A 144179-nucleotide genomic window follows, 5' to 3' on the forward strand; every position below is an offset into this window, starting at 1 on the left:
AGACCCTGGAACACTCAGACCTAAAGGTGGCGTCTCCATCAAATCCTTCCCCTCAGTTCAGGTTCAGGGAATCCCTCAGAGGAGGAGGCAGAAAGAGTATTTAGAGAGCACAGGGGATGGAGGACACCAAGAAAATAAGGCCTCTCAATCAACATGAGCAATATCCATAGAAACTCACAGAGACTGAAGCCGTGTGTCATGTGTACAGGGACTGCATGGGTCAGGTCCTCAGAATATATATATATATATATATATATATATATATATATATATATATATACACACACACACATACATATATGTATATAATAGCTAATTATATATTAGTGTTTTTATGAGTGTGCTAACAAGCAGCTCTTTGATTCTTGTGCTTTCTCTTGAGTGCTTCATGCTTATGTTAAATTATTATTATCCCATAGAAATCTGTCTGTTTTCTAATGAGAGGCAGAAAGGGAGTAGACCCAGATGGGAGGGGAGGTGGGAAAGAACTGGGGAGTAGAGGGAAGGAAAACCACAATCAGGATATATTATGTGAGAAAAAAAATACATTTTCAGTAATAAAAAAATCTCGGTAGAATATGAACATGAGGATAAATAAAAACAACAACAACAACAAAAAAAACCCGAACATACAGTAATCACTGGACTTGGTAACTGCAGTCTTGGGGGTTACGTGTGCACAACACCAGTACACGGATATCTACAGCAGCTTTCTTCTCCCCGGAAAGCACCCAGATGTCCCTCAGAGGACTATTCAGACCTCGCAGAGGGCAAGTGCGTCACAGGCTCGGCCAAGTCCCGATTCACCTAGGCTGGGGCAATCCTGACTTCAAAGCTGATGCACGCCTTTACAATAACTTGCCGCAGGCACACGCAGCATGTCTGAGCTGGGCGCAGATTTCAAAGACAACAAGGGATCGTGTAGTTTAAATTCTCCACTTTTCAGTCAAGAGGATGTGAGCACCTCGCACCTGAAGCCCGCTGCGTGCCCTAATTGCTTCCATTCATTTATGAAGAATTTAGCTTGCTGCTGGACGGCAGTCAGTGGCTGACATACCTCATCATACCGCTGCAGCCACCTGTCATAGTAGTACTTACTTTCGTTGTACGGTTGAGGAAAGGTAAAAATTGTTAGAAGCCTTGATAATGGAACTCTGCTCAGAAGCTGAGGGGCGCTGATAATGCATTCGCCTGCGGTGCCGCAGTGGACCGGTGCACAAGGTGCCCGCAAGGTGGCGCTCACGTCTAAAATTTTATTGCTACAATGCCTGCCAGAACCTAAACCTCCACTGCTACCATGGGTCTAAAATAAAGTAAAATATCTTAAGTAGAAATATGTTTTTGCAACTAGTACAATTATTAATCTACCTACTGATAATTTTCCTTAAAATGGAATCAGCGACAATGATCAGCAATTCATCAAGAAAAATAAAGTCAAAGCCAGAACAGTTGTTGTAAATTCAACGTTCAGAGGCTACAATCGGAACACTGCAGCAAGGTCAGGCCAGCCTTGACTACGTAAAGAGACGCCTGGGAAACAAAGCAAAAACCGACAAAGTCTGGCTGTGGTGGCCCGTGGCTATAGTTGATCCCATTATTTGGGAGACAGAGGGAGGAGGGTCACTACACGTTCCAGGCTAGCCAGAGCTACCCAGCAAGAAGCAGTTTCAATGATAGGAGGCTAGAGAGACGAATCCTTGGTTAAAAACATTGGCTACTCTTCCAGACCTAAGTTCAAGTCCCAGCACCAAAGGGCAGGCTAATAAGCATCCCGTAACTCCAACTCCAATGCTGCCTCTGGTCACTGCGGCACCAGGCGTGAATATAGTTATATATACATATTTACAGGCACTCGTGAAAACATTCATCCACACACAAAAAAAGGTGCTGCCTGAGCAGGCTGAGAGGTGGGCGCCCTGGCTTCTTCAGAAGAGCACTGGATTTTCTTTGTTTTCAGTTGTAGAACCAATTACACGGATATCCAAAATGTTGCAGGTTGGCAAACAGCTCCTGTACTAGTCACTATGAACCTTGCAGGTTCTCAGGGAGGTCTCAGCTGTCTGGGCCTTCCATCTTGTCAACCCTCCTCACTTCCCACCTCGGGAGGATCCAGATCTACGGCGACCCTACCTCACCCCCTACCTCACCCCTACCGTACCCCCAACCTCTTCTGCATTGCCAGGCCCTGGGCAGCTTGTCCTGTTAGGGCCTGTCATGCAGCTCCCCACAAGGCAGCCTCAGCCAGACCTCTACAAGTGATTCTTAGCCTTCCTAATGCTGCGACCTTTTAATGCAGTTCTCTGGATTGTGATGACCTGCAACCATAAAATTATTTCATTGCTACTTCATAACTGTAATTTTGCTGTTATGAATTGTAATGTAAATGTCTGATATTCAGAATATCTGATATGTGACCCCTGTGAAAATGTCAGTCCATCCAGTGGGTCGCCCCCACAGGTTAAGAATCACTACTCCTGTTTTGATTATCCTCGAACTAGCTCAGTTGAACAGGCTGACCTTGAACTAGCAGAGATCCTCCTGCCTCAGCCTCCTGAGAGCCACTATAACCAACTTTAATGCACACGCATGTGCGTATGCACACACAGTCTTATTCCTCTAGAGAACCCTAATTAATACAACTAAAGAGGTTGAACCTCTTAAAATATTTCTTAGCCATTTGTCATCTTTGAGAACAGTTCAGTTCCACAGCACATTTTTGTTTTCTTGACGTTTATAGTTTTTTGAGTGCTTTGCATATTCTCAATACTAACCCAATGTCAGATGGTGAGACTGCTCTTCATTCAAATGTTTCCCTTGCTGCACAGAAACTTGTGAATTTCATGAAACACATCTGCCAATTTCCTGTGTGACCAGAGTCCTATTCAGGAAGTCCCCCCAGGTTTAGGGGTCATTGAGAAAGAGGGGTATCTCTTAGTTTGCTTTCTACTGCTGTGATAAAACATGATCAAAAGCAACTTGGGAAGGAAAGGGTTTGTTTGACTTATATATACTGGGGGAAGCCCAGGCAGGAACCTGGAGCAGAAGCCACAGAGGTATGCTGCTTACTGACTTCCTCAAGGCTTTCTCAGCTTCCTTTTATATCTGGTGCGGGAGAATTGTCTGTATTCTGTCAATCATATGTTAAATAAATGCTGATTGGCCAGGCGGGAAATATAGGTAGGTCAACCAGACAGGAAGTAGAGGTGGGGTGATGAGAACAGGAGAATTCTGGGAAGCAGGAAGCTCCCTCGGCATTCCTGTCCAGACCACCGAAGAAGCAGGATGTGACCAACCCCACTGAAAAAGGTACTGAGCCATGTGGCTAACATAGATAAGAACAATGGGTTAATAAAGTTACAAGAGCTAATAAGAAGCCTGAGCTAATGGGCCAATCAGTTTTATAACTTATGGAGATCTTTGTGTGATTTTCTTTGGGACTGTGGGATACCAGGCAGACAGAAACCCCAACAAGCCGGCCCTCGTGTTACAGAATAGCGCCCAACCTCATACTACAATATCCCACCCAGGACCATCCGCCCAGGGATGGTACCACACATAGCAAGCTGGGCCCTCCCACAACAATCAGTAATACAAAAAATGTTCTAAAGACTTGCCTACAGTCAATCTGATAAAGGAATTTTTCAACTCAGGATCCAGAGGTAGTGACTAGAGAAAACAGTATTTTCCAGGCACTATTGGAACAGCTGTATGAATTCACATGACTTTGACAGCATGCATAAGACATGTGCAAGATCAAGCCAGCCCAAATCCCAGTATGGATGGGATGGGGGAAATCATGAAACCCCACTGCTAGCTCTGGAGATATTGTCAATTAATGGTTTCCAAGAGAGGAGAAGTCCCTCTTCTTCAAGGATGTGGCCCCCTGAGAGGTTACCTATGGCACAGGAGATAGTCCCAAGTGGGCACACACTGCCAGCACTAAGTGCATTCAATGGGATTATTTTATTTTTTTAAAAAAAATACACAAACGAGGCTGGAGAGATTTCTACAGATGAAGGGCACTTTCTTTTTTCAGACAATCTGGGCTCAGTTCACAGCATCTATACAGTGGCTCATAACTGTCTGCAATTCCAGTTCAAAGGGATTCAAAACCCTTCTTCTGGCTTCTGCCAGTACCAGGCACACCATAGTATACATGCATGCATGTAGGCAAAACACTCATATACATAAAATTATGATAAGTCCTTGACAGTGTTAAAAGAGCACTCGAAGTACAGAGGGAATACTGGGGGAGCAGGACAGGGCATGGGGTAGAGGTGGGTTTGATCAAAATGCATTATCTACATAAATGAGATTGTCAAACATTCAATATTTTAATCATCCACTTGAATTAACATATGCTTATTGGGACTGGAGAGATCATTTAGCAGTTAGGACAGTTTCCAGCACCTCCACAGCTCCTAACAATCCGTAACTCTGGTCCCAGGGGATCCAATGGTGCTCTCTAACCTCTACTAACACCAGATGCGCACACACACACACATACATGTAGGCTGAATGCTCATAAATCAACCTACGCCAATTTTTGAAAAATGTTTATTAGTCCTAAGTATGCAATTTATCTTACTGTGAGAATAAAATGCAAGCCGCTAAAATGAAAACCTACACAAAATTACGTTAGAACATTTTACAGACCTGTATTCCCATTCACAGACATGCTTAAAGGCCTCAGAACAACTTGAACTGATAGTGGAAAGAAGTGGGAGTTCTGGAAGAAAGTGAGAAATCTCATAGGGTGAAAAGAATGTCCAAAGAACCACATCAGAAGGCCTAAGATTGAGACTTAAGAGGTGTCCCTGTAGGGGAGTGTGAGAGTTACAGCTCCGGAGCTGCAAAGATATCCTGGCCTATGGGGAAGCCAGGGTATACTCGGCAGAGCAGCAAGAGGACAGCTCTGGAGGCTGGAGCTGCAATTGGACATCTCAGCCCATTTTATGGGCCAGTTAGACGACTCATTGATATGAATATCCTACTTTCAACTTGAAAATCACATAATCAAAACAAAAGAGTAAATAAACTGTATCTAAATCTCAATGAAGGGTACTCTTTCATAAATCCAGTGTAATCAAATCTATTCACTGTAGACGATACAATGCAGAGACAGCTACACAGGGAAAGACAGGCAGAAGAGACGATTGTTCCTTATGACTACCAAGCTGGACTGCACCACACTCAGGCCCAACAAGTTCTACCTTCCCAGACAAGGCAGGTCAGGCCAACCCTCAACGCGGCCTCAGGGGGGAGCTGCGTGCCTCGGTTTACTAGGCAGTGCCAGTACACAGTTCCAGGGAGCAATGCCAAAGAATCATACAACTTTCCAGAAAGTATAAAAACAATTTTACATTCAGCTTTTTTGTTTGTTTGTTTTTTGAGACAGGGTTTCCCTGTGTAACAGTCTTAGCTGCCCTGGAACTAGTTCTTGTAGACCTGACTGGCCTCAAACTCAGAGACTCTTTCACCTGCCTGCCTGCCTCTGCCTGCAGAGTGCTGGGATTAAAAGTGCGCCACCACTGCCTGGCTTATTTTGAACTTTTACATGCAAAAGCTGAGAGCTCAGTGTAGTGATGCACACCTTTGAACCTAGTACTTGGGAGGCAGAGGCAGGAGGATCTCTGTATATTTGAGGCCAGTCTGGTCTACAGAACAAGTACCAGGACAGCTAGGGCTACAATGAGAAACACTCCCCCTCTCCCAGTCTCGAAAACAACAATAATAAAAACCAACCAAACAAACAAAAACCAAACAAACAGACCTGACGTCAACAAACTATCCCAGTGGTCATAATGCACTTTAAAATGTGCATTCATAGCAAGTACCTGTCATGCACCGTGGAAAGAAAAATACGGTAGGTACGATGAATGCTACCTGTGTCTCAAGGTTCACTGGCACACACAATATAACGAGTAGTAAAAGGTCCCTCCCTTTCGACAGTATTGCAGTGGAGAAAGATGGCACAGTGATAGAGTACGGTGGGGTAAAGTGATTGGGAGAGTTCCCAAGCAAAGGGCACAAGGGCGCAGGGCTGGTCGCAGGCACAGCTCGGCTGAGTAGAGTGGAAAGGTGGTGGCTAGTGATATGGAGCCTGGGTTAGCTCAGGTAAATAGTCTAGTTACCCATTAACAGGAAGAGAGAAAAGGGTTCTGTGGTAGTCACCCCAGCTCTTTGAAACTAAACCCACACTCCACAGCACCTCTCTGTTGTGCCCCTTTACTTCCCTTTGCCCTGGAGACCACCATGGAGCTAGAACAAAACTAGAAAAGTCTAAGGGAGTGCTCACACATGGAAAAGGTCTGTTTCCGAAGGTACTGATTATATGAAAGTGCTAAATTCCCATTTGACGTGGGCAAAGATAGAAATGCCCGTGCAGAAGACATGTTCTAAACTATGCTCCATTAAACATCACATTTCAAATACAATACTGTAGGATTGCAGGCCCATCTTTCCGCAGTGAAGAGCTGACCAAAGCCCCATTGGTGCACTATTAAAAAACAAACCAGGAAGCTGAAGGCGGTGGCGCAGGACTTTAATATCACAGGAGGCAGAGGCAGGATGATCTGAGAGTTCAAAGCCAGCCTGGTTTACACAGTGAGTTCCAGGAGCCAAGGCTACACAGGTTGTCTCAAAACAAACAAACAGACAGACAAGGAACAACTTGTCATTTCAAGTCTTAGGTTCTTGGCTCCTGTCAAAATATGTCTAAGCATGAACAAACTGCCTCAGTAGGGACACACTGAGAAAGGGTAGTGAGCCAGCCTTACGATCAGAATGAAATTGCTATTTGTCAGAATACCATTATAAAACCATTCTTCAAAAGTAACACCTTCTTAAGATAAAGAAAAAAAATAATAAATCTGTCATTTTATTTAACATTCATTCTGAAGTTACAATTTTATCAATACAATCTGCTTCTAATGAAGAAATCTTAGTATAAGCCTAAAAACATGCGTTTATACACAGTAAGATCTTTGACATTCCTAAATAAATTACATACATGATATATATTAAACAAAGAATACCAATTTGAGAATTCAGGACATTTATTTTTCTGCATGGGAATTTAACTACTGTGTAATACTCACACAGCAGTTACGTGTACTAGGTAGTGAGACACTAAATAAGCATATTCAAAGTGTCTACAAACAGACTTTGTTTTTTAAGCGACAAAATATTTTCAGTCCTTGACATCTTCTCACTCACCTAGCACCAGATGCAAGGACTTAACAGTAAACATGTACAGTCTCATGCTTAAAACCTAAAGCATGCATTGAGTCAAATTTATATATTGTGATCTATACTACTATGTATGCAATATATACTTCTTACTAACATTTTATACATTAAGTTTTACCCTGCAGCATTCTGGAATTTTAACATTTATGCAAAACAGTTTTGAAAGGTTTATAAAACAAGTTTCATGGTTCATCTGCAGGCTGGCTTGGGTCAGTGGGGAAATCGCAGCAGTCTGAGGTTTAGACCGAATGGAAACGGTGCACGTTCATATCAACTCATGTAAGACACCCATGTACACAGATGACAAAGATCTGTACATCTGGAGTCACCAGTGCAAATACATGCATTTGAGGTACTTATTTTTTCATGGTCAGGTATAATTATGCAGTCATTTTTCTCAAGCACTTAAGATTTAAGACCTAATCAAATGAAAAGCCTGAACTTTAAATATCAGATATTTATATAATTAATTTCCAAGTATTATGCTTTTAATGAAGATTCAACATTAAAGGCTTAGATACCCAATTGAAAATATTTAACAGTAGATTTTCTCATTGTATAGACTGATTGGTAATTATACCTGGCCAAGTGACAATAGTATACTTGATATTCTTGCAGGAACTGTAATGAAATAGTAAAATACTTCATTATTGCTTCATTGGACTGAGAACCTAAACGGCAGAGAAGCAGTGTTCAAGGATGAAACTGAGCATCAGAACAGTGACGCATGCCCCCAAACGTCCTCTGTGCACTACAAACTAAGAGGTCTCTACATTGTCAATGCCATTGGCATCTACATGGATACCAGGTTCCCCACAGAAAGAAGAAGAGACAAAGTGGCCAACACTGGGACACAAACAGTTCTTAAGCTCTGGCAATTCTTCCTTCAGGCGTTCCAGCTGCTCCACTTGGAATATATTTGGCTGTTCAGGCATCCAATCGTATATCCTATGGTGAAACAAAAAAAAAGTAATGTAATTCCATGTTTATTAAAGCTGCCTGACTTAACCTTTTCAAGAGAATTCATTTTTAAAAGTGCCTGAGATGCCCTTATTACAGAGATTTTATTCTGCTTTCTGATAAAACCAAAGGGTTAACAAAACTGTTCTTTTACAGCCCTGGTTACAAAGCAATTCTTCAAATCAGAAAATGAAATCTGTAGGTTCTTAGCGATCCTCAAAGTGTATGTCCTCCAAATCAACTAACTGGTGGTGCCTTATTTCACAGGAGAAAAGGCTCCCAAGAGCTGGAGCTTGTCCCCATGACACAAGTCACAAGTGAACAGTATCTAGCGTGGAGAGAGCAGATAGAGAGAGCCTCTGGTGAGTGAGGCATGCCCAACAGCAGAGACCAGCTCCATATGCTGCCCTGTGAAAGTCAGAACAGGAGAATGCCAGCTAGCAGACAAAGCCGTGAAATTGTAGAGACTGGAGAAAAAGACGGCTGCAGTATCAGACAAAAATGGAGGTGGGGTTCCTTGGACTTCCCACAGGGCAAGGAACCCTGATTGCTCTTCGGGCTGATGGGGGGGGGACCTAATTGGGGGAGGGGGAGGGAAATGGGAGGCGGTGGCGGGGAAGAGACAGAAATCTTTAATAAATAAATAAATTAATTAAAAAAAGTTTTAGATTTTTTTTCCTTTTCTCAATAAAAAAGAAAAAAAAGTTTTAGTTAGAAAAAAAGATCAATCGCCAGCCATTCATAGGGAAAACAGCTTTAAAAGTAGCACACAAGTTTCCCTTGATCTGAAAGTAAAGTGGGAGGGGAGAAGGATGAGGTGGAGCCAGAGCAGCAATTCAGTATCTCACTCTGGCCACGGCTGTCCCTCCCTCTGACACTGACTTATAAGATGAATAGATGCCTCTTAGAATGGAAGATGAGGTCCACGGGAGGGTCTGGTATTTTACTACCACTTCTACCAGCAGCAAAAGAATGTGTTAACCAATTAAACAGAGACAACCCACCCCCTTTGCCCTCAGTTCTCTCAGCTGACCACACTAGCAGCCATTTAAAGTCCCCCAAATATGATGCACACATTTTTTATAAGGATCAGCCAAAAAGTAAATCCCTAAACACTAAGTAACCTCAGAGGTCTGAACAAGCAGGCCACCAAGACCACTCTAAAACAACGCCCACCTCAACAATCCACTCACTAACCCAGAGCTTCTAATTAATTTTCTAGATTTCAATCTCATCTAGGAAGCCAAGAATACTTTAAACATGGAATATGAAAAGGACAAAAGGGACTCACTGTCCTGACCTGGGGACAGAGGACTGTCACCAGACATGCTCCCTCATAGCACTTTCAGCACAAAACAAGGCCTTAGGAACTCAAAACACAATAGCATATAAGGAAAACTCAACAGAAACAGAGGGAAAGGCTCAGAGTAGGATGAAGAGCAAAACAGAGAATGGATCACAAATGTTGTGTCCAAGTGTCAATGATACAGAGGGCTAACATAAAATTGAATCCAGAAATGTACATTCCCTGTTTTCTCCAGGACCCACTCTACCACTGAACTACACTCCCACCTAAAGTCCCACACCTCTACATTCCCCAAACAAGGTCTCATGTCTGGTTTCGGAACTGACCTTCTGATCCTGTCTTTACCTGCAAGAGTTTTGGGTTGCAGCCACGTAGCTCCACACCAAGTTTGTGCTGTGCTGGTTTTGAGCACACTAGGCAAACACTGTACCAACTATGCTGCATGCCCAGTCCAGTCTTTAATGACACACATCGAGCAAGAGGCTAGTGGGGTAAAACCACTCAGAAGATCCATTTCTAGGATTTCAGAGCACTGGCTAGATTCTCTGAAGCCTCAAAGGGGAAACAAATTATCTTAAGGAAACAGCAACCAATGTGACTTCACAGTTCTCAATGCTAACACGGAAAACAGAGCATGATGGTGAAACAAAGAAAATCTACAAACATTTACAATTAATTCTATGTCTTCCGCTCTCAGAATGATGTAAAGGATGTGCTCTGTGTCAATGATAGCAAACAAGGAGAAGAGATATGGCTGTGGAGACTTGAAATGCAGCAAGTGGCTGCTCTCAGGAAGGAGCCTGTGCTCACAGAAGCCAGCTGGTCTGTACTGGGGCATCTTAGTGAGAACAGGAAACCACTGCCACTTCAGCGGTCTTGTAATCTAAGGAGAGAGTCCCCTAGTCTCAACCAGAAACTTGTTTTAATACAGTATGCCTGAACCATGGGCTCATGTAGTTTCCTTCTCACCTGGCAGGACTTTACCCTGAGAACTGGCCATAGGTTGTGATGGACACTCCAACTTATTTATCCTGCAACTCTTCTAAAAATGTCTGACTCAGATGTGGATGCCTAATTTTGCTGAGCTAGCAGCTGAGTGGATCACAAAGCCAATGAAGTCAAGATCTGAATCTAACAGTACATAACACAAAATGGGAAGAACTAAGGAACCTTGTTTTTAATCTTACACACATGTATCTGTATTGTGAGTAAGCAAAGTTTTGGAGAAATTTTACATCTATATTTCATGAGACCTGGTGAATAACATCCATATCAACACTAACAGCCTAATTATTATTAAGAAGTAGAATAAGCAATAGAATATATAGCTAGAACAGAAGTAATTTATAGCTATATACAAAAATGGATTAAGACCACACAAAGCATAAAAATTAAATTCATATAAATATCAAACGGCATATTATTTAAGGATTGAAATAAGACTAAAGCTTTTTGAGAGAAATTAAGTAGCTGAGGAAAGGTGAGGGATGGAAGGAGGAAGGGAGGGAGGGAGGGAGGGAGGGAGGGAAGGAGGGAGGGAGGGAGGGAGGGAGGGAGGAAAAACTGGGATTATACAGAAGCACAGAGCATTTAAAATCACTTGCCTTTAAACTCACTACAAGTGTTTGCTGTATTTTTCTCTCTTCTCTCTTGTTCCCTCTCTTCTTTGAAGCTGTTGGTGGTGCTTAGGACTGAACTTAGGTCATTCACAAGGCAACTTAAGTGTTCTGTCACTGGTCTATGGACTCCAAACCCCTAGAATGGGTCAAGCTAGGCATTGGTAGGCATGCCTCCAAGAGGAGTAGGATTTCAGGGCCTGCTTCGCTATACTAGACCCTGTATTGTCTGCTGCACCAAAGCCAGATGAACATTTAACAAAGCTATAAAGGTCATCATAAATTAATCATTCCCAGTGAAATGTTAGAAAATAAAATGCAACAGTTTTACATTACAAATCAGGGCTACCTGTCCAATCTGTGCTTTAATGCTTCTGTAGAGAAATAGTTTTTCATCACTGAAAATGCATACTTAAGGTTGGGCTGCAGGTCAGGTGCTCTAGTGTGTTCTTAGCACGCATCCCCAGCATCATCTATAGCATAGCAGGGCGGTGACCCATGACCACAATCCCATCATCAGGTGGAGGCAGGAGTATTGGAAGTTCAAGGTCATCTTTAGCTATACAGTAAATTCAGAAACCAGCTGGAGCTATATAACCAAACCAAATCTATACTCCTATCACCCCTCTTTCATAAGTTCCCCAAAGGCTCCAAATCACTAACCACTCAAAACCACCTAAATTTGTCCATTTAGAAACATAGAAGCCAGGCAGTAGTGCATGTCTTTTATCCTAGCACATGGGAGGCAGAGGCCAGTAGATCTCTGTGAGTTCGAGGCCAGCCTGGCCTACAAAGAGTTCCAGGACAGCCAGTGCTATTACACAGAGAAAAACTGTCTTAGAACCCCCACACCCCAATAAAACAACCAAAAAATAAAAGTAAATATAATATAAAAAGAAAAACAATAAGACAGGGACTTGGCCAGGGACAACTGAAGGAATAAAAAAACTGGTAGGTTTTTTTTATTGTAAGCCTTAGTAACTATTAGAATTTTTTTATATTATACACAAATATTTTCACATCAATATAACCTCCCTTGTCTCTTGGGCCCTAATTAGAGCCCATGCCAGCCTGGCCCTCCAAATACCTCAATAGTCATGCCCTGCCTCATATATGCTGAACCTGGGCCTGAAATGTAAGTTCTATCAAAGAAAATATGCCCATCTCAAACTTTCAACTCTGTCCCTTTCTTCAAAGATGCTGAGCCAGGCAGAGTCTTCCTCAGCACTTGGTATGATATTGTTCTGCTAGTCATGTCAACATCCAGCTCCAACCATAAAAGTCCTCGAGAGGAAGGAGCTGCCTAATTTATTTTCCTTGGCAAAATCATCCACCTCACACCATCTTTTCCTTGACCCCAAATACTTAGTCATTTTTTCTTTTTCATACTCAACAGATACACATAAAATTTCCCAACATTTGCTAAAGCCAGTATTTCTTATCAAATTGTTAATATAAAATTGATTATTTTTATTTTGTTAGTTGGAAACACCTATTTTAAAAAACCAGTCAGCCATTCTGCTTTATGCAAAATAAACCAACTAGTTTAGAAAGCAGGTAGACAGGTAGGTAGCATGCAGGCTACAATTTAAGGCAGTAGAGCACCTAGGCATAGTGACTTTCAACTATAAGACTAGGCTTTGGGAGTTGAGATAGGAAGGCTGCAAGACTAAGCCAGCCTGAGCTACATAGTGAAACCTCTCCCTGTCTCCAAAAATCAAAATAAATTAAGTTAAACAAGTAAGTGAATAAACTAGACCAGCTTAGACAAAACAGTGGGAGTAAAATCTTTATTAAAAATAATATAACTTATTAGGACAAAGCATAGTATGTATTAAATCCAAGGAAAGTATATTTTTGGTTTTCAAGCTGGTCTGGTTCTTTAGAACCCAAAGCCTCAAAATAAAAAAAAAAAAAAGAAAGTAAGAAAGAAAAACAACCTTGAGTATCAGCAACTATTAGACTATTAAACTTGCATCTTAAAATACTAATTCCTAGAAAACTGTTTTCCCATCTAGTCAGTAACATTTGCTCCCACAGTCTTTATTTTATTGCCCTAGCCTCTGAAGACAGTACACAAAACAAGCAAAAATGCCTTGCTCTTGTGTGTCCCACACTCTCTCTGTGTGTGCAATATGGAACAGGGAGGCACTAATTCAAAGAGGCCAGGAAGGAAAGTAGACACATGGTGTAATACATTGCATGTTGTGTGTCAGTCACTGATAAATGATGTTGAGCAGAGTAAAAGCAGTGCCCTGTGAACAGAAGCTACTGGCAAGTACAGGTGAAACTATATAGCCTTCCTTAAGTGACATTTCAGCATACAGCAATGTCTTTCTGAAGCAAAAAGAAGCAGCACACAGAGGGAAGTCATGAGAGGAAAGACCCAGAGGAAAACAGGACTGAGAGGTGACAGAACTCTGTCAGGAAGACTTCAAGGACTTCCCTGAGAAAATACAATAAGCAGAGTGGACATTTTGTTGAAACCAAGGTGATAAGAAGGGACAAAAGTTTGAAAAGGTCAAGAAAATGTCCTGAGTTGTATACATATATCACTGGGAATGTATAAAGATATAAAACCCCACAGAATTCAAATGAGATCAATGTAGTGGTTTGAATGAGAATGTTCAGTTCCTGGTAGACAGACTATTTGGGAAGGACTGGAGGCTTGAAGGAGGTATGTCACAGGGGTGGACTTTGAGCTTACAAAAGCCAACAGGCCCAGTCTGTTTCTGTCTCTCTCTGCCTCCTGCTTGTAAATCAGAAGTAAGCTCTCAGCTACTGCTTCAGCACCGTGCCTACCTGCCTGCTGCCATATTCCTTACCATGATAGCCATGTGCTCAACCTCTGCAACTGCAAACAAGACCCCTACACTAAATGCCTTTGTCATGGTGTCTTTTCACAGCACAGAAAGTAACTAAGACAATCACTGAGAAAGTTCTGACAGACAGGAAACACGTGTGGGACGGGCAGCTGTCTTCAACCAAGGTAACTTGTACATTTGGGTTAAGGCTTCTCAAGTGGCTTTGACATAGTTCAATATCTGGGAAAAGCTCACAAGCTATCAAGATAAACTTTAGGCTAAACTACATAGTTTTAACCTAACTAAATTTAACAGTTTAGGAGATAAAAAGCTACACCATTTATAACATTCCATGGAGATTTTTTACAAGAAACAAATACCTATCATATATTAGACCATTTACTCCAAATTCCTTCAGTTTCCTTCTGTTTTCAGGATCATTGGTATCATCACCCCAGCAGAAAATGACCAATCCCTTAGCTTTTGCCTCTTGGACATAAGATGGGTTTCTAAGCAGATCTTCAGTATGGGCATTAATTCCCTGAAGGAAAAAAAATTCATTGTTTACAAAAAAAGAAATGTCATTACAAATACTAAACTATCAGACTCTAGGTTGTTAGTGCTCTTTAGAGGAGATGAAACAGGGGAAAATGGGCAGATATTTTTCTTATAATTTCCCTTATTTAATGGATTATATACATGTGTGCATATAAACTCAACATATTATTAATACCTATATGTAATTTATAAGCACACTGAATATGTAGTCGTTGTCATTTCTGTACTTCACATTAGTAAAACCAATAATCAGCTGTTAGAATAGGAAACATTATATAAGCCAGGCATTGGTGGCACAGGCCTTTAAGCCCAGAACTTGGGAGGCAGAGGCAGGTGGATCTCTGTGAGTTCAAGGCCAGCCTGGTCTACAAGAGCTAGTTCCAGGACAGGCTCGAAAGCCACAGAAAAAACGTCTAAAAAAACAAAAAACAAAAAAAAAACCCCAAAACAAACCACCATTATTTAATACTGTATAAAAAAAGAGAGAGAAAACGTTTGTACAAGCAACATTTAATGTACTTAGCAGGCTGGGTTTATATATTTATTGAATATGTGTGTGCATGTGCATAACAGTAACAATTAAGTTAATTATTTTTAAAGAAGAAAACTGGAACATACATAACTCACCAAAATATTTTCAAACTGTGCAAAGCTCATAGCAATGGGTGTTGTCCTAGATCTGAGGTCCATGAGTTCAGGGTAAATATCAGATTTTCCTTGGGTCAGAAATAATATGGGATATTTATTTTGCTTTTGCCGAACCCTAAATAGACAGGATAAAGAAAAAAAATGGTAGAAAGATAATAATATTACTTTGAAACTTTAGAAACTACTAAAAAGAAAGAAAACAAAACAGAAAGAAACAAAAGATATGCATATGGCTCTTGCCCACAATCCCAGCTCTAGGAGGTTGAGGCTGGAGGATCACTGTAAACTCAAGGCTAGCCTGGGCTACACAGTGAATTCTGGTCTACAGATTGAAAACTCTCAAAAGCAGAACAAACAAGAAAGACCAATCCCATGACCAAACACAGGACCAGCCCAAACTCAGACACAATCATGTCAAACATAAAGATTTAAAGCCTTTATACACAAGAATACAATAATCTTAGAAATGGAAAATGGGAAACCGCAGGAGGGTTTACAGCTTGTGTGGAGGACAAAATACCAGACATAGCGATACAAGACCCAGTACAGGACAAACAAAGGGTGTCACGGTGAAGGGCACTTGGGAAAAAAGTGCTTTTTAGGAAGGAAAGAAATGGACAACTGGCTGAGGACAAACCAGGGTGCCATCTGGACAACCTCCCAATACTGCCTCCCCAAACCTAGCTATAATCAAAGGGTGCAGAAACAAACAAAAAGACCTGAATATTACTCACATTGTACAAATATCTGCATCAAACGAAGAAAATACTATTCTCCTCTTCCCAGAATTTTCTAAAACAGTTTTTAAAATTATATCCAAAAACTGATTCATGTCAAAATATGTTGATAAGTTGCCATCCCATACTCCATCCTATATAGAAAGAAGGAAATGAGAGGCCATGAGACATGCTGGAGCTGCAGTGTTAGACAAATGCCAAGAACAATCAGCCCAATATTTATAAATGTAGTTATGTGTTTTCCAAGGGTATATAGGATATTACAGGATACAGAGAGTAAACAGATTATTAAATTAAAGCAAATAATCATATCCATCTTTACAGTTGCCCCCCGCTTGGGAAGCAGGAGATCAACTTATTTTAACACGCATCTCATGTGTAGCATGACGCACATCCTTCAGCTGTATATGAATCTCTATCATTAGACATCTGGTATTTTGTATTCTTTGACCTCTGATTTGTTTATTCCCTCAATGCAATTAGTAACTAGTTCTGGTCTCTATATTTAAAATAAAATCAGATTATCTATCTAAGTAAAACCATGCAATATTTTCCTGTGGCTACCTTACTTCTATTTAGCAAATAATTTCTCCAAGGCCTATTTAATGTAGCAAATAGCGAGATTTCATTTTTTTCCCCTACAGACTAAATGTGTGGCTATTTCTCTGCCTGCTTGCCCAGTAATGGACACATAGGCTGTCGCCCCGCCCCCACCCATTTTTACCTATTGTGAAGACGTAGGCAATAATTACCTTTACAGGGTCGTGGTCCTTCTTGGTAGATACCCAGTGTGGAGATTTTTAAAGAAAATGGCCCCCTTAGGGAGAGGCATTATTATAAGGTGTGGCTTTGCTGGAGTGGGTATGGCCATGCTGGAGGAAATGTGTTCCTGTGGGGCTGAGCTCTGAGGTCTCCTATGCTCAAGCTACACTACCTGCAGATCAAGACCAACTCTATGCTCCTCCTCCAGCACCATGCCATCTGCATGATGATAATGAACTAAACTGTAAGCCAGCACCAATGAAATGCTTTTCCTTTGCAAGAGTTGCTGTGGTCATGTCTTTTCACAGCAATAGAACCCTAAGACAACCAGGAAGAGGGATAGGAGATAGCTAGGTTATATGGCAGATTTCTCTTTCTAATTTCTTTAGAAACCTGCTTTCCATAATAGCTTTTATCTTCCTGTCCAACCATGCTCAGGAGGTCCATTTTAACCACATGGTGGCCAGTATTTGGTTTCTTTTAACTTTTTTGGCAACCATGTTAAAGACATATAGTGTGATACCTGCTCGTGGAACTAACATTTATTTCACAGATAGGAAACCGAAGGCCAGGAAGGACTGACTGTCAAAGAAGACATGGTTATCTAGTGATAGCACAGCAAATAATTCAGGTGCTGAGACAACAAGGATCAATTAAACAACAAAAGGCTTTGCTTGTAAATGTAACAAATAAAAGATACATTTCAGGAAACCTCCAATTTACTATGACTTACCTATTTTGACGTAATCTTCATAAACCATAAGATGTATCAGTCATTATTAATTATTACAAAATATTAAAATTCTTAAATAATAAGTCAAAATAATTCTCAAAGCCTCAACAAACAAACAAAAAACTACATATTAAGAAAATCTTGGTCACAAATTTGCCGTCTGAACCAGGACTGCCTTAACCTGATATAAAGGCAGTTATAAAATTTTCTAAATGAAACAAATCTAGGCTGTTGGTCCAGATGTCCAATACATCAGGACTCCACATTCCAGGCAACCTTTTACCATACATACCTTCCTCTAGTCCAAAACGCATTCAATAATTAGTTCTTTCTTTCAAAGCTTTATTTTTTTAAGTTATGGGTTTACATGTGGGTATATGCACATCATAGCAGGTGCCTGGGGCCAGTAACATTGGTTCCTCGTAGACTTGGGGTTAAGGACAGTTTAAGGACCTGATGCTTAACTGAACTTGTATCCTCTGCAAGAGCAGTAAATGCCTTCTACTCTCAATAGTTAATTAGTCCTTGTTTTCCTCAAATAAGAAAAAACTCTAGGGAAAAAGGACTTTATTTTGTCCTTATTCTGTTTATGTTCTCAGTACTCAGAAAATGCCTGACCTTTACTGACTTCTCAGTAAATATTTGTGGATAATGAATAATTAAACCTGGGAATGATTTAAAAACATATTTACAGGGGCTGGAGAGATGGCTCAGAGGTTAAGAGCATTGCCTGCTCTTCCAAAGGTCCTGAGTTCAATTCCCAGCAACCACATGGTAGCTCACAACCATCTGTAATGGGGTCTGGTGCCCTCTTCTGGCCTGCAGGCATACACACAGACAGAATATTGTACACATAATAAATAAATAAATAAATATTAAAAAAACCCATATTTACAAAAACTTCTTCTACTGTGGTAATATTTAACTAAAAATGCTCTTAAAAATTATTACAATATTTTTAGATGTAGACTATAAAGAAATAATTAGTGAGAGCTTGACTGTTTATTTTTTAATGTACCAAAAGCTGTTTATATTAATGTACACACAAGCCACATGTATACCAAAACTTTTACAATATACACTAAGCAATTAAAAAGCGTTCAAATACTAGTATAAGTGTAAAGTATGCTTTATTAAAAGTCTTGGTTCAGCAGATAAAGGTGCTTGCTACATAAGCCTGACAACCTGAGTTTGATCCCAAGTCCGTGGTAGAAGGAGAGAACAGAGTCCTAAAAGTTGTCCTCTGACCTTCATGGGTATCATGGCACATATTCACAAAAATACACACAAATTACTTTGTCTTAAATTCTAAAAGGTTCAGCAAATAACGTGCTTCAAAGAAAGAAACACAAGACTTCAGTTTTACTCAGTGTCATTAAAAACAAAAAAAGAGTAACAAAAAAAAATTACTTACCCTGTGTTGGCAAATCCATTTTATTTCTATATTAAATCCTACATCTTCTGGCACTGATTCTAAAACCTACAGTGTTGTGTGTTGATGATGAATTGTGTTGGTTTTGGCAAGATGGATGGCAAATAAGGGGGGAGGGAGGAAAACAGAATTATTACAAAAATCAGTAGGAATATATTACCAATATGTTTTTTGTCATTATAATTCATTATCTATTCTAATACTCAACTGAAAACACAGATTTTTATGTTAAATAAGAAGAAAGAATTTTAAAAAGCAGTAGGCTTAAGTAATATCTTTGATAACTCAATTTTCATCATAAAAATAGACCGTTAAGCCAGGTAGTGGTGGTGCACACCTTTAATCCTAGCACCTGGGAGGCAGAGGCAGGCAGATCTCTGTGAGTTTGAGGCCAGCCTGGCCTACAAGAGCTAGTTCCAGGACAGGCTTCAAAGCTACAGTGAAACCCTATCTTGAGAAGAGAAAAAAAATAGACCCTTAACTGTTGGGGAATATTATTTTCAAGTGTGTGAGTTTTGTTTACGTTGCATTTGTTTTACTTTGTGAAGCTGTGTTACTGCGCCTGTCTAAAACACCCAATGAACCTAATGATGAATGGCCAATAGCAAGGCAGGAGCAAGGACAGGTGGGGCTAGCAGGCAGAGAGTATAAATAGAAGGAGAAATCTAGAAGAGAGAAAGAGGAACAACAAGAGAACAAGGAAAAAGGGAAACGGGGGCTAGCCACCCAGCAACTCACGGAGTATAAAGGAAAATAAGACATAGAGAAGTGCAAAAGATAAAAGCCCAGAGTCAAAAGGTAGATGGGATAATTTAAGAAAAGCTGGCTAGAAACAAGCCACACTAAGGCCAAGCCTTCATAACTAAGAATAAGACTCTGTGTGTGATTTATTTGGGAGCTGGGTCCCTCAAAAAGTCAAAAGAGCAAAATATCCCACAACACTAAACCTAACATCTTTTTCATCATTCCTTTAAAAAATATCTAAAGTGAGCTACTGGAAGCAAGAATTGAATTGAGGAAGACTTTATCCCTAACTCTAAGCCTAACCCTAACTCAAGTCATGCTTTATGAATTACATTCAGATATGGGGAATATACTAAAATAAGATTAAATAAAAGCCTTTAATTCCAGCACTTGGGAGGCAGAGGCAGGCGGATCTCTGTGAGTTCAAGACCAGCCTGGTCTACAAGAGCTAAGTCCTAGTTAAAGGACAGGTTCCAAAGTTTCAGAGAAACCCTGTCTCGAAAAAAAAACAAACAAAAAAACAAAAAACAAAAGAGATTAAATAAAAATCATCATTTTTAACTTTTTAAAAGGTGTCATTGTTCAACAAATACCATGTTAATTGATAACCCCCAGAAAATACTATGCTATTGAGGTCCATAAATCAGAAAGGCACACACACACACACACACACAAAATAATCATAATCGAGTTGCTCATTCTTTCTAAAGAAAATGATCTGGACACATGGCAAGCTGATCATTTAGGGAGCTGTATTGGAAAATCAAATTTAAAAAATGATAAGGAGTGCTTGCTTGAAAGAGGTCCTAAGTAAATTCCTACCAATACCACCAAAGCAAAAACAAAAATTCAAGCAATTACAGCATGAACAGAAGCATAGTTACTAGACCAAACAACTGACTTGAAAGAGGGGTTCATTATGAAAGTACATGAGCATCTCTCTAGCATCTATATGGACTTTCCTGAGGCTGTAAATTGTCTCCAGTTTCTAAAATATTATTATTACTATTATTTTAAAGACAGGGTCTCAGCATGCAGCACCTATCCTGGAACTGACTGTATATCAGGCTGGCCTCACAGAGAACTGCCTGTCTTTCCCTCCCAGAGTACGAGATGAAAGGTGTGTACCACCATGCCTGGCCAAATTTTAAAATCTTAATACTAGCTTTTGCATTCATAGTGTATTTCTGAAATCCTTTTTAAACAATGAAGCCTCTTATGTTCTCTCCAGACTGTAAAATTTAAACACTACAAAAAGGCCTCTTCCACTATCACATCTTCCTTCCCCCTCTTGTCTTCCCCTTTAAGCCCTCTCCTTTCCTTCAGACAGAAACATGCGAACTTGTTATTGTCACCAAATTAGCCCAACGAGGGAGGTCTTACTCAACTAAAAGTTAAGCAGTTCTTTAAAACCAGCTGAGCCTCAGGGATGATAGCCAGCACCTGCAATCCCAGCACTTGGGGCAGGCAGAAACCCAGGAGTTCAAAAAGCCTAGGCCAGCATGAGCTATGTGATATCATGCCTCAAACCTCCCACAACACCCATGATAATAAACTGATACAGCCTTTTTAGTGCCCATTTAAGAGAGTAAAACAAACCATTATGCAATCAGCTATCAATCAGATAGCCTTGTCCAGGTACCTCAAGGAACTTACCATCTTAAGAGAAGGAAATGGCTGGTTTTCAGAAAGGAAAGTTTCTTCCTCAACCACACTTTCTGAAATTTCAGATTATAAAAGTTTGGTAAATAAAATGCACTAGAGCAGATCTACTAAACCCTGACAGAACCCCTGCACTGAAGCAATTACCACATCTTAGGCTTAGTATTTCTGAAGGCAGTTGCACTTATTACCTTTAGCCATTAAGAAGAACCCCATTTTCTAAATGAGCATCTAGCAACAAGACTAGTTCATAATACTTCATGTAAATATCATCCTTTGTGGCCCCAACAAGTGATTTTTTTTTAAATAAAAACTGTTAAGATGACTTTCTGAATAGTAGTGAAAAGCAGTAATTACTCTCAGTGAAATTCGTAGTTGTATCAAAACCAGTTCACTAATCGGATTTAAAAATCTAAGGGTTGGAGCATAGCTAGGATGGTAAAACGCTTGCCTAGCATGGATGAAGCCCTGAGCTCCAGTCTCAAGACCAAATAAAAGAAAGTAAGCATGGCATATGCCTGTAATCCTAGCACTCGGAAAGTAGAAGCAGGAGGGTAAGCTTAAAGTTATCCTTGAGCATATAGTAAACTTAAGGCTAGGCTAAGCTACATGAAACTGCCTTAAAAACAAACAGGAAAATCTATAGCTACTTTTGTTATCATGATCTTCTAATCCAAAATGGATTACATTTTTAAGAATCATAGAATTTTCTCCTAAAAGGAAAAATAAAATATCAATCCATGTACATCATAAATTTATTTTAAAATTAAAATTAGGTAAAAGTTTGCAGCTGAATAAAAGTAAAATTTTTGTGTACTGTCATAAAATATGTCTATGAAGTCATTATTTTGAGATTGCCTTGGGTCTACGTGAGCACTGGCCCTTTGCAGAAAGACTGTGAAAGTCAGTCTCTGGACTATGCAACCACTGTCCTACCTTTGAGAGACAGCATAGTCTAGCTAAAGAAAGGGAGCACAAAGCAATAGGTTTCAAGAGTCTCAATGAATTATTGAGCTCCGTTGAGAAAGGAACGTAAAGTGGTCCTCCACAGCAACGCTGGAGGCCACACTGTGTGAGGACACTAGGGCACAAAGTAGTGAAGTAAAGTGACCTGTCCACAGTCACAGCTAGAGGGGATAAGGCTGATCAAACTCCTGGCATTAGACTCTGTACCTAAGAGGTACCCTTCTCTGTAATAGTTAAGAAGGTTTGGAAAGAACTGACATAAAACTAAGGGAAGCCTACTATGCACATAACACTCATCTGAAAAATCAATGTAAGAGCTACACATTTATGAAATTGTATTCAGACAGACCAATACTATAGTCATTAAGATGACCAAGGATACATTAAAATGAATGGGGAATATTCATCCTATCAATGCCAATCATAAAACAAAAGCAGTGATTCCAAACTGGCACATACGTTTCCGATCTTTGGTTTTTAGTGCAGTCACATGAGAAAGCTAGAAAACAAGCAAACAAAATACAATTAGAAAAAATCCATAGTTTATGAAGGTAACTTGTAATTAAAGGTAATTAAAAGTAACTAGAAAAGCTAGCAAGCTAGAACAGACAAAATGTGGAATTACCAGTTTAATAATAAGCACTAAACATTATGGTACTTTCTATATAAAATCATTACCAAATGCTTATGGGGTAAAAGAATTAAAAAAAAAAAAAGACCCTAAGTTACCAGGCAGAGGCGGGTGGATTTCTGTGAGTTTGAGGCCAGCATGGTCTACAGAGTGAGTTCCAGGACAGCCAGAGATACACACAGAGAAACACTGTCTTAAAAACAAACCAAAACAAAACAAAAACTCTTAAGTTAGGAAATTATTTGTACTTAGTTATTAACTTAAGTATCTAACAGGGATGAGATACAGAATCATGCAAAGTAACACAGCAAAACAAAATATACTAAGATCTGAAATATGAATAAAACTATCATATAAAAAAGTCCTATCGCAAAACATGATGGTTCTATAAAGAGCTTCTGCAGACAGAAGCAACCTAAGACTATGAACATATACTCTACAGCTGAGAGTTACAGGCTAACTCCTCTAAGAATGGAACCCATGATACCAGCAAAGAATACTGGAGATGAGCATAAACCCATCCCTTAGTTAGACCAGAAACTAAAATATACTTCATGTATGTTGAATGCATAGTTATTCTTAAGTGCAGAGAGTATTACTAAATCAGACAAATGCAAATCATACTAAAGCTGAAGGAAAATCCATATTTTTGTGTCACTGTTAATACCTTCAATAACTGGAGCTGGTCAAATGTTAATTCTTTTACTGGAATTTCAAACAATTCAACTGGATCAGCTTCAAATTTCTATTAGAAAAGAGAGAGGGAGACATTAATCTGTTTTACTATTTCTGAATGATTGTACTACATACACCCATAACCTCAATTTACTGAAGGTGAGATAGCTCTTAGGTAGCCATCATGAACCCATCGTGACCCCATGCTGTAGTATTATGTCAGAAGAACCTAATACTACAGGAGCTCTTGTCTGGCTCCCTGCCCTGTAGGCTTAGAAGAGCCTACAGCCTTGCACATGCTAGACAAAAGCTCTTCTCTCTGAGCTACACCCAAGTCCCTGGCTTTTGTTTTTAATGCAGGCATCCAGTATCTGGAAGAAAAAAGCATCTGGAAGGGGTGGAAGCATTGGTGACAGAGCATGATGTCAGGCATCATTTTCACTGCCTCTTTCATGCAGTGTTCATTTGACATTTATCCATGCTACATGCCTAGGAAATCAACATGCAAGTATTATAAGCGAATTAATGCTGCAAGTAAGTTTCTATTTTTTCTAAGCTCTTCAAATACCTAACTTGACTAAAAGTAGCAGCCACACCAAGAAATTTCTATGAATCTGTGTCTGATTATCTATAAGCAATATTTAGGAACTACTATCGAGCATGTATTCTCCACAGGCAAATCTAAATTTTAAAGCCATATCAAATGTTATGCTGTAGGAAGTACCACTCTCTTAAGGAAATGAGTTAAGGTACCACCATTAAATTAACTCAACATTAAAAGCCACTGCACAAATATGAACATTGGTACAAACCTGTGTATGAACAAATTTTTTCTGGAAGGACACACAAGAAACTATTAAGAGTAAGGGAATGAGATCAAGGGAGGGGGGACTTTATCATTCATTTCACTTGCATTTTTTTAATGGACATGGAGAAACTGTTTTTACACAAAAATGCTAACTTAAAAAATACAACTCACTGGACAGTGGTGGCGCACACCTCTAATCCCAACACTTGGAAGGCACAGGCAGGTGGATCTTTGTGAGTTTGAGGCCAGCCTGGTCTACAAAGCAAGTTCCAGAACAACGAGGGCTAAATACACAGAGAAACCCTGAATCAAAAAACTAAAAAACAAACAAAATCCTAAAAAATGAATAAAGATATAAAACTCAAGGTAAAAATATACAATTCATTACTTTCATTCCCTCATTAACTCATTCAGATTCAACTTCATTGCAAGATAGTGTGTTGACAATAAGAGATCAGTAAGGCTCTTCAACAAGCTATTTTAGAAATAGTACTCTCTTGTAGCAAAAACCACGTTCACTATTGTTCCTTAGGTATTCTGCTCCCATCATCAATAGTGTAGATGAATCCTCTTTACCCTCCTGACATATTTCACAAAGACAGAGGGTCCTTATCTCTAGGTCTGTGCTTAGAATGCATCTGCGGAGCGGGCAGAGCCAGCTATCCTATCAGATTCTGTCCAACACTTGGGTCAGCTACAGTGCTCTACCTAGCAACAAACTGGCCTCGACTTTAAACCAGCTCACATGAAAATGATACTCAACCATTATTTTAAAAGTGCAAGAAGTTCATCTGCATGCTCCAGGCCAGAATACAGACAATTATGTTCTTACACTAATAATGATAAATCTTAGGATTCTACATGTATTCTTATGCCTCCCTATAGACTCTTCCCTGTATCACGCCTTCCTCTCCATTCTTTCTGCTTCTGCTGCACCTGTCTCACTGCTCAGTAGCCATCAAATTCCTCTATCAGCCACCAAGACATGGATTGGTGTTGAAGTTTAGCTCTGAACATTTCTCTTTTCAGCCACAGGCTTTCCTTTCTTCCTAACTCTCCCATCTAGCCTGCCTTGACTAAGGCCTTCTACATACTAACTCCACACCATTCCACTGTGGTACCTTGTAGCTTTGGCTAAACTGTGCCAGGTGACTGATTTAAGATATGAAGCAAAAACACATGGGATCTTGGGAAAAAATTTCTTCTCCCTGTTTGATCCAGGCCAGAATACATAATACTGACAAAATGAAGAAAATACCTGGCATGTCCCTTCATCGGCAATATCAAAAGGCAAATTTACCAACACTGATGCCTGACTTATGGAAATCATTATTCCCATCAAACCTATGTCTTAATATTATAAGGACTTAAGAATTGGCAGTATTTCACTAAAAAATGAATTTACTAGCTCTAACAAAAAACTAAACATGTAACAAAATTTCTTTTTTTAAACATTTTATGACTAAGTAGGAAATACAGAAATTTCAACATACCCTTTTCATAGTCAAACAGCAGGTGAGATCATGATATACCACAGGCACAAAGTCCTTTGAAAGGTGGACATCAAATTCTACAAATGCTGCACCCTGACAAAAGAAAAGGAAGCAAGTGTTTGAAACAAAATACTGGTAGACAACACATTTCTCAACACAGATCAAAATTTTTTGTTTAGAGTAAAATTATAATTTTGCACATAAAACCATAAAATCTCTTCAATAATATTTCACTTCAAACTTCTCCAAAATAATTAGTCTCCTACAATTGTTTCTTTTGCAAAGGCACAACTTTTTTCTGACGAAAAAAAAAAGTGTGTGCTGGGGTGTCTTGATCCATTTGCAAACACACACAGCACTTCAGAAGCAGCAAGACAGCCTTCAGAATATTGCCTATGTCATTGCTATGAGCAGAAATGGAATTGAACAGGAGCACTCTGTAAACTATACGGTTGAACCTCAGGGAGAAGTGAGGAAGAGAACACTGCAGAACCTCTTCACTCTGCTCTGGGATTCGTGTGAGCAGTACAGTTAGCTCACAAGGTTTTCCTAGAAAATGGACATTGGCTGGAGAGATGGAGCAGCAGTTAAGCAGAAGATCCAGGTTCAGCTCCCTAGCTCACCTATGGGGTCACTTACAACTACTGTAACTACAGTTCCAGGAGAGCTGATGCTCTTTTCTGGCCTTTGCAGGCACTGGCATGCATTTGGTGCACATACACAGACTCAGACACACAAATATGCATGCAAACTAAAATTCTTTTAAAAAAAGAAAAATGTGACAATTGGATCAAAGAAGAAGCTACAACTGTTGTTCAATATTCAGAGAAGGAATGACAAGAATAATATACATATAAAGTTCGAGACAGAAACCTAAACTGATGAAAAAGAGGACAGGAATTGTAGTTAAGAAAATTAATTTTAGCTATGCATAATGACATATCTTCTTTTTTAAAATTTATTTATTTATTTATTAAAGATTTCTGCCTTGACATATCTTTAATATATAAACTCAGGAAGCAGAGGTAGGCAGGGGTCTTAGATTCAATCTGTTGTACGGGAAAAAAATATAATTCAACTTTTTTTTTCTTTTTGTTTTTTGAGACAGGTTCATCTAGCCTAGGCTAGCTTCAAATACATGGTAATCTTCCTGTCTCCACCATGCAATTCTTTTTTGGGGGGGAGGGGGAGAGGAAACTATCTATTTAGCTCTGGCTGTCCTGGAACTCTCCAATTCAAAGAGATCTTCTATTTTGCCTCCCAAGTGTTGGATTAAAGACAAGCACCACTATGCCCGGCTTAAACTACTTTATAAGGAACATGAAGCCACTGTGAAAAAATACGGAAAGGAAAAGGATGAGCTGTCCTCTCGTCCCACACACCAGTTAAGTCTAGAGTCTGAGTCTCTTGGTCAGGTGAAGTAAGCAAAATAAACTGATACTTTGTGACTGGATAAAAGAAGAAATTTAACATAATCAAGATTATTTTTCCTTTTAAGAGTATAGAATAACGTATTTCATTCGATATGGTATTTTATACATGTATTGATACATTTTTTTAAAAGTGTTATATAAAGACAGCCAGAAGATAGTTCAATGGGTAGGAACATCAGGCAACAAGCCTGATGACCTAAATCTAATCTCTGGGACTCACATGGTAGGAGGAGACAAAATTTCTACAAGCTGTCCTCTGATTTCCCCATGTATACCATGACATGTAGACATGTACTAGCGTCCTACCCCCAATAAATAATAAAATGCAATGAAGTGTCATATAAAATCATTCTGTAAGCATTATTTCTAAACTAAAACCAGCCATTAGGAACTTTTTATCTCAAAAGCAGGTGGGAAGGGTGCATGGTGGCTCAAACGCAGAACGGCAATACTTGGAAAACAAAAGCAGGGACCCACCAAAGTTCAAGGCCAGCTTGGCTGGGTTAAATCAGACAAATTTAGGCCAGTTTCTCTATTTGAGACAGAAAGAGCCTACCCCCCCCCCCCCCAAAAAAAAAAAAGTATGTGTGGAGGGTTTGGAGAAAGCAGTTAAAAGTTCTTATTCACTTGTTGCTATTTCAAAAGACGTGGGTTCAGTTCCAGCAGCCACAGGACAGCTCCCAAAGGTTTGTAACGCCATCTATAGGGGATCTGACACCTCCTTCTGGCCTCCAAGAAAACAAGGAACACATGCAGTACACTTACACACATTCAGGCAAAACACTCATACACACAAAATGTCTTTTAAAAGGTTGGTTATTATTCTGTTGTTTACATGTGAATCCTCACCACAAATCTAAACATACACACCAAAAGGTATTTTATCTTTTTACCTTCACTCAGAAACATTTTCAGAACAAGGAATAGTTTTCTATCAGTTAGTACAATCTGGAAGAGTTCTCTGTCTCTATAGAAATGGTAAATGGTGGAGGACACACCTTTAATCCCAGCACTGGGGAGGCGGAGACAAGGATCTCTGTGAGTTCAAGGCCAGCCTGGTCTACTGCCCCAAAGCTACAGAGAAAAAACAAAACAAAACAAAACAAAAAAAAAAAAACAAAAGAGAGAGGGGGGTGGGGGAGAAAGAAATGGTGCTTACATGACTGGCAGCATTTCTTAAAGAAGCGATCGTATTTTCCTGTACTTTAGCCAGCCTGAAATAGAGAAGAAAAAGTAGTCATAAGAACTAAAGAAAAGAAACACTGCAGTAAGCATCTTCAACAGCAAAAACAGGACTTACCTTTTACACAGAGGCTAATTTTGTTATGCTCAAAATATGACAGGGAACAAACTTAAATGATTTGTGCACTTACTTCATAAATACAAGTTATAACTATTACTTATAATGACAGATGTATTCCACATCACAACACATACCTTCCCTGTACTTGGACTTTTTTTTCTTGGAGACAAATGAGGTGCCTGATTAAGAAAAGCAATCCTTTTCAAGGGCATGAAGAAACTAAGACAGAAGAAATTTACTACTTGCAATAAAGCCTCGAAATGTCTTCATACTGGAAAAACATGGGGAACTGGGAATGACTGACACACCAAGGGTAGATTTCATTAAGAAAAGGAAAGATGCTACAGGGATAGCTCAGTGGGAAAGAGTGCTTGCTACTCAAGCATAAGAACTTGAGTTCAGATAGCAGCACCCATGATGTCCACATACATGTTTAAAAAAAACCAGCAGCCAGAGATGGCTGTATATGCCTAAAACCCCAGTGTTGTAGTAGGCAGGCAGAAGAGGTTTGCTGGGGCTTGCTGGCTGCCAGACCAGCTCCACATTCAGTAACCTGGTGTCAAAGGTAGAGAGTGACACCCACAGAGCTTATTAACATGAAACTTGAAAATATTTCTTCCTTAAATGTAAACTGACTTGGTTTGGAGACCTATTATAATATCATAATGACAACCACAATACCCAAAGCAAACTAAAAATCGCTCTTTTAAAAACAATGTGGGGATTGGAGAGGCGGTTCAGTGGTTAACAGCATGTGCTATTCTAGAGGATCTAAGTTTGGCTCCTACTACACACACAACAAGCTGTAACTCCAGCTCTAGATGATCTGGTGCCCTCTAAATTCCATGAGTATTGTACACACACACACACACACACACACACACACACACACAACACCAAAATAACCCTATGTTTTTAAAGATGGGATTACATTTTATAGAAGAAAGCCTCTGACAATGAAGTACGCCACTGAAAGATTTGTAAAACTGGAAGGGAAACAACTTTATTAGGCTGGCATTTGTATCTGATAAAGTCTAGACTGAACTTACTTATATACTTCCTTAGAGCTATGGCTATGTAGGTAAGAAAGAAACACTCACTACAGGTAACTTTAACCAAACCCTTCTACAGGTGAGGAAAGTAAGACCCACAGAGAGCAGCTTGCAAGAACAACAATCAAAAGATAAAAAGGAGACCAAAAAAGCTTTCTGCATAAAAATCTCCCTCCTGATTTTCCATTTTTAATGTTTTTTCATTATGCATCCAGTATATAAAAAAGATTGAACATTATCTCAGGAGAGACTTGGGTTTCTATTAAAATAGTAATCCTTTTCTCTTACCATCACTTTCATTTCATTCTAAGGGTAATGAAAAGGATTTTCAGATACTTAGCAGGCAAATCCATTAATCTCACCAAGCACAGGCTACTGAATGGTAATCCCATCCAAATATAAAACTTACTGGGCAGTTGTTGTTGAGTTCCCTGCACCACGATGTCCAACATCCAGTGGTATTCTTGGCTTCCAATATTTGGAAAATGAAGACTCCATGGAACAACTGTATCCTGGTAATGGCTTGATGATGATAAAATCAACTTCCATAGGGGAAAGGGGGGGAGAGGGTATGATTAAAAAGACTACTATGAGCTAAGCGACATTTGAATAGAACCAGCTTTGTTAATCTTTATCAAACAAGAAAAGATCAAGGCAAAACTAATGCAGAAAATTCAGTAAGTGTGCTTCTTAAAGTGTTATTATCCTATTAATAATGAAAGCAAATTGTTTATTTTGTCTTCATCATTTGCAAATACTCAATTTAAACTAGTATAAATTCTAGCACAAGCTTAGGTTAGTTTTAAGGGCCTATCTGCTTCTCCCCAACTTACCTCTGACTTTGCCTATAGTTTTTCTGGAAATTCTGCTCATGATGGGAAGAGTAAGGACTCCAGCACTCTTCCCACTCTCAGCAATGGTAGATGACAGTAGGCATGCTGTGCCCACATGACCAGGAAGGGCATCACCCTGCACTACATGCTCACTGAGATCTTCCTAAAAATAAATAAATAAATAAATAGCAGTTCAGAATGTCCTAATTCTTACTTATATTTTAAAAAAATTGTGTGCAGGGAGAGAATGAGATTTGACTTGCAAATGTCACTGCGTACAGGTAGAGGTCAGAGGACAACTTACCACAAGCTGGGGCCTCTCACGTGAGACCAGGAATTCTGAACTCAGATCATCAGGCTTATAAGCAAGCACCAACCACCCTTATCCACTGAGCCATGTTTTCACTGGACCCAGTAAAAAAAAAAACTTTTAAAAAATGTGCTTTTTTAAAAAGAGGTCAGAAGAGGAGGTCAGAACCCCTGGAGCTAGAGTTACAGGAGGTAAAGAGCTGTCCACCTAGATACAGAACTGAGGTCATCCACAAAAACAGACAGCGCTCTTAACCACTGAGCTGTTGCAGACTATTTGTGTACACTGTAAAGATGTGTCTCTGCCTAAGGCACTTATAGATTGGTTTAATAAAGAGCCGAATGGCCAATAGATAGCCAGGAGAGACTAGGTGGGAATTCCAGAAAGAGAGAGAGCTCTAGGAAGACGAGAGATAGGGATTTCACCAGCAAGTCACATACTAAAAAGTAACCAAGCCACATCGCATAACGTAGATTTAAAAAAATATGGGTTAATTAGGTTGTAAAAGCTCACTGGGAAAAAGTCTAAGCTAAGGTCAAGCTTTCATAATTAATAAGTCTCCAGGTCATTATTTGTGGGCTTGCAGTCCAAAAAAAAAAAGATTGCAACACTGAGCCACCTTTCTGGACTGCCCTAAATTTTTAAACATAGTTAGTTTAAATATCCTCCAAAAAGCTTTCATGTGAACTTGGACTCTATGAAGACAACTAATGAGAAAGAAATCTAGAACTAGACGCTCAATTGGTATGGTACTTGCCTAAGTATTATGAAGCCTTGGGTTTGATCCCCAGCACTGGACAAAAGCAGACATGGTGGTTCATGTCAAAAATCCTAGCACTTGGGAAGACAAAGCAGGAGGACTAGGATCGGCTCCTAGGTCATGTCCAATTGCACAGCAATTCAAGCTAGTCTGAGCTGCATGAAACCCTACCTCAAAGATAAATGTACACATGATAGAGTCAAGCATCGTGACACTTATGTGCAATCAGCACTTAGAAGGCCAAGGCGGGGGTATATTTGTAGTAAAATCTTAAGGTAGGCACTTGAGTAATAAAAAAAAATGCTCGACCAAAACTTCATACTATATTTTTTAACAATTCCCATCATGTTAAGTTTAGATCTATAATTTTCACATTAGGTCTTATATATTAAGAGACAGTAAAAAAGACACTCACAAAAGTATCTAAAAATATCACCAAATTGAATAATTCAAAATTTGCAAAACTTTTAATTATATGTAGCAAGTTTCACTCAGTATGTTTAAGTCTATCTTGAATTCTGTTGCTATCAAGAAGATGTAGCTAGGTATTACTAAAAAACAGAAATCAGCAGGGGCAGCAAAGGAGCTAGCGTCTAAGAACCAGTATGTATAATTTACAGACACTGTATAAACTGTATAAGGACTTTTAAGGAAGGTATCAAGCAAGTATTACTTGTAGAAAGCAAACAAGCTAACAGTCCTATGTGTTATTAAATTGGGGCCTCAGCATAGCTTTTTCAAAACCTGACATAGATGGCTGAGCATGTAAAAAAGCCTGCTTACCTTGTCTTAGTTACTTTTCTACTGTTGTGATAATACACCATGACCTAAATAAAGCAACTTGAGGGGCGGGGGGGGGGGGGGGGGGGAGAGGACGGTTTATTTTGTCTTACAACTTGTCCTTCACCAACCAGGGAAGTCAAGGCAGGAAACAAGGCAAGAACTTGGAGGCCAAAACTGAAGCAGAGGTCATACAGAAGTATTGCTTAAAAGCTTGCTCCTTACGCCTTTCTCGATTTGATTTCTTATACCATCCAAGACCACCTGCCCAGGGGTGGCACAGTGGGCTGGGCTCCCCACGTCTATTGTCAATCAAGAAAATACCGACAGATATGCCTACAGACCAATCTTATGGAGGCATTTTCTCTAATAGGATACCCTCTTCCCAAACATGCCTAGGTTTGTGTCAAGTTAAAAAACCACCAGTACATCTGGAAACCTGGGTTCAGAATCCAGACCTACAAACAGAAGGGACCAAATCTTGCTGGGTGGGGATAGTACACACCTTGAATCCCAGAACTTGGGAAGCTGAAGCAGGAGGATCTCTGTGAGTTCAAGGTCAGCCTGGAATACTGAGCTAGTTCCTGGACAGGCTCCATAGCTACTAAGAAACTGTCTCAATAAACCAAAATGGGGGGAGGGGACTAAATCTCTAAGTGTCCTCTGACCTTAACATGAGCACCCGGCATCATGTACATACATACAATAAAATTTTTATTAACTTGTTGCTAAACATATTAAATTATAAAATAAATCTACCATCATAGTGACTTGTTACAGTAAAAAACACATTTGAAGCTGAGGATGTAGTTCAGTTGAGAATGTCTAGCATGCATGAAGACCTGATCCCATTTGCAGCCCCACAGAAACTGGGCATAGATGCCCATGTCTATAATCAAGATCCTTCCTGACAACATACTGAGTTAGAGGTCAACATGAAAGGGCTACAAAAGGCCTTGTTAGGGAAAAAAAATAAAATAATCTGACTTCTACCCTCGCTACTCAATCCATGGAAAGGTCTTTGGAAGTTTTATATTATATTACTTAATAGGCACATACATCTTGTCCCAATTAAAAATAATTCTACTGAAGTTGCTTATTCTGCTCCACTAAGTTTTCCTAAAGAGCAAAATCTGACCATATACAAATGTAAGTTCATGCCTGAATTCTCTGCCTAGTCCCTCACTTAAACAACTACTCACCTCAAAAAAGTCAAAAATTAGTTCCAGGTTATCGGGCTCCATCGTCTGTATGCTGTACTCAGTCCAGCGATCAGGCTGTAAGCCATACCCACATTCTGGCTGTGAGTGCCTGCACTTGAACTCATTGTCACTTATTAAGGATATCTCCAGGCTGTTGGACATTTTGTGAAGAACAGTGGGAGACACCTTATCATCATCATCTTCCTCCAGACCCTCTAGTGTAAGCTTTACCCTGTATTGAGAAGAGTGAATAATAAAACCCAGTAAGAAACAAAATAAAATCACAGAATATACCTAAGTACAGTTATAGTGTTTTTCAAATAGCAAAAATAACATATTAGACAATCCACATTGTAGGTTTATTTACTGTAATATCAATTATAGCTAGCTCTCAGTTTCTTAACCTTCAAAGAGCAAGAACTCCTTTTAGGAGATCTCATTTTAGGTAGATGGTATGATAGATGAATTGATTTCAAAAGCACAAACTAAACCGAAATCTACTAGGTAAGAAAGTCTTTTAGGGGGGAGTAAAGTAACAACAACAAAAAGACATATAAAGATGGAAAATACACAGGGTGTCTGGATCCTATATGGTATCTTGTTGACTTTGAATTTTTAAATGCTAATATATAAAAAAACAACAGCTGCTAAGAGACACTGAATTTTGGAAACTGCTAAATTAACTAACTATATTTTTAAAATGTCCTAACATCAAAATGAAAGGCAAGTCATTGCCTTTTGTTTCCACAGAAAAGATTTGACCGGGAGAAACCTCCTGAGTATCGTGGCTATAAATATGGGACAGAAAGTCAAAAAGATTCTAGGACAGGTGATGTGTAAATCCTTTACATGGGAACAACTGTGATATGAGACATGATCTTACTGGCTACAGAATCCTCATGACTTATTATTACATGCCATCTTTTCATACAGCATGGATAGATTTATATTAGTTTGATTATACAGTCCAAATGGACTCACAAAGGTCACAGATGCCTTTTACCTGACCAAATATAAAACAAGAAATCACCTTTAATTGATCTGTATACATTGCACATTACATACTTGTGTATTTTCAGAGCAAGGTACCGGACACCAATGAAAACAGGTAGCCCAGGTGACCCGGCCTCTCGTTAGAGTTCTGCACCCAGAACAGCTTCAAGGCTGCTGGCTGAAACGGCCCAGCCTCAAAGACTACTTCAGTGAGGACTTGCACTTTCTGATTGCACTGAGACTGGACAACAAAAGTTACAGCTAGCTCTGCCAGCACTTGATTGCTACCCCGACTTTCCCAGGGTCTCTTAAAGATGCCATATCCCTCAGGCAACAGAAAGCAATCTAGAAAACATGACGCCCACATCCCAAGAAGTGGGGTAGGTGGCTTTCGGTCAATGAGCTATAGATGTTTGTCATCATTTAGGGAGACTGGTTACATGGTCAGGAAAAAAGCTAAACAAAGTGGGCAGACTTAAGGATCTCTTTCTGAAGGATAAAAAAGGGGATTAGAGTATAGAAATGAGAGATAAAAAGGTAGATTGTTGAGTCTACTTTTTATCATTGCATATTGAGACATTTTTATCAAAATAAAAAGTGATGATGCTGCTGGGCAGTGGTGGTACATGCCTTTAATCCCAGCACTTGGGAGGCAGAGGCAGGTGATCTCTGTGAGTTCAAGACCAGCCTGGTCTACAGAGCAAGTTCTAGGCCTGGCTTCAAAACTACACACAAAGAAACCCTGTCTCAGGGAAAAAGAAAAAAAGTGATGATGCCAACATTTCATTTGTCATTTCCCACTTGTCACTAATTTGAATCTATTTTTAAACCACTGGTGTTGTTGGTTTTTTTTTTTTTTTTACTCCCTACTCTTTTAGGGGGCTGCCACCCAGCTCCTAAATAAACTAGAGAGTCTTATTACTTATAAATGCCTGGCCTTAGCTTGGCTTGTTTGTAGGCATTTAAAAAAACAAACAAACAAACAAACAAACAAACTTAATCCATTTAGGGCTGGAGAGATGGCTCATTGGTTAAGAGCACTGGACTCACTATTCTTCCAGAGGACAGGGGTTCAATTCCCAGTACCCACATAGCAGCTGACAACTGCCTATAACTCCAGTTCCAGGGGATCTGATAACTTCACACCAATGAACAGAAAATAAGGTTAAATAAATTATTTTAAAGATTAGCCTAAGCCGGGCGGTGGTGGTGCACGCCTTTAATCCCAGCACTCGGGGAGGCAGAGGTAGGTGAATCTCTGTGAGTTCGAGGCCAGCCTGGTCTACAAGAGCTAGTTCCAGGACAACTTCTAGAGCTACAGAGAACCCTGTCTCAAAAAAAACAAAAAAAAAAAAAGAAAAAAAAGATTAGCCTATCTACCTTTTGCCTCTGGGCTTTTGCCTTTCTCTATATCTGTATATCTTTCTTCACTTCTTACTCTGTGGCTGGCTGTGTAGCTGGGTGGGTGGCCCCTGGTGTTGTCCTCTCTTCTCTTCTTGTTCCTAGATCCTCTTGCTTCCCAATCCCTTTTTCATCTATTTATTCTGTCTTCCAGCCCTGCCTATCCTTTTTCCTGTTTTGCTACTGGCCATTCAGTTCTTTACTAACCAATCAGTTGTTTTGGAGAGGCAAAGTAACACAGCATCACAGAGTTAAACAAATGTAACATAAAAGAATGCAATACATTTTTGCATCATTAAACAAATGTTCCACACCATAAACTAATGTAAAACATCTTATAATATTCTACAACACACTAGTCTCAAATAATTTATAATGGTATGGATTTTTACATAGGTACAAATGTAAGGTTATGTTTGTTATATGATACTCCAGTTCCAGGGGATCTGATACCTTCACACCAATGAACAGAAAATAATATATATTTATTATTAATATATATTATTAAATTAATATATATTAAACATATATATAATATATATTTCTATTCTTGTTTAAGGTATAATACCTATGCAACTCATTTTAAAAGGTTTAAGTTTTAACCTTAAAAGCTATTTAGGATAATAAATACAGATTAATAGTCATCTATATCTACCAAACTTAGTCATGTTTTCAAGATCATACAGAGATATATTTTAGACCTTCAAATACTTCAAAGACCTACAAAATATGGCATTTAAAATGTCTTAATAGCATAAGGCTTTTCACGACAGTGAGACACATCTGTTCCTACCAGCACCAATTTACTTCCCAAAAAGGATAGTGGGCATCAAAAAAGCTCCATATGGAGTTTATTAGGGAGCTGGGAAGTGGGACAAATATCTGTCTATAGAACACTTGCCATGCTCCTCTCTACCACAGTAATAATCCACGTAGCTTATACAAAGTAGCTGCCAAAGAAAAGTATTACAGCAACATCACTTTGTGTATATATATTTTGTTTTTTATTTTTCTCATTTGTTTTGAAACAGTGTGTAAGACTATGTATCTCAGATGGCCTGATACTAGTTATGTAGCCCAGGCTGGCCTCAAACTCAGAGTAATTCTCCTATCTCAGCCTCCTTAATGCTAGGATTATAGACATGAGCCACAACCTGAGGTTCTTTGCATGAACATTATCTGCGTGTATATACTTATGAACCAACCCACTTTTCTAATCAAACAAAGAATCTGGAATAAACCTCATAGCAACAAACACAAAAACCACTACCCAAACCACAGGCCATAAAGACTAGTCTAAGCAGGGCGGTGGTGGTGCACGCCTTTAATCCCAGCACTTGGAAGGCAGAGGCAGGCGGATCTCTGTGAGTTCGAGGCCAGCCTGGTTTCCAGGACAGGCTCCAAAGCTATGAAGAAACCCTGTCTCGAAAAATCAAAAAAAAAAAAAAAAAAAGTCTACTCCTAAGGAGAGGTAATTAGCTGCAGAAACTTTTAATGCCAAAAAGTATACTGAGGCTGGGATAATCTCTTCTACCAATGGAAATTAATCAAATTAAGTACTACTAATGTAGAGAGCAAGTTATTGTAGAATGTAACAGATTAAAAAAAATTTATTCTAGACTTGCTTTTGCTTGATGAGAATTGAACCTAGGGCCTCACCCATGCTAAGGATTTAAATGGAATCTTACAAATAATAGAACTTTATTAGTGTGGGCTGCTCTCTCTGTATAAGCTCCTGCCCCAACCACTGTTGTAAGCCATATAATTGAGGTCTTCTTGATCAGCCAAACATGCAAATTATTAATAACGCTGTTCTGGCATTACACTATAAAACATTTCAATAACTCAAAACAAAAAACATCATCTCCTCTCAGAAAGTAAACTCTTAGGAATGGTTGTGGACAACTATTAACCAGGCAGAGAGATAGATACATCAGGAGAAACCAGGAATGTACAGAAACGAGAAGACAAGAAAACCATTTAAAGAGGGGGCAAGTCTAAAGGAAAGGGATCTGTAATTGAACAAAAGAAAAAAGACGTCTTTACAAACCGCTATATAATGCTGTAATCCACTACAAAGTTAGCACTGTTACTTTCTATCTATGGATGAGTCAAACAAAAAGAAAGCTATCTTTAAAACTTTTACTACCGAGATGCTTGTCTGTTGCTACTTAAAATGCAAAAGCTATGCCAAGTTTTAAAATTACTGAGGGCATTACAGACACTTGTTTTCTAACCCATTATGGTTAAGTCTATGGTTAAGATAAATTTGGGTAAAAAAAAAATGACCAGAACAGGCAGACACCTATTTCTCACTATGTACTTTATTTCAACAAGAAACAAATCATTTAACTTGTTGAGTTCAACTACATAGAGTTGTAAGAAAATATTTCAGTTAAAGACTAATGAGCTAAGTAGCAATAAAACCCCTCAAAATGACTTCTATATACATAAGAATGGTATAAGATACAGTATTAATTTTCATCAAAATCAGACCCCCAACATCAACTATTTCTTAAATGAAGGACAGGAAAAAAGTCCTAGTAAGCGAACTAAAACCTTAGTCTAGTGAGCATGTTCAAATCCTGTGCACTTGAGCAAGCTGAAGCAGCAGTTTAAGACCACTTTGGGCACACAATGATCCCCCTCAAAAGAGAGTCTTTTCCCTTCTTTTTAAAACAATCTCTAAGCCTGGTCTACAAGAGCTAGTTCCAGGACAGGCTCCAAAACCACAGAGAAACCCTGTCTCGAAAAACCACAAAAAAAAATAGAAAATAAAACAATCTCTAAACAAAAACTTAATTATACATAGCAGAGTACTTTAAAAAATAGAAGTCAAATAGACAAGGCACACATATCAAATTTTCTCTAATCACAACAGCTAATATGGGGTTTAAAGGGCTACCTGGAATGGACCACAAGGCAACCACTGCTTGACAAAGTTCCCGCATTTTGACATTGCAGATCACACTTTACCATCATCTTTACTTTCATTTTTAACAATTTTCACTATTAATGTCTTTGCCTTTGGGGAATTTTCTGCTTTGGTAAAGGATGAAAATGTGAATAATGGTAGCCTTTCTAAAAGTAATTCTCTGGAAAAAAAAAACTTGACACCTCAGAACAAGGAATCCTATCATGCCCTCCTAATTACACAAAGAACAGGAAAGTTAGAAATTTCCTAGACGCACCTGATCCCAAGGCTGAAATGCCTACAAGTCAGATGGTCCACAGCCTGAGGGCATCAAGGGGAAAAGTATGGAGAAATCAGAAGGGTTCTCAGACCAAGACTCGGGACCTCCTTCTCTTTCAGGGGTGTAGGAGGGGAACAGCCCAATATAGCAAGACACAAAGGGACAGGATTGGGGACAGCTCAGTACTTATCCCCTAGAGAAATGTAAATTACTCTTAAACTGTAGGAGTGTCTGTTCCCAGGAGTCCTTTTCCCAAGGTCGGGCACCTGGATGGGGTCTCCAGTCCCTCAGGAACTTGAAGAAAGTTCCTGCTAGCTACAAAGAAAATTACTCTTTTTATCTCTGGCAAGAGGAACTTGTGGCTCTTCCATTAACACGGGGCTGGTGTCTACTATCAAGATCAACGCTAGATTCCTCAATCTCTGATCTCACATCCCCTTTAATTTAATCCTATGTGCAACTCTAGAGTATAAAAGTGTATTCTTTTTTCAATAGATGCTGCTGGCAACCATCCCGATTCTCCCTCTGATCGTGTTAGTCACCCTCCTCCCAACCCCACACATCCTCTTTGGGAACTGACAGCCCACTCCCGTCAAAGTAGGTTTCCGGCAGCTACCCACTTTTTCTTACCTATGATTGGGATATGTATTATAACATGTTTAGGTAATGAGAATAAATAAAGATTTATAGGGTATAATATTGTTATGAATTATACTAAAAAGATAATGTCAAGGTCTCCAGTTACTGCAAATGGGCATTTCTACCCAGCCTTGATATACCAGAAAAGCTTGCTTATTACGTAACAAAACCTAGAATTACAAAGCCTAGAATTCTTGATTCCAAAATCACAAGATTAGATGTCAAGAGTCAAGGTAGGCTATATCTTAAGGAAGCCAGCTTACTCAGATTTATGGTCAATGGTATAACAACAAAACTAATTTAAATATCTTTGCAAAGCTTTTCCATCTATCCCCTAAAATAGGGAGGGGGAGGAGAGGAAAAGTAGGAAGATGAAGGAAAGACGAGGTCACAACAAAGTTTGGGCTCTAAAGGCATTTCCTCTCACCACAAAAACACTTGTTTTGTCTATTTTAAAGCAATCCTGCAGTAAAAAAATGTTAACTGACAGAAACTACAAAATACAGAAGCCTAGAAACCACTTGATTTTACAAAAGAAAATTTTTCTGGTTGCAAATTTAAGAGTTAAAACTAATATAAATATGTGTAACAGCAGCAATCTGAGGGAAAAAAAATTGTTCACTATCTGAGAACCCTAGAATGTAAAGGTGAGAAATCCACACTAATAGCAAAAATAAATGGCCTAAGTAATAAAATCACACAGTCATACCTAAATCTAGATTTTTTGAATTTTTTCTTAGTAATTGAGACAGGAGGCTTCTCAGAATAATGAAGACGTAATCTAATTTCAGTCTGACATGTGAGCCATCCAGAATCCAGTGTTTCAACACCATCTGGTGGGATAAACAGAAAGGATAATATAATTACACACTTTTAAGCAATCCAGTTAAGTTTAATACGTATTAAAAACTCTAGTTCACATTAATATTTCAATACACTGCGATTATAAAATTCTAGTTCTTTCCCCAAATTAATTGTAATTAATAAATTAACTGTAAAAACTAAGAGTAATCTTGAATCTATCACCACCGAAAAGGAACTTTCATTTGAAGTTAGAGAAACAAAGTTAAATGATTACTAATAACTGGCTACTTAGCAACTCAAGTAAATTAAGTAAATCTATAAGAATTGCCATTATAGGGGCTGGAGAGATGGCTCAGCGGTTAAGAGCACTGACTGCTCTTCCAGAGGACCCGGGTTCGATTCCCAGCACCCACATGGCAGCTCACAACTGTCTGAAAATGCAGTTCCATGAGATCTGACACCTTCACACCAACGAACATAATAAAGTTAAATAAATAAATAAAATTTAAAAAAAAAAAAGAATTGCCATTATATAGGCATACCAGGCATGGTAGTATATACCTTAATTTTTTTGGTGGGGGAAGGGCTCCTGGAACTAGCTCTTGTAGACCAGGTTGGCCTCAAACTCACAGAGATCCACTTGCCTCTGCCTCCCGAGTACTAGGATTAGAGGTGTGCACCACCACCACCCCGGCCAGCAATACACCTTTAATCCTTTGAAGACTCTGGACAGAGGCTTGCAGGTGTCTGTTAGTTCCAGGACAGCCAAAGCTACATAGTAAGAGACCTGTCTCACATAGAAAAATATAGACAGGGGGCTGGAGAGATGGCTCAGAGGTTAAGAGCATTGGCTGCTCTTCCAAAGGTCCTGAGTTCAATACCCACCCAATAGGTGGCTCACAACCATCTGTAATGAGGTCTGGTGCCCTCTTCTGGCCAGCAGGCAAACATACAGACAGAATATTGTATACATAATAAATAAATATTTTTTAAAAAAGAAAGAAAAATAAAGGCAGACTTATGGCTAGATGGCTAGATGGATGGCAGACAGACAGACAGACATTATTGCTAGACATCCCAGCACTCAGGAAGCACAGGCAGGAGAATCTTTGAGTTTGAGGTCAGTCTAAAAATAAACAAACAAACAACAAAACTTGAAAGGCTTCATATCCACCTAAAACTGACCATGAAAGTTGTATTGAAGACTTGAGAAAAGAGAAGAACCAAACTGAGTCAGCTCTGATTCTCCCACTAATATGTGTCAGCACAACAAATGGTGTAACAGCATTCTGTTAATACTGCTTCACCTGAAGTTACCTACTAATAAGGTAAAAAACTTTCATAAATACTAGTGGTGCTGTTTTCAACCTAATGTTTTAAACCAATAGGCATTAAAAAAAAATAAAATGGAGGGGAGCTGGAGAGATGACTCAGAGTTAAAGAGAACTGGCTGTTCTTCCAGAGGTCCTGAGTTCAATTCCCAGCAAACACATGGTGGTTCACAACCATCTATAATGAGATCCAGTGCCCTCTTCTGGCCTGCAGGCATACATGGAGGCAGAACATTGTATACATTATTAATAAATAAATCTTAAGAAAAAAATCAAAAGGCCAGCTTGGTCTACAGAATGAGTTCCAGGACAGGCTCCAAAACTAGAAAGAAACCCTGTCTCAAAAAAAAAAAACAAAAACAAAAAACCAAAAAACAAACAAAAAGAATGTCTTAAAATCTTCAAAATTCAAATATTATTCATAACATGGACAAAGTCAAAGAAATGCTTTTCCACCCTGAAAACTAACTAAAGCTGAAAATACTATGACACTGGGAAGTAAAGAAGATAGAGACAAAGACAGAAATGCTGCAACTTATAACCATAAAAAGTAATTAATGACAGATATTATGTCATATATTATAGCTGAAAATAAAAGCTATTCTCTGGAGGCTGGAGAAAATGCACATCTACTCTTAGAGAGGACCTGAGTTGCAATCCCAGTATCCACAGCAGACAGATCACAATACCTGTAACTCCAACTTGAGGGACTCTGCCACCCTCTTCTGGCCCCATGTACACACAGGTGCACGTGGGTGCACACATAGCCACACACAAAAATAAAATAATATTAACTGGGAGTGGTAGCACAGAGGCAGATAGAGCTCTATTGAGTTCGAGGCTAGCCAAGGTAACATAGTAAAACCCTACCTCAAAAAACTAAAACCTAAAAACAAACAACAAAACAAGAACAACAAAACCATTCTCTAGTCGGGCGGTGGTGGTGCACGCCTTTAATCCCAGCACTCGGGAGGCAGAGGCAGGCGGATCTCTGTGAGTTCGAGACCATCCTGGTCTACAAGAGCTAGTTCCAGGACAGGAACCAAAAGCTACAGAGAAACCCTGTCTCGAAAAATCAAAAAAAAAACAAAAAACCATTCTCTATAAAGTTCTAAAAAATATAGCATAAATATACTTTGTAAATAATAGGACAAGTAAGCATTAAAGCTATTCAAACATTTTAGACTATATTATTTCTAAGATAATATACTTCATAATGAAATAATGGGGAAAGGTTTAATTCCTTTTCAAATACTGCCAAAGGATATATACAGCCTCTGTGTTTAATTAATATAGTAAATTCTCTAAAGAGCATTCTTGGCAGGAAAGCACACTGGTCACCAGTAACTCATCTCTGGTTCAGAGTCAGGCCACCTTTGACGCTCAGGTACAGCACCCAGTATAAGACAAGGCAACATGGCAGTCTGATGGACCAGGAGACTTCCAGCCACTAGAGAAAGTTTGAATTCTGAGGATAAAGTACTTATTGGAGCAGAAATTAAAAATATTTTAAATGTATCTTGAAGACAAGAAATTTTCAACTTTACTATAAATTAATTTTTGAAGAGTTAGCCATAATTACTAGAACATTCTGGCTGTCTGGATTTATTGTAAACACGTTATTTTTTTTAAGATTTTTTTGTTTGTTTTTGTTGTTGTTTTTTTTTGAGACAGGGTTTCTCTGCGGCTTTTGGAGCCTGTCCTGGAACTAGCTCTTGTAGACCAGGTTGGCCTCGAACTCACAGAGATCCACCTGCCTCTGCCTCCCAAGTGCTGGTATTAAAGGCGTGCGCCACCACCGCCAGGCTATAAACATACAAAATATACAAATTTAGCCTAGAAGCAACATTTAACTGTTTAAATGTTTAGAACCATTTTCTACATAAGTGCTAAAAAGAAATGGTATGCTAATACTTTAATACTAATAATATATATTAATTTTAAAAATATTTGTACCAATTTAAGGGTATAGTCTCATTAATTAAAAACATATATACCATGCCTAACCAAATCGAGAAATTAGCATATCCACTTCCTCTACCAGGTATACTTCTTTATAATTATATAAGCTCATAAATCTGAAATGACCAAACACTAAAAGCAAAGTCTTGAAGTTATTTATGATTTAACAGAATATACTTGTCTGTTTTCAACATGCATTGCGTTATCTCAGTATGTTAGGCTATTTCCAATGATATGCTAAGGCAACAGATTAATAATCATATCAATAAATGTTTTCAAAATTCAGTCTCACTTACTGTGGATTCCAAATTGTCCATCATCAATAATGATTTCACTTTCTGGAATTCAAGGAAAGTAAGAAGCCTAGTTAAAAACTCATGATGTCCACAGAATGAATGAACAACTAAGAATTTTACTTTACTGCTTAAAATGGTAATTCTATAACATAAAGTAGCCTAAAGTGAATAAGCCTATTTATCGTGGCCCTGGATAAAGCGTTCCCTTTCAGGAGGCTAGCAAGCAGTGTTGGCCCTACAGACTTGAGGGACTGTTCACAAAGAGAGACAAGGTCCTGGGAAGGTGTCCTGGAGGACTGGGACAAAGCTCAGCACCCACCATGCATGAGCCTACAGAGCTGTTGGACAAGATCTCCTTGCAACAGTCTTGGCACAATTAAAATGCTTATTTTTATGTGGTTCACAATTATAAATTAGCTAAGGTGTGAATCTCCTCAAACCCCAACATTCTTGCAGCCAGCCAAAAGCTTTATAAACAGCATCCACTTACCTGTACATATAGAGCTGTAGAGAGCTACCAAGAGTAAGTGCTAGCACAGTCCTTCACTAACAGTTCAAGAACATAAAAAAAGCTGCAAAGCTGTATCTAGTAACACTTGAAATACATTTCCTTCTCAGTACTCTTCTCAGCTAACTTTAAGCAGCCTGAGGCATCTGTTAAAATAAGTGGGGTGGTTCCTAAAGACTGTCCAGCAGACTATACATCGCTTTTAAGTTTACACTACCTTCCTCAAAAAGCAAAACAATAATTTCTATGAGAATAGAAATAAAATCTTTCTCAAACGCAAAAATATATTTAATTTCAAGATGCATCCAAATGCAAATTGTGTTTTAAAATACTTAATTCTCATTAAGCTTCAACTTCAATATGCAATTGTTGTAATTCTAAAGATGCTGCTGTAAGAACTATCAAAAATATATTAAAGCATATAAAAAGAACCCAGATGGAATGAGACATCTATTAACAAGATGTGCCCCTTAAAGAGGGCAAAGCAGAAACTCCCACCACTTTCTACTCTAAGCTACGAGACCCACAACCAGTTGTTAGTTCTCAATTTTGATCTTCTGTAGGAACTAAAACATGTACTTCTTAGACAGAGTCAATTCACAAATACAAGTAGTTTCGTGTCTGTAAAATGAGTGTCAAGATCTATTTTCAGCATAGACAAGTGAACTAAAAAACACTTGTATGAAAAGAAATACTACTTTTGGCATTGAAAATTGAACTTAAAAAAGCCTCCGAATATAAATAATAGCACAGTCAAGAGGGAGCTAAAATGAATTAGAATATGTCAACTATAACAAAGAAATGTAAATTCATTTGTTTAAGTATTTGGTAGTATTTAAAAATTAAATGTGATAACTTTATTAGCATTCAAAACAATTTTTTAGAGTTTTTGTTTTGGATCAATTTTTTCTTAAAACGCTCTCTGGGCAAGAAAGCTAATAAAGCCATGAATCCTCAATAAAGGAGAATAATGTTAACTTTCTAACAACTTCAAATTGAAAAATCTTATAATAGTCTAAAACCCTCAAATAAAATAAGTAGACAAGCATTTTTAATAGTTTATAAAGAATGGCTACTAAAACTGTTCAGTTTTGCAAGATCAATGAAATGCTAAGAGCAATCTGGAGTACTGACAACGCATTGATTTTAAACTTCAGAATAAAAGTGTATTCAGTCCCTAAGCCACTGTGCAGCACATTAGTAACTTTATGCATACGCCTCAAACAGATGCAGTTAATGCCCATACCTAAAGGGGTTATTGATCGTGGTTGTAGATGAGTCTCCCACTTGTGAACTATGACTTGACATGGACCACCGATAGTCTGCAATTTAAAAGTTAAACGTCTGCAATAATTTCTTATATCTTATTTCTAACCATGATTCCATTAGATGTTTGTGGCCTAAGTCTTAACTAAATACAAGACCAAGAAACAAGAAATTAATCTTGCTAGTTATTAATACTATTATGTACCAAAACAGGCACATGCCTAGGTCACAAAGCATGATGAAATATTACAAAAAAATGAGTTAAATCAATAAATAAAAATAACTGAGATGAACTGGCATACAAAACTCCCTTAAACCCATTTGCAAATTTATCTATAGTACTTTGATTTCTTTTACGAAAAATTAACTTTGCACCAATATTAATTCTAAGTTAAAATTAACATCATTTATACTTTCTTTGGTGTGTCAAAGGGGTGTTTCTAAATATTCCCCTGCTTCCCTTAAGAAAGACTACATGTTTAGAAGACAGCCTAAACAAGCTAATGAGAGCAGGGCAAGAGCAAGTACCTCAAGATCACACAGCACACATTACTGCAGGAAGCTACAGGATAGCAAAGTCCTCTACTTAAGAATATTAAATTTATTATATTTTTCATATTATAGTAACCCATGTTTGCAAAGAGAACAAGAAACCCTGAATACATAAGTGAACAGCCAAGTTTCAAGAATAATTGTGAGAAAAGTGATATTAAATTAACATCAAATTTGAGATTTATGCTTTCAAATTTAAAAGTCATAGAATAATAATACCTAATGCTGCCATCATATTTCCTTAATAGCAATGAAAATTATGTGCTGCTGTTGACACACTATTTTAAAACAGGAACGAACCAACAGCAAAGACCCTCTGAACAAACACAGGGCAGACTACATACTTAAAATTATGTGCCAAAAAAGCACTTATACATCTTAAAAGCAGACTTTGAAATTACAACTCTATAGGATTTATTCTATGATAATTTTAACAAAATACAAAAAAGAAAAAAGTAAATATAAAAATTACTCACTATTATACTATTTCAGAATAACTACTACCAACATAAATCTTTGAAACTGGAGTATATAAGTTTCTCTGTGCACAATATATACCTTTAGATGGCTCTTTCATAAAAGTATCCCACAAATCTTACTGAATTTAACTGTTGATTTAATTTGGTAAGTGTGCCAAATAATCAGTATCCAACAAAAGAGGCATATTATTAAGTAACTAATTCTAGGAATTAAGCAAACAAGTTAAATTCTTTTCTCAAATTTATAAACAGTTTAAAAACTACAACAGCACTGGAGGTTTACTCAAATTGCTAAATCTGAGATACTAAATGACATGTTCTTTCATAATACCTCTTTGCCATTATATGGGTCATCTTAAAATATGGTGAATTTTATTTCTAATACACTAAAACATAGTATATTTATTAATTTTTTTTTCAAGACAGGGTTTCTCTGTAGCTTTGGAGCCTGTCCTGGAACTAGCTCTTGTAGACCAGGCTGGCCTCGAACTCACAGAGATCCGCCTGCCCCTGCCTCCCTGAGATTAAAGGCGTGCGCCACCACCGCCCGGCAACATAGTATATTTAATACTGTATAATCTGCTGTATATACAAAACTGTTTTAATTTTTTTACATTTATTGAGTGTATGTGAGCACACGCGTGCATATATACACACATAAAAGGCATATTTCCATCTGTCTTTTATTTTAACCTTCAAAAGAAGCAAATGTATACATTAAGAACAGGCGTGTTCCTTAGTAATGAAAGCACATAATGAATTAACCTAAGCCTTTTCTCATTCGCTCCACTTCTCACTCATACCCTTCTACACCTCCTGGCAGCCAAACTTCTATCAGTAACCAAATGTAAACTAAGAAGAGTACCATCAATATAACTATCAGCAGGGATAAAAACAGAGGGAGAAGGGAAGGTTAATTTTGCTTTGGTTTAGGTCCAGTGTCAGGATAACTCTACAAAATAACTACTGCATCTATCCTAAGAATAGTCTTGTAAATTATGCTTCACAGGAAACCTACTTTAGTAATAATTTTAATACCTTTCATTTAATTAATTTTAGTGACAAATCCATTACTCACATATACAATCACCTAGAACTTGAATAATGAGGAATAGTCCAAAGGCCCAGTTTAGTAGGCCTCTTTCCGTCTACAAACATTCCCACTATAGAGACATGCTGGCTAGTACACAGAGTGTTAGAGAGTAAAACAAACAAACAAACAAACAAACAAACAAACACACCTTTAATCCCAGCACTCAGGAGCCAGTGCCAGATGGATCTGAGCTGAGGCCAGCCTGGTCTACACAGCCAAGTTCCAGGCCAGTTAAGGCTACATAATAAGACCCATCTCAAAAACAAACCAACAAAATCCCTAGTTTTAAAATAAGTACACTGATTCCTACATTGCTGTCTGTGACTTTTACATTAGGAAATATAATCTTATTCATTTATTTTTATAAAGATTTTATTTATTATGTATACAGTGTTCTGGCTGCATGAATGGCCTACATGCCAGAAGAGGGCACCAGATCTCATCATCAATGGTTGTGAGCCACCATTTGCCTGCTGGGAATTGAACTCTTGACCTCTAGAAGAGCAGACCTCTGAGCCATCTTTCCAGTCCCCATAATCTTAAATTTAAATTTCACTGGTGGGCTTAAAAAATAAGACTCAAATATTGGGAAATTTAAAATCTCAGTAATGACTCAAAAACACGTACTCCTTTATGCTAATATGCTAATCTATATACTAACTATAATCACCTATTCTTTAAAATTTTAAGAAAGAACAGTTCTATTATGCAAGTGATGTCTTAATTTTAAGCTTTTGGATTCAAGTAGAAGGTTACCTTTAGAGAAAGAGTAACAAGTATTATTAACACCTTCAAAATTTAATATATAAAATCAAGACTATGAAATAGCTCTAAACATGTATTATTAACAAAAACATTTGCATTAATTTTTGAAAAGATTTAGCTGTTGTTCTCTTTCGAAAAATTACTTTTAATTATGTATAGGTATGTCTGTGTGTGGTGGTGCAGGTGCCCTTGGAAACCAGAGGTATTAGATTCCTTGAAGTTGAAAAAACCCTACTTGTCTCTTTCTTAAATAGCTGAATACTACTCAGCTACAGCAAGCAACAGGAAAAATAAAAGAACATGTAGAGTTTGGTTTATGTTTTTAATACATCAGCATGCAAAATTGTGAGTCGGGTAAAGACATTGCTTGCAGATGAACTAAAATTTAATTTTTACTGATTCCTTTCTTCCCACAATCTAAAAAATAACCGGCATGTATGAAGGCAGGGATTTTACTCTACAATACCAAACCCAATATTATTTAACAACATTTCTAGTAAGTCCAACAAGAAAATGGTCATCCCATTCAAATAAAGTAAGGTAGACATCAAGTTAACAGTAAAGCATTTGGCATCCAGAAGAATATTATTATATCAAGAAGGTAGAGAATGGCCAGGCGGTGGTGGCGCATGCCTTTAATACCAGCACTTGGGAGGCAGAGGCAGGCTGATCTTTGTGAGTTCGAGACCAGCCTGGTCTACAAGAGCTAGTTCCAGGACAGGCTCCAAAACCACAGAGAAACCCTGTCTCAAAAAACAAAACAAAACAAAAAAAAGAAGGTAGAGAATGACAACCTAGAGGGGCTGGAGAGATGGCTGGGTGGTTAAGTGCACTGGCTGCTCTTTCAGAGGTCCTGAGTTCAATCTGTAGTAATATTTGGTGCCCTCTTCTGGCATGAGGGCATACATGGAGGCAGAATGTCATATACATAATAAATAAATCTTTAAAAAAATGACCACCTTGGCTATTGTAAAAATTAACAATTACTTATAGCTGACTGACCTGTCAAAACATTTTTAAAAATAGAAAAGATGAAGGTAAAAATAAGTTAATAATGAATTAAATTATGAGTGTTGGCATTATAACAATTATGATACTTTTAAAATATAATGGTCTGTTTCACAAAAATGAACTAATTTTTCAAAGAGTATAATAAAAATTGCATAACATTTCACTCTAAAAAAATCCATCAACTCCTTAAATTTAAATTTTAATGCCTTAAAAAAGTAGTTTAGGTGCTGAACAGATAGCTCAACTGTTGAGACACTGGCTGTTCTCCCAGAGGACCCAGGGTTCAATTTCCAGTATCCACACCATGACTCACAGTCATCCATAACTCCAGTCCTATGATGCCTCTGGGCATCTTCAGGCCTCCAGGGGTACCAGGCACACACATGCTGGACATACATATGGACACACAGGCAAAATACTCATAAATAAAATAAATCTTTTAAAGATGAATATTTAGTGAAGATGTGAAATCAACGGACTCTGTGTGGACCCACACTGAGTTTCCATTTCAGCAATGTCCATCGCCTTTGTTTGCTATAGTTAAATAAAGGGAATAGGTGCTACCTGCAAAATTACTACAACTTATCCCATTAACATCTTACTCCAACTTTACAAAGTCTACAAGAAGAAACATGGCTTTGAGAAACTGAGAAAAAGGAGGAGCTCACAATACCCTCTCTTTCCTGTGTTCCACAGATTGTCAATGTTGCTAGGGATAGACGTTTTCTTTAGTGGTCGAGAGATTGGCAAGTTGCTCATTCTCCTATAAATAACCCTTAACCCATGCTCCTGTAAGCAATTCCAAGTAAATTCACTGGTACATGAGCACACACTCGTGCATGTGCACACACGCACAAACACATATACACATCAAGAAAAAAAGAAAATAGAAAAAGTGAGGGGGAAAGGGACTTTACAACTCCAGGAACTAAAAAAGAACATGTCAAGGAGAAGCAATGCATGGAAAGAAGCATGAATTGTGACACTGTATTTGCTTATAATATTTAATTTAATAATGAACAGGACCCAGGAAGCCTGTTTTTAAGCCCTTCATCTTACAGATAGAGCTGGCATCCATCTAAAGGTAAAGAGCTCATCTGCCTGAAGTTCTGCAGCTAGCAACCCTAAAACTCCTGCCCAGTGACTCCCTTATCTCCCATTTCAGCTTTCCTGTTAACTCTAATATTGATTAAGATATGGATTTCACCTATCTGTATATTTTCATTATTTAAGATGCCTTGCATATGTCTATCATTTGGCAACACACTGTTAAAATAAAGTTTCATAATAATTATAATAAAAAGTGTTTCATTTTAAAAGGGCCACCAACTTTTAGAAGTGTTACTTTAAGCTGGCATGAAGGGAAAAGAAAGCAGTCATATGCATGGGATTTTATGTAGCTATTTACTCTAGTCCATGAAAAACATACTTACCAGGGCAGCCCCTGCATCACACGGTACATGTGTACACGATACAGAGCAAGCACCTACTTAAAGAAACACACTCACCAACATATACTGTAAACTTTTGCAAGTATTACAAGGGAAAACTCAGTTTATTACTGACAATTTTCCAAGAGGCGTCAGTGGACTGATTTGTTGCTTTTGGTTATGTTTTCTATGAAAAGAACCACACTACAGGTTGGCTTACTGTGACCTGTGTTGACAATAGTTTTATATAACTATACCCAAGGGACTCACTGACTCTCACTGTCCATATCCTCCTTTTCAAATAAAATTTAATTTTCTATTACACAAAATTTCTGTGTATCAGGACTCTCTTCTAACGCCGGAGTGCCATGGTTTGTTTATTCATATACAATTTAATTTGTACTGGAGGACTAGACCATGACCTCTAGAAATAAGCAGATGCTTTTTGTTAGACTATTGTCAAGATAAGCCAACACAATGACCACCCACAATGTAATTTCAGTTCAATTACTGAGTGTTTACAAAATATTCTTGGAATAAAACAGGTAGTAGGTGCAAAAGACAGCTGAAGTGGATTTGTCAGCTTTTATGTCAGCTGGGAGTGCAGTAGTTGCTAGTACCTTTCATCTATAACAAAAGTGTTCTATAATTACCAAGGGGAAATACATTTTATTCAAAGGACTAATCCATGTTTAGTTTCTTACACCCCTGCTAAACTCTTGGTCACACACGCACAAGTGTGGCAAAGGTAAAAATCCTTTCACTAAAGGGAAAGAATTCTTTCACTAAAGAAATCGATGTCTGTAAACTAAGGAAACAAGTTAACATTTTACTTTTCTAAAAATGAGAACAATCCTAAAATAATAAGCTGTGAACAGGCAGATTGAGAACTAATAGACACTCAAAGCTTTCAGAGAAGACCCTGACTGGTCAGCAGCATCTATGGGAAGCTCCGAGAGGAATCACTTTGCTTTTGGTAGGCATTAAACAATGCAGCCACAGAGACAGATGACTGCATGAAATAATTTTTTAAAACAGTAACTTGCTTAAAGTTGGTTAACATACTTTGCTAAAGGTATTTATACCACATAATGCTAAAAACAAATGAAAAATTGCAATTGGTACTAGTTGACAAGGTTGCAGAAAATGCACGCATTAGAAAACACTGTAACAGGACTAATAAACTTACTATTTATTAGTCTTTTAAAAATCCCATGACAGATATGTCTGTCTGTGAAGGAGATACTTACTTGAGTTTTTTTTTTTTGGTACAAAAATATTAAGAGTTCAATTTCTATTTGACCAAAACATATTCATTTTACTTCTAAAGTTTTCAAACTTAAATTAGTTGCTTTCGAAAGTGCTAAAGAAATTAAAAAAGAAAGAAAGACATACCTTTGGTTCTAAAAAGCACCCTCTGAAGTAGCGGTACTGAATTGATATTCCTCTACTGAGAGTAATCACTGCTTTCCATAATATACTGATGGAATGACACACAAAAAGAACACCATTAACATCAAGGTAAAATGTATGAAGAACTCATAATTCACAAAATTTCTCAAATAAGGTCCCTACTGTTCTAGGATATCTGTACACTGTGAAGATGTGTTGCTGTGACTGGTGTAGTAAAATGTTGAATTGCCAATAGCCAGGCAGGAGAGAAGAGGCAGGACTTCCAGGCATAAAGAGGAAGTCAGAGGGATGAATCTAGGCCTGTGGGATTGACCAGTGAGACTCAGAGAAGAAGCAGGAGGTGCAGAATGGAAGAAAGGTAATGCCATGTGGGAGAATGTAGATTAATATAAATGAATTAATTTAAGTTGTAAGAGCTAGTTGAGACCAATCCTAAATTAAGGGTGAACTTTCATAATTCAAAATTAATAATAAGTCATCCTACCCATGATTTTACTCCAGGCTTGCCCAGAAGGCAATGGGAATGCAGTGATAATCCCACTCTCAAGGAGTTTGCTTTCCTGTATGGGTAAGCAAATGCAAAAGAAGACAGCAAACACTAAACTAACAAGCCCAGGTGGAGAGGTGCAAGTCTTTAATCCCAGCATTTGGGAAGTTGAGGCACAAAAATTCTGAGTTCTAGGTCTGAATGGACTGACTGCAAAGCTAATTCAAGGCAAGCCTGAGCTACATGGTAAGACTCTGTGTTAGATTAGAAAGGAAGGAAGGAAGGAAGGAAGGAAGGAAGGAAGGAAGGAAGGAAGGAAGGAAGGAAGGAAGGAAGGAAGGACGGACTGACTCCAAACTTGGGAGGAAGCTTAGGAGCAGAATCCTCAATGAAAAAAATTATCTGAGTTGAGACTTAAAGAATAAAAAGTAACCAGCTACACAAAAAAGCAGAAAAACTATAAAAATCAAATCAAAATATACTGTCAATCCTCTTTTGTCTTCCAGCTTACCCAGAGACACTACGTGTTACTAAAAGGCTTTAAAGTAAAGCCTTCAGGCCATAAGTGAGCCATGAACACTGGCAAGTTATAGTCTACTAACTGTCCTTTGTTCTTTAACTTAAAAATCATACCAGCTGGTATTGCTCATAGGGACACTAGATATATACATACAATATTTAGGACAACCAGTAAAACAAATGTGATTCTATCCTAACCACTTTTCCATGAAATTAGAAAATTAAAGCCTGGATCCATAAACTTTGCCCAAGATTGACTGCACACACCTAGGTCTGCCCTAGTCTAGTGCACTAGCAACAGGTTTACACTGAAATAATGCTGCTAGTGACTACATTTCTCTTTGTGGTTAAGGAACCAAAATGCCATGTTCTACTCAGTAATATCACATACTTCCCAAAGAGTAGTTTCAGTCAAGCACACTAACACATACTTGTGATATCAACTGCTTAGAAGGCTAATGCAGGAAAATTTGCAAGCTCAAGATCAAGGTAGCCTGGACTATAGTGTGAGTTCAAGTAACTTAGTTAAGATCCAATCTCAAAACACAAAGTAAGAACAGAAGATAGGCCAGGCATGGTAGTGTACACCTTTAATCCCAGGAACCAAGAGCACAGATCTCTGTGAGTTCAAGGCCAGCCTGGTCTTTACATAGCAAGTTGCAGGCCATTAAGAGATACACGGTGAGATCTTGTCTCAAAAATTAGTATTTTTCTTTTCTTTCTTTCTTTTTTTTTTGGTTTGTTTTTTCCAGACAGAGGTTTTTTTATAGCTTTGGAGCCTGTCCTGGAACTAGCTCTTATAGACCAGGCTGGCCTCAAACTCAGAGATCCTCCAGCCTTTGCCTCCCGAGTGCTGGGATTAAAGGCGTGCGCCACCACCGCCCGGCTAGATTCTGTTTTAAATGAGGTAAGACCGCTATTTAGAACAATGATGGAGGGCAAAGCTAGAGCGATGGCATGGGCCTGCACAACAACTAGAAGAAAGCTGAGCAGGTCTCATGTTCAAGGCTCAAGACCAGCCCTGGTAACTAACGCAGCAAGATTATCTCAAAAATAAAAAGCAAAAGGAATGGCTGTGTGACTCCGGGATAAAGCTCTTAGGTTAAATTGAAGGTATTGGCACAGGAGACCACTTCCTAAAAATAACCCCAGCAGACACTGAGAGAAACAATTAATAAATGGAACCTCCTGAAACTGAAAAGCTTCTGTAAAAAAAAAAGGACATGGTCAACAAGACAAAATGACAGCCTACAGAATGGGAAAAGATCTTCACTAACCCCACATCAGACAGAGGTCTGATCTCTAAAATATACAAAGAACTCAAAAAATTGAACACCAAAAGATCACATAATCCAATAAAAAAAATGGAGTACAGACCTAAACAGAGAACTCTCAACAGAGGAATCTAAAATGTCTGAAAGACACTTAAGGAAATGTTCAATATCCTTAGTCATCAGAGAAATGCAAATCAAAACAACTCTGAGATTCCATCTTACACCTGTAAGAATGGCCAAGATCAAAAACACTGATGACAACTTATGCTGGAGAGGTTGTGGGGAAAAGGGAACACTTCTGCATTGATGGTAGGAATGCAAGCTGGTACAACCCCTTTGGATGTCAGTGTGGCGATTTCTCAGAAAATTAGGAAACAACCTTCCTCAAGACCCAGTAATACCACTTTTGGGTATATATCCAAAGGATGCTCAACCGTGCCACAAGGGCATGTGCTCAACTATGTTCATAGCAGCTTTGTTTGTCATAGCCAGAACCTGGAAACAACCTAAATGTCCCTCGATCGAAGAATGGATAAGAAATTTACACAATGGAGTACTACACAGCAGAAAAAAATAATGACAGCTTGAATTTTGCAGGAAAATGGATGGAGCTAGAAAACATCATTTTGAGTGAGGTAACCCAGATTCAGAAAGACAATTATCACATGTACTCACTCATAGGTGGTTTTTAAACATAAAGCAAAGTAAGCCAGCCTATAAACCACAATCCCAGAGAATTTAGACAACAATGTGGGCACTAAGAGAGACTTACATAAATCTAATCTACATGGGAAATAGAAAGTAGAAAAAGACAAGATCTCCTGAGTAAATTGAAAGCATGGGGACCTTGGGGGAGGATTGAAGAGGGGAAGGGAGAGGCAGGGGGGGGAACAGAGAAAAATGTAGAGCTCAATAAATATCAATTAAAAAAAAATACAGGGCTAGAGAGATGGCTCAGTGGTCAAGAGCACTGGTTGCTCTTCGAGACGACCTGAGTTCAATTCCCAGTACCCACGTGGCAGCTCAGAACTGTCTTTAATTCCAGTTCCAGGGAACCTAACACCCATGGCAAAATACCAATGTGCATAAAATAAAAATGAATTAATAAAAAAAATACACAAAAAAACATATTAAAAGGGGGGTGAGGATGGTAAGAGTCAAAAGATGTCAAAGAGTTTTGAATGGAAGTTAAGGAACCTCTTTTTCCACAAACTTTGTAAAGTGATTTTACTCTTTAAAATCACAACTTTCATAAAAATTAAACTAAAAAAGCTGGGCGCACGCCTTTAATCCCAGCACTTTGGAAACAGAGGCAGGCGGATCTCTGTGAGTTCAAGGCCAGCTGGTCTACAAGAGCTAGTTCCAGGACAAGCTCTAAAGTCACAGAGAAACCCAGTTTTGAAAAACAAAAAAAAAATTAAACTAAAAGAAAAAAATATATGTAACACCTCAGAGGTTCCTAGATTTATAATGTCACTATTACTCTGTAACCTGGCATTTTTGCACTTACCTTTCTCCTGTCTCATTCTCTGGAAGAAGAGTCACAGCATTTTGAGGATTCCAGTTTCCCAGGGCATCACAGCTTCCGCATATTGCAAAAACCTCTCCTAAAGAAATCAGAGCAGTCAGACTTTTCCAAACACCAAACTTTCCAATTTTAGAAGCAAGAAGAGAGCAGTCAGTTGCAATTGCCTTCAGAGTCTCCCTGAGTCAAGAAAGAGGAGCCTCAGGCAAGGCTTTTGACCCACTGGCCACTCTTACCACCTTTTAAGATAATTTGACTCAGCCGGGCGGTGGTGGCGCACGCCTTTAATCCCAGCACTCGGGAGGCAGAGGCAGGTGGATCTCTGGGAGTTTGAGAGCAGCCTGGTCTACAAGAGCTAGTTCCAGGACAGGCTCCAAAGCCACAGAGAAACCCTGTCTCGAAAAACAAAACACAACAAAAAAACAAAAAATAAAAAGATAATTTGACTCATCTTTCCAGAATCAGAGGTAGCAAGAAGAAATAGGCACAGGAACAAGCTTTTCTTTATTTTTTCAACTACTTAGTAAACAAATAAAAGCAAGCAAGTAGCAAAGTGATGAAGACACAGTACCTTCATTGAAGCTTCCCAATTTAAAGAAATAAACACCAAAGAGGGTATTTGTTTGTTTGGAGACAGGGTCTTATTATGTAGCTGTGGCTGTCCTTGAACTTACAGAGATCTACAGGTCTCTGCTTCCAGAGTGCTAACAATGGGCTACCAAAGGCATACTAAGAATTCTAGAGAAATATCAATTAATAACTGTAAAAGAGTCTCCTCCAACACCCCCCTCTGCTCCTCTACCTCCCTTCTCATACACCCTAAACTTGAGTGCCCACCTGTTAGCAAAGGTGGGTAACTTTGTGGCTAACTCTCGTTAGTTCATCTCTGTGATGTAGTCAGTTTCTTTTAACTTAAACTGCCTTTTTTCAACTCTCCTAGAGGAGGATAGCATAGGGACTGTTGAAGGGTGAGAGTTCCAACCTTGATCCCTAACACCTGTAACTCCACCTCTTGTGAAACAGAAGCAGAAGTCCTTGGCTACCTAGAAAACTAGAGGTAAAACTGAAATATATGAGACTCTATCAAAAGGAGTACAACTTAGTCTGTAGTCTCTAGGAGGTTACATATAGGTCCAGAGATGAGCAATGGCCAGTGATATCCATCAGCTAAGCAGCAATCTGAAGAATTCTGCCCAGGGTATGAAACAAGCTTTCTGGCTGAGAACATAAACTTAGATACACCTTCTTCTGGCCTCTCCAGGAATTATATGCACATGGCACACAGACATACATGCAAGCAAAAATACCCATATACATAAAATAAGGGGGAAATTTCTTAAATGATTAATTTTTTTAAAAATCTAGGAAAAAATGCTCACTTAATTTTAAAAAATACTCTAGAATAAAGCTTTACCTGGTAAAAGAGTTCCTCTTATTTCAAAGGTGACCTGAGAAGGTGTCATTCTGATGGATTTATTTTAGAATTTCTGCTAGGGAAGAAAAGAAAAATAGTCACTAACTGTATACAAAGATAATATAGCTTTTTACCACAGTACACAATGGGGCTGGAAGAGTGTTGTTCAGTTGATCCAGTGCACAATCCTCAGCATCACGTAAACCTAGCATGGTAGCACTAATTAGCACCAAGAGATCAGAAGTTCAAAGTTATCCATGCTGTACTGTGAGATGGAAGCCAATCTGCAATACAGAGTCCCTGTCTTAACAGGGACGTAACAGCTGGACAGTGGTAGCACTCGGGAGGCAGAGGCAGGCGGATCTCAGTAGAGTTTGAGGCCAGCCTCGTCTACAGAGCCAGTTCCAGGACAGGCACCAAAGCTATACCACAGAGAAACCCTGTCTCGAAAAACAAAAAACAAAAACAAAGAAATGGATCAATGAGACAGCTCAGAAAATAAAAGCACTTGCCACCAAGCTTGATGACCTGAGTTTCATCTCCAGGACCCAAGTAAAAATGGAAGAAAACTGATTCTTGAAAGTTGTCCTCTGACCTGTGCTCTTGACACAGGTCACTTGACACTTAAGTAAATAAATGTTATTTTAAAAAATATTTAATTGGCCAGGCAGTGGTGGCATATGTCTTTAATCCCAGCACTTGGGTGGTAAAGGCAGGTGGATCTCTGTGAGTTCAAGGCCAGCCTGATCTACAGCTTGAGTTCCAGGATTAGCTCCATAGCTACTGAGAAACCCTGTCTTAAAAAATAAGACAATAGCTTATTCAGAAGGCAGAGGTACCCTTGGTCTGCTGAGTTCAAGGCCAGCCTGGTCTATGAAGAGTTTCAGGACAGTCAGGGCTTTGCAGAGAAATCCTGTCTCAAAAATAAAAAAATTAAATTGGTTCATACCATATAATCCCATTTCTTGGGAAGCAGAGGTAGGGGATCTCTGAATTCCAGGAGATTTAGAACTAAAATATTTAATGACTTTGCAATTCTGTGATAAGTTGACTTTTAAAAACTTTAAAAATATTTTTTCTTTGAAAATGTTTATACAATTTGATCATATCCATGCCCCACTTCCTCACTCGACTCCACCTAGAGTGCCCGCTACCTTTTATTCCAACTTCATTTTACATCTTCCTTCATCATTAAAAAGTAAATAACTTTGATAAGAAAAAGGCTAAAAGGAAAAAGGATATAAGCAACAAGCAGTCAGAGTCCTTATATACAAACTGACTGCACTAAGTAGAAGTATCCAGCAAGACTTACAGTTTTGTTACATACTTTCCAAAAACCCAAGAATGAGTGAACCAGAAATATTACAAAACAAGTATGTCCAAGCTTTATTTTAAGGGAGTCAGGATTCTCTTGCCACATACTTTCTCCTTTGATAAGCAGCTGTGCTAAGTCAACCTATCTTTCCTAACCAGGTCTAGGTTAGGGTGGTAGGAAAAGTAAACCCTAGAGACAGAAAAAGCTCAACTAAAGACTTCTACTATAGTAACAAAAAAGCAACTTAAGTCCTTCAGCTAGACCTAGTTATGTCTGGTTTAAAAAAAAAAAAGCTTATGAATCTGTTTCTAATATACAATGTTAACTTGCTACCCACACAAATCCTTCCTCAAAATTAAGTCTTTTCAGATATTTTTTCTTCATAGGAACGGCACGCTCAGATTCTTTAAATTTAGTCTCAACTACAGTCTATTACAACAAAACAAAACAAAAATAAAAACAAACTTGAAGCCGGGCAGTGGTGGCGCACTCTGTGAGTTCAAGGCCAGTCTGTTCTTCAGAGTTCCAGGATAGGCCTTAAAGCCACAGAGAAACCCTCTCTTGAAACAACAACAACAAAAAAACTTGATCTGATGTTCACATGACCACTGCACTTTCAAGTCAACAACATCATGCAAAATCACTTCTCGTGGTACTCTGGATTCTAAATCTCTTGTCAGTACTGTCTTAACCACTTCACAGATTTTATTTACAGAAATCTACACTTCTAAGGCTGAAATCTTTTGCCTTTTTATTCATATTTTCTCTCCAATTTTTTCCTTGCTACCTCCAGACTTAGCCAAATATACTTAACTAAGGGAAGACAGGAAATTACTTTTTAAGTATATACATATACATAGATACATACATCTCTAGATAGTTACTAAGTCCAAACAAAGAATACATTCTTCAAATGGTGAGACATTTTGCATAACAACTCAAATATCCAAGCAAGGCAGTGGTGGCTCACGCCTTTGATCCCAGCACTTGGGAGGCAAAGGCAGGCAGATCTCTGTGAGTTCGAGGCCAACCTGGTCTACAAGAGTTAGTTCCAGTATAGGCTCCAAAGCTACAGAGAAATCCTGTCTCGAAAAACCAAACATAATTCAAATATCCAAAAAACCCAGACACTTGTGGAGGAATAATCCAGGTCTCTAAAAGAATTCCAATCATATCTTTCTTTATGCAGCATGCCCCTTAACTTACCAGCTAAATTTTATTTCATTTTATTTATGAATAAGGATGCTTCTAGAATCTAGTAGGCAGAGGCCAACAGTGCTGCTAATATCACAGTGACTAAGCAGTCCCCTTCACAAATAATACCCAGATCAAAACAGCAATAGGTCTGAGGTTCAAAAGCCAGACCTATAATGCCTAGAGAGGGCTAGTAAGTAATCAAATCTACAATTAATATTAGCTACACACTATAGATGCATTGTCACATAAACACCAATTAGAAAATGTAATGCTGAAAGATATTTTATAAATGTACAGTATTATATACATTTTACTACCTTTTGTCACATATACAACAATTAGAAAATGGAATGCTGAAAGATATTTTATGAATGTACAGTATCATACATTTTTACATACATATGTAAAACAAGATTAATAATGTAGTATCATGTTGTACTTGGATAACTTTGTTTATGATAAAAACGCCAAGACTATACACAGGAGAAAACGTATCTGTGAGCAAAATAATTTGTAAAACCTACTTGATTTTCTGTTTCTAAAAATAAACAAGATCTTTTCATATGAATCCATCCTATGCTAGAACTGATAAAGAACATCTCCACATATAAACAGTTCTGGATTAGCCTGCTACCTGAACACTGCAACAGGTCTTTTAGATGGCTGATAAAACCGTTCTGAATCAGTGAAATGTTCATTGAAACATTGTAACCCTCATTTAACAGTTCCAAATTATATCAAGAAAGAAGTCCTAAAACTTTAAAGTTACTGATTTGGTGGTGGAGTTGTCTTTTTTTGGTTTTGTTTTGTTTTGGTTTTGTTTTTTTTGTTTTTTTTTTTTTTTTTTTTTTGCTTTTCGAGACAGAGTTTCTCTTGGTAGCCCTGGCTGTCCCAGAATTCAAATGCTGACCAGGCTAGCCTCCTACCTGGTTCTGCCTCTTCAGTGGTGGGATTAAAGGCATGAGCCACTACCACCTGGCATGCTGAATTAATTTTAAGAAACAGGGGCTGGAGAGATGGCTCAGAGGTTAATAAGAGCATTACCTGCTCTTCCAAAGGTCCTGAGTTCAATTCCCAGCAACTACATGGTGGCTCACAACCATCTGTAATGAGATCTGGTGCCCTCTTCTGGCCTTCAGGCATACACATAGACGGAATATTGTATACATAATAAATAAATAAAAAAAAATAAAAAAAATAATTTTAAGAAACAACCTAAACCCATAACTCAGCAATATGGCTGAATAACCAACCTCAATTCATTTATGTATGTGAGAAAGAGAAAAGGCGAGGGAAGGAGTTCCAAGGTATACACGTGAGGGTCAAAGAACAATTTGCAGGAATTGGTTCTCGCCTACCATGAATATCCTAGAGATCAAATTTACGCCCTCAGAACTCAGCTTTTCAGTAAGCATCCCTTTCTGCTCAGAGTCTAACCATCTTGTCAGTCTTAAACTGTAACCGGAACTTTAACCCAGTGTTTACAATTCTAAACTAAGGGCAATCTCATCTAAAAGACTGCAGAGTTGGTACTAAGCTAACCATTCATCAACTGCAATAACCAATTCAGTCAATGTAAGGTAAGGCACATGAAATTATTCTCATATATTCAAATCAACAGCGGGTACAAACTTAGCTCTAGATGTCTACTACATGAGGCCACCAAGAAGAGTCTGTGGATTTGATAAAAGGGAAACCAACCAAGCTTTCAGTTGTGACACAGCTACAGTAACTCGACAGTGACCAGCTGCAGGGAGTACAGCACAGGCAGCCACACACGCGGAAGGAAGCACAGACAGAACCACCCCAGCAGACCGGTGCTCTAGTCCACTTCAACTGTCCGAAGCCGGTAATCTACTTCAGTTGCCACCTGGGATGCTACTTCAGTGGCAGCTTACTTGACTTGATGGACAGAGGCCAAAATGTTGGTGCAGGACTAAAGCATAAAATTTTGGCACCCAACTGCTTCCAAACCACAGTGGTAGTTTTAAAAAGTGCCTTTCTACTGAGAATCTCAAAATCTGCTCATCGACCTTTATTTCTTCTGCTTAACAAAGATATCCCAACTTGGATGGAGGAGGTCTTTCAGATACACATAAAACAGTAAAAACTGCAAGTCACCGTGCATACGTAGCTCCTCAGACAGACACCAGCTTACTATCACCTTACTACACAGCACACTTCTGGAGGTTTTGATGTTAGGCTTTGGAAACTTTTTTTCCAATACAACCTCCAATTTGTACTGTCTAGAGATAAACACTACACAGCACTTTCAGCTGAAGTTGAAAAGTTAATTTGCTTACTTAGTTTTGAGGCAGGATCTCACTAGAAGACCTGCCTGCCTCCACCTCTAAGTGCCTGGGTTAAAGGTGTGCACCACCAGGCCTGGCCTATTTTAACACTGTGAGAAGACTCAAGAGGTTTTTACATGCCACTGTAACTTGTTTACATTAAAACTTTTTAGTTTGCCCTACCTAGCAAAATCAACTTCACTTTTTGTTAAACGTTCAACAGTGGACCTAACCAGTTAACCAGCATGGGAAACACACTGGAGATTTAAGCTAACCAAAGATATGGGACCATTCCAGTTACAGCTGAACTAAAGGTGGGTGTTTTTAGCTAGCAGGTATATTTCTAGCCAAAAAGAACATCTCTGTTTTCCTTTACAGCTTCTAGAAGGAAAAAAAAAAAAGCTGTTTCTAATTCTCCTCGTTCTTCCCTAGATTCCACCAGCTCTGATCCTCAGAACATCCTACAATCAAGAAACAGTTTAAGTGCCCATATTGATTTCTACTCCAGCTGGCGGGGATCATTATGGCCCTACTTCTAAGACCTCCATATACTCTAAGCCAATATTTTAAACAAGAATAGCTTTTTCATTAAGCAAGCGTTTATGAAGATTTCAGTAAGCCAAATTAATATTTTCATCAGCTTTAGACAGGCAGTAGGCATTTTCCAAATATTTTTCATTTCATTTTATGTTATTATTTTCATAAGTATTTATCATACGCTTGTTATATACATATAGTTAATTCACACACCACCAACTTTTTGTGCACACCAAACAGTTTTGTGTTAATTCTCTGCGTCCAAATTTCCTGCATCTTTCTTTGTAGATTAACTGTGTTTAAAACACTGACTTATCTCCCCTAGTACTTAAGCCACTGCATGCTGTGTACCTGCTTTTTATTTTGTACTGTTTGTTTCTAGAACACTGGGCAATGGGCGGGGGGGGGGGGGGAGACTAATAGCTTGTATTTATTTCTTCATTATGTAAGTGTTAGAAATGTAACAAGCAGAAGGGTAAAGTTAGTAGGCAGGAGCAGGGTGGCAGGGACAGGAGTACGGAGGGGTACATCAGACCCGTCCACCCCGCTCGCTCGATCAGAGAATCTCTAGAACCCGGCAAACTCCCGGTTTCCCTCCGCTTCTGGCCGGACGACCCGGCTGATAAAGCCGGCGACACCAAGAAGAGGACCGCGACCCTAAAACGTCACCGAGGGCACCGACGACCGACTTCCACGATAGCCCTGGGCTCTACCCACCCTACTGTACTGTCACCCGGAGTTTCTTTGGTGAGCACTAATTTTAGGCAATTTGGGAAAATCAGCAGCTGTCAAAACGGCGCGAGTCATCAGCACCGGCGCGAGGTGGCGGAGGTGGCGCCCCGAGGAAGGGAGGCACGGAGAGGGCTTCGGCTCCAGCGCTGCCGTTTCTTTGTTCCCCAATTTTCCGCCCGGTATTTCCGAGGCGGTCCCGGGTCACGCCGCCCGGAGGGACGCGGCAGCGGGGACAAGCCGGGGTTCCAGCCGCAGCGCGGCTCCGGGACGCCAGGCCGCCCTCCCGCCCGCACCTCCGCGTGAGCGCCCGCCCGCACCGCCGCCCGCCGGCCGCCCTCACCTGCCGCTCCGCGCCGCGCCGAGAGCCTGGGCCGCGGCCGACTAAGCCGAGCGTCCGCTCCTCGCCAGCGCTCCCTTAGGTGGCAGCTGGCAGCGCGGAGCCCCGCTACAGCCTCCTCTCAAACCGGTTTCAGCTGCCCTAGACTAAACTGCCAGCCCACCCAGTGGGGCGGGGTCGAAGGGGGCGGGGCGGGGCCTGACGTCACGCCCGGTCCCTTCCTGGCCAATCGGCGGCCGCGCGCCGGGGGCGGGCTGCGCTTTCCTGGCAGGCGGGCCCAGAGACCTGAGGTGGCCCGGGGGCCCCGGCTGGCCTAGTCAGTCAGGCTCAACTGAGGAAGGGGGGGGGGGGGGTCACGAGGGCGCGTCTGTAATCCCAGCATCCGGGAGGTTGAGCAAGGCTGGAAGGTAGAGAGTTCGAGGCCAAGCTAGGCTGCAAAGGTAGCCTGCCGTTTTCTAGAAACTAGCTTTCTTTACCAAACACACCAAACACACTCAGAGTAAACCATTAATGCTGCCAGGTGGTGGCCAAGCATAAAAGCCCATGTCTGTGAGCTCGAGACCAGTCTGATCTACAAAGTGAGTTCCAGGACAGCCAGGGCTGCACAGACAGGTTTCCCTGTCTTGCAAAACAAAGCAAAAAGCAAACAAAAGAAACCATTAAAGCTGAAATAAGGACCTGGAGATAACTCCGTGGGTAATGGCACTGTCCACCAAGCTTGACGACCTGAGTTCACCCTGGAACCCACAGAGTTGGGAAGACTCAACACTCTCTGACTGCTATAAGCCTGATGTCACAAACACTAAATAATAAATGAACCAGATAGAGACCCTCCCTCAACAGGGGTCTTTATTGTTTTCTAAAACTACCCTTCTTCCTTTTAAAGTCCTCCTTCCCTCCTCTCTCCCTCTCTCCCTCTCTCTCTCTCTCTCTCTCTCTCTCTCTCTCTCTCTCTCTCTCACACACACACACATTTTCCTCCTTCCACAAATCGACCACTAGGTAACTTTTTTTGTTTTTTTTGTTTTTCAAGACAGGGTTCCTCTGTAGCGATGGAGCCTGTCCTGGAACTAGCTCTTCTTTTTTTTTTTTTTTTTTAATGTAATCAAGGATTTTTTTACATGCATTTATTTATTATGTATACAATATTCTGTCTGTGTGTATGTCTGCAGGCCAGAAGAGGGCACCAGACCTCATTTCAGATGGTTGTGAGCCACCATGTGGTTGCTGGGAATTGAACTCGGGACCTTTGGAAGAGCAGGCAATGCTCTTAACCACTGAGCCATCTCTCCAGCCCCCTGGAACTAGCTCTTCTTGTAGACAGCTGGTAGAGATCCGCCTGCCTCTGCCTCGGGAGTGCTGGGATTAAAGGCGTGGGGCGGCAACTTCTAATGTAAAACCGGTTACTTAAATCGAGATTGTAAACAAATAACAGAAGCACCTTCTCCTTTGAAGGAGCTACGGAAGATCCAGAGCTGTACAATTTGCTAATCGCTTGGCACTGACTGCATTTCTCTGTTGTTAGTCATACGTCAGAGATGCAGTTTTTCAAAAGAGTCTGCTTCCTTTAAATGTTTATAAAGTAGATCCCCATTCTTCTGTAACCACCACTTAGTCAAGCTACTATCATGGAATATTTATGGCTAAAGATGGTAGACCTGACCCGTGCCCCTCCCCAAATCCTCTTGAAATAATAAACAACAAAATGTCTGGGCCTTCTGCAAGTCTATAATTCTGGAAGTTAAGTCAGGATTGCTACCAGTTGGAGGCTTGGCTACACAGTGGATACCAGACCTGCTAGAGCTACAGAACAAGATCTTGTCTCAAAACAGTAACAAAAGCTTGGCTGGGCTGGGCAGTGGTGGCACATGCCTTTAATCCCAGCACTCGGGAAGCAGAGGCAGGCAGAGCTCTGTGAGTTCGAGGCCAGCCTGGTCTAGAAGAGCTAGTTCCAGGACAGGAACCAAAAGCCACGGAGAAACCCTGTCTCGAAAAAAAAAAAAAAAAAAACACCTTGGCTGGCCCAACACATCCTTGAGTTCCACATTGGCAGATTCAGGCAATCACAGAAGAAAATAGGAAACTTGTGCTAAGTATAGCCTTTTTTCTTCTAACCAATACAGTATAGCAAAGATTTATGAAGCATTTTCATCATATTAGGTATAATAAAAAACTAAAGAGTCAGATGGTGGTGGCGCATGCCTTTAATCCCAGCACTTGGGGGCCAGAGGCAAGCAGATCTCTGTGAGTTTGAGGCCAGCCTCATCTACAAGCGCTAGATCCAGGACAGGCTCCAAAGCTGCATATACATTGGAAGAATGACCTAGGACCAGAAACAGAGGGATTTCTGCAAGATAACTAGCTGGTAACAGGAGAGGATTTTCAAAGAAACCTGAGTCTACACAGGTCAAGAAGGGATTCCTGGAATGTTTTCTAGGCATGCCTAGAAACTCTTGGATAGCACCATTTATGTCAACCAGAGCTTAGTCCTGCCACCAGAGATCCTAAAACAAGACCTGGCAATGTGTCCCCTCTTCTTGCTGCCAGTCCATGTGAGGGACGTCATAATTCCTCAAACACATTCCTGATGAGATTAGTTCGAGGATTAACTTTATTATTACCGAAAGGGCACTGAGTACTTTACACTCACAAAAAATACTTAACATTTGCCATTTTATTTGATGAAATAATGAAATGCATTCTCAGTTGTCTGGAATCAGCATGCAGTCTCGTTTGGGAAAGTTCTCAGCTTGGGAGCCAGGCCTAGATTTGTGCCCTGCCCATTGCCATCTGTGACGTTATGAATATAAATATTCAGCGGTAGATTTATTGCTACTCACGAATTTTGACAGAGAATTTCAGGGAGCCTGTTTACTTTCTTAGTCAATTTCCTAGAGGTGGAGTTGGACCGTTGCTAAGCTGCTCCAGTTCTAGGTTACTGAAGTTAGTTCATTCGATTCTATTTCTCATATGCATTTTAACATGAAAATAACTTAATGCTGACACTAGTTTTAAACAAACCACCAATTATTGCTCCTACCATTGTTAGTGTGGTTCTTTTCTTACTATTTAATATTGTTTAAGTTTAGTTTAAAATGGCAAGTCTGTATTTTTGTCACAAGTACTGATTTTCTGTGTGTGTGTGTGTGTGTGTTTCTCCCTTGGCAGTTATAGCTACTATCAGCTTTGTTTTGTGTGTGTTTTCTTTCCTAGAAGTATTCTGGCTCATATAAAAGGCTGATACTGATCCCACATTCCACTAGAGTTCTCTATCGGCATATTTATCATTCTCCACGTTATCAGTTGTGTGGTTTGTGAACCACGCGGTGGCCTTGCTACTCCAAGGGAGTCCTAACTCAGCCCGTGCAGTGGAATGCACCTTGTAGGTCAAGGCCTCTTGAACTTCTAATACTCGCGACCCCTTCCACGGGAGGGTTTTACTAGCCCTGGAGTGTAAAATAGGTTCTGCCAATGTGTAGCGAAGGAAGCAGTGCAGGACAAACTCCCACCACCATGGAGCCATCTGCCATGGCTTTCCTCTATAAGGGGCTGTATCCTCTCAAACTGCAAGTCAAAATAAACCCCTCTTTCCTAAAAAAATAAAATAAAGGCCAGGCAGTTGTGGCACTTGCCTTTAATCTCAGCACTCAGAAGGTCAGAAGGCAGAGGCAGGCAGACTTCTGAGTTTGAGGCCAGCCTGGTCTACAGAGTGAGTTCCAGGACAACCAGAAATACACAGAGAAACCTGTCTTGAAAAGTCAAAGAGTAAAATAAAATAAAATGTAAAATAGGCATACAAATCAAACTTTTTTTTTTTTTTTTGGTTTTTTGAGACAGGGTTTCTCTGTGGCTTTGGAGCCTGTCCTGGAACTAGCTCTGTAGACCAGGCTGGTCTCGAACTCACAGAGATCCGCCTGCCTCTGCCTCCCGAGTGCTGGGATTAAAGGCGTGCGCCACCATCGCCCGGCCAAATCAAACATTTATTGGCAATAAATCATAAAGTAATTTATTTTAAACTAACACTTTGGTATGCATACTAGATTTACTATTTATTAAAACAAATGAAACTTTGTCTATTTTTACATAAAGATTAAATCTTGAACTGGGCACAGTGGCACATGCCTTTAATCCCAGCACTCTGAAGACAGGGTGGATCTTTGTGAGTTTGGGGCCTGCCTGGTTTACATAGGAAATTCCAGGATAGTCAGAACCATGTAGAGAAACCCTATCTCAAAACAAAACACAATAAAAAACAAAAAATCCAAAGAATTAAATATTGGCCAGGCCTGATAGCACAATCCTAGCTACTTGGCAGGTTGAGGTAGGAGGATCACAAATTCAATGCCTGCCAGGGCCAAAGTGAGTTAGGGACCAGCTTGAGCAGCCTGGTGAGGCCTTCTCTCCAAAGACTTCAGGAGACTCAGCTCTGTGGTAGACTCCCTTCCTGGCACTTTTCTTAGCATGCTTACTTGTGTGATACAGGTGATATGTGTGTAGGGTACACACATATCTTAACACATGTGTGCAGTCCATTCGGCTGCTAAACTGTGAACTGCAGGCCAGTTGACCTTAAGCTTCTCTGCCATTTTTCTTTCTCCTCCCATCTCTCCCTAGGAGTACTAGAATCACAGATGCCAATCACCCTTCTGGCTTTTTCTTTTTAACAAAAAAAAAAAAAACAAAAAACAAAACAAGAGTATTGGAGATCAAACCAGGGTTCCCAGGCTTGTGTAAGACCACGGAATCATCCCAGGATATTGTCAGATAAGGTGGTACACTCCTGTAATCCCAGCACCTGGGAAGAAGGGGTGGCAGGATCAGAAATTCAAGGTCATTCATGGCTACTTTAGGTGCTCAGGGCCAATACAGGCTATAGGAGATCTTCTATCGGAGAGAAAAAATCCTTAGAGTCAATAGTAAGTCAAATGTATGCTTTACACGTACACGACCCTGGCTTCAATCCCCAGCACTTTAAGGGAACACTTTTTATTTATTTTATTATTTTTTTATTTATTTAGGTTTTTTCAAGACAGGGTTTCTCTGTGTAACAGCTCTGGCTGTCCTGGAACTTGCTTTGTAGACCAGGATGGCCTCGAACTCACAGGGATCTGCCTGCCTCTGCCTCTTAGTGCAGGAGTCATGGGTGTGCGCCACCACCACCTGGCTGGGGGGGGGGGGGGGTTACCCTTTTCAAATGATTCAACAATTGACTAGTTATAATTTTATTTTACAGAAAATACTGATAACTTCCCTCAAAATGAGCTACTACTGTTTTAAGAATATACCCTGCCTGTAAACAAAAGAACTCTTAAGAGTACTGTTACTGTGTGCTGGGCTTAAATACCCAGTTGCCAACGGCAGCCTGGCAGCCCGCCAAAGCGAGCTGGGACTGGACCCAGGGAGGCAGGGTTTCTTGGCAAGCATGGCACATTAATTATGTGCATGTTTTTGATGAGAAGATTAGAGGCCGTGTTTCTGCTCTCTGTCTACTTCTGACTTGCAGATTCTCACCCCTCCTTTATCATTTTACCTATAGACAAAAAGGAGAGCGGGAACTGACACCACACGGACCTTATCTGATGTAGCTGCAGCGGGCCCTCCTAGAACCGGGCTGCCAGGGAAGGAGCTGGGACACGGATCATCACACCCCAGCGTCAGACCTGGCGCATGGCAGCAGCAAAGGCACCTCCGCAGGACAGACATGCTCAGGAGACATGCTAAGTCCGTGTGGTAGTTCTAGCTGTCATTATTTCATTATCAATGATAAAGTAATGGTGACCAGATCTACTGTTTCCTTCCTTCCTTCCTTCCTTCCTTCCTTCCTTCCTTCCTTCCTCCCTTCCTTCATCTCCTTCCTTCCTTTCTCTCCTTCCTTCTTTCCCTCTTTCCTTCATTCCTTCTTTTGAAACAGGGTCTCACTATGAAGCCTTGGTTAACTTGGAACTTGCTAGGTAGAACAGATTGGACTGGAACTCACAGTGATTCCCTTTCCTCTACCCTCTGAGTCCTGGGATTAAAGACTTGCTCCACTACACCCAGTTCATTGCCTGGATTTGGTCAGGTGTGGTGGTAGACACTGTGAACCCAGCACCTGAGAGGCGGGGGCAGCAGGAGCAGAAGTGTTCAAGGACAATCCAGGTTAAAGACCTTGTATAAATATATATATATATATATATGAATAACAAACACACACATATACATATATATATATATATATGTATATATATATATATAGAGAGAGAGAGAGAGAGAGAGAGAGAGAGAAAGAGTGAGAGGGTCTCTCTACATAGCTCTGGGTCTCCTGGAACTCACACTATGTAGACCAGGCTGGCCTGTTATGATTTTTTATATTTAATCTATTTCTTGTGTGTGTGTATGTGTGTGTGTGCATAAATGCACAGCTGCACTTAATACAGGCCTCCACTCTGCTGCGTGAGCTCACTGACTATCCCAATCATATACTTCCTACGTTTGCTTGACCCAGCCAGGCCTTTAAGTTTGGATTCTAAGTTAACGAAACTAATATCCGATTGTTCATGCACTGATGAGTTAAAGGGAACCTTTATATGAACACTTATTGCTTTTTCCTACTACACAGCAAATTAAGTCCCGGTCTAAGGGCTACAAAGAGAATTTACCCGGACCTCTCAGGATTCACCAGTGGTACTACACAATCAATTCAAGTGACTATATATAAAAATATGACATCAAAAAATTCAAATGTTGTCCTAAAGAAAAAGATGAGAGCCAGGCCTAGGGCTACAGCTTTTGGAAGCTAAGGAGGGAAGATTGGAAGTTCAAGGCCTGGCTGTGCTTTTAAAGTGAGTGTAAAACCAGCCTAGTGAACTTGACAAAAAGAAAAAAAAAAAACCCCGGCATCAAAATACAAAGTGGGAGGGAGCCCGGTGGTAGAGCACTTACCACGTTTCAAAAACAACAAAAGCAGGGGGCTGGAGAGATGGCTCAGTGGTTAAGAGCATTGCCTGCTCTTCCAAAGGTCCTGAGTTCAATTCCCAGCAACCACATGGTGGCTCACAACCATCTGTAATGAGCTCTGGTGCCCTCTTCTAACTCTTCAGAACACTGAATACATAATAAATCTTTTCGAAAAAAATTTAAAAAACAACAAAAGCAAACAAACAAAACAAAACAAACAAATCCAACTAGTTCAGACTCTCAGCACTGCGAGGCTGGTCCAAGTCCCAACTCCTCCAGGGCTGTCTTTCATCTCTCCTTTAAATTCTCCCTGGAGCTGAGGGAGCCGGGCAGTGGTGGCACACGCTTCGGAAGGCAGAGACAGGTGGATCTCTGTGAGTTCGAGACCAGCCTGGTCTACAAGAGCTAGTTCCAGGACAGGCTCTAAAGCTGCAGAGAAACCCTCTCTAGAAAAAACCAAAAATAAATAAATAATAAAAATAAAATCTCCCTGGAACATTTGCTCTGTCCTAGTACGCAAAGGGCGGGGCTACTCCAAGCTGTGGCTCTGTGGTTTCAGAAGGCTAACCCATTGCTCGCTTCCAGTAATCCCCCATTTTTACATACCTAATGTCATACAACGCTGATGAGGGAAAGGAGGAAGCTGTGATGAACACGTAGCCCTCATTCCCGCCGCACACCCTTCGAGGAGAACCCCAGAGTCCTTTCTGTACAGTACTTCAGGGAGCACCCTACAACAGCCTGGACTTAGAAGAACATCTGCACTTCCTATTTAGTTACAAATGTGTTCAAGTCACTACTCCCAAGAAATAGAAACAGTCCCGACATGGCTATTAAATGCTCAGGGCCTTGACTGCACCACTTCCCCCGTAACTCTCTCCAGAAAAAGCATGGTGGCACTCTAGCACATGTGAGTGACATTGACTTTATTACTCCTGTTCTAACTTTATTCATTTATTTTGGTTTATAGAGACAGAGTTTCTCAGTGTTGCTTTGGAACTAGCTCTTAGAGACCAGGCTGACCTCGAACTCACAGAGATCCACCTCCCTCTGCCTCCTGAGTCCTGGGATTAAAGGCACGTGCCACCACTGCCCGGCTCTAATTTATTTTTAAACACAATCTTCAAGCATCCAGACTAAACTCCTCTCATGGTGCAAACAGACTTGTGGTCAACAGTTGCTCCAGCGCTTCGCCATAGAGAAAGTATTTCAGGGCAGATGAGACAGCTTGACCAGAAAAGCCTCCCCCAGCCCAAGCCTGGGGACCTGGGCTGAACTACCGGAACTTCCTGGTAGAAGGAAAGAACTGACACCCGGAAGTCGTCCTCTGACCTCCACGTGCGCCCAGTAACACAGGCATATGCACATGCGCACATCCAAAACTAACAGCCTTTTAGGAAGAATCGGGTTTTATTTTGTTTTATGTATGGGTGTTTTGCTTGCCCTGCCTGTGTACCGTGTGCATGCCTGGTGCCTGTGGAAGAGAAAAGAAAGAATGGGATCCCCCAGAACCGGAGCTATGAACTGTTCTGAGTCATCACGTGGGTGCTGGGATTCAGACCTGGGTCCTCTTGAGGAGTAGCAAACACCCATCTCTCTAGACCTAAAAATAAAATTTCTTTTTGTTTTTGTTTTTTAATTTTCGAGGCAGGGTTTCACTGTAGCTTTGGAGACTGTCCTGGAACTCATTCCAAATAAAATTCCTTAAAGCTGGAAAGAAAATGTGTTTTATTTACGGAGACAGTCCCTCATAAGTTGTAATATGTAACAAAAGAATTCTACACCAAGTTCATTAGCAGTTAAGAACTGTTTTTTTTTTTTGTGGGGTTTTTGTTTATTTGTTGGCTTGGTAGATTAGTATTTTCTTTTTTTTTGTTTTTTTTTTTTTTTGTTTTTTTGAGACAGGGTTTCTCTGTAGCTTTGGAGCCTGTCCTGGAACTCCCTTGGTAGACCAGGCTGGCCTCGAACTCACAGAGATCCGCCTGTCTCTGCCTCCCAAATGCTGGGATTACAGGTGTGCGCCACCACCGCCTGGCCTAGATTAGTATTTTCTAAGAACATTTATATTGCTTTATGTTTTTCAATTTTCAACTTTTGGCCTTTTGAAATAGGATCATTCTGTAGCCCAAGCTTGCCTGATCTTATTGTGTAACCCAGCTGGGTTTAAGGTTCCTGGTAATCCTGCCTCCACCTTCCAAGGGCTAGGATTTCGTGTGTAACTCTTGTCTTTCAATAGAGAACCAATGCATAGGAGACATCTTGCAGACATGAATTTATTTAATCCTCCGAAGTATTAGCATCCTTGAATGGGATGAAGGCCAATGAGGTAGACACGTAGCTGCTTCTGTCTGACTGACTGACTTTATGCAAATTGCTCACTCTCTTCAGGGTTCTTTCTGATCTAGAAAACCAAGATAGAATCTGCCTTATCAAACATAAAATCAAAAAAGAATGCCAAAGCACCTGGTCTAGGAAAAACAAAAATTAATATTTTTTTTTACAGTTGTTAAATACAACCATAAAGAGGTAGCTCGGGTGCTGACTGGATAACCCTTCTCCAACCCCAATTAGCCCTTCTCCAATTGGGATTTTAGAGTTGACCTTGATGGGGTGGGGAACCAGGAAATACTATAAGCCCCTCAGGGCCCTTCTTCCTGAAGAGCGTGTTGGTCAATATTTCCCAGCCACCAGACTTAATAGACTGAGGAACCATGGATTTACTGGGCTGGCTAAAATTCAGATTTTTCTTTCCTTTTATGAGAATCACTGATTCATAACTTGGCTCTGCGTGTCATGAGGCCTGTTTTCCCCAGCTTTAATACAAAGTAATTCCAAGCATGGAAAAACAGCCCCTAAAAAGGATTTCCACTTTACGGCTGTTTCAGTCTTATTAGGGAAGCACAATACATCACACACAACATCGTGGGTTGTTGATGCGAGCTTTAAAACAATGACAAAACCCAAACCAAACCCTCTATGCTGCCAATGGCTGCCCCAAAGGACCCAGACTGACAATTTTTTAACACGATTTTGTTTGTTGTGCTTATGCCTTGTCATAGCTGTTTATCAATCAGGCACTAGCTTTTCTTCTACAGGACCATGCTTTGTAAGAACGGTGATTTAGAGAAATTAAGATATCTTATTAGAATAAAGCAGTATTAGCCAACATTATTTCAGTGACTGGCATCCAACCCCTGAAAACATCCCTTTTCTCTGTGACATTTCAACCCAGTAGGGACCAAAACCCTTCTTCCTCAGCGCTCACATCTTCATCCCTCTGACCACCTCCACTGGCATGCTCCAGTGGCTGCAGCCTACAACATTCAACATTGTAGGTCTAGCTGAAGAAAATAAAAAAGGCCCTGCCTTCTGATTGGTCACATGATTAGCCATGTGACCGATAGCCAGCCAATCAGTTTTTCTCTACAGCCTCAGCTAGGCTACCCTGTCTGTAAGACTTCTGGAACCAGTACCAAAAGGTTTAAAACTAAAGAAATGAGTTCTGTCCGCGTTTCAGAGGCTGAAAAGTTCAAGTCACCTTATCTGCAGCAGGTTCTCCCTCCGAGGGCTCTAAGAAAGCAGCTTCTCTTGGCCTGCAGCTTCACATAGTGCCTGCAATTGGGGCATTCTTAGATTTGCAGAAATGTCTTTGATCTCTGCCTGTCATTTGGAGCATTCTCCTTATATGTCTGTCTTTGAGGTTTTGTGGTGTCGTCCCCAGTGTGTGTCTGTATATATATATCCCGACTGAACTGTGATACACCCTAGCTGCCTGACCTTAACTCGATTACATCCGCAAAGGCCCCATTTCCAGATCAAGGCGCATTTCCAGATATGGCAGTTGAGTCTTGAACAGGACATGGTTCAGCCCATAGCGGATACTCAGGGGTCCCCTGTAGAAGATGCATAGTTGGGGAGGAGGTAGTGAATAACCGGGCCAAGTCCATCATGAATCCAAAGGAGACTGCCAGAACATATGTGGTGTGGAAAACAGACAGGGAGCAACCCCTGGAAGCTGCAGCGTGCGGTCTGCATTGCGTTGCTGCCAGCGGCTCGCTCACTCCCTTGTCATTGCTCACCCCAGTGGCTTTCTCTTCCATCCTGGAAAACCACTGGGCCTAGCTTTAGTTTCTGAATGAGTCACCATGATCAAAATGCCTGATTGGAGGGAGGAGAGCTTTGTCTTGCCTCCTGGTTTCAGAGAACACAGTCTTGTGATGATGGGGACAGCAGAGTGGAAGCAGGAAGCAGAACATCTGTCAGTGGATGGATGATGCAGAGGATTGGTCCTCTGTCCAGGAAGCCCGGGAAGCTAGAGCCAGAAGTAGGCATAACCTTCACAGTCTCACTCCCAGCCACCATCCAGGCTCCATTTTCAAGAAGCTACAGTAATCAGCTGGGCAGTGGTGACACACACCTTTAATCCCAGCACTTAGGAGGCAGAGGCAGGCAGATCTTTGTGAGTTTGAGGCCAGCCTGGTCTACAAGAGCTAGCTAGTTCCAGGACAGGCTCCAAAGCTACAGAGAAACCCTGTCTTAAAAAACCAAAAGAAAGAAGAAGAAGAAGAAGAAGAAGAAGAAGAAGAAGAAGAAGAAGAAGAAGAAGAAGAAGAAGAAGAAGAAGAAGAAGAAGCAGCAGCAGCAGCAGCAGCAGCAGCAGCAGCAGCTACAGTAACCAAAACTTCTCTCAGAGACCTGAACCTTCACAACATGGACCTGTAGGGGACATTCAGATTCAACCTTTAGTAGTCTTTGACCAAAGGAATAACTTCCCCAAAGTCAGTGTACAAACAGGTGATGGGACCGACAAACAAGTTCATCAGCCAAGGAGAAAAATTAGGATTCACAGAGGGGTAATAAGTCTTTGTGGAGACAAAGTTTTAAAATTTATTACATGTATTTGTGTATGTTGGAGGGACAGTCCACATGCCAGACTGGACATATGAAAGTCAGAGGACAGCTCTCAGGAGAGGGCTTGGGGATCCGAACTCAGGTTCTCAGAATTTGTGGCCATCACCTTTTACCACTTGAGCCATCCCGCTGCTATCACAAAGACAAATTTCTAGCATAGAAACTATCCTTTGATAGATGTCTGGGTCCTTATTTGCTTTGAGACAGGGTCTCCCTACGTAGCTCTGGCTACCCTTGAACTCATAATCCTCCTGCCCCATCTCCTAGAAGATGGGGAAATTGCAGAACTATGCCACAATGCTTGATTTACCTCTGCCTTTTTGACAGGGTCTCACACTGTAGCTTAGGCTGGCCTGGAACTCACTATATATCCCAGGCTAGCCTCCAACTCACAGCAATCCTCCTGCCCATGCCTTCCAAATGCTGGAATTACTGACAGGAGCTACTATGTTCTGCTATCTCTACTTTTATTTTTTATTTTATTTATTTATATTTTAGGGGTTTTTTTGCTATCTCTACTTTTAAAAGAGTAAAATGCCGATTAAAATTGTGATGAAAGCCCAGTATAAGAATGTAGTTCTGTAATTCCTTCTACTCAGGAAGCTGAGGCCGGAAAACCACACATTCAAGGTCAGTCTGGGCCACAGAATAAGTTTAAATCCAGTTTAGGAGACTTAGCAAGATCTTGTCTAAACAAACAAACAAAAAGTAAAACAGGGTCAAGGACGTAATTCAGTGACAGAGCACCAGCTAGTGTGTGCAAGGCTGCAGGTTCGATCCCCAGTCGTTCCCCCACACACAAATGCACACACACACACACACACACACACACACACACACACACACACAAGCCAGGAAAGAGAGAGAGAGAGCACTTAAAATGAAGCTAGACTTGGCAACACACACCTGTTAATGTCAGCATTTATTTATTTATTTATTTTTGGTTTTTCGAGACAGGGTTTCTCTGCAGCTTTGGAGCCTGTCCTGGAACTAGCTCTTGTAGCCCAGGCTGGCCTCAAACTCACAGAGATCTGCCTACCTCTGCCTCCTGAGTGCTGGGATTAAAGGCGTGCACCACCACCGCCCGGCTGCCAGCATTTTCTTGCTGAGGAAGGAGGAACATGAAATTGAGTCAATCTGGCTACATAGGATGACTCTGTCTTAAAAGAAGAAGGGGTGGGGCGGGGGGAGGCTATTTTTAACCCAGTGTGGTGAGACACATCTGTAATCTGTCTGCATTTGGGAATGGAGGCAGGAGGACCCAGCATCCAAAGTCATCCTCCACTACTTTCCGAGCTGCAGGATAGCCTGCGCTAAAGATTGTGGGGAAGCAGAGAGGGAAGCTGGGTGTGGCGGTGCACACCTTTAATCCCAGCACGAGGGAGGTAGAGCAGACAGATCTGAGTTTGATGCCAGTCTGGTTTACAGAGTGAGTTCCAGGACAGCCAGGACTACACAGTGAGACCCTGTGAGACCATGTTTCAAATAATAATAATAAATAAATAAAAGAAAGCGTGTAAGTCACCAATGTGTTGGTACACGTTTAAGAATGTGCTCTAGGACAATAAAGCATCTGGTGTTGCATGTGCCAATCACAGTGGTATAAATATTCCCCACAGTCATCTCCAGCCACCAACATGTCATCACCAAACGCTGAGATAGGACAAGCTGTACAACGGTTTATCAAATTTTCTGCAAAAGCAAGTGGCTCTCACGAGCACAATAAGCTGGAGCCTTGTAAACTGGGAGGCAAAAAAGCTGGGGCATTTATCTTTCAACTCCAGCTCTTACTGTTAGAAGACTAATTCCAGGGCCATAAAAATTCCACCTGCTGGCTTGCCTCAGTCAAGGCAGTGACCAGAAAATACTTTCAGACGGATAGAAGAAACAGGAAGCCATAAACATATAAAAGAGCTGTGTGCAGGTGACTTTCAGGGCAGGCAGAAAGCAGGGTGAGTTGACAAGGAATATACTTCCTGGAAAACATGGCTCCCCTCTCCCTAAATGGTGCTGGGAACCTTTCACAGGTTAGGCAGGCCTTGTGCCTGTGAGCTATGCTTCCAGCTCCCAAATCAGGAGACCAGAGTCAAAGAACACGTGTACTAAGTCCTCCTGATGGGGCGCTCTGGCCAGGCTGTGTTCCTGCAACCCCAGGTTGTGCAGCTAGTTCTAAGCATTCCTCAGAGCTCTGAGTACAGCTACTTCTCTACACCTAATTCTAGGGCCTTGCAGCTTCTGATACCTACCTGTTTGGGTGACTATAAAAAGATATAATGGACCAGGTGGCTTAGGAGCAACAGAGTTGTTCCTCGTAGTTCTGCAGGCAGGAAGTTCAAGATCAAGGCACTGGCTGACTGATGAGGGCTGCTTCCTGGTTCCTAGATGGCTCTCAAGAGTCTCCTATTATAAGGGCACTAATGACAATGCGGGGGCTCCTCCCTCATATCCTAATAACTTTCCAGAAGTCCCACCCCCAACCATCGTCACCTTCTGAGTTGGCATTTCTACCTGTGAGCCTCAAGACACACGAATACTCAAACTATACAACCATCCTTGGGAAACTCTTTTCAAACATTAGCTTGCAGGGCCCTCATGGGAAGCCCTGTTAGATGGGAAAGTGACTTGATAGTCCCCAGGGGGCAGCTTCTCATTTGACAGCTTTGAGGAGCTCTAAGTGACATCTTTGGCATCTGTGGTCCCTGCTATTCCTTTGAAGTTCTTTGGCTGGAGAATGTTCTCAATGGAGCCAGGTGTGGTGGTAAAAGCCTTTAATCCAGCATTTGGGAGGTAAAGGCAAGGAGATCTCAGTGAGTTCTAGGCCACCCTGGTCTACATAGTGACTTATAAGTTAGCCAGGGCAGCAAAGAGGATCTTGGGTTTGCCTCTTGCGCATTCACTGGGTGATGTAGGTGGGTCTTCTATCTATCTATCTATCTATCTATCTATCTATCTATCTATCTATCTATCTATCTATCTATTGTTTCGTTGGTTAATTAATAAAGAAACTGCCTTGGCCTTTGATAGGACAGAAAATTAGGTAGGCGGAGTAGACAGAACAGAATGCTGAAAAAAAAGACAAGTCAGGCAGTCTCCATGATTCTCCCACCCGAGACACACGCAGGTTAAGATCTTTCCTGGTAAGCCACCACCTAATGGTGCCGCACACATTAATAAATATGGGTTAAAGCAAGATGTGAGAGTTAGCCAATAAGAGGCTGAAACTAATGGGCCAGGCATTGTTTAAAAGAATACAGTTTCCGTGTAATTATTTCGGGTGTAAAGCTAGCCGGGTGGTGGGACACAGCCTGCCGCTCCCACCACTACAGAGTGACGCCCATGAGGGAGCTGGGCGGGACCGCAGCCCTCCGCTCCTTTCTACAACTGGGCTGCAATTCAGAATTTTAAATTCATTCTCTACAGCTTTACTTTGTCTTGCTACCAATGCTCCAGAGTTATGAAATCACTTTTAATGCCTGGGACAATATTTACACAAAAGGTGACCATCAAACATCAAGACTGTAACTCTACATCTTTGGTTCTAGTTTTCTTGCTTTAAGCATGTCAGTTGTTGAGAGTCTTGCTATGTTACCCAAGCTGTTCTTTGATTTTCAATCCTCCTGCCTCAGCCTCCTGAGTGCTGAGATTGACAGCATGAACACCAAAGCCTGGCCTTTGGTTCCAGCGTCACTACCCCCCCCCCCACCTCTGTAAGAGACCTTGGGTGAGTCAGCTACTATGATTCTTCTACAAGCTAAGGTTGGAATTCAGAAAACAATACCCCAAGGTGAAGGTCTCAGAAGCTTAAGGTGGTTTCTGCCCTTCCCCTGCCCTCTTTTTTCATTTTTCCACCTCCTGAAAGGCAATCACAGAAATCTGAATTCTTTCCCCAGGCAGGTCGTAGATGCAACAGCACTCAAACTCTCTGGGATTCTCTTGGGTCAGCCTCCTGGGTGTTGGGATTACAGGAATGCACCATTATGCTGTGCTCGAAATTGATGCTTTTAAAGGAATGTGAAAATGCCTTTGTTTTTCCACCCTTTTCAAGAAAGAAACCACCTCTGGTTCCTGCCCAGTGGCCCCAGGCCTTCTACAGATAGAACCGGGCATTTACCTTTCTTTGTTTCTGTCCCTTATCTGTCAAGAGGGTTCTGGTGATACTTGGTGACATGACTAGACCTGTTGTGTGGACATCTGTCTGTTCCAGTCAACACACTGTGAAAGCAGATCTGTTAAACTCACTCTTCCCGCTCTCTGACACCGCGGTCACTTCCCACACTGGATGGCTTCAGCGGTTATTATTGTGGCTGGGAAGCGGTGACTAGGCAGTTTGTAATTTTCAGCAAACCTTGAGACTACTTTAACGTTACGTGAGACGTGGACCATGCTTATTTTCCAGTCAGAACAGCTTCAGAAGAGTGAGCACGGAGAATGCAGTTAAAGGAACCATATGACACCCTCCGTGTCATTTCATTGCCTTCTGAAAATCAATGGCCGATTCTTAGCTGTTAGTAGGACCGTCCACCTGCCCAGCCTGGGGTTCCTTTACTCCATTTCCAAGTGCATCTCCCTGTTATCCTCAGGTCCTTGTTGAAACCTTACGTTGAAGAAAAGCATCCTCTGCTTCTTTACCTTCCTGAAGCGTTCTCATCACGACTTGAGATCTTAGATTAAACTCTATGACATTGGAAGTCTTTACCAAGTCAAGAACCAGCCCAAGGACAGGGGTTTGATCTGATCAAGAGGGCACATCAAAGGGACAGAATACCAGGCCCGGAGGTGTAGCTCAGCGGTAACACCCTTGCCTAGCAGGTGTTAGGCTCTAAGTTCCATTCCTCCACACCACAAAACAAAACAAACAACTACAAAAACTATAGTGACTGATAGTGGTTTCCAAAGTGCCCAGTCTGCCGGGCAGTGGTGGCACATGCATGCCTTTAATCCCAGCACTTGGGAGGCAAAGGCAGGTGGATCTCTGTGAGTTCGAGGCCAGCCTGGTCTACAAGAGCTAGTTCCAGGACAGGAACCAAAAGCTACGGAGAAACCCTGTCTCAAAAAAAAACAAAAAAAAAAAAAAAAAAAAAAAACCCAAAGTGCCCAGTACTGGTTCATGCTCAAGAAAAAAGTTCATGATAAAATTGTTTGGTTTAATCTTAAGAAAAGCCACTCCACCGATACAAATAACTCCAATTAGACCCAGATTAGACCAAATTAAGATGCCTGCGTTTAATAAATGCAGCACTCTTGGTGGACCAAAGACAACAGTGGCAGGGATAGGAGCCCGTGCAAACCCCAGAGAACACGTATTCCTTTTCCCAGAGCCCGAGCCTAAATAACCTGTGGGAGTGGTCCTGACCCTCCCCAGGGGAGGGGTCAGCACTTGGCAGGCTGGGAGTTGGAGTCCGGACCAACGCAACTCCCAGGCCTGGGGCTGGGCTGAAGCTCCCAACTTAATATGACAAAAACAGTGGACATTCCCTGACAGGGTTTCTCTACATAGTCCCGGCTGTCCTGGGACTTGCTTCATAGACCAGACTGGCCTCAAACTCACTGCCTCTTCCTCCCAAGTACACCAAGTACATACCATTAAAGGCGTGCACCACCGTCGCCCAGTGATATTTCTTCTTAAATGTTATCCATGTACACATTCTTGATTAAAAGTATCCCTGAGCACTGAGCAAAGAGCTACGAGATGCTCAAAAGAACACAATAGCCCCTGTGCTGCTGGATGCGGGAATCATTTGAGTGTAGGAGTGATCACGCTGAAGAAACACAACTATGGATAAAGAGGAGGAAATGCTTGTGGTCAGGCATTAACTTTTATTACTAGTGTCCCTGCTGGTCTCAGTAGTGGGTACTGTTCTTTGACAAATGAATTTAGTTGGGTAACATTGTTCTAAGCAAGTCAATAGGAGCCACACCTCCATTCTGGATTCTTGTTTTCCTTTAAGATCAAATCCAGTCTTATTAATACAGCTTAATGGTGATGAGATGCTTGCATTATGGGAGTGGCAAGGAGTGGGCTGCTGAGTTCAACTCCTATACTATAAAAGGCAAACAAATAAACCCAACTTTATTAAATGCCTATTCATCCATCCTTGGGTGCTTGATGTCTCTCCCTGCCCTATGGTAAAATTGGAATCATGCATAAACTCTACTGTTCTCTTACCCTGCTCCTGGCCTTGGGAAACAAAGCTACAGAAAGTCACACAGCCAAACAGCTCCATCACACAGAAGCCCAGTAGCCTTCACAAGGATTTCTACTGTGCTTCTGGTCAATTCCCTCTTTCATTTCTTGGATTAATTTTGCTGCAGAACAAACTCTGAAATGTACTGGCCTCAAACAACCATTTCATTATCTCCCTCGGTGCTGCTGGCTGACCAGGCTCAGCTGGGGACTCAGGGTTTCTCACAGAGCTGATCCTGCCTGGGCCACATGATGGCTGCTTTGCTCATGCGTGGCCTTTCAGCTGGAATGATTGGAACAGGCATCTCTCCGTTTTCACCATAGCATCTCCGTTTTCACCACAGCTCCTTTCCACACGGACTTCGTCACAGCATGGGGCTCTAAAGAAAGACACCTTTCCTTCCCCTGGAGTGGCTATTCTACAGTTACCACAGTAATCTAGTTAAGTAATAGATTGGGGTTTTGGTTTGTTGTTTGTTTGTTTTTTAAGTCTAGGGAGGAAATAAGCTCTGATAAATACAAACTAAGGGATGTTTTGATTCTAAAGCAACACTGTGACCTATTCAAGGACATGTCAGCATCTTCTGCCTTTTCCTACGTCTCAAAACACATTTATGCACACAATAATGATTTCTCTTCAAACCTAGCACATGGAATTCAGGCAGGTAGAAATCGGAGGTATAAAGATCAGGACTTCAGGACCTGCTTGTGTTTCATAAGAATCTGCCTCAAGCTGGGTGGTGGCGGCACATGCCTTTAATCTCAACACTTGGGAAGCAAAGGTGTGTGCATCTCTGTGAGTTCAAGGCCAGCCTGGTCTACAGAGCAAGTGCCAGGACAGGCTCCAAAGCTACACAGAGAAACCCTGTCTCGAAAAACAAACAAATCTGTCTCAAAAATAAAGCAATGCTCCCTACCTATACCTTGGATCCTTCACATCTAATCCTCTTTTCTAAAATGTACCTGTTATATACCTGAGTTTGAAAAAAAATCATCATTAAAATATACAAACTTGTCTGGGAGGTTGTAACATTGCTCTCTGCAGTCCAATCTCAGTGAAGTATTCTGTATCTACCAAGCGCTAAGAGCTGCTTGGTTTAGGCTCTGGTTTAAGATCTCTCAGGAAGACTGCATTCGAGATGGCTGCCAGGCATGTAGCTATCTGAAACTCTGCTAGGGTCGGAAGATTCATCTCCAAGATGGATCCTGGTCCTCGGGGAGATGCTTCACTGTCTTTCTGGTTGCCTCTCCACAGATTGTTTCAGTGTTCTTTGGACATGTGGCTGCCTTCCCCAAGAGTACAAAATCCAGAGAAAACAAGCAAGCGAAAGGCCACTGTGACTTTTGTGGCCTAGTCTTGGAAGTCATCCCACAGCATTTCCACGGTGTCCTGTCAGACACAACGGCCAGCTGTGGTCAGTGAGAGAGGACGACAGGGGAAGAGATGGCCGAGTGACTGAGCTAGTCCAGAGGGAGACAGATGCAGGGATGCAGCGTTAGACCCCAGGGCAGTCAGAAAAGGCAAGTGCTGACTTAGCTCCTGGGCCTGGGAGAGAAACAGCTCAGCAGTCAGCAGTCCCCCGCATGGCAGCAGAAGATAAGTGAAAACAGAGAGGACAATGACACCAACTCCTCCTTTTTCTGTTATTCCTGCACAAACAACAGAAGTGGGCTGTCCATGCTTGGTCATTTTCAATTTCTCGGCTGAACTACAAGAAGAATATTTCTCTTGAAATAGTAATTAGCTTCATGATGACGATAGGAAGACATTTTTTGTTTGTTTAGTTTTTTGTGTTTTTTTTTTTTTGGCAAGGTTTCTCTGTGTAGCTTTGGTGCCTGTCCTGGAACCATAGCTCTTGTAGACCAGGCTGGTTTCGAACTCACAGAGATCCACCTGCCTCCACCTCCTGAGTGCTGGGATTAAAGGTGTGCACTAGCACTGCCTGGCCAGGAAGACATTTTTCAACTTCTAACAAGAAATCAGGGTCACCCCACAACAAGGATGTAGCCAGGAAGCTCTCCCGTGCCAATATCATTAAGAGTTAATTTGCAGAACAATCGTGTCCAGGGTTCGTGCTGGGATGAAAGGAGATGATTTTCTAGTACGCCTTAATTGAAAACCCGAAGCAAAGCGGACTTTGTGATCCAAACAGGAAGGGAACACTGGGTTGCTGTGTTCTGATGGTAACCTTAGAGCTTTGTTCTTTCACAACGTGCAGGGAAGCAAAAGGCCTTAAAACTACTTTCATCTGGACCTGAGCTTTTGGAAGCGTGCCCTCTCTGGTCTGTGTCCACTTCCCTCTGGCCGGCTCTTCCCCTCCCCTCACCTCATCGGCTTTCATCAGAGGCAGCAAGGGCATCTATGTTGCCCAACCCCACACGTGTTTCTGTTTTCAGGTTTTCTTACCTAAGCAAGGCCAGTCAGTCGATCACCCGCTGTTTCTGTAATGTTCTAGTACCCGGAATGTCCCTTTCTCGCTGTTTGCCACATCTTTGGCTATCTGTGGACTGCCACTCTTCCGCCTCTGAATGTTGAGTATCCTAAGTGCTTTGGGCCATACCTGTGTCCTTCCGTGTGATCTTATCCAATTCAATAGCTTTGATGCCATCAGATGCCGTATGCTAAGATTTATGTTCCTCGCCCTATCTCTCCCTGCAGCTTGAGATAACTATATGCAAACTGTGTTGCTGATGTTTTCATTAGGGAATCCACAGCCATCCAGATGTGCTACCTGCTGCTCTTCCTTACCATCCAAACCTGTTGCTCCACCCTAAGCCTTACCTGCCTCGAAACAGCACCACCTGTCATTTAGATGCCCTGCCTGGGTTTGTCTTTCCCCTCGCTCTCTGCATCCAGTACATCCAAGGTGCTGTCTATTCTATCTCCAAAACTCAGCACAAACATGGCCGCCTCTATCATTGCCCATCTCCTGTTCTGGTCAACCTATTCTTATTACAGAAATATATATATGAGAAATAAAAACCATATTATACTAGCATTTATACAACACACTTCAATGGATTCCTACTTCCCATAGAATTGAAAATAAACTTGTACTTGATGAAACATATCTATACTACCAGCCTTTGGGAGACTGAAGTCTTCAAGACCCTGTCTCCAAAAGCATTAGATCCAGTAGGTAAGTAGATAAATAGAGAGATAGACAGACTGATAGAAACTTGCAGAACCCTCTAAGCTGGGGAAAGGGATTTTTGTTTGTTTGTTTTATATATATGCATGTATGTCTGTGTGGATGAGTGCTGGTGCCCACAGAGACCGGAGGCATTAGAACCTCTCGAGCTGGAGCCACAGGCACTGTAAGCCACCTGATAGGGGTGCTGGGAGCCCTTCCTGGGTCTTCTACAAGAGCTCTGAACTTCTGATCTATCTCTCCAGCTCCGGGAATTCTCACCGCCCTCCCAAACTCATTTCATGTAACTGGTTTTGGTTCAGTACTCCAATCCTGCCAAGCCAAAGGTCTTCACATCTGCGGTTCCATTCCCCTAGAAACTCTTTCCCTCTTCCTTTAGGTCCCTCAGCATGGCCTCCCCTATCCATCGTATCTGAAACAAGTCATTCTGCTCCTTTATGGCTTGGCTCTTCTCTTCCCATCATCACAGTAAATCCTGTAGTGCTAAGGCTAGCCCAGTTTTCCCACAGCCAAGCCAAGGAACACGTTAGATCTAAGAAAAGGGAAAAGAGCATGCCCTTTTCTTTCCCTTCTGTGTGTGCTCGCCTCTGCACAGCAGCGCTCAAATCTACATGTTGATAAGACACAGCGGCACGTGACAATAAAAATGAGAACGCTCCTGAGCCCTTTTCAGTGAAAACCAGTTCCTGTTTTTCTGTAGGCTGGGCCCTCGATGACACAGCTGTACTCAACAGAGCAAGTAGACACTGGGAGACTTTTCTCACGGCAAGCCTCGTTTCCGGTGTTTCTCACTCGAGTCTGTTGTTATTCTCCTTTGCCCCTTCTCTACGACCAAGGTCCCAGGAGATGGACACAGGAACAAGAAAGGAAGACTTGAACGCAACTTAAATGCCGTGTGAGTGCATGAAGGAAACCCCAGATTAGGTTCTGGCACTTAGGAAGTCTTACATTCCTGGGAAATCCAACATTCTAGAGCCACACCAGCCCAGCATCTCATTCAGGGCTTGGGAAGGCATTTAGTGTGCATTCAGGGTGCAGCCTCTCACGACAAGGCCCTTTATGTCATATATGCTGAGCTGACAACAGATCTAATACTTATCTGTTTAGTTTGTTGTTTATGTTTGTGCTTTTTTTGCATATTGTTTGCAGCCCAGGCAGGCCTAAAAGTTGAAATTCCCTTGCCGCAGTCTCCCAGGTGCTGGGATCGCGGACGTGCATCATCACACCTGACGATCTTTTGCTTTTGACGTCGCTGGGCTTCAAAATGTTGATCACTAGTCAAGTTTTCAGCCGAATTGAATGCATGGGCACGCCTCACCTGCCTTCAGCATACAAAAAAAAAAAAACCACAAATCACCTTTGTTGACTTTGTTGATCCTGAATGTCTAGTTCACAGGGGAGTCCCCGGAGAACCATGCTCCAAGGAAACAAAAATCTTTTATATGTGTCAATAGATCCAATCTTCTGATTGTGGTAAAATGCTTGCTTATCACGTGCGAGGACTCAGGTTTGATCCCCGCCTCTGGAAAGAATTAGGACATAAGGAAGTCATAATGTGGTGAGTGGGCAAATAAAGTTCCTTAGGAAGAACAGAGCTGTGTCAGCAAAGCATTTTCATATAAATAAACTGCCTTTCGTGTTAAGAAAAAAGTGAGTCGCCAGACACCACAGGGTCAAAGACCCAAGGCTCCCATGTCCTTGAGGAAACCCATCCTGTTTACATTAATTTCTCTAAGGAAGAAGCCTTAGTGCAGAGCTGAAATCCTTTCTGTGTTTTCTCCTGCCATCTTCATGAAGTTTTGATTCAGGACTCAGTGGAAAATTCAAACCAACACCAAATAAACATTAGCGGCATTGTCTTTCTTAGTTGCTGGTGCTGAGGCTTGGCCCAGGCCTTGGCAAATAGTCTCCAACCTCAGTCCAGAAACCTTAACTAATTAATTTTTCTTTCTTTCTTTTCTGTCTCCTTCCTCCTTCCTTCCTTCCTTCCTTCCTTCCTTCCTTCCTTCCTTCCTTCCTTCCTTCCTTCCTTCCTTTCTTTGTTAAACAGGGTCTCACTATGTAGCCCTGGCTGGCCTGGAACTTGATATGTAGACCAGGCTAGCCTCAAACTCAGAGAGATCTGCCTGCTTCTGCCTGCCCAGTGTTAGGATTAAAGGTTTGTGCCACTACACCTAGAAACCTTAATTTTAGAATAAAGGCCAGGCTATTGAATTAAGAGATTTTTCATAAACAGCTAAGCAGACTGTATCTCAAGACTGCTTTTGTTTCCTTCTTTATGAGAGGAATTATTTTTATAGGAGATAGGCGCTTCCGATTCCCCCAGCTTTCCAGTTCCTCCTTTTGGTTTTATGGGACAAGGTCTACAGCCCAGGCTGTCCCTAAAGTCGCCCTCTTGCCTTTGTCTCCTGACAGAGTTCTGGGATAGACATGAGGTACCCTACTGGCTTTTGTCCCACTTAGCATCTCTGGGACATTACATCAGTCCTATCTCTAACTCGCTGCATCTGGTAAACTGGAAGTTACAAAAAGCCAGGAGACACAAACACAGCTCCCCTTTGGTTACTCAACGGCGAAGACGAGAAGCTTGCCACACTCTGTGAGTCACCCAGATTGGCCAATCCCCAAATCCAGTCATCTTCAACCATGTCCTGTAGGACTGGGCCTGATCCAAGTTCTTCCACTGTTAGGAAAGCAAAGCAAGATGCACAATGCAGATATTCCAGGGCTGGAAGGACCTCCGACTGTGCTATCGCTCACACGTCCTTCCCTGTGTTCCTCCGCTTCCTCTTCCCACTTTTCTTTCCGACAGAACTCGAGCTATTTAAAAAGATATTAATATAGATTTTTAAGCCTGATAGTTAAAAGAAAGACATTTAGGAAGAAGGCAAGCCTTGCCCCAGAGTGTGGGCGTGGGCTCCTAAAGGTTTCTCTAGTACATTTTCATAGGGGAAAAAAAATCACTGACTAGTCTTTTATTTTGGAGTTGATGAACAGATCTGAATTTTCCTACTCTCAGGGCTGGAGAGACGGCTCAGTGATGAAGAACACTGGCTGCTCTTCCAGAGAACTTGGATTTGATTCCCAGCACCCACATGGTGGCTCACAAGTGTCTGTAACTCTAGTTCTAGGGGGTCCAACACTTTCTTCAGGTCTCTAGGGGCACCAGGCACACCTGTGGCGCATAGACATACATCTAGGTAAAACACTCATGCACATAAAATAAGATATGTTTTTTAAAGAAAACATCTTACTTTAAAAGAATTTCCTACATTTTAACATTTTAAAATGATTTAGTGAGAAAACAATCACCACCACTTTTTTTTTTTTTTTTTTTTTTAGAATTGGATCTCATGTAGCCAAGTTGGCCTCAAAGTGGCTGTGTAGTCAGGGGTGACCTGGTCTCCTTATTTCATTTCCAGAGTTCTGGGCTTACACGTGTGGATCACCATGACGGTTTACGTGTTGGTGTGGATCGAACCCAGGGCCTCATGCTCACTAGGCAGGCGCTCTACTGACGGAGCTATGTCCCTAGTCTTCCATGTGTATGCAGGCAGGAAATCTGAAAGAAAAGTACATTCCCACTACAGCACACCTGACAATTACATCACCCGAAAGCAGAAGGAAACCACGGGGGATGTTGTCTGTAGCAAGCATTTATCAGTAGGACAGACATTTAGTCCCTCTCAACTGTTCCTGTGGTGGCATGACTCTTGTACAGGTTCTACTTCCCTATTCTCTTGACAAAGCCACAAAGTCAAAGCTCTTGCTTCACTTGGCTCATTAGCTCCAATAGAAACAAAAACAAAGGAGGAGATGGGCATGATGGTGAATATGTGATACCAGCCCTTAAGAGATAGATCCAGAAGAATCGGCAGCTCAAGGTGATCTTTGCCAACACAGAAAGCTAGCCTTGGCTACCGGAGACCCTATAATCCTCTCCCTTCCCCTCACAGATGTGGGAGTGGTACACATCTGTAATTCCAGCACATGAAAGCTGAGGCATAAGATTATGAGTTTGAAGCCAGTCTGAGCTAAGTTGCAGGCTTAAGTCTAGCCTAGGCTACATAGAGAGACCCTGTATTTAAAAAAAAAAATTTACAATACTATTTCTGGTCTCCCCTTTCTGACTTGTTTGTTTTCCACCGTGGTGGTCCTGCATCCCGACTCTGCCAATTCCCGAGTAAACTCAAAACCCCAGCCTGGTGCTGGAGAGATGGCTCAGCAGTTAGGAGCTGAATTGCTCTTCCAGAGGACCCAAGTTCAGTTCCCCACACCCACGTCAGACCGATCACAATTGTCTGTAACACCAGCTCAGCTCCAAGGGGGTCTGAGACCTTTGGTTTCCACGGACACTCACACATGCATAGCCAAAGACACAGGTGTGAATAATAATATTAAAATCTGTTTAAAAGTTATAGATTGAACCCCAGCCCTTCTCCAAAGAGCTTGGTCTTGAGTTCTGGTCCATTTCTCCCTGAGCAGCAGGTCCTGCTGTCTGGCCTGGAACAGGACTTTACAGTTCTTTCCAGAAAGTTCTTGCCTATGTCTTGAACTGTGTCTCCATTTTCCTGTAGTAGTTTCAGCGTCTCAGATTTTAGATTCAAGTCTTTGCTCATGTTTTTTTCTCCTTAAAGAAAGTGTCATTTCTTTTGGTTTTGTGTGTGTGCGCGCGCGTGCACACACACATGTGCACGCATGCTCACACTCGCACGTTTGTGATTGTTGAGACAGAGAAGGGTCTTGCTTCTGCAATAGCGGTAAGTGCTCTTGATCACTGAATATCTCTTCAGCCAGTTGAATTTACTTTTGTGCAGGGCAAAAGATATGGCTCGGGAAATAACCCTAGAGGTTGAGAGATGGGATGCATAAAGTTAAAGAGGATTCTGTACAAAAAAAGTCATCATCAGAGGGGACACGGCCTGCAGAGTGGGAAGACAGTGTCTGCGCGCTGTACTTCTGACAGCATGTTAGTGTCTTCTGCAGGCAGGGGTCCAGTTTCCCCAGTTCCTTTATTAGATAGGGTAGCATTTATTTTTAGTGTATCTTTTTAACACCTTTGTCCAAAACTAGGTGTCTGTAGCTGAGTGTGTTTATTCTGGGGCCCTCTGTTCGGTTCTATCGTCTGTGTGTCTGTTTTTTGTGCCAGTAACACACCGACTCTGTCATTATAGCTCTCCAGCATACCTGCGGTCAGCCACGATGTACATAAACAGATCGTCTAAGCATGATGCATATACCCCATAGAACTTTAGTCAGCCATAAAGAAAAAATGAATTCTCTAAGAAAATGTATGGATCTGGCTACATTAAGCTCAGTTATTTAGACTCAGAAGGACGAATACTTCAAATTCTCTCTATGTGGATCCTAGGGTCCAGTTTTTGTATATGTGCATTTATGGGAGAGAGTGTGGGTACAGAATATGAGGCCCTTCAAAGGAAAAAAAAAGGAGCCACGAGAGGGAAGACAAGGCTGTAAGGAAAGGTGATGGGGAGGGTAACAGCACACATTGGAAAGGAGAGTACTAGGGATGGAAGGGCACAGTGGAGGAGGAGGTCAGAGGCTGGGGGAGACCTAGGAGGATCAACTGAAACTGGGCAGGTATGAAGAACCATAGCTGCACATGTTACTCTGTGTGCTAGTTAAGAACCTTAAAACTGCAAATACACAGAGACGCTGGGTGTGGTACCCGCCTGTGGTCTTAGCACTGGGGAAATGACAGAAGGATCTGGTCCCGTCTTGACTGTACATGAGACCCTGCGTTGACTCTCCTTCCCCCTACACAAAAACATCAGACAACTTTTAGCACAGTCTGAATCTAAATATAAAAGGAGGAAGTAGAATGTTTTCCAAACGCACCCTGTAATTTTCTGAGTTGCCTCTTTCCAAAGAACATAACATTTCACCTTTTTACACAAGCAGCATTCTCTCCTTTCCTTGATCCGCCTCGCCCTGCCTGGATCAGCTTGGAATTCTCAGGCCTGGGAATATGCAAGTGGACTGTGATCAAACTGCCATTTCCCTACAACTGCTCTCAGCAGCACGAAAGAGACCCAGCTGAAGCTGCTCACCAAATATCACGGTACAGACTGCTCTAGACGACAGCAAGAAACCAAAATCTATGCAGTGTCTGTGTGTGTGTGTGTGCGTGCGTAGGTGACTGTGTGTGTGTTGAAGACTACATATCCTGTATACATTCTGTTTCCTGCTTTCTGGAAACAAAAAGTCTTGTGACTCAAGGCTGCATTCGAAGTGTCTAAATTCAGAGTAAAAGAGCTGTCAAATTCTGCATGAGCTACAATGCCCTCTTGAAACTCACCAGACGGGTTCTCCAGTAATCCGGTAGTGATAATAATGGTGCTAACTACACAGGCTTCTTAGGAGTCTCCAGCGAAACAGTGAATTCACATTTGACACAAGCACACACATACCCTGTAAGTAAAACATGACCGTGGCACCCAGCACATGGGAAGCTTTGATTGTTGGTACATCTGTAACTGTCTGTGGGTGTTTTCCTTTCTGTGACTCTGATAAACCATTTTGACCAAAAACAATTTGGGGCATTGGGGGGCTGGTGGCAAAGGGTTTATTTGGCTTATTCTTCCAGGTCATGGTCCACTAATGAGGGAAGTCAGGAGGGATCTCGAGGAACCTGAAGCAGAAACCACAGAGAAACATTGCTTGCTGACTTGCTTACTGGTTCATATTTAACTGGCTGTCTAATACAGCCCAGGACCACTTGCCCAGGGAATGTTACTGCTCACAGTGGACTCACCTGCATCAGTTAACATCCAGGACAATACCCCCTAGGCATGTTTATAGCTCGATCTGACCTGGGCAATCCTTCAGTTGAGACTCCCAGCCCAGGTGAGTCTAAACTGTGTCAAGTTGATACTTAAATGCTAACTAGAACCATGGATTATACATTCCCATAAAAAACAAACAGACAAACCTGTAGGGCCAGTGTGATCGATGGGTAAAGGTCTTGCCACCAAGCCTGAATTTAGTCCCTGAGACCCACGTGGTGGAAGGAGAGACCTGGCTTTTGCAAGTTGTCCTCAGATTGCTATACATGTTGGTACTAGCACCCACACACCTACACACACACCCCTAATAAATAAACATAAATAAAAATAAAAATACTGCAGCTTCGAAAATATTTGATGCTTTCAGTGCTAGACCAAACTTCAAAGGCCTAGTTGCGGTGAATGAACAACTCTTGTACCTTTAAGGAGGCCATAATAAAGGAAATAATAGTCTTCACTTCTGTTAAATTAGCCACAAAAACATGAGAAACATAGTAATAAGTAACATTTGAGAACATGTTTTCTATCCTTGAGTCAGGCTGTCATGTTGCCCAGGTTAGCCTCAAATTTCCTATGAAACCCAAGCTGGCCTTAAATTCATGATCCTCCTGCCTCTACCTCATTGTTGGGATAGCAGGCATGTACCACCAGGCCTGGCTATTCAGAACAGTTAACCAATGCAGCTCAGGCTGGTTTTGAACTCAGAATCTCCCTGACTTGAGCTCTGGAAGGCTGGAACTGCAGTCATGCGCTACGGCAGCCAGCTTCGCGCAGCTTTTTCCATCTGTTAGAGGCGTGGTGTATTTCAGTAGGACATGTGAGTTTGCCTGAGATGCTGAGGTGAAATCCTTGGTTTACAAGTTGAGAAATGCAAAGGAAGGTTCACGTCAGAGGGGGCTAGGCAAGTATAATCTGATCCAGTAGGTCAAGCTTCATGACTGTTTCTTGCCTCTGCTCTGCCATGCGTCTACAACGCTCTTCTCATGTTCATCTCACAGTAAGTACGTGAGTCACTCAGAAGCCACAGTGTGTTCTTCCTTCATATCCGGTGACAGAAAATGTCTTCTGCATACTCTTTTGGTGTACTGGGGAAGCTTTTCTCATTGTTCCCTGGCCCTAACTCAGAACCAGCGTGGTTAATACTGGGGGAGGAGATAGACTTTTTCTAGTGTCTTAAATGCAAAGTTAAATATGGAAAAAAATTCACCCTAAAATGAATTGTAAAAATAGGGAAAGTACCTCCCCCTACCCTGGGAGATGCAGATTTGTATCCTGGGTAGCCAATTCTGAGAAAGTCTTTGAAGTACAGATTTATTGGAGAGAACCCTGGGGACCAGTGCCCAGGAGAAGGAAGGGAAGGAGTGGGGCTGAACGGAAAAGCTGGACGTCAGGCAGTCTGTCCAAGGACTCCAGCCCTTGATATGGGTGGAGTATGAGAGAGACCAGGGACTCTCTCCTGCTGTCCCTACATCCTGGTGGCTCAGTGTAGTCTGTGTGTTGCGAAGGGATGACTACTTTTCAGATAATCGTTCTGCTGATAACATTTCCAGTCACTGGGAGAAAGAGCCCTCCCAGCCTGAAGAGGAATCCGGGGAGTGTATTAAGTAACCAGGAAGCAGTTACAAGGGGAAAAAAAGGAAAAGTCACCCAGGTTTTTCCCCTTCCAATACTTAGGTTGAAACTCTAGCTGCCTGATTAGATGCTAAGATGTGGGCCAGGTGAGACCTTAAGCCACGATCAGGTATTTGTCCTCAAGCTGAGTGTGGTGGTGCACAGCTGTGCTCCCAGCACCTTGGAGGTAGAGGAAGGAAGAGCTCAAATTCAAGGCCAGCCTGGGCTAAATAGTGAGTTTGAAGACAGTATAGGTTACGGGAGAGACTTTCTCAAAAAAAAAAAAATGAGGAAAAGAAAGAAACAAAGAAAGAAAGCGCTGGCGGTGGTGGCACACGCCTTTAATCCCAGCACTCGGGAGGCAGAGGCAGGCGGATCTCTGTGAGTTTGAGACCAGCCTGGTCTACAGGAGCTAGTTCCAGGACAGGCTCCAAAGCTACAGAGAAACCCTGTCTCGAAAAACTAAAAAAAAAAAAAAAGAAAGAAAGAAAGAAATCTGTTTCTCATGAGTACATCCACGCATTCTGTGAGCTTCCTTCTTTCTTGTTTTGTTTTTCTCACAGTAGTCTAGGCTAACCTTGAATTACCAATCCAGAATTCTGCCAGCCTGCCAGTGCTGGGGGCTGGCTGGATTTCCTGGGGAGCAGCTCTCCTCTAACACCAGCTAGGTCCCCAGAATGCCCTCCCTTGCCCTATGACCTCTTTTATAAGAAAGTCACCGTAGATCCACAAGCAAAAATAACTTACTGAGTCTCTAGCAACAGCAAACAGACCAAACACGAGCTCGGATCTTTTAGAGGCCATTGCCCTGGCTTCTACGTTGTTGCTGACTCTTTCTGCTTCCACACACTTGTTGCTGAAGGGCATTTCTGGAGAGAAGCTGACCCAATCTCTAAGTAGCATCTGCCCGTCCGTGTGTGTCCTATGAGTAGCTAAGAGGGCTGCAGGCAGGGAGAGGAAGCAATGACACACCTCATTGGGCAGCTAAGGAGACAAGAGGTCTCCCCAGAGTCTCACCCGGGGACTGTCCACTCTGAACAAAGAGAATATGAAGAACACGGAAAGGTTACAGAGAAGTCGCCTCTGTGATGAATGTTTTTGTTAACAGAACAGACAACAGGGGAACAGGCTGTGAAGCAGGGGTTGCGAGGCCAGGTGTAAGGGTGCTCATCCTCAACCCCAGCAGTCCAGAGACCAAGAGGAGCTCTGAGAGCTTGAGACCACCTAGGGTTTATATAGCAAGCTCCTGGCCAGCCAGAGTTACATAGTGAGGCCCTGTGGAGGAAGAGGAGGAGGGGGAGGGAGAGGAGGAAGAAGAAGAGGAGGAGGAGGAAGAAGAGGAGGAGGAGGAGGCAGCACAGCAGTGGCTGCAGCTCCCAAGACCCCTCCTTTCACATGATGATGCAGAATTCAGAGGGCACATGTGTGCCATCGGTGGTCAGAGCCTTCCTCTGGCCAGTATGCCATGGCTACAAACAAAACAAATAAAATCCCACAAATACCAGGCTCATTTTTTTCTCATGAGAACAGAAGCATCAGGAAGTTAGAATGTAGCGCATTCGGTAGAGCGCTTGCTTAGTATGCATGAGGCCCTGGGTTCAATCCACAGCATTGAATAAACTGAGCACAGCGATGCCCACCTGCAGGCCCAGAACTACGGAGGGAGAGGTAGGACATTCAGGTCAACTCCATCTATATGGTGATTTCAAGGCTAATCTGGGTTATGTGAGACTGTTTCAAAGAAACAAAAGAATAAAAATAAACACAGCAGCAGAAGAAAACAGCCCAGTGTTGGCAAAATAACTGAAGGTAAAGGTACTTGCCGCCAAGTCGGATGCCTGGAATTTGATTCCTGGGACCCATATGGTAGCAGGTGAAAAATGGTTCCCACGGGTTGTCTTTGGACTTCTACTTTGGTGCACATGAACACACACACACACAAACACACACACAAATAAATGAATAAAAATTTATTTGTTTTTTTTTGTTTTTGTTTTTGTTTTTGTTTTTCATCAGAGGGTTTCTCTGGACAGCAGCTCTGGCTGCCCTGGAATTCTCACTCTGTAGATCAGGCTGATCTTGAACTCACAGAGATCCACCTGCCTCTGTGTCCCAAGTGCTAGGATTAAAGACGTGAAAGCTGTGTGCCACCTCTGCCTGACATGAATAAAACTTTAAAAGAAGCAATCCTCCTGCAGCTTTTAAACACCTGACATCAAAGAAGGACTCCAACTCAACTTTAGAAGGTCAAACCATGGAAGCTGAATCCAATAAACTGTTTTAATTCCATCTGGCTCCCATAGGAACAGCCAAACATGCAGCTTTTCTGGATGAGACTGAATTTGATCGGTTGCTGGTGTGAAATATAAATTTTGCTCTGTTCTTGGCTCATCCGAATCTCCTTCTTGAACATGAGGTACACAGAGTGCAACACTGTGCATTTTTCTCCTTGGTGATCACCTGATTTCACCAAGAATCTCCTGGTCTTCTTGCTCAGAGACTAGAGACTAGAGTGCAGAGCTCAGGAGTGTGGGAGGAGACACGCTCTCAAGGGAGGGCAAATCATTTCAGACAGTTCCTCAACCACCCGCGTCACTCAGCAGGAACCCTGGGTTTTCTCCCAGGCAGGAAAGTCTTTTTCTGTTGGATTCAGATCTGAGCATGTTTGTGTTAAGAGCAAGGCAGATTTCCTAAGCACCGGGCTATATTTAGAGGATCTTGGGAGAGGGAAGAGCTCGGAAGCCTCCTAAACTTAGATTCAGTTTTCAGTTCAGAGTGTCTCTTAGGGATAGAGTTTGCACGTGCACAAACATGTCACGCTATAGATTCCAGACTTCCTGTCCCTCTAAGCTGAGACCTCAAAGATGAGAAAGGGCACACTATCTGGCACAAACCAAAGAGAGGTGATGAGATGGAGCTGCTGCCTGGATCAGTGTCCTGGGAAGTAACCGGCAACAAGACTAAAGGCAAAGGGAATTCTTGGCCCCAGAGAAAATGTTCAGTCGGATAGCAAGGTGATTCCTCAGAGACAGAGTCTGGGTCCCAAAAGCAACAGGAAGTTGGAGATCAAGGTGGTCACACAACTGGAGTCACAGTGTAGAAAAACTGCATTCAACCTTCGTGACTCCATGACAATCCTCAATCAGGGTGCTTCCTTCAGGCCTTCTCTTCCTGTGCCATGCTTCCCTTCTTCCTCCCAATTGCCATTGCCTCAGGAATGACAGCTGCTATCATGGGTCACTAGGGAGCTCCACGCTGAGACTAGAGACGGACTACTTACTCTTTGCTGTGGACTGCAGCAGCCTCAAACTCTTAAGGCTGAAGCCCTATCACCAGTGACTGTACTTGGAGATAGAATTTTTAGGTGGTAAAGTTATGAGGCCACGAAAGATGAGTCTTCATCCGGTAGCATTGCTGGCCTTAAAGAGGGAGTTAGGGGTCTCTCTATTCATATTGTCTTCATAATGAACATATTGAGGCTTTTTGTTTTGTTTTGGTTTGTTTTTTTCAAGACAGGGTTTCTCTGTAGCTTTGGAGCCTGTCCTGGAACTAGCTCTTGTAGACCAGGCTGGCCTCGAACTCACAGAGATCCATCTGACTCTGCCTCCCAAGTGTTGGAACTAAAGGCGTGCGCCACCACCGCCAGATGATCATGGCAACTGTTATAAGAAAACATTTAATTGGGGCTGGCTCTAAGGTTTAGTCCATTACTGTCAAGGCCAGAAGCGTGGTGGCGAGCAGGTAGACATGTTGCTGGAGAGGTAGCTGAGAATTTTACATCTGGATTCACAGGCAGCAGGAAGTGACCCAGACACACCTCAACTCCTCCAACAAAGCCACACCTCCTATAGTTCCACTCCCTATGGGCCTATGGGAGCCATTTTTATTCAAGATCACACACCTGGTGACCTCTGATGAGGTATGGGTAGAGAAATGAATTTAGAGGGTATTTCATTAGCAAATAACAGTAGTAGGTTCTTCCCTAAGGCTGGTTAGCTCACTAACCACAGGTTCTTGGTAAAATTTGCAGTACCAGGCATGTGTTTCTTCCTGTGGAGTAGGAATTAAATTCAACCCAAAAGTGGTTGGTTACCCCAAAAATATTCATGTTACCATTGCTCTATCTTGTTGTGCTGGTCACATCTTGTTGATGATTTTTGATTCACCCCCACCCAACCCAGGAGCCTGCTGCATAGTCTCTTCAGGTATTAGGAGAGTTAGTCAGCAGGGATGAAACTTCCTGGTTGGTACCAATTTGACTTCTCTATGCCCCAAGGTGTGTAGAGTCTTCAACAATAGGGTCTGGTGTTTGGTTTTGCTTATATGTTCTTGGGTTTTTGAAATAGGGTTTCTCTGTAGTTTTGGAACCTGTCCTGGAACTACTCTTATAAACCAGGTTGGCCTCAAACTCACAGGGATCCACCTGCCTCTACTTCCTGAGTGCTGCGATTAGAGACATGTACCATCATCGCCAGGCTAAAAATAGGGTCTTAAAATCCAGCTCACACCAAGAGCAATGGCGGTAGTCTGTATTGTTTTAAGGGTCTCTGGGGTATCTTTGACCACAACTCAAGAGGAGGTATCCATACTTGGTACTGGGCTTTCTATCTGGCAGCCTATGGCTGTTGGGGCGAGTCCTCTGTGTAGAGTAGCTCCAATGAAACCTTCATATTAATATGCATATATATGAATATATATGAAGCTTCTAAAATAGCACATTTCCATATGGCTTTTTCAAACATCCTTAGAGTTTGTCATTCCTCCTCCAGATCTCTCCTGTGCCCTATCCTCCCATCCCTCCGCCTGCCTAAACCTCCCTCACAATTATTCTCTTTCATATAACCTGTGCTCTACTATCCCCAGCCCTTAAAACCATTCCTCTCCCTTCTCACCAGTGGTCCCTTTCTATTTTCCTGGACTGGACAGATACTGCAATCTAAACATTCAATGCTGAAGACTCAGTGCTAAGATCTACATAGGAGTGAGAACATGTGATATTTGTCTTCCTGGGTCTGTTTTACCCTTTGGAGAATGTTTAACAGGAGAATTGTTTTAAAACAGTGTGTTGATATATCGTGGCATGTCCAGGGGTCAAGGGTATGAGAATGTGATTGTATTAAGGGTCCTAATTCTAGTCTTTTTTGTGGGAGAGGGGCTCTTACTATGTAACTCTTGCTGGACTGCAACTTGCTTTGTAGACTAGGTTGTCTCCAATCTTGCAGAGATCCTCCTGTTTCTGCCTCCAGAGTGCTCAGTCAGTCATAAACTACCATTCTGTAAGGGTCCTAATTCTCTATTCCTCCTTCTCACCCGTACCTTTGCCATGTCACAGTGCATCCTTCCAGAAGAAAGGAAGGGTCTCCAACTGTAAAAACTGTAATCTCCCCAATTAAATGCTTTCATTTTTGAGAGTTGCTGTGGTCATAGTGTCTCTTCACAGCAAGGGAAACCGTAACGAAGACTGTGGGGAACACCTGCAATCCCATCTTTTCAGAAGGCAAAGTCGGGCAGCATACGGAGTTCCACCCTGCCTGAGTGGCAGCTGAGACCCCATGCCATACCCTCACACTAGTGTGAAGCAGGTGGTGATGAAGCATGGCATCCTTTTGCACAATGACTGCCCAGCCCAGAAGTCTGACTTGAGACTGAAGCTATGCTTCTACGGTACATTCTTTCCCCCACTATATACACCACCTTAGTGGGACAAGCCACACAGTTTTCTAGCCAAACTTGGGAGCTCAGTTATTGTGACATCCTCTTTGAAAACATCGGAAAGTTTGCCCTTAGTTCTTTGGTGCCTGTGGCAAGACGGCAAATGAGACCCATGAGAATTAGGGCCTCAAGCGAAGTTCCATATGGCACTTGCTGCCTCTGTGCCTAGGTGAATCCCATGCAACCTGGAGGATTGAAGCACAGGGGCATGGCCAAGGGTTTCCATCACAAGGGATGGTGGCCAAAGTCATCTAGGGTGGAGGATCCTAGTGCGAGCAGAGTCTCCTCACTGCAAAGGGGATTCCCTGGACTTCTCCGGGTGTCATCCAATTGTCATCTTGATATCAGAGGCAGATGCTTCAACCTCTACATTTCTCTACACAGCCTGCTAAGGACCTTGTGTTTCGTTGATGCACAACAATGATCTTATGTTCTCTAGTGTCTTGAACAGTTCAGCTGTTCTTCAAGGATAAACTGATCAGGGGTGTGGCCGTAGATCAGTAGTAGAATATTTGTTTACCATGTAAAAAGAGCTTTGGTTAAATCTCTGACACCAAAGGGAGAAAGTTGACATAGTAGTGTATATCTGTAATATCTATGTATCTCAGCACTCAGAAGGCAGGAGCCAGCTCGGCTACATAATGAGACCATATCTAAATTTAATAAAAGAGAGAGAGAGAGAGAGAGAGAGAGAGAGAGAGAGAGAGAGAGATTAGGGACTGTGGTAGGACACTTGCCTAGCATGTATACATAAGGGCCATTCAATCTCCAGTACAATACATATATTACATATTACACGATATGTGTTACAAATTATACCTATTTATATAAATATGAGCTGTGTCTGTTCTTAGGTTAAAGTGTTGATAGAAGTACCGAAAACATCAGCAATTTGAGCGCTCTTTTCTTTTTCTTCTTTTTATGTGTAAGTGTATTCGTGTATGTATTTGCATGTATCTGGGTACATGTGTGTGCAGGTACACATGAAAGCTATGTCAAGAATCTCCCTCAAGGAAGAGGCAGGTGGATCTGTGAGAATTTGAGACCAGCCTGGTCTACAGAGTGAGTTCCAGGACAGGCTCCAAAGCTACACAGAGAAACCCTGTCTCAAAAAACAAAAAACAAGAAGCAAAAAGAAACAAAAAAGAACCTCCCTCAATTGCTCTTTCGCCTTATTCTTTTGAGGCATGATCTTTTAATCAAACTCAGCGCTCCCCATCTTTGCTACTCTTGATAACCAGCTTGCTCCAATGTCCCCCCATATAATGATATTTTGTGTTTTTTAAAATTGATTTTTATTGAGCTCTACATTTTTCTCTGCTCCCCTCTCTGCCTCTCCTCTCCCCTTCAACCCTCTCCCAAGATCCCCATGTTCCCAATTTACTCAGGAGATCTTGTCTTTTTCTACTTCCTATGTAGATTAGATCTATGTATGTCTCTTTTAAGGTCCTCATTGTTGCCTAGGTTCTCTGGGATTGTGATTTGTGGGCTTGTTTTGCTTTATGTTTAAAAACCACTTATGAGTGAGTACACGTGATAATTGTCTTTCTGGGTCTGGGTCATATCTTACTCAATATGATGTTTTCTAGATCCACCCATTTGCCTGCAAAATTCAAGACATTATTTTTTTCTCCTGTGTAGTACTCCATTATGTAAATGTACCACATTTTACTTATTCATTCTTCGGGTGAGGGGCATTTAGGTTGTTTCTAGGTTCTGGCTATGATTGAGCATCCTTTGGCTATATACCCAAAAGTGGTATTACTAGGTCTTGAGGAAGGTCATTTCCTAATTTTCTGAGAAATTGCCACACTGACATCCAAAGGGGCTGTACCAGCTTGTATTCCCACCAGCAATGTAGGAGTTTATTTGTGTTTTAATAAATAAAACTTATATATACATATATATATATATAAGTGTGTGTGTGTGTATGTGTGTGTCAGGAGTAGACAAGAGCTCATTAACCACACAGAAGCTGTATTAATTAAAACACTGCTTGGACTATTGGCTTAGTTATATCTCTGGCTGACTCTGATATCTTAAATTAACCCATTTCTATTCATCTGTATATCGCCATGTGGTTGTGGCCTACAGGTAAGGTTCATCGGGCACCCTGTATCTGTCTCCTGCGGCAGCTGCGTGACATCTCTCTGACTCCACCTGTTCTCTCTCTCTATTTTTCCAGCCTGGCTATATTCTGTTAAGCCATTGACCTAAAGCAGCGTCTTTATTAACCAAAGGCAATAAACTATTTCATGACATACAGAGGGGAATTCCACATCATCGCCCCTTTGTCTGAGCCTTGGTAGAGGTAAGAACTCTCTGGTGGCTTGACTACTTTGCTTTTCTGATCTTCAGCTTAAACCCAATATCTGTTTCTGGGTTTTTCTTATTTGTGCTATAGCCTGTCTGTGTCTTCTGAGTCTGACATTGCAGGCAAGTTGCCACTCCCATCTGGCTTTTACACAGATTCTAAAGACTGGAACTCTGGTCCTCTTGCTTGTATGCAAATGCCTTACCACTATCTCCTCAACCCAAGTTTTGAAAAAAAAAAAAAAAACAAAACAGGTTCTAGGTAAGTAGTCCTGACCAACCTTAAATGATCCATCCAATCGACCAGGCTGACCTCAGACTCAGAGATCTACCTACCTCTGCTTCCATGCCCATCCCCAAAATGAATATTGATATGTACACCAGAAAAAAAGAATTTTAGTCATTATATACATAGATATAAACCAATAAGAAAAGCAGTCATGTTTGATGGCATAGGCCTATAGTCCCAAAACTCTGACCTTGAACTCTCTGTGTAGCCTTTGCTGGCTTCAAACTCATAGGGATCCTCCTGCCTCAGCCTCCTGAGTCCTAGGTTTACAGGCATCACCCCTTGTGCTTTGGTCTTGGGGTGGGAGTGTTTTTAGACAGCAGCCCAGACTGGGACTTAGAGCAATCCCTTGGCCTTTGCTTCTCAACAGCTGGGATTGCAGGCATATTCTACCACTCCCAGTTTATGACAATACTGTAAAAATTGGTAATATCCAGAGTTAGGAGGAAGCCATACTTCCTTAAAAACTTTCAAAGGACTGATGATGTCCAATACCTCCACGGATATACACTGTCGGTAGTACTGGCAACTGGCCGAGCCTTTGACAAGAGTGAGTATATGACACAGCACTTTAAATTTTAGCCATTGAGTCCAAAGAAATTGTTACTCATATCCACCAAGGGCCAAATACAAGACAAGGCATGAGTCACAGGCTGCAGACAGCACAACGCCTTGCATGAGAGTGCCTATGTGAGCTATGATTCACACATTTTATTGACAACATGTAACACCTACAGCGATGGTTTGAGCAGACCCAGAGGCAGTAACAAGACAAAATCTAACACAAGGGTAACCAATGAGGACTGCCAGTGTTGAAATCATGCTCAGAATGTCCTGGTTATTAGGTTCTGGTGGAAAGGAGTAAAAATCTAGGCTTTGCCAGGCAAGGTGGCGCAACCTTTAGTACCAGCACATAGGGCAATAGAGGCAAGCAGATGCCTATGAGTTGGTCTACATAATGAGACCCTGCCTGAGCCGTGAACAAATACAGTTCATTCAAAAAGTAAGCTGTAAGTGGGATAAAGGAGGGTTTATTAGTGAGGATTCTCTAGAGTCATGGAACTTATGGAATGAATCTATCTATCATCTATCTATGATACACACACACATACACACACACACACACACACAGAGGAATTTTTTGGAATGACTTACAAGCTACAGTCCACCAATGGCTAGCTGTGAATGGAAAGTCCAAGAATCTAGCCGTAGTTGCTCAGTCCCACCAGGCTGGATGTCCCAGCTAGTCTTCTGTATCTGCTGGAATCCTGAAGAAGTTGTTCCAGTGCCAGTGCAGGAGTGGATGTGCTGACCAGGTGAGGGCAAGTGGTGAAGAAGGGCACCGTTCCTTCTTCCCCTGTTCTAATTTAGACTAAAGATGAAAGGTGTGCCTCCTCACCCTAAGGTCTGGATTAAAGGTGTGTCTCTTCCAGACTCATGATCCGGATCAAAAGCATATTGCCTTCTTGCCTCAAGATCCAGATCACAAGTGTGCCTTCCATTTCTGAACTGTAGTTCATTCCAGACATAGTCAAATTGACAACCATGAAGAGCCATCACCGAAGGTCAGGTGTTCAAAGCCATCCTTGGCTATATTGTGAATGCTAGACAAACTTGACCCATAGAAAATCCTGTTTCAAAGACAGAAAGGAAAAAGAAAAACAATTTTTTTTTGAGACCAAGTAAGGAGTCAAGGTTTTAACATGAAAAATAATGTATCTAGGGCTGGGGAGATGAGTTGGTGGAGAAAGAACACATTTGCCATGCAAGTGTGAACACCCGAACTGGAATTCTCAGCACCTACATTAAGTTGTTCTGTCTGTAATCCCAGTGTTCCTGTGGAGGGATGGGCAGTAGAGATAGAACAATTCTTGGAAGCTCCTGGGTCAGTTAGTCTGACAGACAACATCAGTGAACAAGAGACCCTGTCTCAAACACAGGGAAGGCAAGGATCAACATCCTCTGATCTGCACAATTGCACCATGGTACACACATGCCTGGACTCATGAAGAAATACACCATACATACATATTCATAGACACATATACAAACATGTATCTATATGCATGTGTCTATATATAAATATAAATATACTTTGTTAAGAGTAGTGTTAGGGTTTTGTTTTGATTTTTGACATTTGTGGGGTGGGAGGTCCTTCTGTCTGGTGTGTTGCTTTTATTAGTTAATGAATAAAGAACTGCTTTGAGCCTATGGCAGGAAGAACAGAACTAGGCGGGGAAAGCTAGGCTGTACGCTGGGAGAAAGAAGGGTGGAGTCAGAGAGATGCCATGGAGCATCCAGAGTCAGACATGCTGAAACTTTGCTGGTAAGCCACTGTCACGTGGCGATACACAGATTAATGGGGATGGGTTAAATTAATGGGTTAGTTTAAGATATGAGTTTAGCCAGGAATACGCTTAAACTATTGGCCAAACAGTATTGCAAATATTATGGTTTTCTGAGTAATTATTTCATGGCTGGGTGGTTGGGATGAACAAGCGACCCTTCCCCCAACACATTTTTTTTTTAAAGACAGAGCTTTAGTATGTACCCCAGGCCAGCCAGGTGGCTTCACAGACTGATCCTTCTAGATCCTTCTAGATATTATGGGATTATATTATCTAGTTCCAGCAGTGTTCATTTTAGAGGAAGGGAGGATATGGGGGGAAGGGTGAAGCAGATTATACAGCTGTTAATTACTTTTGTAGAGAAATAAATGTAACTTTCATAAATACAATAAAAAGCAATCTACCCTTGCCTTTTTTTGGAGACAAGTTCATCTTTTGTAATTGATCTGTAACTCACTGTGTAGTTTAGCATTTACAGAAATCCTCCTGCCTTAGCATCTCAAGTGCTAGGATTTTCAGATGTATACCACCATACCTGGCTGCAAAGAAGTCTATTTTAAAACCTCAACATTGCTGGGCGGTGGTGGTGCACACCTTTAATCCCAGCACTCAGAAAGCAGAGACAGGTGGATCTCTGTGAGTTCAGCCTGGTTTACAGAGCTAGTTCCAGGAGAGCCAAGGCTACACAGAGAAACCTGTCTTGAATAAACAAAAACAAACAAACAAAAAAGAACAAGAAAACCCTCATCATTACATGCATACACATGTATGTACACCTAGATACTCTCACACCCACACAGGTACCCCTTCCCAGCTATATCTTAGGCAAGGCAATACAAGGTTGATTCTCGTCCCTGAGCTATAGAATAGCCAACATTCAAGAACTTAAAAAGTCATGCTACTTTTGCACATGTTTTGTGTGTTCATTTTTTGCTGAGTTTGGGTCTTAGTTCACAAGGATGGTGTATAAGAACTGGTCTTGGTTGTACACAACTGTAATCTCGGTCTTGGAGAGGGAGGGTAGACAAGTGGGTCTTGAGTTCCAGGCCAGCCCGGGCTACCTTATCTCAAAAACCCAAAGCTGGAGAACAGCTTAGAGATAGAGCACTTGCCCAGTGCACAAGGCCCTGAGTGTGCTCTTCAGTGCCTCCAGTAACAACAATGAAGACAAACTTGCTACTTAGCACTCACCTCCTAGCCTGAGGAGGTCCAGTTTCTCCGGCTCTCATCTTGCTCCTCCTCACTATCTCCAGGCACTGAGGACAGACCCACCTCACTCCAGTAGGATCTGTGTCTTTGGAGGGGGTCCTGGTGAAGAGTCCATCCAAGGTATCCATGGAGAGGAAGAATTCTTCATCCCGTGCAATTTACCTTGGGTCTCAGATGCTACTCTTGTCCTACAACAGATTCAAACAGTGTTAACACGACTGCTTCTGATGTGTTGTATTTCTTTATTCGTTTTGGTTTTTCACGACAGGGTTTCTCTGTAGCTTTGGGGCCTGTTCTGGAACTCTCTCTGTAGACAAGGCTGGCCTCGAACTCACAGAGATCCACCTGCCTCTGCCTCCTGAGTGCTGTGATTAAAGGCCGTACATCACTGCCTCCTGGCTTCTTTATTTGGATTTTTTTTTCCAAGACAGGGTTCTTCTGTGTAGCCCTGGCTGTCCTGGAACTTACTCTGTAGGCCAGTCTGGCCTTGAACTCAGAGATCCACCTGCCTCCAGAGTGCTAAGATTAAAGATGTGCACCATCACCACCCAAGATGACAGATTTTTTTTTTTTAATTTAAGAAACACCTCACACTCAGCTGGGTGGTGGTGGTGCACGTCTTTAATCCCAGCCTTCGGGAGGCAGAGGCGGGTGGATCTCTGTGAGTTCGAGGCCAGCCTGGTCTACGAGAGCTAGTTCCAGGACAGGCTCCAAAGCTACAGAGAGACCCTGTCTGAAAAAAACCAAACCAAAACAAAACAACAACAACACAAAACAAACCAAAAAACAAAAACAAAAGAAACAAATAAAACTGAAAATACAGCTAACACTGCTGTCTGTACCCTGCCAGCTTTTCTCTTCTCCTTTTTTTCATAGACACATCAGCCTCCTGAGAGCAGTATGGTCCAGGTCAGCCCACATTCCTATGTGCACCAACCAGGTCCTGTCAGGCTACAGACAATAGGAAGGGATGCCTGTTGAACAAAGACTTCCTGCAAACCTGAAGGTTCAAGGGGACACAGTGAGGGGTGTGAAGTCTTCAGAGTGGCAACAAGCAGCAATACAGAACCCAGAAAGGCCTGCCTGTCCCTATGCAGAGGCACCTGACAGCAGCTGTGGTCTTCCCAGAATTGACACAGTCCTGCCCACAAAGCCAGGCTCTGTGACAGGAGGAAGAGACCAGAGCCCACCAGTCTCCCTCTTCCGCTCCCTCGAAACCCCTTCCTACCAGCGTGTGTCCACTGGATAAGAGCAAGGGGAGGGGGGGGGGGGTTGAAAGAAACCAGGAGCACAAGGCCATCCTGAACAATGTGGTGTGATCTCATTTCAAAAATCAAATTAAAAAAAAAAGTAAGTAAATAGAGCCAAGCAGGACAGCTCATAACCTAGCGTTCAAGTGGTGGAGGCAGGAGGATCACAGGTTTGAGGTCAGCTTGGGCTATAAATCTTATCTCAAACCCCAAAATCAAAAGAGATAATTTAAATAAATAAAAGTGAAGGTAAAAGGAGGGGAGGCACTTCTAATTTCTATAAAGCTTCCAAGGCCAGAGATTGGTAGAGATAACGGGGAATTTGCATTCACAACACAAGGCATTGTTTCTGTGCTTTTACAAATTGCTATGTATCACCTTTACTCTTGGCTTTCTTGTTTGCTCTCTTTCTTCACGGATGTCACTGTTCATTTATTCGTTTGCAGTAACTGATGATTGAACCTAGGACCTCCTGCAGCGGTAGAGGCAAGTGGTCCACCACCAAGTAACTCCTCCAGGCTTCTTTCTACTCTTTATTTGGAGACCAGGTCTTGCTAAACTGCCCAGGATAGCCTTGAACTCTGTGGCCCAGGCTGGCTTTGATCTTATAAATCTTCTGTGTAGGCCTGCCAAGTAGCTGGGCTTGTAGCCTGTGCCACCACACCCAGCACCATTTTATTTTTGCTATGTATCCATGCTGACAACGGCAGCACTAATTCACACGTCCATTTTAACTCCCTCCTGCGTCATCATCTCACCCTCCTACACTGAGCAGGTTATGTGCGTGGGGCCCAGAGCATACGTGCAAGAATCTTGTTTGAGTGCACATATGCATATATGCATTTATGCACAAACATACCCACATATCCAAGCCTGCATATGCATATTTACATATATATGTATGTTTCCATCCAGCTTTCCTTTCTGTAGAATTGCTCCCGATTGTAATAATTCCAACCTTCACTTCCACAGTTGGGTCTGAAAGTCCTCATTTCTGACCCCTCCACTTCCACCACCGTTGCTGTGATCTCTGACTTGCAAACCTAGCCAATCCAGTGGTTCTGAAATGGTGTATCCTCCTTATTTTAATATTTCCCTGCGTAAGTGTGCTCTTTGCATGCCCCTGTCTCCCAAGCTCCAGCGACAACTGTAAAATGCTGGCAAAGGCTGACCAGGAAATGCTTGGGCAAGCTGCTGGCGCGTGCGTGCCTCTGGTTGGTTCCTCTGACCTCCAACTCATATCCCCTGAATGCCAGACTTCATGCCAATCCATTTCACAAGAAGAAAGTCAAAGCAGTCTCTGCCTCCTGTGTCTTCTTGTCACGTTTGAGGAACCCTGGTGAAGCACAGGCACTTTTGGAATGAGCTCGACTTTTTTTTTTTTCCATGTGAGGAAAGCAAGACTTGAAACAGTGGGTGTTAGAAAGTTTGTGTCTGAAGTATTAAAAGGTATAAAATGCCTCTTTCTGTTTGGGATAATTGGGGAAATGATGGAGAGAATAAAGAGTGGGCTCTAGGGAGGAGAATGAGAATTCCAGGCCTGAGGTGTCATGGAAACAGACTTATCGTTCTGTATAGATGGATGTTAGTCTACATTTTACCATCACCAAAAGGAGGACACGATCCGATTAATATGCAGTGTATGAGCTTTTGTCATTCTGGAACATTCTGTTTTAAACCTGCCAGCTGAGAACTACTGAATATTCTCTTAGTGAGTTTAGGTTGCTGTAACAGAATACCATACACAGGATGATCCTGTAAGCAGCAGAAATGTACTTCTTACAATACTTGAAGCTCTGAAGTCCAAGGTCAAAGTGCTAGAAGATTCGACGCCTCATAAAGAACAGCTTCTTCTTCTTCTTCTTCTTCTTCTTCTTCTTCTTCTTCTTCTTCTTCTTCTTCTTCTTCTTCTTCTCCTTCTCCTTCTCCTTCTCCTTCTCCTTCTCCTTCTCCTTCTCCTTCTCCTTCTCCTTCTCTTCCTTCTTCTTCTCTATGTAACCTTGGCTGTCTTGGAATTTGCTCTGTAGATGAGGCTATTGAAGTCAGAGTTCTGCCTGCCTCTACTTCCCAAATCCTGGGATTAAAGGGGTGTGCCACTCCACCCTCCCACCCCCGGATAAAATGTTTAATTTTTAACAAGTAACGAGCTATACAAAAGAAAAATCACCTCTCTAAAATTACAAAACAAAATAACAACAACAAAATGCCAGCACAATGATTAGAGAGTTGGCTCAGCAGTCAGTACTGACTGCTCTTCCAGGATCCCAAGTTCTATTCCTAGGACCCACATGGCAGCTCACAATCATCTCTAACTCCAGTCCTAGGGTGTGTGCGGGCACCAAGCACATGAGCTGGTGCACAGACATCCATACAGGCAGAACACCCAAATCCATATGTAATGGCTAACGTTATGTTTTCAGTTTAAATTACTGTGCTTCAGGGGCATAAAACACAAAGGCTTCTAACCTGTAAGTACTACTTGCCCAAGGCCAGCTGACTTCTGGAATGCTGGGGGCTGTTGTTAATGTAAGATAGTAAGCTGCATATTTTTGCTTCTATAAACAAGCTTGGTTGACCCCCACATCACGTGTAAGGCAGGAAGTACGTAGTCAGGAAGTATTGTCAGGATGTATGCTTGCCCCTGATGGAATGAAAGCAGGAAGTACATAGTCTTGTGGGTTTTGCTTCTATAAGCCCCTTGCTAATATAATTTGGCCCATACTCTGAGCATGAGTCTTGGACATGGGCCTGGCCAGAATCCATGATCCTGGCCAGTATTTACTAGAGCCTTTTATGTGTTGAAATTTATTCATGGTCAGACTGGTGAATCTCTGAGTGACCCCAGATCACTAAAATAACAATTAATTGACATTTTAAAATGTTAGCATTGCCATTTCTTTCTTTTTTCCCAGCAGGGGATTTCTATGTATTTATTCACTTATTTTTGAAACAAAATTTCTTTCTGTTGCCTTCTCAGCTATTCTGCCTCAGCCAGATCTAAGAGCTCGGCTACAGGCATCGGCCACCTAATCTGACTGAGATTTTCTTAATTTAATTTTTTTATTTTTACTTTTGTTTTTTGAGACAGGGCCTCACTATGTAGCCCTGGCTGTTCTGAACTCACTCTGTAGATCAGGATGGTGTCAAACTCAGAGATCTTCCTGATTCTGCGATTAATGGCGTGCAACCCCCTTACCCGGCCAAGATTTTGTTTTTAACTACAAACAATTCCTACTGTTCTTTCTGTTGAAAAATTAGTAAGGGATGGAAAGTTAACACCCTAGAAAAGAACAGTCAGCTATGCGCACAAAATTTTAGGGGGAGCTGGGAATGTGGATCATTGACTGAACACTTTCCTAGGTAATCGGAGATCCTGGGTTCAAGTCCCACCACCACGAGAACTGGTTGTGGTGATGCACACCTATAGCAAGAGCACTAGAAAGGGGAGGGCAAGAGGACCAGAAATTCAAGGTCATCTTCAGCTATATCATGAGTTTGAGGCTAGCCTAGGTCATGTGGGATCTTATTTCAAAAGAGAAAAGAAAAAAGAAAGAAAAGAAAAACCATTAGGGGATAGGCTTATATAGTGAGATCCTGTCACAAAACAAAGTAAAACAGAATATTACCAACAAACAAAACACAAAAGACTTTAGGCTAGTCATGGCAACACCAACCCAGGTGATGATCACGTGTATGCCCGGATCACAGTGTCCCCTCAAAACCAACTAGGAGACTAAGTCCTGTGTGTAAAAGCAAAGAGCCATTATTCTTATACAAATTTGCAAACTTGGACTCTCTGTGTGTTCAGTGTATTGGAATGATCAGAGAGCTCCAAGCTCAGTTAGGGTTGGGCTTTTATAACAGCACAGGTAGGGGTGAGGGATTTTTAAGGCTCAGGATCCCTGATGGGCTGACATTTGTCTAGGGGTGTCCTGGTGAAAAGCGGTGGATGTGTGCTGGCAGGTGATCCTATCTACAGCAGTTGGAATGTTAGGAATTTCCTTTGGATGGTCTGTTCTGAGTGGTGCCAGCTTCTGGCTTTTCCTGGAATCCCACGCTGCCTGCTATGGTAGCTGTGCGGCCTGGTTCCCATGGGCCCCACACGTGTGCCTGGTACCTTTGCCCCCTGGGTCTCCCTCAGAAGCCTTCCCACCAAAGAGCCAGTTGTTAATGCCATCCTCTGTCCTCCTGACCATCTTAAATCCACCTTAAATCACAGCCAGACTAAGCTCTCTGGGATCTTGTGGATTTGAAAGGACAGCTATACATGGCTGATGAAGTGGTCACAATGGTGGCCTTGAACAGAGGCTCTAGCCTGGGAATGCTTCCGGGGTGTGCAGAAAAGGCCCACTGGGGTGCTCACGCTGTGGGGTATCCAGCAGAGAAGACTGCTCAGACAGGGGTTTAAGCCGATAGATAGTGTTTATTGGCCAACCAGTGACTACACTGAGTGTTCTGGGTCCTAGCACAGTACAAGCCTTTCTCAGGGTGAGCTTCTAAGCACAAAAACCATTTCCTGGGTTGACATACTTTCGTTAACAAGAACAGTCAGCCAGAAGTGGAGCCACAGAAGCCAAAAAGCAAGTTAGTCCATTTACAGACTTCACCAGAGTGATGGACTTTGATGGATTAGGTCTCTGTTTTGGTTGATGATGCTGTCTATGTGCTGAGTTTAATGGCCTGCATGGTACTTTTCAACATGGAAGTTGTTCAGTTAGAAGCTCCTCTTCAACTCATCCCTCATCCCAATTCCAGATCCTGCCCCTCAGAAAGCCCGCCAAGTGGTGGCTCCTCCCCTGGAGCTGTTCATGACCGTGCCTACTGTCTTCTAGAGAGTGATCATGTGATATTTCTGGTCTCCAATCCATGTCTCATCTCTGGGGTTGATCTGGGGATGTTTTGCCCAATAAACCTGGTCTTTTACTTTTAATTCGGCTTCCTGAATTGGCTGAGGGACTTAATAGTGGGATATGGAAACCTTTCAGAAGTCAGTTGTGCTAAGAACACGGGCCGGTTACACTCTCCACCTCATATAAAGGGCATGTCCTCTATGCTCATCTTCTCTTTATTGTGTGCTTGCTCATATGCATCCTATTTATGCAGGTTTCTGCAGAGGCCAGAAGAGGAAATAGATCCCCTGTGAGCTGGGAACTGAAACTTGGGTCCCCTATAAGAGCAATAGTTGCTCTTAACCACTGAACCATCTCTCTAGGCCAAAATACATGATTTGTCCTATACTTAAACGTACACTGCTACTACTGTGGCCCTTGAGACCAGACTGATGGGCGGCCATGTATTTAACAGTACATGTTGTAAAACAGCGTGAGAGAGACCTGGCTGGTGAGAACCAGAGGTCTCACAGTGGGTGGGAAACAAATACGCCATGCAGACAGAGCTTGAGTGTAGAGTTTATTTAGAGAAGGGTAAAGGAGAGGGAAGAGAGAGAGAGAGAGAGAGAGAGAGAGAGAGAGAGAAAGCAGAGACCTGATTGCCCCTTCAGAAGAACAGTAGGAGGAGAGCAGGAATATGGGAATAGGTGGGGCTTGTCTCTTAAGGGACCATTGCACCTATGTACAGTCAGGGTACTGCTTGCTATGCTCAGAGGGGTGACATACTGTACCAGGTGACCAAGGAGCAATGCCAAGGTGTGCCTGGATGCACAGGTAGCCTCCAGAAGTCCCTGTGGATCATTACCCTCCTTTCACGGTATCTCATTTGTTGACATGCCTTGACTGACAGTTTTCCCCTCTACTACTGATGCTTCCTAGGACTGCCTCACTTACCACACAGAGTCTACATGACCTACTGGTGGGCATACACCCTGAGAACAGCACTCCCAACATCTTTGCTATTAAGTAAACACCACAGACTGTGACTCTGCAGTTGTCAGCTGCTGATACGTCTCATGGGGTCATTGTCACCACTAAAGCAGCTCTCTGCATCATGTGACTGTGTCTCAGTCAACTTCTGGAAGCTTTTGCTTTAAAACAGGACCTATAAACTCCTAAACTCAGTTGGGAGATCTTAACTCCAAAGGGAGGGGAGCTGTTCTAAAGGGGGTTTGGGTTGTTGTTTGTCTGTCTTCTTTTGGGGAGTATTTAAGTAGGTTAATTTATCAGCAATCTGTAATTTTTGTTCTTTTGAGACAGTCTCACTATTGTGAGAAATATTTTTCTTTTTCCTTTCAAAAGTAGCCAGCCCACCAAGAGCCAAATGCAATAAATCTCTTTCACCCTTAATCTTACCAACTGTATAAAACTTTTATGCAAATCTTTTAATATCTCTGACCTGGTAAAACTTCTGTTTACATAAAGGCCCTTTCTGCACCCCAGAACATGATCACCTGGAGAAGATTCCTTTCTCCCTTCCTCCATTTCCTCGGCTCAGATTCTTAAATTGGTCAATCAGGAAAGATAGAGGTCAGATCCCAGCCCTGGTGAGGTGTGTGTAACAGAGAGTACAGTCACTACCTGGGTTACAATAAAAGCCAAGGGAACTTCCTGCCCAGTGGGCTCACTGGCCATGCGTGTCCTGGTGCACCCTTCTTACAGAAAGAACTTGCCTTGTAAAGCACTTTTACTTTGTGTGACACTGAGATTACACTGTTTCTTTCTTTCCCTTTTATTTTTTTAAATATATACTTTGCTTTTATTTTATGTGCATTGATGTTTCCCCTGCATCTACATCTGTGTGAGGGCATCAGAAGCCCTGGGACTGGAGTGACAGACAGTTGTGGGCTGCCAGGAATTGAACTGGAATCCCCTGAGTGATTATTTGGAAGCCGCTATGGGACAGGGCAGGACAAAACAGAAAAACCTCTGTTTACAGATCCTATTGTTGGCATAGGTGGGGTGTGGATTATATAAACAGAACTCCCCGTACAGTACTTGTCTTTTTCAAAAAAACCAAACCAAAACCAAACAACAACAACAACAACAAAAAACCCCAAAAAACCAAAACCCAACAATTTCAGCCAGTATCAAGCAGAGCAGGAGTCCATTAAAGGTTTTTTTTTTGTTGTTGTTGTTTTGTTTTGTTTTTGCATAGACTTTAGCACAGGGATGAGCAGAGATGGAGGCATTCGGGGAATGAATAATAGACACAGTCAGTGGTGGCTTTTGAAGTCACACATCACCGAGATGCCGAGGAACCTTTGCTTTTGCAACAAATGAGATCCTTGTACCCGTCCAGCAGGTCCAGTTATTCCAGGGTCCTGAAGAGGCGCTACCTGAAAGAACATGGGCGAGAGAGAGGAACGAGGCCAAGCAAAATTCACTTGTCAAAGTCTCAGTTTATTAGCGAAATGGTTGCGGCTTATATAGCCCTTGAAAGAAGAATTTGGGTTGGGGTGGGGGCTTTGCCAGGGTAGCAAAGGTTACTAGTCAGCATACCTGGTGTAAGCAGAAACATTCTTTTTGTGGCTCCGTTAACAAACAACTCTCAAGGTAGTTGGGATGTGGGGGCTCTCTACAAACATTCTTAGGACAATGGTCCCTGCTATCAAGATAGCTGGGACGTGAAGCAGGTTCTGTCAGCAAACAGCTCTCAAGGTAGTGGGGCTTTCTGCAAATATTCTTAGGACAATGGTCCCTGCTATCATTTTTGGGCAAGGGTCCCTGACAGATCCTGAGTGATTCTGGATGTGCATTGGAAGGCAGTTCAGCTGGTAAAGTAGAACCCACAGTCAGCAGGGTTGCAGGGGAAGTTATGTCTTTCCTATAAACAAAGGCTTAGCCTTATTGTAATAGGGCCCCAGACCTTAGCACAACTGACTCCATGATGAAAGTACCATTCAGGCCATGAAACTCAACACACTGACAGGCACCACCTGTCGAAACTAAAACAAAGGCGTAGTCCACAAAAGTTCATTGTTCTGGGAAAGTCTGTAAGTGTACTAACCCTGCATTTTGGCTTCTATAGTTCTGCTTCTGGCTAATTGTTCTTGTTAACTGAAGCATATCAACCCAGGATATGTTTTTGTGCTTAAAAACTTGCCCTGAGAAAGACTCAGGTCACTGGCCAGCTAATAAAGACTTTTCCATTGGCTTAAAGCCATGTCTGAGCAGTCTGCTCTGGTGAACACCCTGCCACATTTCTGGAGGTCTCACTGAGATCCCAGAGACCAGACTTTGAGACACCAGGAGTCTCAGAGCAGTGGTCACGGGACTCTTAGCACACAACCTGAGATCTTCTAGGTCCCCATGGCTCCCTTTGATCAGTTGCTGCCTAACACTTTGGAAGGGTCTGACACCTCCCCCTCAGTAGGAAACAAGCTAGACAGTGACTGGTTTGTCACTTCAGGAGGTAGTTAAGGTGCCTTCTGTTGGGACACATAGGAGAGGTCAGGTGTGGCTGCTGGCCTAGTGTCTAGGAACCATGTGAGATGTTAGTGGATTCCCCTTGACTGTTCAGATGTTTGAATGTGTGGTGATTACCCCGGTGGTCTTTACTTTCTCTCTGTCTCTGTCTCTGTCTCTGTCTCTGTCTCTGTCTCTCTCTCTCTCTCTCTGTTTCCATGTGTTACTGTCAGTTCTGCTTCTCTGTATGGACCTGTGGCTTTCTCTGGGTCAGAACCCCCTGGCTTGAGACCTGTGCCTCTCCTGTTGGGTACCTGAATTCTTTTGTCTCTGCCAGGGTGCCCAGAGAAACTATTCCCATCCCCATCCCCCAACCCCCAAAAACCCCAAAACAAAACAAACAAAAAGCCCGCACCTGACTGTCCCAGTTTGGAGGAGGGAACACTTGCTTGTTTTGTGACTTAACTCCTGACCATGCTCAGGGCTGGTGCCTGTGTGAAGGTGGGGAGGGGCTGGGCCTCTCATCCAGAGCCCCTTGCCTTCTAAGCAGATAAACCTTGCTCTAAGCAGCCCCGTGGAAGGGAAAAAGCTTTCCTGAGCTGAGCCCAAAGGAAAAGAGAAAGTTCCATTCCTTTCTCTTTCATGATTTTATGTTTTTATTTTTTCAACCAATGATCCATATAATTGGAAAACTCAAAACCCACCATTTTTCTGGAAAAAAAAAACCCGTTGCCGGGCAGGGGGATTTCCTGCCAGACAACAGATTTTCCCTTCTGTCCAACTGACCAAGGAATCTTTAAACAATTTTTGCTAGGTCCTTCTTAAAAGGACTGAAGAGTCAGTTGCTAAAAAGATTTCCTTTATCACCTCTTCAGCCCCAGATATTAAGAAAAAGTTATAAAAGTCAAAGGTAGAAGTAGGTTCCAGTTGCTGGCATAGCTTAAAAGGTGTTTAATAGCAGAGAACTGACTGGGACATGACCTTTGCATAAATTGGAAGCCACTGTCACCTTCTCTGATGATGAGACACAGTGAGACCTACAAGTCTGCTGTCTTGTCCTCTGTCAGAAGAATATCTCCTAGCAGAATGTTTGCCTCCAATTGAAAAATACAGTTGGAATATCATCTTTCAGACTGATAACAAAGATTCCCAGGGATATGGACAGAAACCAACCAACCTCCCCAGAACTGGCCCAACACCAAGTTCCTATATTTTTTTTCAACTAACCCCATTCAGATTAAACAATACCCAATGACCCCGAAACTAAAGGGAAAATTGCAATCTGTATTGCCTGGCTCAAAAAGGCAGGCATCCTGGAGCCCTGCCGGTTACCCTGGGATACATGGGGCCTCTGATTCTCTAGTTTGGTTTTTCCAGAGAAACAGGTGTACACTGTCTTGAATCTGAAAGATGATTCTTCAGCCCTTCAATTGGTGGAAGTGAGCCAACCCATCTTTGCTTTTAAATGGACAGACCCAAAGAGTGGTTACAGGGGGCAACTTATATGAACCAGGTTGCCCCAAGGATTTAAAAATTCTCTAACTCTGTTTAATGAGATATTAAATGCTGACCTCCTGCCCTTCCATCAGAGATTCTCCAGAAAAACAGATTATAAAGGGTCACCGAGGGACTGTTGCCAACATTAAAGATCTCAGGCTACAGATTGTCAGCTAAGAAAGCCCAACTTTGTACATCAGAGGCTACCTACCCTAGCCACCAGCTGAAGAGAGGCAAAGGGGTGCATCTCGGAGTAAAATTGCTTCCATCCTTCAGATCCCAGTTCCAAAGACTAAGAGACAGGCTCAAGAGTTCCTAGGTGCTTGTGGGTATTGCTGCCTCTGGACACCAGAGTTTGTGGAAATAACAAACACCAGCACAAAGTGGGGGGCCCTGGGCCCCTAGTCGAGACTCATACTAAAAACAGCTCTGATATTGGCTCTAGCCCCAGTGCTTCCAGATGTCTCAAAACCTTTCATCGGTTTGTTCATAAAACAAAATACAAAAAAGGGTTTTTAACCCAAACTTTGGGGTCATGGAAATACCCTGTGATATACCTGTCCAAGTGATTGAATCCTGTAGCCACAGAATGGCTCACTTGTCTTAAGAGTGGCGTGGCTACTGTTAGTCTAATGGAAAAAACCAAACAAGTTAGCTCTAAATCAAGATCTTATACTAACAACACTCCATAACTGTGTTGAGGTCTCCCTCTGAGGAACACCAGAACTCTGGCTGTTGAATGACTCTGTGACCTAGTACCAGGCCCTACTCCTGGGCCACCCCTGAGTCCAGTTTGAGAAACCTACCACCATCAATCTTGCTACCCTCTTACCTAGTGAAGACCCATAGGTGCTTATCCATGACTGTCACAAGATGGAAGATGAAACCGGTCCTTGGGAATTGCAGCAGTTACTTTAACTGAAACAGCAATTTGATCCCAAGTCAGGTGCCTCAGCCCAGACAGCAAAAGCAAGATATCTGACCCAGTCTCTCGTGTATATAAAAGAGAGCTTTTCACTGCTGGGAAAAGAACATTAAAAACAAAAGAAAAAAATCTTTGCCCTCCTATAGGTGATTTGGCTTCCTCATATGAATTACTGCCCGACAAACGGCCCTAAGACCAGCGGGGCCTGTTGGTATTCTGATGACATACCAAGACTCAGTGCTGCCTGAGTCTCCATGGTAAAGAAAAAATATAAAGCTCAAACCTACAGGTTGGTGGAGGACACCAGAGGAAAAGCTCATTCTCCCAGAAACAACTGGCAGGACTCATCTGGAATCTATAAAACTTTCTGAGTTGCTCAGATCAAGGTTTGTTATACCTGGACTGGACAACCTAGCTAGCATGGGATGTCTTATCCAGGAAGGGGTCTTAATAACAGACTAACACCACGACAAACTGGGAAAATGATTTCACTGAGATCCAGCCTGCCAGGACAGGATACAAGCACTTGCTAGTTCTTATGGATAGAAATGTTCCCCGCTGGACTGAAGCTGGCCAAACAGTAACTAAAAAGTTCCTCCAGGATGGTTCAGGGGTTAAGAGCACTAGCTGCTCTTCCAAAGGACTCAGGTTCGATTCCCAGCATTCACATGGCAGCCCTCACCTGTCACCAAGATCTGACACCCTCACACAGGCATACATACAGGCAAAATACCAATGCACATTAAGTAAATAAATAAATCTTAAAAAAAAAACTGGTTCCCTGATTTGGCCTCCCCATAGCAATGAGGTCCAACAATGACCTGACTTTCATCGCCCAAACCTCTTGATTAATAGCTAAAACTTTAGACAAAGATTAAAAACCTCATTGTGTTAGAATATACTAACCTCAGAGTTCTGGGAAGGTAATAATAATAATAATAATCAGAACATTAGAAGAAATTCTAACAAAACTCTCATTAGAGCTCATTGAAGAATGGACAGACCTCCTTCCTTTGCTTTGCCTCCGGCCTAATGCTAACTCCCATATAGAAAGGGATTTACCCCCATGAGATTACATTTGGAAAAACTCTCCACTGTTTCTCAGACTCAGAGACCAGCAGTTGGCAAAACTCTCTAACGATTCCTTTCTCCAGTCACTCCAGACCCTCCAGATCTCCATGAAGGCTACTCCGTGGATTATCTGAGAGACCCAGCCCTACCTCAGAGTTCCCCACCAGTTTCCTCTTGTTCAGAGTGTTCCAGTCTAAGTGATACCTTCTGGGTCAAGCGGGCAACTAAAGAAGCCCTGGAACCAATTTGGAAAGGAACGTACATGGTGATTTTCTCCACGCCTATGGCTGTGAAGTTAGCTGGCATTACATCATGGGTCTACCCCTACCCAGGGCAAGAAAGCTAAAGCCACGGATGTCATTGCCAAATGGACTGTCTCCTGGACTATGGGCCCATTAAAATTAAGGTCTCATCAGTTTCCAGGTTCTTCCATTCCCTGTACTTCTACCTCCTCCTGAGTCTGATGTTTTGTCCTATGGATATGAGTATAGGGGTCATGATCCAGTCCCTATAGCCCTCGGGCCTTGTACTAACTGCTTTTGTGAGTCAACTTGACACAAGCTAGAGTCTTCAGAGAGAAAGAAGCCTCAGTTGAGGAAATGCGTCCGTGAGATCCAACTGTAAGGCATTTTCTCGATTAGTGATTAATGAAGGAGGCTCCCAGCCCACCATCCCTGGGCTGGTGGTCCCAAGTTCTATAAGAAAGCAGATTGAGAAGCCATGTGAAGCAAGCCAGTAAGCAGATCCCCTCCGTGGCCTCTGCTTAAGCTCCTGACTCCAGGATCCTGCACTGTTTGAGCTCCTGTCCTGACTTCCTTCCGTGGTGACCAGCAATGTGGAAGTGTAAGCTGAATAAACCCTTCCCTCTCCATCTTGCTTTGTGGTCATGGTGTTTCATCACACCAATAGAAACCTTAACTAAGGCAGGCCTGGACCTGGGAACTGAGGAAGACAGCTATAGGGGAGGTGATAGCTAATATGACTACAGACCAGCAACTCATAATTCATCTTGATCTTTGCTTACTGATGCCCACTTTAAGTGTCTGGTTGTACTGAAAAAAAAAGAAAAGAAAAGAAAAAATGTGGGAATTTATCTTTTGAGAAAGGAATTCAGAGTTTACAGTTCTATGCATGCCCCGAGGCTTGGCCCTCTAGTTACCAGGAACCAGGGAGTTTCCATTGCAAAACATTAGGACTGTAAAACAAAGCCTTCCTGAAAACGCAGGAATGGGTATATAGAAAGAAAACCCTCCCAAGAGATGCACAATAGGAAAATGTGATCTAAGGGCCATGAAACTGAAGATCTGGAAATTCCTTTAAAAAATATTCCGGCCTTTGGGAAACAGGGAAAACCTGGAGAGTCTGATTCTATGCCACAGGAAGGGGCCCTAGGGTTAGAACCCTAGTTCTAACCATCATCATTCCCAGTCAGAGATCAGCCAGGATTGCTGGTTGTGCTTAGACACCCAGCCCCTGAACGACACAGGGATAGGAACCAACGAGACTGTAAGCCCATCAACTGACAAAACTCACTGTGATTGGGGGTTTCTCACATTAACGTCAGAGGACCTATAGGGGGCTGTCTACTACCCAAAACTTTTAACCTAGGCACTTCCCCTTATTTCGATGTTTTCCATTCTGTCTTATGGGTTAATTATCTGAACAACAGCAATCGTACTAGGCCCTTGAGACTACTTGGTGGGCATATACCTTGGTTTGACTAAACGGGCCTCTTCTGATGATTTCCAAACTAAGCAGACATGTTGATCTAGAGGTATTATGACTTTCCATTTCTGAACTAAAACAGCAGTTAGATTCCCTTGCAGATATGGTCCTGCAAAATTGCAGAGGATTTAACTTCTCACGGGATAAACTATGTATAGCTTTATGAGAAACTTGTTGTTTCTATGTTAATTGATCAGGAGTAATTACAAAGATCTTGCCATGGTTGGAAAAACAAACTCAAAATGAGGGAAAGACAAAGACATTAATCAGATAGTTGGTACCAGTCTCTGTTCTCTTGGCCCCTTTGACTAACTGCTCTGCCGGCAGCACCCACTAGGCCTTTAATTCTCATTCTGATTGAATTTTTTGGGGGGCCCTTAACATTAAACTATATGGTCAATTATGAGTCAGTTCAGTAAAATTGGTGGTCCTTAGGACTAGCTACACCTCTTTTTTGTTATTGTTGTTTTATTTTATTTCAAGACAGGGTTTCTCTGTGTAGCTTTGATTGTCCTGGAACTTATTCTGTAGAGCAGGCTAGCCTCAAACTCCAAGATTCACCTGCCTCTGCATCCCAAGTGCTGTAATTGAAGACATGTGCCATCACCATCTGGCTCTACCTACACCTCATTAAAACAGGACGAGCCCATGATTTGACTCATTCCTTATGACCAGGGGGGAATGGACTGTAACAGGGCACCAGAGCTGAGCAGGTCCCCAGACCTAAGCACAAGTTGGAAACCAGTTTCCATTTGCTTTCAAGTACAGAACAACTGGAATGTGTTTGTGTGAGGAAGTGAGGGGTGGGGTAGGCAGATAGGATGTCTTAGAATTAGGAAATGAAAATCTCTGGCCTCAGCATGAAGTTTATTTAGATGGTTGAGCTGTTTTTCTCAAAAGACTGGCACAGGACACAGTTAGTTAGAAAGCCTGGTTTCAAACCACGAGGATCATCTGGGGTGTGTCCTATCAAGTAAGGCAGAAGTCTAGTGATGTTTTTAATAATAGCATGAAAAGGTGTGCAAAGGCAGAATGCATACAGAAGTTTGAGGCTTAGCAGAAACCCCTTAAGGCACCTGCAGGGGGGTCATAAGGATGGCGGGGAGAATGGCAAGTCTGTGAGGTCCCCACTGTAAGATAATGGATGCCTTTGCTTTGAGCCTTTACCTCATTAGCTGATGCAAGGACAAAGAAGTGAGGATGTGGGAATGGGAGACAAGCAAGAGAAACTTTCACTTGGGATTCTAGTACCAGGCCAGGGCCCTTTCCAGAAGCAGACTGAATGGGAAACGCTTCAGAATCCCGTCAGATTCTGTTGGCCTGAAGCGTTTACCTACCTACGACACCTGGGGCCTTGGGCCAAAGTTTCGTAGACGTCAGTATTTCCACTCCTCTCACAGCGATTCAGAGAGATTGCCAAAGGCTCAAACAGACAATAATAGAATCATACACTACAACACAACACAACACAATAATACAACAAACCACAAGACAGTTATAGCTTATAGGATATTTCTAAATGTATTCATTCCCAAAATGTTGTGTACCTACCGCGTGCAAGTTTAAGGAGAGAAAGATAGTAGAGTAACCAGAAATCCTGGCTCTGCTCTTGTGATAATTCCATTGTTGTGGCCAATTCAGGCAAGCTTTGACACGTGCGTTGACCAACAATGGGCAGAAGTAGGTAATACTATGATATTTCCAAAACCTGCCGCTTCTACAATCTGTCTCTTACAACACCATGCAAAGACACTGAGCTTAGACCAGTGGTTCTCACCCTGTGGGTCTTGGCCCCTTTGGGATTGGATGGCCCTTTTACAGGGGTCGAATAGCAGATATTTACATTAAGATTCATAATAGTAGCAAAATTATAGTTATGAAGATGCAATGAAATAATTCTATGGTTGGGATGTCACCACAATATAAAGAACTAAAAAGGGTTGCAGCATTAGGAAGACTGAGAACTATTGGTTTAAACTATCAAGAAAGGAGACGGGCTTGAAAAGACGGCTCAGCAGTTAAAAGTACCACCTGCACTTCTGGAGGACCCAAGTTCAATTCCCAGATCCACAGTAGGCAGCTCGCAGGAGATCCGACACTCTTCTGGTCTCCACAGACATCTGCGCTGACATGTACATGAACACACACACACACACATACACACACACACACACGTAATTAAAAAAATAGTTTTTTTTAAAAAGTGAAGAGAGAGAATGAATAGGCGAGGCTAGACCCAGGGTGAAAGGGTTGGGTTCTCAGTGAATGCAGCCGCATGAGCAAACCCAGGCAAGAACAGGGGGAAAAAACTACTCAGCTGAGCCTAGCCTTGACCACAGAATTATAAGGACACAAAATGATTGCAAGTTTAGCTCATGGAGTTTTCAGTGGTTTCATTACAAGAAACAGATTATTGGTACACAAGGAAGATGAGTGTAGAAACCAGAACAACCCAAAATGTCTCTGCCCACCCCCACCCCACCCTTGATTTATAAATATGTTACAGGACAAAAGGAACCTTGCAGAAGAAAGTTCGATTTTGCAGGGCTAGAGAACAAACAGAACCTTGAGGATGCTGGATGCTCGACCGCTGAGCTACATTTCCAGCCCTTAGATTTTTGTCAATGTCACCCTGGCTGCTATGAAGCCAGGACCGCCACGTTTTCATCACCCGGCTCCATCTCTCGAGTGTTAGGATTATAGGCATGAGCCACCTTACCAGGCATCAAAGGTATATTTAATGCATTACCTGGCTTGTTCCAGTTAGATCATATGATCCCATATAAGCAGAGTTTCTCCGCTGATAGAAGCCGAAGGCAGAGTTCTAAAGCTGTGGTCAAAGATGCGGCCTGCTTTTCAGAGGCCACATGGAAAGTGTTAAGAGGCCTAAAGAAAGCCTCCGACAGCCAAGAGGGGCCCTTGGTTCAGAATGAGCATGGAAACCGGGATGGAAGATTGGAATTTGGTCACCAACCTCAAAACTTAGACTGCATCCCCAGAGCTCCCTGGAGGGACCAAGCCCTGATGGCACTTTTCAGAACCAACAGAGACGACCTTGCTATGCCACCTTTTCCTTGTGAACTATGACCCATGGAAAGTGGATGCTGTGTTAAGCCAGTATATTTGAAGTTATTTATTACAGCAATAACCGAAAGTCCCGACGTGTAAACAAGTCACTGAAAGGCCATTTGAGCAGTCTTCCTTCCAGGGGCGTGCCCCAAGCCAAGGGGGCGTGACCTCAGGCAGAGAAGGGAAGAGCTGATGCCACCAAGAAAAAGAATCCCAGCTCTAGTTTCCTGGAGAAAACCCTGAGGTGAGCACCAGTGCGAGAGATTGTCTAGATGATCCCAGGAAACTTCAGCAGAAGATGGGACAGTGAGACCAGAAAGGACAGAACCCCCAAACGTGGATGACAAAGCACTCTTTCTCAGGGATGCCAGGAAACGGGGCAGGCAGTGCCTCACTGCCACCTCACCCAAAGGACACGGGCATGGGGGATTTCTACATCAACTGCCAGCATCATTGGTTAGAACCCTCTTGGGGGACAATAACCTCCTGACACTCCAGCCTGCTGTGTGTGTGTTTGCAGAGCAGGCACCGACAGTTTAGGAAAGCTCTCAGGGTGGGGTGCGGGCGGGGGAGCAGCAGGTACTGTCTGAGAAGTGTGGCAGATGGAAATGGAACTGATGAGGTCAGAAGATGGGACGGGACATGGTAGCACTTCCAGTAAAGGGTGCTGCAGGTGGAGAGAAACAGGCGTGCGCACAGACGCACTGAAACATCCAAGATCTGTTGAGAGATGCTCAGGGGATTATTTATCTGGATTGGATTGACTTGCTCCACCACCTCCTCACTTGGTGCCTCGGGGCAAGTTACTTTATTGCTCTCAATATTATCGCTTCTCGTACTATCTATGATTCAAATGACAGATAGGTGCAGCCTCCTTGGATTAGATTAGATAATGGTTTGAAAGAATCTGAACCTGGCCCAGTGCCAGCCCTCAGCAAACAGAAGAAAATAAAGCCGGCAGGTTTTTGTCACATATGGGTATTCCGTGGTTAGCCGACTAACTGCAGTCACAGGCAGAGCCAGGGAAGTGGTCTGGGGAGATGTTGGGGCTAGAAGGGGGGCAGTGGGTCTTAGTTACTTTGTATATTTCATAATCTATATTATATATTTTATGATGTGGGTTTGTGATGGAGGTATATCTTCAGTGGCAGAAGACATGCTTAGCATGTACAAGGCTTTCCATCCATGGTCAATAATCAGCACAAAATTTTTCCAAGTTTAATCTCAATTTTAAAAGTCAATTCAGACTTACTTTTAGGAAATGTGGAAGACTAATCCAGGACTTCTGACCCTGAAGGTTGGTGGGTGTCAAGAGCTCTGTGGGTAGAAGTCAGGTGGTCCAGAAGCTTGGATGGGAAAAGAATCACCTCTATTTTCACTTCCCGGCAAAGGGTCCTTTTCCTTCAGAGACAAAATGTAAGAAGCCACAGTGATAGCAGCAAAAAACAAAAAACAAAACAAAAACACGTGGCTTTGTTACTAGTGAAAAGGAAAGTAAGCAAACAGTACGCATGGGCACTTCCAATTTACACATCTTTTAAAAAATTGTACCTCTGTGTGTGTGTGTGTGTGTGTGTGTGTGTGTGTGTGTGAACATGCGCACACATGCCAGAGCACACACATGGAGGTTAGTCAGAGGGAAATCTGCAGGAGTCCGTGCTCTCCGTCCTCCATCTGGGCTCCAGAGGTTGAACCTGTCATCCAGCCAGAACCTTTCTTTACCAGCTCAGCCATCTAGCCAGTCCCAGGTGTGTTCCAATTTATATTCAGCACTCATTCAAAACCATGACACTTTTAGATTAGATTATTGCTTTTATCTGATGTCTGGGTGTCTTGCCCACATGTATGTCTGTGTAGCACGGTTATTCGTGTGTCTTCAGAAATCAGAAAGGGGATCTGATTCCCTGGAACTGCAGTTGTGGATGCTGGGAATTGCTCCACTAGAGCAGCCAGTGTCCTTAACATTTGAGTCCCCTCTCCGAGTCCTTTAGATTTTATATTTAATGTGTTAATAAAAAGCATATTTAAAACTACATTGGACATATTTAAGTGAATTTCAATATAAATGTCTCCCTTTGAATTCCTAGCTGTTTTGGCTTCTGCTTTAGAAACACGTTTTCTAAGAAACTAGAAACTTCATTGGACAAGAAAACAATAATGAGTACAACCTCATATTCTCCTGGCTTTGCTAATATGGCTGATTCTAGAGCTCATGGCCCCACCCATTTATTTAATAACATACGCCCATTTATCTAATAATAAAGCCCAACCACATGGGCTCTGAGAAGGGGGGGGGTCACATGAACAGATTTGCACGCTGGGATGAACTACACCAGTGGTCCTCAGTCCTTCTGCACTGTCTACCCTGAAAACAGTTATGGCTCAAACTTGTCCTGGGTCTCGAAATACACAAGTTAGGCTTTCCCTGGGGACAGAGTTTTGTTGTCTGTGAGGGAATATTTATGAATGGAAAAAGTCCCTTGGGTGAGCAATCTCTCTCTCTCTCTCTCTCTCTCTCTCTCTCTCTCTCACACACACACACACACACACACACACACACACACACCCTTTAAAAACTTAGTGTGTGTGTGTGTGTGTGTGTGTGTGTGAGAGAGAGAGAGAGAGAGAGAGAGAGAGAGAGAGAGAGAGAGAGAGAGAGAACACACCCTAAAGCCGAAACACGGAGGTCAAAGGACAATTTGTGAGTCACCTCTCCTTCCATCATGGGGATTCTGGGGATTGAACTCATTTGGTCAGCCTTGGCAGCAAATGCCTTTACCCTCCAATCATCTCACTGGCCCCTGTTTTTTTTGTTTGTTTTTTGCTTGTTTGTGACAGGGTCTCACTAAACACACACTGGCCTCAAACTCACTATATAGTTAGGGGCTTGTCTTGAACTCCTGATTGTACTTGCTGGGGATTACAGGTACAATCCCACAACCAAGTTGTCCCTGGGGTCCTGTGTGTGCTGTTGCCATCCTTATACAATGTCTATGTCTAAGAGTCCCGGGGTATGTCATCTGGTGGGCTCTTTAGGGAAAGAAGAATTTGAGCAGATCAGTTTTAAAGAAATGATTGGATCCACAGAGAATCTGCTGGTATGGATATAAAATTGCAGTTCTTACAAAGGGAAGGGCTTCATGGCCAAATTCATAAGGCATAGGATGCTTCCTTGCTCATGGAATCTTTTCCTTTTCCTGTAGAGACAGAGGGAAGTGGCAGACTGTACTTCCCAGCATCCCATAGTTAGCAGAACCCTGAGACTGTGTTTGCTAGTGCCATCATCTCAGCCTCCTTTTGCTGTTTCTAAGGCCCTTGTTGTGGGATAGTGAAGATGTGCTGCTGTGATTGGTGTAATAAAAATCTGAACAGCCAATAGCTAGACAGCAGGGATAGGTGGGGCTTGTGGACAGAGAGAGAATTCTGGGAAGAAGAAAGGTGGAGTCACCAGCCAGATTGGAGGAAGCAGGAAAGCAAGACGTGCAGTATGGAAGAGAGGCACAAGCCACATGGCAGAACACAGATTAAAAAGAGGTGTTAATTAAGTTATATGAATGAGTTGGAAAAAAGTCTAAGCTAAGGTCAAGCTTTCATAATTAGTAATAGGTCTCTGTGTTATCTGTGAACTGGCAGCCCCCCGAAAGTCCGACTACACCTCATGGCTTCTTTAGGCAAGATGAATAATCTAGGATAATCCCCCATCTCCAAGACAGCTGATCAGCAACCTAATGTTCCTCTGCCACGTAATCTAATGTCTTAACCGAGTCCAGAGACTGTGACATGGGTATCTCTGAGGGACGACTGCCAACGGCAGTGAAAGAGACAAGTTTGCCAAAGGAAATCTGGCATATGAAAGCCCTGTGCCCCCCGCCACTGTAACCCAAGTGCACCCATCTTGAGGCACTTCATATTTTGGTTTTGTTTGGGTGTTTTTAGACAAAGCACTACCACATGACCTGGTTGGCCTGGGACTCGCTGCGCAGTCCAGACAGGCTTGCACTCTCAATCCTCCCACCTTTGCTTCCTGCGTGCAAGGATTGCAAGTGTGCACCACACCCAGCTTTCACTTATGTTTACATTAGACACCTGCAGCAGATGTTTGTGGGGTGTCTTGGCACATCACACTACCCACCTGCTTCAGGGTACCTCGAATAGACGGTTCCACAATCTTTGCCAGCCTCCATTATCAGGCCAACATGGAAACGCCTCTACTTTCTCTAAGGTAGTACAAGGCCACTGAGCCGGAGTCAGGTACAGTGTGAAAGTACATGGGGGTTACCATGCCCAGAAACAATGCTCTTCTGATGAATGAGCATCTGATCAATGATGAGACGGGAACCCGTGGTTAGGCACGGCAGCCTCTGGCCTCTTGTGGAGCTTCTGATGGTTCCCATGGTTCCCTATGAATCCCAGCAGTCCTGAGTCTCAGTTGCCCACAGTGGTAACTGGTTTATGAGTATACCTTGCCTTAGCATTTCTCCTCTCTGCTTCATTCTCCCTGCTTCTTATTTCAACTCCCTGGAATTAACTACCCACGTCCTTAACCTTCTCTTGCTGCTACTTTAGAGGGAAATGAAAACCTGTTGCACTTATTGCCTGTGTCTTACTCATTTGCATACATCTCGTCTAACTTGCTAGGGTCCTTTGGGTTGGCCGATGCCCCTGCCACAAAACATACCTCCTTTTAATCTTGTCTTCAGACACAATTACATGAAAGACTGCCCCTATACATCCTTCTTGGCTGATTCTGAGGCTCTACATCAAGACATGTTTAAAGAACATAAATACCTTAAGAGCAATCACCCTGAGCCATGTACTAAAAGGTCTATGTACCTAAGGGGAGGAAAGGTTGTCTGAGGTTATCTTTCTCAGAGTTCAGGCTGAAGTTCTGCTTGTTTATTTGAGTTCTGGAAATAACCCTGGGAATTTACTTAGGTGCCAAGGGAAACATGAGGACATTGGACTCTAAAAACATTTTGCTGTAAGCCCCAGAAGACAGCAGGCATACACCCAGAGTCAAGACACCGGTGCCCTGCTGTAGACCCAGCAAATGCCTGCTGACTTTGGAGGAGAGGTTACATGTTCTTTAATGGCGAACGGAGCTGTCATTTTCTGTGTGTTCTAAAGAGAGGCAGAGCAAGGCTGGAGAGTTTGGGGAGGATTTTAGTATATCTCTGGGATGGTGCAGAACTTGTTTTTGTTAGGGTTTCTGTTGCTGTGATGAAACACCATGACCAAAGAACAGTGTTGGGGAGGAAAGGGTTTTATCTGCTTACATTTTCTTATTACTGTCCATCAGTCAAGGAGGTCAGGGTAGGAACCTGGACGCAGGGGCAGAGACCATGGAGGGGTGCTGCTTACTGGCTTGCTCAGCCTGCTTTCTTGTAGAGCCTAAGACCACCAGTCCAGAGGTGGCCCAGTGGTGGAGTCACCCATAATGGGCTGCCCCCCATTAGTCACTAATTAATTAAATGTCTTACAGTCAGATCTTATGGAGGTATCTTCTCATTTGAGGTTTCCTCCTTTCAGGTAACTCTAGTTTGTCAAGTTGGCATAAGACTAGCCAGCACAGAGCTCCTCTTCCAGTGTAACACGTGATCATTCCCTTATGAAATAGTCTCCTGTACTAAGGCTGAGAGAGAGCTGGGAATGAGATCCACACCACTCAGCATCCTGGGAGGCCCCGTTCCAGGTTTAATGACGCTGCCCCTGAGATGGAGAAATGACCACAGAAAGCTGAGGAGTGTGTTTGACGACAATGTCTTGGAGGAGAACTGGGATGTGGGGAAGCTGGCCTGTGATGCCCTCATAATGCAGCCACCAACACCATCAGGAGATGAGAGAAGCTCCTCAGAGCTGTCCTAAACGGAGTGAACAAGTCCTTAGACATGGCTGCTCCAGATAGGGCAAACACCTCCCTTACTTAAGAAAGCCTTAAGGTTTGAGCCTCCTGGCAGCTGGAGATGAGTGACTGGGTTCTCTGATGGGGTTGGAGCAAGGTACCATCCATTGTAACTTCACTCTATTACAATAGGGAGGTCTATGCTGGTCTCCCAGAGAGGCTCAGTTCATATATCCACCTTCAAAGACCTTCAGCCTCCTCTGGCTATAGGACCTATTTCTACTTTGCCACTGTTAAAGATTGGCTACATATAGAAAATGAAACAGCTCATGGAAAAGAAAAAGCATTGTATTTCAGTAGATAATCCTGTCCCAGAAGCAGAATATTTTACAGTCTTCCGGGCACATTCTATCGCATGTTCCTACTTGATTCGCAGAACCTGTGTTCTGTTCTATGTGTATGAGTGTTTTGTCTGCATGTGTCTGTATACCACGTGTGTGTCTGGTGCCTGAGGAGGCCAAAAGAGGGCATCAGACCCCCTGGAACTGCAGTGATAGTGGGTTGGTGAGCCACACTGTGGGTTCTGGGAATCAAACCTCTGCTCTTGGAAGAGCAGTCAACGACTGAGCTGTCTCTCCAGTCCACTCAAACCTGAGTATTAGCATTTAATATTAACATTAAAAGTCTCAGTTTGATCCTCGGTACCACAAAACAGTAACAAGAGAAAATAGCAAAACCCTTTAGGGAGAAAAAGAAAGACCGGGGACCTGTTTAGTATATATACCTGTCCCTGTCTGACAGCAGGGAAGGGCAGGGGTGCCCGTCGAGAAGCACCAGCCTGCAGCACCCAGTGGAGGCTGAGTGTCTACTTGCTGGGTGCTCCCTACGTGTTTCAGTCCTCTACTCCCTGGGTCTTTTTTTTTTTAAATACAGAATGTGAAGGTTTATTTTTAGAAGATTGCGTTTTCCTAAAAAAACTAGAATACATAGAAATGCAAGGAACAATCTCAGTCTCTAAAAACGTAGACAACAAGAGTCTGATGCTCAAACAGCAAAAACTCAAATCTCACCAACACGACCACCCAAATGAGAGCTGAGCATGGAGGCCACGAAAGGAGGTGCCACCTGGGCGGAGAAAAGCCTCACCACAGAGAACTATAGACAACCAATGGTTGCTGAGAGCAGGAGACGGGCTCTTTCCCAGGGAAGAGCACAGCATTTGTTATCCAGTGTCAGAAGGGTAGCATTGTATGGATCAAGCAGGTTATATTTAGGGATACATACATACACCACATACACACACACACACACACACACACACACGTGTTGGGGAATATTTGTCCATTGTGAAAATGTGTTGCTGTGATTGGTGTAATAAAAAAGCTGAATGGCCAATAGTTAGGCAGAGAGATAGGCGGGACTTCTGGGCAAAGAGAAAGGAAAAGGAGGAGGAATCGAGGCATGCAGGATCCCATGGAGACATGGAATGAGTCAGACACATCAAATGGGAGAGGGGTAAAAGCCACATGGTAGAGCATAGATTAATAAAAATACGGATGAATGTGTTATAGGAACTATGGGACAAGCCTAAGCTAAGGCTGAGCTTCATAGTTAATAAGTCTCCACGTCATTATTTGTGAGCTGACAGCCCAAAGAAAACTCCAACTACATATCCATGCAATAACAAGTAGTGAAAAAGGGTGCCAAGGACCTGAAGGAGAGTGGGAAGGTCTGGAGGGAGGAGAGGGAAGGGAGAAATGCTGTAAATTATAATCTCAAAAAGAAAACAAAAGGAATGGAGGCAGGAACTTTTAGTGACAGCACAGTGCTGTGTTGCAAATGAAACCATTACTACATGGCGGCAAACTACCTCGTGTCCCCCCATCACTAAACAAAATGACCTTGGTCCCTCCCGATCCTTGAAAATGGGTCTCAGTGCAGCAAGGAAAAAAAAAACTGAACAATATACAATCTATGCAAAGTTTCTGTAAAACTATTTAAACATCTATAAATTTGAGAAAAGCAACCATGGTTAAGTTTTAAGAAAAGAAAAGGAAAAAAAGAATAAGTAACAACAACAAAAACAAAAACCCCAATCAGGGTTCCCTGACCTGTGGGAAGCCCAAGGACCGCCCACCTCTATCCAGGTAAGGTGAGCATCCAAACTGCCGGGGGAGGGGGAGGGAAATGGGAGGCGGTGGCGGGGAGGAGGCAGAAATCCTTAATAAATAAAAAAATTAAAAAAAAACATGATTAAACACAGAAACTACTTAGAAAACTTAAAAAAAAGAAAGAAAAGCAAAATAAGACAAAGGAAAAAAATAAATAAAAAGAAAGATAAAAAAAAAAGAAAACCAAAACCCCAGCTGGCTTGACCTCTTCAGCAGTCAGAGGCCCTTGTTACCTGTGGTCAAGTAAAGTTTACAGGGGGCCTAAATAAATTAGCTTTTTGATGCAATGGCAGAAAGCTCATTTCCAAATCGATGTTTCCTCTTGGTGTGGCTTTGCCATCAATCCGTACAATTCTATGAACCAGGGATGCATTCCTTGCCTGGGTTGTCATACCTGCTCCTGCTGGCTATCACGTATGTACTTTGTGCCATGGTAGCCAGGGGCCTCAGGACGGTGCTCCCAGGATCTTAGGGGACGCATAACTAAAGAAACTGTACTTATGAGGTTCGTGACTCTATTCAGGATTGGATTCTCGCTGGAGATCTATAGGAGGACTTGGATCACAACTCTGGGCCTCCCCTTTCTTACTCAGGAGACAAACTGGAATAGGCAGTTCAGATGCTGGGAGACCTGGGAGACTGGAAAGTTTTTGGAAGGGGCCAAGAGGGCAGGATGAAGAGATCACTGATATATTCCTTTGTTAAAATCGCTAGTCTTAAGAAACTGGGTGTGGTGATACACACCCATAACCTTGGTGTACTGGAGGTTGAGGGCACCCTGGTTTACACTCCGCTTCAAACAAATACCCAACCAAACCACACTTTAAGAATTTCATCTATGAAGCTGGATGTGGGAGTCAGCCACACTGTAATACCTCAACTGAGACAAGAAGATCAGGAGTTCAAAGCCGCCCTCAGCAGCACAGTTCAAAGCCTTTGTTTCCTCCTGACAGTGTTGAGAATCTGAGGCTCCCTGTTTGCTATTAGCTTGTTCTTGTTTTCAGGACAATAACTCTGTAGCCCTGACTGGCCTTGAACTCATGACAATCCTGCCTAAGCTTCCTCAGTGTTGAGATTACAAGCATAAAACACCATGCCCAGCTGTCTCTTTTTCTCTTTTTCTTTTCTCTTTCTTTCTTCCTTCCTTTTTTTTTTTTTGACAGTTATCTCTCAACATAGCTCTGGCTCTCCTGGAAATTACTATGGAGACCAGGCTGGTCTTGAACTCATAGAGATATGCCTGCCTCTGACTTCCCAGTGCTGGGATTAAAGGTGTGTACCACACAACTAGCTCAGTTGTCTTGGCCTTACAAACAAAATCAAACTTTATTTATTTAACCTATTTGTTTTCTTTCTTTCTTTTTTTTTCGAGACAGGGTTTCTCTGTAGCTTTGGAACCTGTCCTGAAACTAGCTCTTGTAGACCAGGCTGGTCTTGAGCTCACAGAGATCCGCCTGCCTCTGCCTCCCGAGTGCTGGGATTAAAGGCATGCACCACCGCCACCCGGCTCATTTTTTTAAAGATTTATTTGCTTGCTTATTTATTTATTTGTTTGTTTGTTTATGTATACAGTGTTCTGCTTGCAGGCCAGAAGGGGCCACCAGATCTCATTACTGATGGTTGCTAGCTACCATGTGGTTGCTGGGAATTGAACTCAGGACCTTCGGAAGAGCAGGCCACCTCACCAGCCTCCTATTTGTTTTCTTAGACAGAGTTTCACTATGTAGCTCAGGCTAACCTTCAACTCCCCGAAATTCTTCTGCTTCAGTCTCGCAATCAGTCAGATTACAGGCATGAGCCATTATGCTTGGCAGTCTTGACCTTTTAAAAACTTCGTTTATTATTAGTACTACCATTAGGGAGTGTGTGTGTGTGTGTGTGTGTGTGTGTGTGAATGTAGATATGCATGTACCATGGCATTCATGTGGGGTTCAGAGAACTACTTTAGGTCCCCTCTTTCCACCTCACTATATAGGCCAGGCTAGCCTCCAGCTCAGAGATCCATCTGCCTCTGCCTCCTGAGTGCTAGGATTAAAGGTGTGCATGATCATGTCTGCCTGAGTCCCGGCTTTTTTTTTTTTTTTTTGGATAAAGTTATTGTATTTTCTTTCTTGAATGAAGTGATAAGAATTGTCTTTTCCCCTAACATGTAGTATGATTTAGAAGTTAAAAAAAAAAAAAAACAAAGGAAGGGAGGGAAAAGGAACAGAGAGAGAGAGCTAGTACACCATACTGACCCTCAAGTTAATTGAGAGTCTTGGTCCAAATTTCAAGAATTTCCCCCAGCCCACAAAGATGCCTTGTTGTGTTCATGGTATTTATGTTTGCTCTAATATCATCCCTAGTCTGGAGTCTGGAGTTTCTATCTGCTGATACACAGCTGCTGAGAGAACTCCACGCTGCAAACACCCAAACCCCAGGCCTGCTCTCCCTACAGAGCTGGAGACGATTCCAGAAAGTCACGGCACTGGCGTTTCCGTCACTGACTCTGCAAACATCATCTCTGGAATACATGGGTGTAAGATTTCAGCTGCCACTTCTATAGCGGAAATCCCACAGAGCCTTCCTGTGGATAATTAAAGGGTTTTACTACACTAGAGCAGACAGGAACAGAAAAGCATCCATTGTATTCAGCCAGACGTAGAGGGTCCAGGCTAATTTTCATGCAGTCTGCTTCGAGTGAACTGCACCAGCCTTCTGTCTTTCATTGGCGGGGAGTGGAAGCTTTGGCCACCAAGCGTTATTTTCCAGAAAGCACTGGCTGTCTGCATAGAAAGGCTGCAGTGGGAAAATTACTTTAAAATTTTTATGGTTAGCTGCAGGGCAGAAGTATGAAAGGTCATCATTTTATACATCTGGAAAAATGAAGTAAGGGCATGCAGCACATACAGCGGCAGCTGGAATAAGAGCTGACGGAGCAAGGCTCCTGGGAGGGCTTACAGGGAATATTCTTGTGTTAGCTGATCTTTTGTGTGTGTGTGTGTGTGTGTGTGTGTGTGCCCCCAAGTTAGTTTCCTGTGAGTCCAGTGACAATTGGCCATAGGCTTGGTGGCTCCAAACAACTGAATTATTGTCTTGACAGCTCTGGGGTTCAGAGGTTTAAAGTGTGTCTTCAGGACTGTGCTTCCTCTGGAAGCCCTAGGGGAGACCTCTGAAGTGTCTGAGCCGTCTGCATCTTTTAGCTCACGCCCTCGCTCTCCCACCTCTACACCCCCAGCCCATCACTATGACCTTTCCCTACCGTTCCGTCTTTTGTTCCTACTCTGACCCTCTTACATCCCTGTCTGAAGACCCTTATTATGACTTTGAGGCCACTTGGACAACCCAGAATAACCTTTTCTCTCAAATCCTTACGTTAACCACCTTGGCAAATTGGCTTAGTCCTTGTAACGAGGGAGCGCAGTCATCTGTGGGGGCCTCTGTATTCACGTCATCTTCTCCCAACGCCCCTGATCTGTTGTGGCTGTAATGTTAGCAGGCACAGCTGACCAAGTGGCCCCTGTGTGCGCACAGGGGTTTTACTGATGACAGAGGAGCATCAGGCTGGCCAGGTGTGGTGTCCTCACTTGATCTATTTTGGGGATCCATGGCTAGATTTTCAACTCCCAGCTGTACAGTCATTTGTCTGAGGACTTTCTCTGGCTGCCAGAGCCTATTCTGAAGCCAGAAGTAGAAAAGAATTAATGTCCCCTTGTGTCCCCAAGCCTTCCTTGTCAATGACCAATAGACCAACTCCCTTGACCTATGACTGGGAACACTCTTAAGTACCCATAATGTGTAGTTTTTCAGAATTCCCAATGGAATTAAGCTACAGTTGTCTACAGTGTATCCTGCTTGGGAAATATCTTCTCTTTTATCTGTCTTCTCCTTCTGGTTTTATTTCTCCCAACTTCCCTAAAAATACTTTTTGGATCATTTGCAAATGAGCAGGTGAATTGCTCGTATTTATGTCTTCTCAGAATCTGTTTCCAGCGGAATTCAAAGTAGAATATTGGAGTAGTCAACTCAGTTGCCCTGGACTTCATGACTGATAAGTGTGTTGCAAATTACATCTCTCTAACCACTCCCAGTTGCTTCTCTCAGTTGATTTATTCGCTATTGTCCTGAGGGATAAGGCTGACTTGGGATGTAATTAAACCAGAAGGTACTTCGCCCCAAGTATCTAGCTTGAAAGATGAGTGGTATCCCTGAGGGTGAGAGGTGACTGCGGTTCAGCCATCTGAGACCCTGACGTGATGGGGTTGAGGATGCTGTTGCAGCAGCATGTGGGAACTCCCTAGGCATCTCGAGGTACCACACCCAGATTCATCAGTCAATGTGAGAGTGGGGTGTGTGTGTGCGCCTGCATGTGTGTGCATGTGTCCTGTCAATGAGGGAAGGAATTGCAGACATATGACACCATGACTAGAAGACCTGGGCCATTACCTTATTGACTTAAAATTCTGCATCAGGAAAAGGCAACAGAAAAAACTGACTAAAAGTATGTCTATTGTGGTGGTTTGAGTAAGAATGGCCCTCAGAGGTTCATATATTTGAAAGCTTAGTCACCAGGGAGTGGCACTATTTGAAAGGGTTAGAAGGATTAGGAGGGTGGCCTTGTTGGAGGAAGTGTGTCACTGGGGGCAGGCTTTGAGGTTTCAGAAGCCCACACCAGGTCCAGGCCTGCTCTTTCTTGGTCTGCAGAGTAGGATTTAGCTCTCAGCTGCTGCGCCAGCACTGTGTGAGCCGCTATGCTCTCGGCAATGATGTCAATAGACTAAACCTCTGAAACTGTAAGCAAGCCCCCAACTAGACCTGAAAACTAGGTTGTAGGAAACAATTTCTGCAGAATGTTATTTGATCAGCCTGCTGCTCTTTTACAAGGTGAATTTTAAACCATAAATGGAGTGCACTATTGAAAAAGAAAAATAGTTGAATTATCCCAAGATAGGTTTTTGTTTGCTTGTTTATAACCCTTCTTACTATTTAGGGCTGATAGGAACATATTTTTTCATCTGTCTCCCCAAGACAAAAACCTCATGAGAGAGGCAACTGGCTCTGTTATCCATTTAGCTTTAAGAGAAGACCTTCAGTAAAGGCCTTGCCTTGTGGGGTTTGTGTGTGTAATTCTGAATTTCAGTCTCACGAGAAGAATTTCCCGGAAAACAACATGTCCCATTGGCATTCAGAATATGAGAAAAACGAGGTCGGGTCCAGGAGATTCAGGGCCACCAATCCCAGAAGGTGCGTCTGTCACTTTGAGTGTTTGGTGTCACTTGCTACAAATCCTGGTTTTGTAACTGACACGTGGTATGCGCTCACCCTTCTCTTTCAGTCACCTCATCTTAAAACAGAGACAAAATTACGGTGTTGAGTGTCTCCCCACTGGACAGCTGCTCCATGCTGGCACCTTCTTACTGGACTGATCTACTTCAAGATGTGATGCGTCTCAGGAAGCCCAAACATGTGGAGGCTGGGGTTTCCTAGATGCGTGAGGCCTGCAGTCTGACTTGCCTTCTGTGCTCCTGGCTTGCTCAGCATAGGTAAAAGAAAAGCTGTAGAGGTTTGAGAAATTGATACAGTTGCCTGTCATCTTGTCATCCCTGAATTGGGCTTTAGCAGTTTGTGGGATCCTGAACTACCACAGTGTCTGTAATTACATATTCGCTGTTTTTAATAACTGTCGCAGTACCAATTCCATACTTACTTGTGCAGGGATGTTTGCAGAATTGTGGCCTGGGAAAGTTTTGTGTAGACTACGGTTGAATCAATGTGTTGCCATGGACAAGTTGGTTATCCCAGACCTAACCAGTAGCAACACAGATACAGAATCAATAGTGGGGAGGTGGAGGCAGGAGGATCAGGAGTTCAGGCCAGCCTCCAATACATAGCAAGTTCTTGGTCAGGCCAACATATGTTGAGAGCCTGTTTCAAAAACCAAACATGGCTAGAGAGATGGCTCGGCAGTTAAGGGTACTTGCTGCTCTTCCAAAGGACCCAAAACTCGACCCCCCCACCAGAGGCAGACAATCATCTGTAACTCCAGCTCCAGGGAGCTGAGGCCTCTGAACTTACCTACACTCACATGCATATAGACACACCTGCACACAATTAAAATTAGTAAACACCAGTTTTTCAAACAAACAGACAAACCATCGCTACAGCCAAACTAAGGCCTTACTTTTTAATCCCAAGGGGCTTTGCTTGCTTAACAGGTCAATACACTTATTCTCCAAAAAGATGAACAGATCCAATTTTCTCCTGAAACTATTTTTTTTTAAATTTAAGCTTTAAAAAATGTCTTGAGCTTGGTGTGGTGGTGCAGGACTTTAATTCCACCCCTTGGGAGTGAGTAGTTTGTGGGTCTCTGAGAATGAATTGACTTGACCTTGACCGAAGAGTTTAGAATTAGATTTTTTAAAAAAAGAATTTATATAGGAAAAGGAATCAAAATCTTGGGACGTAGCTCAATGGTAGAGTGCTTGATTATTACAAAAGAGAGGAAGGAAGGGAGGGAGGGGAGAGAACAAGGAACTGAGCACAAGATGTTTTGCTGAACAAAAGGCCTTCTGGCCTCCTTGCTGGCTGCAGTTTCTTAGGGGCTGCTAAGGTTCTCTTAGGTTTTACAAAGAGCAGAGCAGGTGGCAGTGGATGTCGGAAGGCTGTGGCTGCATCACATCCGACCAGCCTGCAGGAGGATGAATTGGGGGATGAGATGGGGGCAACTGCCCTTAGAATCTCTAGAACTTAGCCTCTTAAACTGTGGGCCATGGCCCTGTGTGGGGTTATGGAATTGAATGTGGGAGAGGGGCCACAAAGTAACTGTAAAACGTTACTGAACTCCAAGAACCAAAAATTAAATCAAAATCAAATGCATCATAAATCCATAATGTTTCTGGCAGCACTCGCCTTGGCTGCCCAGGGCAGTTTCACCAGTGCTATGGTTCTGAACACACACACACACACACACACACACACACACACACACACACCGATGGTGGAAGCCCTGCACTGCGCGAGCCCTGCACTGTGTGAGCTGCTGTGCTCTGAAATACAAGGCCAGCAAGAACTGCCCCAAATGACCCAGCTCAGAGTCCAGGCGCTTGTGTGTTATGGACTGCAGTGGTTTCAGTTTTTGCTGTTATAGAAACACAGTGGTTTTAATTACAGAAAACAAAGCCACGTAATACTTTCCTACTGTCATTCCTTAGCATTAAATTAGTATAAGTTTGGATTGTATTGTGGTAAGTGTTTGACTTTAAAAATTGCTCTTAGAGTTACTGACTCCAGTTTCATTAAAAAAAAAATCACTGGTGTGATGGCACATGACTTTAAATTCAGCACTTGGTAGGCAGAGGCAGGAGAATCTTTGTGAGTTCAAGCCCAGTGGGAGCTACTTAGTGAGACCCTGTCTTCAAAAACACAGGACAAAAGAATCAGTAAGTGCGTTTTAGTTTGGTTTCAGGACAGACTTTCCAGTTGGGCTGGTGAGGCAGCTGTCGGTGAAAGTACTTGCTGTTTAAACCCAATGACCTGAATTCAGCCCTCGGATCCCTGGAAATGAGGAAAATGAACAACTCTCAGAAGCTGTCCTCTGACCTCCACAGACAAGCTATGCGCAAGTGTGCCTACACTCACACTTCTCACACACATCATACTATCATAACACACACACGCAGTCACACACCTTTCTCACACACACACACTCATAATACCACAATCATACCACACACACACATAAACACCTCTCTCTCTCTCTCTCTCTCTCTCTCTCTCTCTCTCTCTCTCTCTCACACACACACACACACACACACACACACTTCTCACTCACACACATAGGTATACACTAAATTATAAAATTTTAAGTAATTTTTCTTTTCAAAAGCTTTCTTTTAGGCCAGGCGTTGGTGGCACATGCCTTTAATCCCAGCACTCGGGAGGCAGAGGCAGGCGGATCTCTGTGAGTTTGAGGCCAGCCTGGTCTACAAGAGCTAGTTCCAGGACAGGCTCCAAAGCTACAGAGAAACCCTGTCGCAATAAACAAACAAACAAACAAACAAATAAATACACAAATAAATAAATAATTTCCAAACAAAAAAAGAAAAGAATTTCCTACAATTTCTGAAATGATCCTAAGGGTACTTCTGCCATTCTATGCTTTGTGTTTATTTGAAGCCATGCTCTCTGATGATAATTATAAAAACAAAGAATTGAGCCGGGAGGCAGAGGCAGGCGGATCTCTGTGAGTTCGAGGCCAGCCTGGTCTAGAAGAGCTAGTTCCAGGACAGGAACCAAAAAGCTACGGAGAAACCCTGTCTTGAAAATCAAAAAAAAAAAAAACCCAACAAAGAATTGATCAACACAAAAAAATATTGAAGATGCTGTGTCTTTCAGCAGAAAATATTAGCCAAGATTTAACTCTATGCAAAAATGAGTCCTTTCAACTAATTTCTATACAAATTTGCTTTATTCTTTAATAAATGGTAAAATAATATGTGTACCAAAGAATTTGACCTTTCTACCTTCAACTCCAAAGTGCTGTGATAACACTCAATTTTTTTAAAATATTTATTTATTTATTATGTATACAATATTCTGTTTGCGTGTATGTCTCCAGGCCAGAAGAGGGCACCAGACCTCATTACAGATGGTTGTGAGCCACCATGTGGGTGCTGGGAACTGAACCCATGGTGGTTCACAATCATCCGTAACCCCCTTTCCATCAGATCTGATGCCCTCTTTTGACTTCCTTGGACACCAGGTACACGCATGTGCACATACATGTCTGTAAGCAAATTGCTCATAAATATAAAAATAAATTTTAAATTGGAATCTAGACAGAAGAAAATGTGATGAGCCTACTGTGGGTCCTAACCTTTACTCTGCTGGGAATTGCTGCTTACTCAGCTGTTCTTTTAAATGTTCGTTTGTTTTACTGTACTGTGTGAGTGTTTTGTCTACATGTGTGTGTGTGCTCTGTGTGCATGTCTAATGCCCATGGAGGTCAGAAGAAGGAGGAGATGCCCTGGAACTGAGTTAGAGATGACTGCGGACTACTATGCGGAACTGAACCTGGGTCCTGCGGAAGAACAAGAGCAGCAACTGCTCTTCACCGCTGAGCCATCTCTCCAACCCTTAAAGTTGTTATTTCGCTGTTTTGTTTGTCATTAGTGTGCACAGGGATGTAACTTTCTCTTATTCGTGTGTGTGTGTGTGTGTAAACAAACATTGCATTTGCATCTTGATTTTTAGCCATAATAAACCCTACAACTACAGGAATACTTCAACTTTGTTAAAAAAACAAAACAAAACAAAAGAAAAGTCCTCTGATGCTATTGTTGTCAGTTTTTGTTTGCTTGTTTGTTTGAGACAAGAGTCATTAGTAAATCAGAACTTACTCAGAGAATAGACACCCAAAGGTAGAGCTTTGACCTCCCCGTGCATGCTGAGGCAGGTGAGTGCTCACACTTACATGCAATTCGTACACCTTACACACAAGCACACAAGCAAGCTGTGTGTGGTGGCTCACATTTGTATTCCATGGAGACTGATTTACAGAAGATATGCATGAGGTTTCAGAGGAAAGAATTTATGAAGCATGTAGCAAGCAAAAGCAAAAGAGTAATTAGTTGATGGGTGGAAGCAGCAGACAGATGGTAAAGGCAACATGAAATCGGGAGCTTACAGTGTCCAGCAGGCATAGCTGGGATAACCTGGCTGGGAGAGCAAGCAAAAGCAGCAGCATCAAACCAGGCACTTGCGACATCTAGCAGAAATGACTAGGGAAGCCTTGCTGAAAGAGGACCGGAGCTCCGAACTGGGAGAGCAGAGCGGAGCAATCTTTTCATGGGTGAGCATCTATTTCTCTGTTTCTGCCACAAGCATTCTTTTTTGTTTTGTTTTTCAAGGCAGGGTTTCTCTGTGTAGCTTTGGACACTGTGTCCCTTGCTTTTGAGACGACCAAAAACCACAGCTCAGTTCTTCAGCGCTTCCTTACCAACTAACAAAAGTTCCAAGACTTTAACACGCCTAAGCACGTACACCTCAAGGGTCTGCCTAAATCTAGATTTTTGGGAAGTATTTCTGTAATCTGTTGGTAACTCACTAATGGTCTAAGATAGATTAATATTTCTCTGGATTTTAAATCCTTCCCTCAGTTGCAAACTCCAGTGACCTAGCTGCCCAGCAACTGGAAGTGGAAGTAAGGGAACTCTTACCCCAGAGTCTCAATCGGTGACCGACTCTAGGAACGACAATGTTTTATAAGGTTCGAGGATGTAGATTTGTGGGTAGGGTGCTTACCCAACACACACCAAGTCCTGGTTGGATCCCTAACGCTGAATAAAACCCAGTGTAGTGGAGTTTATACACAATCCCAACTCCTCGAGGTGGCAGCTAGGGGATTAGAAGTTCAAGGTCATCCTTGGCTAAAGAGGGAGTTTGGGGCCAATCTGAGGCACTTGAGACTCATCTCAAAATAAGATTTCATTTTATAACTCCACCCATATAACATTCTTTGTTTGCAAGTCCTTATATCCATCTCTCTCAAAATGTCCTGTAAACTTCCTTATGAACCCCCCCCCCCCCAGTCCTCTATGCAATCATCATGTCTCTATAGGTGCTGTGGAGGGGACAAAAGATGATGTTTTTCAATTATTAGATGGTGGTCACCTTTTTTATCTGAAGATGAATACAGTGTCTGTGATGGAGCCTAGTGATATATCTGGATCTGGACAGAGATAATACTGCAGAACACCAGAACAGCACACATGGACTTTTTTTTTCATGTTTTGATTCTGGTTTTGCTCTGTTTCAGAAAGAGCTCCAATCTCTAGCCCACCCTGTCCTAGAACTCTGGCTCACTACAGGCCCACGCTGGCCTTCGACACACCATCACCCTCTTGTTTCAGCCTCCCAATGCTAAGATTATAGGAATGGACCACCATGCCTGCTCGACACAGCTTTTCTAAGCTCTGATCCATCTGTGTTTGTTTCCTGCCCAGACCAGGCTCAAGGTTCTCCTTTCCCCTCTCAGTGTTTTCCCTGTCTTTCTTCCCAGGGTGGAGGGGAGGTTGGGGAAAGGGATTGGAAGGCCTCCCAGGAGTGCTGGCATCCATAAAACCTAGGCTTTTTCTAATTTGGTTTGATTTGGATTATTGCGTCGGCAGAGAGGTTTGTTGAGACACAAAAACTTTACAATAACTTAACCTAATTACTTCCTTTCAGGGCCACTCCAAACATAACCACATTGGGAATTAAGACTTCATAGACATTGGGGGCAGAGGGCACAAAAATTCAGTACATACAGTGTATGGAAATCCCAGCTTTCCCTGACTGCAGTGTGGTGGTCCTGAGGTACGTTCCACCCAGCTGTTCAGAGGGTCCCTAGTGGAACTGTACCCAGGCGACCTTCAGCTGTGACTTATTTTATAGTGTGAGACTAAGTTTCCCCTGAAAGCCCCTGTGTTTTGTTGCCAGCTGGTGGATTTTGGGGGAGGGGTTGGTGTGGGGGCACACACAGATGTGAGCCTGTTCCGCCTTGACTGGAGGTCAGAGAGTTGTTGATAACAGGTGTGGCTAGAAAACAAGAGGTCCTGACCTAAGGTGTGGTGACTTGGTGTTTTGGGTGCTAGAGGTGGATCCTCTCCACCTTGACCGGCTTCTTCATTTTAAAATAGGAAGTTTGAGCCGGGCGGTGGTGGCAGCGCACGCCTTTAATCCCAGCACTCGGGAAGCAGAGGCAGGCGGATCTCTGTGAGTTCGAGGCCAGCCTGGTCTACAAGAGCTAGTGCCAGGACAGGAACTAAAAAGCTACAGAGAAACCCTGTCTCGAAAATCCAAAATAAATAAATAAATAAAATAAAATAGGAAGTTTGACATAGGGAGTGGCAGCCTACAGGATACTTGGTCTAGGGTGTATTCTCTGCATATCCTGCCCAAGACATCAAATGCTTTTCTCGGTAAATAACGCTTTATGTTAATCCCAGCACTCGGGAGGCAGAGGCAGGCGGATCTCTGTGAGTTCGAGACCAGCCTGGTCTACAGAGCTAGTTCCAGGACAGGCTCCAAAGCCACAGAGAAACCCTGTCTCGAAAAACCAAAAAAAAAAAAAAAAAAACCGCTTTATGTTTCAAGTACTGAAGCAAGTAACTGTTGTGGTTGTCCTTTGTGTCATGTTAAAGCAGTCTTTTGCCTTCTTCCCCCTCTTTTTTATTGGGGTATGAAGTATATAAAAAAATAAACATGGGCAAATTCAGTATTCAGTATCTATTGAGATGCTTTCCTATTACTATCCTGTGTCTCTGTATTTCTTTCATATCTCTGTTCCTCTTACCTAATGTTTCTAATCCACATGTCCCTAACCTGGAACATACAAAGCTGTTATGGCTAGGATCATGGCAGAAGCCACCCAAAAAGGTGACTCATGACAGATTGGATCCTGAGGGCTTGGAACTCACCAATGAATTCATCATGAGATGGCATTTATTCAGTGGGAAAGCTGGAGGCAGAATCTATTGGAGGAATCAGGTCACTGGAGAAGTGCCCTGGAAAGGCACACCTTGTCTTTGTCTTTTGCCTTTCCCCAGGCCTTCCTATCTCTTGACCTTCATAGGCCAGTATCCTCCAGAGCCAAAGGTTCCTTCATCCCAGATGAGCC

At 42.2% G+C, this 144179-nt stretch overlaps 1 protein-coding gene across 5 annotated transcripts; it reads right to left on the reverse strand.

Moving 5' to 3' along the window:
• Window positions 1-6528: 6528 nt before the first annotated feature.
• Gpcpd1 (glycerophosphocholine phosphodiesterase 1) lies at window positions 6529-64403 on the reverse strand. Of its 5 annotated transcripts, none has more exons than XM_075962258.1 (21): window positions 64228-64403; window positions 57816-57888; window positions 56387-56483; window positions 52579-52663; window positions 45834-45909; window positions 44080-44121; window positions 40396-40519; window positions 33460-33691; window positions 30408-30570; window positions 29984-30116; window positions 28379-28433; window positions 25787-25879; window positions 24298-24318; window positions 23478-23555; window positions 22639-22678; window positions 21208-21269; window positions 18790-18855; window positions 15878-16014; window positions 15123-15258; window positions 14318-14478; window positions 6529-8199 (listed from the first exon to the last, which is right to left on the reverse strand). In XM_075962258.1, the coding sequence occupies exons 2-21, from the start codon at window positions 57862-57864 to the stop codon at window positions 8010-8012; spliced, it is 2040 nt and encodes a 679-aa protein (XP_075818373.1). In that variant the 5' UTR covers window positions 57865-57888; window positions 64228-64403; the 3' UTR covers window positions 6529-8009. The 5 variants fall into 5 exon arrangements, with proteins under 5 accessions (XP_075818373.1, XP_075818374.1, XP_075818375.1 ...); XM_075962259.1 differs by having other exon boundaries at window positions 57816-57891; XM_075962260.1 differs by lacking the exon at window positions 24298-24318 and having other exon boundaries at window positions 64228-64397.
• Window positions 64404-144179: the final 79776 nt, after the last annotated feature.

This window comes from Microtus pennsylvanicus, chromosome 2 (assembly GCF_037038515.1).
Source record: "Microtus pennsylvanicus isolate mMicPen1 chromosome 2, mMicPen1.hap1, whole genome shotgun sequence".
Classification (NCBI taxonomy): Eukaryota; Metazoa; Chordata; class Mammalia; order Rodentia; family Cricetidae; genus Microtus; species Microtus pennsylvanicus.

Excerpts from the sequence above, each read along its gene's own strand:
- Gpcpd1 (XM_075962258.1), bottom strand. The coding sequence starts at position 57,864 with ATGACACCTTCTCAGGTCACCTTTGAAATAAGAGGAACTCTTTTACCA. Across the intron at positions 18,856-21,207 it reads CATTTCCTTCTCTTAAGATG|GTTTTAGAATCAGTGCCAGA; the intron begins GTAAGTTCCTTG and ends ACAACACTGTAG. Across the intron at positions 16,015-18,789 it reads AATGGATTTGCCAACACAGG|GATGGAGTATGGGATGGCAA; the intron begins GTAAGTAATTTT and ends CTTTCTATATAG.